General features: G+C 55.7%; 4 protein-coding genes across 19 annotated transcripts; 3 read left to right on the forward strand and 1 right to left on the reverse strand.

The window, feature by feature from the left end:
- Positions 1-8,769: 8,769 nt before the first annotated feature.
- ALDH3B1 (aldehyde dehydrogenase 3 family member B1) lies at positions 8,770-27,519 on the forward strand. Of its 11 annotated transcripts, none has more exons than XM_044762065.2 (10): positions 8,770-8,962; positions 14,323-14,485; positions 17,618-17,728; positions 17,825-17,945; positions 18,230-18,315; positions 18,849-18,930; positions 21,304-21,690; positions 22,395-22,561; positions 25,163-25,262; positions 26,873-27,519. In XM_044762065.2, exons 2-10 carry the CDS (start codon positions 14,324-14,326, stop codon positions 27,061-27,063), a joined length of 1,407 nt encoding a protein of 468 aa, XP_044618000.1. In that variant the 5' UTR covers positions 8,770-8,962; position 14,323; the 3' UTR covers positions 27,064-27,519. The 11 variants fall into 11 exon arrangements, 10 of the variants coding, with proteins under 10 accessions (XP_044618000.1, XP_070344382.1, XP_070344381.1 ...); XR_011495192.1 differs by lacking the exon at positions 8,770-8,962 and adding an exon at positions 9,929-10,056 and having other exon boundaries at positions 22,421-22,561; XM_044762064.2 differs by lacking the exon at positions 8,770-8,962 and adding an exon at positions 9,929-10,056.
- A 1,267-nt stretch (positions 27,520-28,786) lies between these two features.
- Positions 28,787-32,984, forward strand: NDUFS8 (NADH:ubiquinone oxidoreductase core subunit S8). Of its 2 annotated transcripts, none has more exons than XM_044762067.2 (7): positions 28,787-28,919; positions 29,984-30,041; positions 30,131-30,181; positions 30,710-30,799; positions 30,898-31,070; positions 32,575-32,703; positions 32,794-32,984. In XM_044762067.2, exons 2-7 carry the CDS (start codon positions 29,984-29,986, stop codon positions 32,923-32,925), a joined length of 633 nt encoding a protein of 210 aa, XP_044618002.2. In that variant the 5' UTR covers positions 28,787-28,919; the 3' UTR covers positions 32,926-32,984. The 2 variants fall into 2 exon arrangements, with proteins under 2 accessions (XP_044618002.2, XP_044618003.2); XM_044762068.2 differs by lacking the exon at positions 28,787-28,919 and adding an exon at positions 29,129-29,331.
- A 2,405-nt stretch (positions 32,985-35,389) lies between these two features.
- Positions 35,390-48,290, forward strand: TCIRG1 (T cell immune regulator 1, ATPase H+ transporting V0 subunit a3). 3 transcript variants are annotated; one of them, XM_044762463.2, is made up of 20 exons: positions 35,390-35,538; positions 37,967-38,087; positions 38,481-38,559; positions 39,459-39,679; positions 39,764-39,849; positions 40,142-40,268; positions 40,346-40,428; positions 40,692-40,785; positions 40,991-41,203; positions 41,794-41,938; positions 45,232-45,371; positions 45,443-45,600; positions 45,673-45,763; positions 46,317-46,435; positions 46,521-46,734; positions 47,038-47,178; positions 47,340-47,444; positions 47,518-47,635; positions 47,864-48,041; positions 48,138-48,290. In XM_044762463.2, the coding sequence occupies exons 2-20, from the start codon at positions 37,971-37,973 to the stop codon at positions 48,211-48,213; spliced, it is 2,505 nt and encodes an 834-aa protein (XP_044618398.2). In that variant the 5' UTR covers positions 35,390-35,538; positions 37,967-37,970; the 3' UTR covers positions 48,214-48,290. The 3 variants fall into 3 exon arrangements, with proteins under 3 accessions (XP_044618398.2, XP_044618399.2, XP_070344387.1); XM_044762464.2 differs by having other exon boundaries at positions 47,038-47,166; XM_070488286.1 differs by having other exon boundaries at positions 35,481-35,636; positions 47,038-47,166.
- Positions 48,291-50,326: 2,036 nt separating this feature from the next.
- Positions 50,327-102,932, reverse strand: CHKA (choline kinase alpha). 3 transcript variants are annotated; one of them, XM_070488288.1, is made up of 13 exons: positions 102,303-102,932; positions 85,936-86,047; positions 76,125-76,154; positions 75,020-75,073; positions 66,745-66,858; positions 63,722-63,855; positions 63,251-63,355; positions 62,190-62,248; positions 60,580-60,667; positions 59,973-60,081; positions 58,365-58,471; positions 56,876-56,957; positions 50,327-51,538 (listed from the first exon to the last, which is right to left on the reverse strand). In XM_070488288.1, the coding sequence occupies exons 1-13, from the start codon at positions 102,662-102,664 to the stop codon at positions 51,479-51,481; spliced, it is 1,416 nt and encodes a 471-aa protein (XP_070344389.1). In that variant the 5' UTR covers positions 102,665-102,932; the 3' UTR covers positions 50,327-51,478. The 3 variants fall into 3 exon arrangements, with proteins under 3 accessions (XP_070344389.1, XP_044618401.2, XP_070344388.1); XM_044762466.2 differs by lacking the exon at positions 76,125-76,154 and having other exon boundaries at positions 102,303-102,929; XM_070488287.1 differs by lacking the exons at positions 75,020-75,073; positions 76,125-76,154 and having other exon boundaries at positions 102,303-102,929.
- Between the last annotated feature and the right edge of the window lie 19,113 nt (positions 102,933-122,045).

Here is a 122,045-nt window from a genome sequence, read left to right on the forward strand (position 1 = left end):
GGCTTTGTGACTTTGGGGATGAACTCCACTTCTCTGTGCCTCAGTTTCCTCCCCTGTAAACCCGGATACTCAGCACTGCTTCCTAGGGCTGTTGCAACGTTACTGGGTTAATGCGAAGTCTTAGGCAAGTGCCAGGCCCGTCACCAGCTCCCCTCAGTGTTACCGCTGCTGTCATCCCGAGCCCCACCTCCGGGCCCCACTTGGTGTGTCTGCGGGGCCAGCAAAGAGCCCCGACGGCAGCGCCACCGAGGCTCCCCCCGCAGGACGCGGCTGCCCGCGCCTGCCTCCCGTGCGCCCTCCAGCTTCCGTTTTGGCATCTGCACGTGGCAGCTCCAGCAGCGCCCGCGGGAGGCCGAGATTTTGGGGGCCTCTGGACGACAGGGGGGCGACCCCACCACCACCCCCCAGCAGGGTCAGAGCCTCCTGCACCTGCCCGCCTGGGCACTGGGTCCACGGCTGCGGCTGGAGCCTGCTACCGACCCCGAACGTAAGTTCATTGACCCGCCGCGTAGTAGGGCCAATAAAGAAAAAGCTGAAGCGCCAGGCTTGTGGCGAGGAAAGAGGTTTACCGTCATTATCAAACTTAACCGCTACCCACTGGGCTGACCCCTTGTCTAGGGAAGATTTCTTAACCTCTTCGCGCTCGGTTTCGAGCCCTCCAAGTTTCTGCCTTGCCCGAGCCCGCGCCCGGTGGCACTGGCTGTCGTCCTGGTTAGAAACGCCTGGGAAGCTTTTAAAAATAGCCAGTTCCCAGGGTAGTCTCTTCAACAAATGGTGTTGGGGAAACAGGCTAACCACAGGCCGAAAATGAAAGTGGACCTCTGGTCTTACTCCGCTCACAAAAACTAACTGGAAATGGATCAAAGACTTAAACCTGAGACCTGATACCATAAAACTCCCAGAAGAGAAAGGAGGAAGCTCCTCACCGTGGGTCTTGGCCATGATTTTTTGGATATGACACCAAAAGCACAAACAACAAAAGAAAAAAATCAACAAAGGGGGCCTACATCAAAGCTGAAACCTTCTGTACTGCGAAAGAGACAAAAAGACAACCCAGAGGAGAGAATGGGAGAGAGAGTTTGCAAACCATGTATCGGATAAGGAGTCAATATCCAAAATTTATTAAAAAATCATACAACTGAATAACAAAAACACAGACAATCCAAATGAAAAATGGGCAGAGGGACTACATACGGTGGTCCCTCCTTACCTGCAGGGGATACGTGCCAAGACGCCCAGTGGATGCCTGAAACCACGGATAGCACCAAACCCTGCATATACTGTGTTTTTTCCTATACGTACACACCCATGACAAGGTTTAGTTTATAGATTAGGCACAGTGAGAGATGAACAACATGACTCATAATGAAATAGAACAATCGTAACAATATACTGTAATAAAAGTTACTGTAGGTCTTAGCAACCTCAGCATAAGATTTTCTTTCTTTCCTTTTTAAGTCGAGAACTTTCACTTTTTCTCTTAAAGGAAGTACTTCATGGCTTCTCTTTGGCGTATCTGGATTGCCAGCATCACTGCTCTTGCGCTTTGGGGCCGTCATTAAGTGAAATAAGAGTGACTTGAACATAAGCACTGCAATACACTGACAGTCAGCTGATAATGGCTACTGAGCGACAAACAGGCAGTTAGTGGATGCAGCGTGGCCATGCTGAACAGAAGATGAATCACCTTCCAGGCAGGACGGAGCGGACACCGCAAGATTCCATCCCTGCTCCTCAGCATGACCCATAACTTAAAACTTGTGAATGGTCTACTTCTGGAATTTTCCATTAAATATTTTCTGACTGCAATTGACCTCAGGTAACTGAAACTACAAAAAGCAAAGCCACAGATAAGGAGGGCCTACTGTAGACATTTTTTCCCAGAGAAGACATCCCAATGGCCAACAGGTACATGAAAAGGCGCTCAACATCACTCATCATCAGGGCAATGCAGGTCAAAACCACAAGGAGATATCACCTCATGCCTGTTAGGATGGCCATCATCAAGAAGACAAGAGCTAAGTGTTGACAAGGACGTAGAGAAGAGGGAGCCCTCATGCTCTATTGGTGGGATTGTAAACAGGTCCAGCCACTAAGGAGAACAGGATGGAGGTTCCTCAAAAAATTAAAAATAGAACTACCATATGATCCAGCAACTCCACTTCTGGGTATACACTCAAAGGAAATGAAAACAGGATATCAAAAAGAGGTGTGCACTCCCACGTCTATCACAGCATTATTGACAATAGCCAAGATATGGAAACAACCTTAGTGTCTGTTAATGGATGAGTGTGTAAAGAAGTTGGGGGACATATATACAACGGAACACCACTGAGCTATGGGGTAAAAAGAAATCTTGCCGTTTGTGACAACGCCGATGGACCCTGAGGACGTTATGCTGAGTGAGATAAGTCAGACAGAGAAAGACAAATACTGTAGGATATCCCTTATATGTGGAATCTAAAAAAAAAAAACAACCCAAACTTGAAAAAGCAGAATGGCGTGGTGGTTACCAGGGGCTGGGGGTAGGGAGGGGAAACGTCGTTTAGGGGTACATGCCTGTAACTAGAAGATAAAGAAGTCCTGGGGTCTAATACACAGTACAGGGAGTATAGACCACGAAACTGTACTATAAACGTGAAACTTGCTAAGAGACCAGATCTCAATCGTTCCCACCACTAGAAGAAGTGATAACGATGTGACAATTTAGAAGTATCAGCTAATGCCACGATAGCAATCATATTGCAATAGAAATGTACCCAGTCAATGGGTTGTACACCTTAAATGTACGCAATGTTGTAGGTCAATTATATCTCTAGCCGGGCCCCCTCGCCCCCCAACTTTGCCCATTCTGTTCCTTCTGGTTGACATGTCCTTCCTCCTGCTCGCCCCAGGAGGTGTCCTTCCTGCCCTCTGCTCTCAGATAAGAAGCCATCCTTCAACTACTTCCCTTCTGGTTTTCTGTAGTTTAATTGTCTGTCCCCTCTGGTGATGGCTCACTGTGTACCCCTCATGCAGGGGATTGTGTCGGGCACTTAGTTGGTGCCCAATAAATGTGAGTGGATGGATGGACGAGTGAACGGATGACAGATATCCACCCCAGAAGCATTGCCAGGAAAGTGGAGAGCTGGGGGCATGGAGGGCATCAATTTGTAGAGCTTCAGCCTGTGAGGCAGTGGAACTTTCTCCAGACCACAGCCAGGTGCAGACATGGCTAAAGCAGACTGGTGGAGTCGTGCTGGCAATACCTAGAAGTGGGAGCTATGGAAGGAGTAAGAGAGAGGACAGGGCCCGAGGTCCAGGGGCAAGGTGGAGGCGGGAGAGCAGGGAAGCAGTGGGAGCTGGGAGGCCAGGAGGCCATGAAGCAGTGGGCAGAAAGTGGATGCCAGGGTCCTTTACCTTGGGTGATGACAAAGTCTGGGGTGTGGCCGCAGGGAATGGGAGGCAGGGGGACCAGAGGCTCTGCAGAGAGTGACGAGGACAACAAGAATGAGCCCCTGCCCCTCCCAGCAGTGCTCCCCCTAAAACCGATTGGAAAGGGGGCCCTTGGGCCTGGCGGCGGCGGCTAACATCTATGGTCTGTAAAGCACCCCATCTGCCCTCGTCTCCGCCTGAGGCCATTGAGGAAAGAAAGAACTCGGCCAAGTGCTCCTCCCACCAGAACTCAGGAAAAGGTCAGGGAGGAAAAGGTCAGGTCAGGGAAGGGCTCTCTCGCCACGGAGCGCGGTCCCCAGGGCGCTCTCCCGGCCAGGTGCCCGGGCTTCTCAGGGCATTCGTGTGGGAAGCCCCTCACCTCACCTTGCACACATCCCACCATCTCCTCAGAGAGAGAGAGAGAGAGAGAGAGAGAGAGGAGGTGCCCTAGGCTCTCATGGAGACACAGGACAGGGGAGACCTTGTTGTCACTGCATCGGAAAGAGGGCGGCCCTACAAAAGTCTTCAAAAGGGAGAGAGGGGAGATGGAAGATGGGGTGACCTCCGAAGGGCCGGGAAGCTCTGAGATGCAGTGTCTTGAAGCTGCAGCCGGGAGAGCCCACAACCCAGCTGGGTAGGGGTGGGGGGTGGAGGTGGGACGGTGGGGAGGGGACACCGGCCACACACCACTGGGCAAGGCAGGGAGAGAAACTCGCAGACTCAGTGGGTGCGTTTCAAGGTGCCCAGGTGTTTCCCCACCCTGAGGGGTGTTCATTGTCCAAGGATGGGTAAAGCCCTCCAGGGTGGGCCTGTCCGCTCGGGGGAGAAGGGACAAGGCTTGCGGAACAGCGGATGTCTTGGGCGGACCCAGAACTCATTGGTTTTATATCTCCCACCAGAAGGGACCCCCAAGACGAAATCAAGCGGGAGTGTGTTTTAAGAAACAGAAAGCGAAGAGAAGGTGGGAGAAGAGCAGGAACATTGTTCCAGTTTGCTACCAAAACCGAAGTGGGTTCCCTCCTGGCAACTTAACTCAGACTTTCCGGCAGAAGTAGGCATCTCACAAAGGAAAGTATACTTGTGGCAAATAGGAGACCACGAGAAATCATTTCCAGAGTCACGGTGTCCTCGAGCAAAGGGAAGCAGGGACATTCATTTGGGATGGGGAATAAGGCAGAGGTCGCAGGCGTAGCTCTCGTGGTGAGGCTTGGTCTGGTTTAGCGAGGTTGGTGATGGCATCTCCTTAACGTAACAAAAGGAAAGAACAATTTGGAAAAAGTTAAAATATCCGAACCCACCCTTGAGTTCCTTGGGGTAACTAATCCGTGACATTTACTCTACCGTTTAGGATCAGAATTCTTTAATTTCGAGTCCTTGTTACACGTGGACGCCTCCTGTGGTCTGTTGGTTACTTTTAATTGTAAATTGCTTTATTAAAATCGATTCATTTCAGAACATTTTGGGGGGAGGGGGTGGTCCTGGCAGCTTGTTTCAAAACCTGACCTGTGGCACCCAGTGGTTCACGATGCTGTTGTAACCTTATTCAAAGCAGAAGAGAAACATGTTTACATCTAAATGACAAAAAAAAAAAATGGATTTATTTTCTTAAAACGCCCACTCGAAAAATACAAATACGACTGTCCCCGGATGAGTCAGGAGTAATTTCCGTCTCATTAGTGTTCCCACACAGTGACAGCTGACGAATTTGGGAAGTGGTGCTTTCAGCCCCGGGGCTCCTGAAATCTGCTGGTGCTCAGTGACTCTGTCAATTAGCAAGAAGAAACATTCCCGGCTCAGTCCAGATGAGGGGTTTGAATGTGGCTGGCAAACTGCTCAAATTCTTGAGTGACAGGCTCCCTGATTAGATTTGGCCAATGGAAGGTGCTGAGGGGAAGGCTGGGGCGGGAGAAGGACAGAAGCCAGGGTCTTGCTCCCCAGGGAGGCCTGTGGCGGTGGCTTGGCTCCTCCATTGTCCCAGCACCCACAGAGTGGCCCACGGTGGTCTAGCTTTCCCTGGGTAACCCTTGTCCTCTGGGGTTGATGACATCACTTCCTCCCTTGGACTCTCCAGCCCCGGGACTGCCTGTGAGGTCGGCATGGGGGACCCAGACAAACACAGCCAGTGTGCCCTGCAGGGCAGAGAACAGAGCAAGGCCAGCCCGTCCCTCCCACCGCATCCGGGCTCCAAGCCCACCCCGTCACCGGAATGAGCGACCGAATCCCCCCTCACTGTTTTCATATGATGTTCTCTATGATTGGTTTTATTTTTTGTTCTCATTATGAAAATAATATATGTTCCCTGCAGAAAGCAAACAGGAAGGATAAAAATTGTTCCCAACTCCAACACCTTGAAATGGCACCTGGGGTCTTGTGAAGCACATTACCCTGCAGAACAGGAGAGACAGGCCCCCTGCTCCTTCACCCAGCACCACTTCCCTGGCCTTGAGGCGAATCTTCACCACTTTTTTTTAACTAAAAACCATGGGGAGGATGATCCTCACAGGCTGTTGCGAGGTCTCCGCGCTGAGATGTGCCAAGGAGACTGCCCGGTGGCTGGCACAGCAAACGTCCGGGAAACAGTGGCTGCTGCTTTTGATACTGGCTCAACACAAGGTTGACATAAGGGAAGCCATAGCGTAGCAAAGAAACCATACTGGAACTTTGAATGATTAACTAACCCAGACACGCTCTGTGGATTTTATGGCCCCTCCCAGCTGCTATAAGTTGATAACTTTGTTCTTCTGAGTTCCTTAGGAATGTGATGGCCCCCAGGCAGAGAGTCTGTGCTGATGGCCATCATCATGGTAACTGAAAGATCAGGGTACCTGCCATTGCGCCGGTCTCTGATGCGTATCCAGTAAAACAAAAGCCTGTCAGGAACTGAGACCAGATGTCTGCCCCCACCTGGAGCTCAGATGGAGGTCCCAGTGGGATTAGGTCTGTTTTTCAGGGACTGTGAAAATTTGGTTGTCCATACTTCTTATCCTTCTGGTTGGACACTTGTTTATCAAATGTGCTTTTTAGATGTTTTAGATGTGGAGCAAGATACAAAATTCTAAATGTCAGCATGAAGCTGGGAGCAAGAGAATATTTCCAAATGAGCGCTAAACAGTTTCATTCCTCAAACCCAGATCTAGGCCCCAATTCAGCAGGATGTAGCTAGATTGGTCGTCACCTTGAATCCCTCAAGAATGAGGAATGACCAAAGAAAACGAGGGATTGAAATTGGCAGAGAGTTAGCCATTGATGATTAAGGAGCTAGGAACTGAAGATTTTTCCCTTTTTTGAAATTACTGATTGTAGCTTTTAGCTGTTTAACCTGCCCATTGTTAACTGTGCTGTCAGGCAATATGCTGTCTGATTCCACTAGGCTCCTATAGAGACCAGCTCCCTGGAGCCTGGGTCACCATGGTAATGAGTGTGTGAGCTGTTCTTCACGAATTAGATCCCCTTTATCCACTCCGGCTGAGACCACCAACCCATCAACTGGGCTGCACAAATGTCCCATAGGCGACCTTTTGACATCAAGAGGCTAAAAACTCCACCGTCGGATCACGCTAGCGCCACCATTTTGTGAACGTGGGTCCTGTGAAGAGGCATGAAGTCTGATTATGCTTGTGCAGATCATCAATGACCTCACCTCTCCTCACCTCCAATCACCTCTCTTCACATTCCAGACCACCTTGCCCCCATCCCATAAATATCCTGAGTCCCTGTTTTCAGGGAAGCGAATTTGAGGCTCATGCTCTTGCTTCCTCTCATGGCTGCCTTGTGAGTAAATACCTTCTCTCCTGCAATGTTGTCATCTCGGGGTTTGCCTTTCTGGGCAGCGGGCAAAAATGAGCCTGGCACAGTAACACTTTCAGCCGAGACACAAGGCTCCCGGGAGTGGGGCCAACCCCTGCCCGGCTCCTAAGCAAGGGCTCAGTGTGCCCTGGAAGTGCTGTGGGCTGGGGAGTCAGGCCTGGCTGGCCGAGAATCCCTATCCTGTCCCTCTCCTGTGTGATCCTGGTCCAGTCACTGCACCTCTCTGAGCCCATTGTCTCATCTGTAAAGCTCAGACCATCAAGTCCAGGAATTGTATGAGAATTTAATCAACAGCCCTTAGCACACAACAGATGCTCAGTAAAGGCGTGCTGAGTGAGCCAATGAATGAGTGCTGACTGGATCCTCACCCCGGGGGCCTCTAACTTTGCGCTTGGGATGGGTCACACTGCTCTCTGAGGGGATGCTGCTGGTGGAGCCAGGATGGCCCCATCTTCAAGGCAGGGAGGCGGAGGGAAGGCCTTCACACCTACTGAGCATCTGCTGTCTACCAGTCGCTTTCCACGTGGGCTGGTCTGTCCCCCTCACAGCATCCCTCTGAGGCAGGTGGAATCAAGCCCATCTTACGGAGGGGGAAACCAAGGCCCAGAGAGGGGCAGGGACCTTCTCCAGGTCATTTAGCAGGGGGGCTGAGGAGCCTGGTTGGAATCTGTGTCAGCAGGCAAGGCGGTGAGTTGCTCTCGGGCAGGTCTGAGGCCGTGTGAGCCAGGCTCACCAGGAGTCTGAGTGAGGGAATGAATGAATGAATGGATGAGTGAGTGAGTCCACCTGATGCCATAGCTCATGACCAGCCCACCCTCCCCCACCTCTCTGCCCTGGAGAGGGAGGCCAGGGATGAAAATGCTGAGGACCTTTTCCTCCAATCCTCCAAACTAGAACCCAGAAGAGCTGCCGCAGGGCAGGGCCTGGCCCAAGGCAAGTGCCGGGGGGCGGGGGGCAGGAGGGGGAGGGTCTCTGCGCCCCTGCTCTAACCCCTGTGCTCCCCCCCACCTGGCTGACCCGGGTCCTCGGCAGCGCTTGCCGCCCACCAGAGCTGGCCCTAAGGGTGCCTCCTGGTGGTTTCCCACACAGACATCTTCCCATTGATCCTGAGTTTTCCAGGACAAGGATGTAACCCCCAGGCCCCACTGAGACCTTGGAAGTTTGAGGATCAACGGAGGCATCCAACCCAGAGAGGGCAGAGGGCAGGCCCCTGTTCCTCCCCAAAGGGCAGTGAGCCCTCAGACTGAGGGCACTTCACTGCCAGGCCGGGTTAGGACCCATGTGCCAGGCAGTCAGGCCTCTTTGGGGACCTCCCAGGTCATTCCTGAATTCAAGACAAGTTCAGGGATCGACCCTGCAGGGGGGTCCCTGGCCAGAGAGGAGCTGCTCAGGATCCTGCAACACCCTTTCCACCTACCAGTACCTCCCCAGGTGGGCCCCTGATTTGCTGTGTGGCCTTAGACCAGTGGCTGCCCCTCTCTGGGCTCGGTTCCTGGCTGAGGGCTTACCAGGCTCAGCCCTAGCCCAGCCCCTCCTGGCGCCGTCTCTGCCTCTGCCTGGCTCAGCTCCAGACAGCAGGGCAGGGCTGTCACATGCCGAGCCACGTGACAGGCAGCGGCTGGGGGCTCCATCCCACGCAGAGGACAGGCCCTCTGTAGTCCCTTACCCCTTCCCAACTGGCTGAAGCCTCCAGGGGCTACCAGAGCAGGTGGGGGCCAGGGGACCACGCCTGCCCTCCCAGGTAGGCAAGGGGAGCGAGGCGGGCGGGGGCGATGAGGAGCATCTCCCGGGTGCCAGGTCGGCCCAGAGGCCTCAGGCCAGGATCCCAGGCAGACCCGGGGCACCGAGGCGGAGCGGCCGTGGCGGGCCCAGGGCGGCAGACAAGGGGGGGATGACACACAGGATGCTCCTGCCCCCACACCTGTAACCTAATCACCTGCCTGTCTGACAGCAGCTGCTGCTCCGGAATCATCCCCCTTTGTGCGGTTCCAACAGGTGTGCCGGGTGGGGACCAGGGTCAGGCGGAGGACAGGGCCCCTGGCACAGCTCAGTCACCTGAGGAGTGGGACCACAGGAGCCACCATGGTGACGCTTACCATCACGATGGCTGTCCTAGAAGGCGGAGGGTGGCACTCTTCCCCAGGAGGTGGGAGGGGACATCTGGGGATGGACACAGACCCCACTCCAAGTGACAAGCCTTGTGTGGTCAAGCCCTGTCCTCTCTCTGGGTCTTTATTGTGAAATGTCAGGCTGCAGGGGGACAGGCTCTGTGAGTGGGGTGCCAGATGTGGTGGGGTTGATGGACACACTCACGCGGAGGGCAAGGAAACTCAGGGGGCACGGAGTCAGCCTCAAGGATGTGTTTCCAGACTCCAGCCATCTTTGGATCTGACCTTGTCATTTTGAAGCTGGGAAACAGGCTCAGAGGGGCTGGGGGATGGAGTGGGGAGCAGGGCTTTCCTTGCTATTCCAGGCCACTGGGCCCCACCCCACACCGTAATTCCCAGGGCCACTGCCCTGGCCTCCCGTCCTCCTCCAGCTGGGCCTGGGTCCCCTCCAGGCCTCGGGCCGGAGACCTGCTGTGTGGCCCTGGCCTGTTGCTGGCCCTCTCTGGCCCCAGCTCCTGGTCTGTAGTCCAGGAGAGGACCTGGAGGCCCCTGAGGGAGGTGATGGTGAAATCTCGGCCTGCAGCCTCCAGCCGTCCCAGAGCTGTGGTCAGGCACGAGGCCAGAGCAGCCCCGCCCCGGGGCAGGCCCAGCCCTGGATGTTTCATAAGGCAGAACAGCGGGCAGACTGGGAACCGCCAGGAGGAAGGGCAGCTTGGCAGGACATCAGGTACAGTGTCCCAGGGAGGCTGGGCACGGAGCTGTGAGCGCTCAGGGCCCCGGGCCCTTGCTAGCAGGCTGGCTCAGGGACTCTGGGTTGCTGGCCGCTCACAGCCACATGCATAGACTGGCTTTCTCTTCCGCCTGCCTAGGGAGAAAGGGGAAGGAAGGAGGGACTTCCCTTTGCCCCGACCTACAAGAGCAGGAGAAGGAGGGGCTGAGGAGAGGCCTGGGGGTCCCTGAGGCCAGCAGGGACACTCGTTTGTCCCTGGGTTACTGCTCATCTTTAAGGGGGCCAAGGGCCCCAGCCCTGGACCCGGCTGCCCGAGGAGAGAATGTACCTCCATCCCTGGGGGCAGGCGGGTGTCAAGCATCCGTTTGGTAACACATAGCTCCTGGGCCCCACCATGCTTGGTGCCCACGCCGGGTGCTCAGGAACCGGTGCTAGGGAGGCACACGCAGCGAGCGTTCTGGGGAACGGACCCTGCTGGGGTCCAGGAAGGAGGAACCAGCCAGACCTGCTCTGCCCCTTGGAAGGACTGATCAGAGGGGCTTTGCTGGCCTCAGGGAGCTGGCAGCACAGCCTCTCAGTGGGCTGGGGCTGGGGTGGGCTCATCTCACAGGCAGGAGTTGGTTCTCAGCTCCTCATGGCCCCCGTGGGAGGGAGCCCCATTCCCGGGGCTTCAGGAGACCTGGTGCAAATCCAAGTTATGGCTACCCAAGGGGGATCAGATTGGAGACCCTGGGGGTGGGGACCTGTAGGGCCTTCGAGGAGGGTCCCATGCCCACCGCCCTCTGGCAGCCTGATGGGAGGCCCCAAGGCCTCAGACCACCGTATTTACCTCTCACCTTCGCCGGCTCTGCGTCCCTGCCCCAACCTGGGTCTCAGGTTAGCGTCCTTGGCTCCCTGGTATCCATGTGGGCCAAGGGCTCTCCCTCCTGGAGTAGCTATCCTTCTATCCATCTGAATGAGGAGCATTTAGAGCCACGGTCACTGGGCACTCACGGGGCTCAGCCCTGCACCGAGCACTTTCCGCTTGAATTCTCCTGACAGCACCGTGGGGAGCTACAAGTACCGTCCCATTTCGCAGGTGGCACAGTGAGCCATGGAGAGGCCCAGGAGCCTGCCCGAGCACTCCCAGCTAATAAAGGGCATTGCCGGGATTCGAACGCAGGTCATTGGGCCCCTGACACGTCAGACTGGGAGGGTGCTGTTGGAAGGCCTGTGGTATAGGTGGGGAAACTGAGGCAGAAAGAACGAGTGACTCGGCAGAGGTTGGGGGTGGGAGAGAGCAGGGGCCTGCGCCACTGGATAGCTCATTGGCAGGACCGGCCGGGGGCGCAGACTGGCGGTCAGCCGCCGTGGATTCTTGATGATGCTTTCCAGCCAGCAGACCTGAGTGCCCACCCCGTCTGTCCCCCTCCTCGACTCCACGCGGCCCCTCCCTGGGCCTCAGCTGCCTTCGGGGGCACCGTGCTGAAACCCACGCTGGCACAGCGCCTGGCACAGTCCGCGCCTGGTTACTACTATTATTAGAGAAATCCCTTCAGGGGACGTGGCTGGTCCTCCCCGGCCCCCAGGACAGGGGAAACAGGCCCATTGCTTGTCACCATTAAGTGATTTAGAACTCCTGCCCTGCTGTCACTCTGAACAGACACAGCTGAGCAGGTGGTTGAAGCTGGGGCTGCCTCAGCCCGCTGTGAAGATCCGTGTCCCCTGAGCCCCTGTGCCCACCAGCCCCTGGGACCACAGGGCCCACCCCGAGGAGGCAAGAAGGGGAGGTGGGTGGGAATTGTCAGGAATAGCGCAAACAGCACCACTCTCACCCTGGCTGGGCGACCGCTGACCTCAGCCACACGCTCTGCCTGCCTGGGTCTGCAGTCCAGGCTGGCCCAGAGGGGTCCCTTCTCCCGAGGACTCGGCCGCCCCTCTCCCCAGGGTCAGGCTGCCCTGCTCACAGGCCCAGGGTCCCCCCAGCTTCGCTCCTCTGCATGCCTGGATTGTGCCGAGCTCCCTGTCCCCCAACGAGCACCCCTCAAGGCCTCGGTCCAGAGTGACCAAACTGCAGGGGGCAATATTGGGTGAGTTGGCCTCTGTTGCCAGGAGATGGTGCTGGAATGTTCCATCTAGACCTCCACCCGCCCCCACAGAGCTGCCCCCTCAACCCTGCCCAGAGTTGCACCATTCCCCTTCCATGCCATGCATTTTTGTGGGTTCTGCAGAGGCTGTTATGAAAGGGCAAAGAAGCCTGGGTGGGGAGGTGGGAGGTGCGAGCACGGGTCACCATGGCATCCACGGGCAGAAGCCTGCAGGTAAGCACAGGGCAGAGAAAGGACTGGGAGAGGGAGGCGGGAAGGAAACATCAGTTGAGGACTTAGTACAAGTCACCCTAGCTGACCCTTGTCGAGTGCTTACTGTGTACACAACAGCCAATGCTCTCTGCGGCATGATGTGGCTTAATCCTCAGAACCACGCAGGTGCTTTTACCGTCCCCACTTCACAGACAAGGAATCAGGCAGAGAGAAGATGAGTGACTTGCCGAAGGTCACATGGCCATGAGAGGCAGAGCCGGAGGACGAACCCAGATGGTGGCTCTAGAGGCAGGCAGGACTCTGGGCTCCTGGGCCTTGGCACCGGCCAGCGCGCCCTCCTCCAAGAAGGAGGGTGTGGGGGGATCGTGGGGCTGAGAGGCACTCTGACAATGTCCCCCTTCTGCTACACTGCCACCCTCTCTGAGAGGCCCGGTGCCTAGCCTGTGCCTGACCGGAGCAGGATGTCTGTGGGGTCAGCTTGGCCCCCAGCCACGCCTAGGGGGACGGTGTGGGGCTCCAGCCAGGTTCTCGGCCCACCGTGCCCGTCGGGCCAGGCCTTCCTGTTGGCTGGAGCAGGCTCGGCCCTCAGGGCCATGGAGCCCCCTGGAAAACTGAGGGCCAGAGTGACAGGGGCCACCTAACAACAACAGCTGGCAGCCTTGGGGCACAATGCCCTGCCCTGGGCTCAGGACCGGATGGCGAGGTCTCTTCCTCGGTAAACAGCGTGTCAGCTGGTGGCAGCTATCACCATCCCCAAACAGACCAGGAGACTGGGGCACGAAGGCCCAAATGATGAGTTCAATAGGCAAAGAGGAGCCTGCATTCCGGTCCAGTGGGAGGGCGGAGTGGGGGATAAAGATGGCCAGGGAGGTGGACAGGATGATGCCGGGTATTTATCACGCCGCGGTATGACCCAGTGTGGTGAGGAGCAGAGCCGAGGGGCCACCGTGAGAGTGTGTGAGGGAGTAATCAGAGCGAACTGCCTGGAGGAGGTGTCGGCCAAGCTGAGACCTGAAGGGAAGGGAGTCATAGAGGATGGGAGGAAAGGGTCCCCACGGGTCCTTGGCACCAGGCCGAGGAGCAAGTACGATGGAGACCTCCTCTGATGAACTTCAAGTAAACAGAGGAGGGCCCGGAGGAATGTGAGCCCCACCCTGCCTGATGACAGCATAAAGCATGACTGCCCCTCACCCCTCGCCCCTCCTCCAATGCTGTGGCCAGGGCTGGGGTGGGCAGCAGGGCCCCTGGGAGGTCCGGGTCTTCTTTCCCCATCTTGCTGGGAGCTGGGGCACAAGGAGAAGAGTCCACTGCCTGTGGTCCCCCAGCCCCCCGAGCCACCGCCAGCCAGCCTGGCCTCCCTGAGCAGCGCCGCCAGGCTGGGGGTGGGGGGACAGACCACCCTGTGTCCGGAATGTCCCAAAGTGGTGACTGCAGTGGCAGTTGGTGGACTGGCCTTCTACTTATCAAATTCTTCCTGGTTACGCCACTCCGGCCTGGCGGGGTGGGGGGGGGGGTGCTCCCTCTCCTGGAGGGGCACCAGAGTGGGGTGGGGGTCGTGGCTGCGGGCTGATTTCTGGGTGGCGGAAAGAAGTGTGGTCCCTGGCTGCCTGCCCACCCTGAGGGGCTGTGGAGTAGCTGTCCCTGAGCCCACGCCCAGGCCTGCATCCGCCTCGAGGTCCAGGACCCTCCCGTCCGCTGGACCCTCCCGTCCGCTGGTCAAGGGGAGTGGTCTGCGGGCCTGCCGGCGCGTGTCCGAGTGTGTGTGGGTGTGTGCTCGCGCGCATGTGCAGTGCATGTTTATGGCGTGTGTCTGAGCGTGCCCCGTGTGTGTGTTGGGGGGGCCGCCCCAGCACTCTGGGGTTACCACGTGAGTCCCTGTGAGCCCACATGGGTGCAGGCAGGGCCTGGGGAGGGTGCCCACAAAGACGGGGGAGCCCCGGCCCACACTGCCGCCTCCCGGCAGGATGGACTCCGTCGGGGACACACTGCAGAGGCTGCGGGAGACCTTCAGCGCGGGGCGCACGCGGCCGGCTGAGTTCCGGGCCACCCAGCTCGAGGGCCTGGGCCGCTTCCTGCGGGACAACAAGCAGCTTCTGCAGGAGGCTCTGGCGCGGGACCTACGCAAGGTGAGCGAGTGGGGCAGGCGGGCAGGGGTGTGGGGTCCGGGACAAGGGGACGGGCATGGCAGCCTCCTCCCCAAAGGGAACTAAAAGCCTCACGCCCTTCCCTGGGCCATCCCCGGCTCTTCTCTCTTCGTCCCGTCACTCATTTCTTCATTCACTCAACAGCTCTTTATTGAGCACCGACTGTGTGCCAGGTTCTGTTCTAGGCTCTGAGGATCGACCAGAGAATAAAACAAAGTCCCATGCCCAGGGAGCTGGCTTCTGGGGGGAGAGTACAACACAACAGTAAATGAATAATTACACAGCATGTCGGATGGTGATGAGCACCATGGAGAGACACTCCCAGTAGGAAGGGGGCCAGAGAGGGCCAGGATCGGGGTGCTGTTTTATATGTGGGGGTCAAGGGAAGTTTCTCTGAGAAGGTGGCATTTGAGCAGAGACGTGAAGGAGGTGGGGGAAGGAGCCACACGGACATCATGGGAAATGGCAGGGGGCACAGCATGTGCAAAGGCCCTGAGGCAGGAGGTGATTGGTGTGTTTGTGCTTGAGGAGCAGCAAGGAGGCCAGCGTGGCTGGAGTGGAGCCAGGGAGGCAGAGACATACAACAGATAAGGTCCAGGGAGGTGGACTTCACACCATGTAGGGCCTCACAGGCCAGGAGGACTTCCACTTCCCTTGGTAGGGTGCGCGTCAAGGCCTCTGTCCAAACCCTGGAGGCCTGGGGGCTCAGCCCATGCCAGTTCCAGCAGCAGTCACAGCAGGATCCCAAGAAATGCACTTCCTCGTAGGCAGCCTCCCACCCCCTCAGTCAACAGGGCCCACCGGCGTGGTTGCTTCTGCCCTAGGACAGCTGTCTGGAGGGTCTTCTCTGGGCAAAATGTCCCCCGTGTTTGTACTGAACTCATCTTCGCCCCAACCCTGGGGTACATCCCAGGAGGGGCCTGGGGCCTCCTGAGCCCACGGATGGGACCCCACATTGACCCCTGGGGTGGTCCCTTGCTGCCCTCCTCCCTCCCTCCCTCCCTCGCCTTTCTGGTGGGCCTGCTGGCTCCACCCGGGTCCTGAGAGATGCCGGAACGGGTGGCGGGGGGTGTGGCCTTCAGCAGCCTCCTCAGGACCCGCCTGATTTTCAGGCACCTGACTGAGTGTCCGCCCGGTTTCCGGAGCAGTTGTGGACCTTGACACTAGTGTCTCGTGGCATCTGGGGTCGTGGGTCAGGGACACCCCCTTTCCACGGGGGCAGCAGAGGCTGGTGACAAGGGCTTGTCCTGAGGACTTGGCCTCCTGGTACCACCTGCTCCCTTTCTCAGTGTCCCCAACCTTCTGTTTACCATGATGCTCAAGACTGGAGCCAGGTGAGAGCCAGGCTCCCTCATCGGCTGTTTCTGGAATCATCTGTTTTCCTATTTATGAAACCAGGCTGCCGACCACACTCTCCTTGACTTCCCAGCCCCAGAGGGGCCAGCAGTGCCTCCCTGTGGACATCATCCCACTTACCGAGCCTGGTCCAGGACAGAGGCAGCTCCGTGGGGACTGGCACCCCCCTGAGCCTCTGCCACTGCTCACCCGCTGGCCCGGCCTGTCCGGCCCGGGGGGGGGGGGGACCTGACCCGACTGGCTGTCTGGTCTCTTTTCTCCGTTGGGCTCAGATTTCACCTCCTGCCTCTCATCCTGACTCCTCCAGGCTCCGGGAGCCCAAGCTGCACAAAGGGAGCAGCAGCCCAGAAAATTCCATCCAGTGCCTCCCTCGGGCCTTGCCAGCCCAGCCCCCCACCCTCCCCGCACACGCACGCAGCATGTGCCCTGCCCACTCCGCGTGAATCCCTCCAGGTGGGGGCGGTTACCCCCAGTCACTCTCAGAGGAGGCTCAGAGAAGGCACGCTCTTGCCTAAGGGCGCACAGCCCAGGCTCTTCCAAAGTCACCGCCTCCAGCCAGGTTCAGTCGGTCCCATAAATCAGCCCAAACCTCACTCAGGTCACAGGCGACATCCAGATGCAGTGGTCAGGCCACGTCACTCACTGGGCAGGGGCGCGGGTGGCGGACACAGGCATGGGAAGGCAGAGAAGGACTGGCGCGGGTGGCTTCTTCGCCCAAGGTCCCAGCGGCCTCTTCCTCAGGGCTTGGGCCTGGCCCTGGCCTTGCCACTGGCCTGCTGAGTGGCCCTGGGCAGGGTGTGCCCTTCTTTGGGCTTCAGTTCGTCCTCGCCGACCCAGCACCTTCCTCTAGCAGGGCTGGGTCTCAGGCATCGGGACAGCCCAGCTCTGGTGTCCCCGGCTGTGGGCCTCCCGCTGCCCGCAGCCCACAGGCTGGTCTCTCCTCCCTGGGGAGGCGGCACAGGCATCCGGGCCTGCAGAGATGGGGACAATGTCCCTCTTGATGACTGCCTCCTTCTCCCTCCTGCCCTGGAAATCTGACAGTGACCCCTGGCCCCTGGGCTGTGGGAAGGGATAGCGTTTACCCAGGGGCGCCTGTCCCTTGTGTCTCCTGCAGACTGATATCCACACAGTGGGCCACAGTGGGCCAAACAGACAGTCCTATTAAAACCAGTTGGATCCTGTCCTGCTCTGCTTGACATTCCTTCCCCTGCTGCCTGGCCCCAGAGCCTCGCCCACTCTGCTCCTTGCTAGTTAGGAATACAGCAATCCTGCGCCCACCTTAGCGCCTTTGCACATGCCATCCCCTCTGCCTCCAGGTATCTACAGGCTCCCTCCCTCCCTTTCTTCACTGCTCAAATGTCAGCTCATCCCAGAGGCCAGCACAGACAATCTTGTATAAAATAGAGCACACCCAGACACATGCACACACACTCCTGCCGTCTCTATTCCCCTCATCCTCTTCCATCTCTTCATTGCCCCCGTCACGTCCTAACACAGCAGTCAGTGCTCTCGTTATCACGTTCACGGTCCCCCTACAACGTCAGCGCCATGGGACAGGTTTCCTTCTGTTCCAGTCACCGCGGCATTCCACCGGTGTACTGTACATGCTCACTGGACATGGAGAGAATGAATGAATGAATGAGTGAACGAGTACACAGGAGCAGGCCGTGGCTGGAGGAGGCAGTGCCCTCCCAGGGCTCCGGCCGCCTGCTGACCTTGGTCCCCGGTCCGAGGCCTGCCCCTGCCCCTCCCCTGCAGCCGGACTTTGAGGCGGAGGTGTCCGAGTTCAGCATGGCCCAGCACGAGATTCACCTGGCCCTCAGGAACCTGCGGGCCTGGATGAAGGATGAGAAGGTGCCCAGGAGCCTGGTGAGGCGGCCTGGGGTCAGGGCGGAGCCGGAGGGTGGTGCTGCTGGGCTGGGGGGGCTGGGCGCCTCGCCGCTCACCACCACGCTGGCCCCCCAGGGCACACAGCTGGACAGGGCCTTCATCCGGAAGGAGCCCTTCGGCCTAGTGCTCATCATCGTCCCCTGGAACTACCCCCTGAACCTGACCCTGGTGCCCCTGGTGGGCGCCCTCGCGGCAGGTGAGAGCCAAGCTCCCCACTCTCATCTCCTCCCTCTGGACGGGGGCCACAGAGCCAGGGAGGAGCGGGGAGCTGGCACCAGCTGGCTAAGAAAGCCTAGTTCCCATGCGGTCCACCATCCCCGGGCTGTGTGACCTTGGGCCCCTCATGGTACCTCTCTGAGCCAGATTCTTCACCTGAAGGTGGAGTGAGGCAGGCGCTGCCCTGCAGGTGTGAGGACTGAATGGAGCCGGGGAGTGGCTACACCTCTCCCAGCTCTCGCCCTGCCTTGTCCTGCCCTGCAGGGAACTGTGTGGTGCTGAAGCCGTCGGAGATCAGCAAGAACATGGAGCAGGTCCTGGCTGAGGTGCTGCCCCGATACCTGGACCAGGTGAGCAGGGCCCAGGGCAGACAGACCAGACGCACTCGGGCTGATGAGGGTCAGGCAGGTTCCCAGGGGCTGGACAGGCTGTGGCATGGCCCCTCGGGCAAGACCTGAGTTCCAACCTCAATCCTGCCTCCTCTGGGTTATGTGGCCGTGGCCAGGCCACCACCCTCTCGGCCTCAGTTTCCCTCTGAGTAAAACAGAGGGGTGGCAATCACAGCTGTGCTCTGAGGAGCCCGTTTCCTGGGGGTCCCTGTCTGTCTTCTGGTCGCCCTGCTCCCCTGGCTCTGGCCTCAGCCCTCCCCCAACCCCACCAGGCCCCAACCTCACCCCTGTTGGGCTGGAACCGCTCACATCCGGCCCCCCCCGCCCGGGACCTCTCTGCTCCCTGCCTCACCTCCGCCAGCCCCAGCGGGAGCCCTGGTGAAGCTGGGAAGCTGGGTCAGGCCGGGCGGGGTGGGCGGTCCCAGGCCGGCAGGCCGCCCCCTGGGCTCTCAGGCCGGGGTCCCAGAGGGAGCCCTCGCCCGTCCGCCTTGCAGAGCTGCTTTGCGATGGTGCTGGGCGGGCCCGAGGAGACGGGGCAGCTGCTGGAGCACAGGTTCGACTATATCTTCTTCACAGGTGAGGAGCCTGCTGCAGGGGGCCAGGGGGACGAGGTGGAGGCCTGAGCCCAGCCCCACCCTCAGGGGTCCTGTCCCCAACTCTGAGAGAGGCCACAAGGGCCCAAGGCAGACGGACAGCTGGGGAGGATGGAGACTGAGGCGAGCACTGAGTGGTGCTCCCGGCTCCAGGACGGGCTTGCTCCTCTCTCCTAAAGCAAGCTTGGGGAGCAGGCTGGGACCCCTCGGGACCCATGACAGGGCTGGGCTAGGTCCCATCTCCCCGGCACGGGCCCCTCTGCCAATCACAATCTCATGAATCACAGCATCTACCCTTTCTGAGTGCCCTCTGCGTCGGGCGCTTATCATGACTCCACTGCCCCTCATCCACCGCCCCACCGCCCCACGGCCTTATCCACGACCCCACTGCCCCACGGCCTTATCCACGACAACCTGACCACTCCACGGCCTTATCCACGGCCCCAGCGCCCCACGGCCTTATCCACGACCACCCCACCACCCCACGGCCTTATCCATGACCCCACTGCCCTCCTTCTGGTGGGCTGGACAGATGAGGGGCCAGAGGCTAGGATGACAGAGCTGCAGTGCTCAGCCCAGGTCACCCTGCTGGCAGGCCTGATTTTGCTCCCAGGCCCTTGGGCAGAATGGATCTCAGAGGTCACCTGCCATCACCCTGGCATGTGCCTGAGTGACCCAGATACCCCCTAGCTTCCAGTGAGCAGCACGGAGTTTCTAGAGGAGACGAAAGGCCAAGGATGCATGTGGCCACGTTCCGGTGCCAGGGCCTGGAGAGGGGAGAAGGCGGGGACCCCCCAGCAGTATCTGAACCTCCTCGCTGACCTGCTCCTGCCTCGCATGCCTTGTCCTCGTCAGAGCAGGGGACATGCTGCCCCTCCCTCTCCTCCCCAGACTCTGCCGGACAGGATGGCGACTGCGGGAGCAGAAGACCGGGTCCTCAGCTGTTCCTGCAGATTCCTAGGGGGTGGGAGGAGCAGCAGAAGGATGTCAGCCCACCTTTCACCATCAGGCCCCACAGCTTGGTGGGCTCTGGCCTTGGCTCCCCAGGCTGGAGGTGCAGAAGCCAGGCAGACCCCAGGAGGCTGGCTTCCGGGCCAGGTGCCCAGGGTAGCCTGTGCAGAGGCCGGCAGACCAGCCTGGAACCTACTCTGCCAAGACCTCTTGACTTCTCCAGGCCTCACTTTCCTCATCTGTAGGACAGGGGCAATCCCTAAGTCCAGGCCTGTCTCGAGGACAAATGGACACAAGGAGAGCTTTAGTTAGAGCGCATGGCCTGGGGAGTATCCATTCATTGACTCACTCGCTGAATGGTTCCTGGGGGCCGTGCTGTGCCCAGCACCAGCCAGGCCCTGGGATAAGCAAGGACTATGGGGACAAAGGCTCCCGCCCTCACGGAGCTCGCATTATAACGGGCCAGTCGAGGGTGCATGGCCGTGGTAGGGAGGCGACAAGTGGTGGAATTCAACAAGGGGTGAGGGTCGGGAAGGCCTCAGACAAGGAGATGTTGGAGCAGAGACTAAAGGACCTGAGGGAGGACTCTCAGGTGCAGGGGACACACGCGGGGCCTGGAGGGGAGGGGGCGAGGCCGGGAAGCAGGAGGAGCCAAGAGCAGAGGGGGGACGGCACTTTCGGCTCTCGCGGGCGGTGGTAGCCAGGAAGAAAGGCCAGGGTCATCACAACAGACACGGCCACATGGGACACTGGGCTGGGGGGGGGGCAGGAGTATCTTGAGGTCCGGTGGACTTTAGGTCAGCGGGGGCTGAGTGGCGGAGGGGATGGTGAGCCCTGGGAGATGAACCCAAAGGAGAGGTGGGGACAGGCTGGGCCCTCCGCTTAGAGGTGAGGGAGGGAAGCAACAGAGGGTGGCAGGGCTGCCAGGTTAGGTCAGAGAAAGGGGAGAACCAGCTGGAGCGGGACTCCGGCCTCGGGCGATAGGAGTCACTGAAGGTTCTAGAGGAGAGCGGAGAGGTGGGAGGGGTGCAGGGCGGCATGTTAGAGAGTCACCTGCAGAGGTGAGGCGGGGATCAGAAGCAGGGAGACCAGACAGGAGGCAGGGGGCTCCCGGACTTCCAACAAGGCAGGCCAGGAGAACGAGCAGGTGGCCTGGCTCACAGCCGGGCAGAACTCTGCAGAGACCCTGCACTGTGGGCCTGGGCCTGGGGGGAGACAGGACAAGGTCCTGGGGCAGCGACTGGCAAGGGGAGGCCAGGTGAGGGCTGCACCCATCTGACTCAATGGTCTATCCAGAGAGGCACAGGGCCAGGAGTGATCCCCCCTCGAGGGGTCCCAGCCCCCGGGCTGAGGCCAGCTGCTGGGTCCAAGCGACTGAGGGCCACTTGGGTGTGTCTATGCCCAGGGAGCCCTCGAGTGGGCAGGATAGTCATGACCGCGGCCGCCAAGCACCTGACACCGGTCACACTGGAGCTGGGGGGCAAGAACCCCTGCTACGTGGATGACAACTGCGACCCCGAGACGGTGGCCAACCGCGTGGCCTTTTTCCGCTACTTCAACACGGGCCAGACCTGTGTGGCCCCCGACTACGTGCTGTGCAGCCCCGAGATGCAGGAGCGGCTGCTGCCCGCCCTGCAGAGCACCATAGCCCGCTTCTTCGGCGAAGACCCCCGGAGCTCCCCGAACCTGGGCCGCATCATCAACGACAAGCATTTCCAGAGGCTCCAGGGCCTGCTGGGCTGCGGCCGCGTGGCTATTGGGGGCCAGAGTGACCAGAGTGATCGCTACATTGGTGAGTCGCGCTCTCCCCGCCCCCCAGGCTAAGGCCCTCCTGCGTTGGAGGCACAGCTGGGCCCCGAGTCTGGGCCCGGCCCAAGCCCTTGGCCCTCGGGCTCCCATGGCCCCACTGCCAGAGCCCCGCCTGATCGACGGCTCCGGTGCCGCGATCCCATGACGCTAGCGGTCCCCATGCCACGGTCTGCGCCCGTGACCCCATGATGCCACACTCTGGCCCCAGCTCTGATTCTCTAAGCTGGGACCCCAGTGTTCCAGGGCCCCGAGTGCTCTGATTCCAAACTTCCGTCCCATGATCCGGGGCTCCCTGGGGCCATGACCCCAGGTCCCATGAGCCCGCAACTCCTGGGTGCTGAACTCCTGTGCCCGTCCTGAGTGTCTGCTGTGCTGTGATTACAAAGTGGCCCTGTCTCCCAGGCCACATGGCACAGCTGGCGATGCTGCTGCTCTAACGGGCTGGGACCTCGGACTCCAGGGGTCTAAGATCCCGTCACCCCCCGACTGTAAGACCGAGGCTGAGGGGTTCTCTGGGCCCCGTAGGCCCTGGTCCCCTGGTCAGGCTGGGGAACCCCTCACGGTCACTTCTCAGGGGCTCTGGGGAGACTCCCCTCCCTAGAACCTCCCTGAGCCTGGAGCCCTGGGTCCCTGGGCGCTGCCCAAGGCCCCCACCACGGGGCTGAGCCGTCCCCTGTGCCTGGACAGCACCCACGGTGCTGGTTGACGTGCAGGAGACGGAGCCAGTGATGCAGGAGGAGATCTTCGGGCCCATCCTGCCCATCGTGAACGTGAGGAGCCTGGACGAGGCCATCGACTTCATCAACCGTCGGGAGAAGCCCCTGGCGTTGTACGCCTTCTCCAAGAGCAGTGAGGTGGGGGCTCAGGCAGGGCTGGGGCAACAGAGGGGCTGGACAGAGGTGAGGGCAGGTGCCAGCAGTGGACGGTGGAGTGGTGGCAGCCGAGGGGGAGGTGGCTCCAGCACCAGAGTGGACCAGGAGGCCTAGCGGGGGGGTTGGAATCCTGGCCCCTCTGGGATAGTCACAGGAGTTCTGGGATGGTGGCAGCCTTGCTCTGTCCCTGTCCTTTCTCTCTGGGAGCAGCCGGGCCCTCCAATCTAGGCCACACTCTCCTGGGCCTTCAGTGGGCAGCTCCCCAGGTCTTCTCCAGGGTCCAGTGTCCTCTCTCGGTCAGCCCCCGCCTCTCTGCTCATCCTTGTCATCTCGGCCTGGTGCCTGGGTCATGAAAGGCACACACAACGACCGGGGAAGGCTGCATGACCAGAACAAGCAGGCTGAGAATGAGCCCTGGGCCCCCACCCTACTCAAGCCCCGGGGCAGCCCGGGAGCCTCAGGACACGACTCCCCTCTCACCCAGCTCTCATGAGATCTTTCCTGGACTGGACAGGTTTTTTAAAATCAACTTTTTATTCTGGAGTAATTTCAGATTTACAGAAAAGTTGCAGACAGTCAGGGAGTTCCCATGTCCCCGGTGCCATTTCCCCATTTAAGGCCCCTCACGTTGGACACTGACATTAGTACATTACTGTCGACCACACTGCAGACTTGATTTGGATTCGTCAGTGGCATCCAAGCCAGGGTCTCACGTTACATTTAGTTGTCAAGGCTCCTCTGGCCGGTGACTGCCTCTCAGCTTGAGAGGTACTGGCCAAGTGTCCTGCAGAATGTCCCCCATCTCACTGGTCCATTGTTTTCCTGTGAAAGAATAACAGAAGCCAGGGCCGGTCTCTGCCCATCACATCAGGGGCACATGAGAGCCACACGTTACAGAGACGGCCAAGGTTGTGTCTGCAGGGGTCTCCACTGAGGAGTGACTATTTCTCCCTTTCCTTACTCTGTTCTTTGGGAGCAAGTCACTAAGTCTAGCCCACTTTCAACACGAGGGGAGTGACAAATCTCTGCCAGCTGCAGGGGGAGTATGCACATTTTTTTTTTTTTTAAGATTTTATTTTTTCCTTTTTCTCCCCAAAGCCCCCCGGTACATAGTTGTGTATTCTTCGTTGTGGGTTCTTCTAGTTGTGGCATGTGGGACGCTGCCTCAGCGTGGTCTGATGAGCAGTGCCATGTCCGCGCCCAGGATTCGAACCAACGAAACACTGGGCCGCCTGCAGCGGAGCGCGCGAACTTAACCACTCGGCCACGGGGCCAGCCCTGGGAGTATGCACATTTACTCTCTGGCTTCTGTAAGAAAGATGTGTCTCTTGAATCATTTCTCTCCATGCGCATGGACTCGTGAGCATCTGCTCTATTCTCCGGGTGACAATCCAATTCCACTGTTTCTTTCCTCAAATTGTCCTTGCTCTGGGCACTGGCAGCGGCTGTGTCCCTGAGGCCCGCTGTCCTTTCTTTTCCAACCACGTCCTTCCGTTGGGTCTTTCCTTCCTTCCTTCCGGGTCTACAAGATGCTTTGGGTTCATCTTGTATTTTCCCGGCCAGCCCTAGCATCAGCCGTTCCTCTAAGGAGCCCTGGTTTATCCAGATAACGTGAACTTTAGGAACGCTACACAAGTGTTTTGGAAGTGGGGTCATCTGGCATAGCGGCTTTTAAGCTTTTCTGACCACCCAGCACTGGCCCCAGGACACAGAATGACACCTAAGACACACATCCACCCCATATGACTGGCTCTCACTCCTCGCAAAGCACTGATGCTTTCTACTTCATCTTCTGGCATTGTCTTAAGGTCCTGGTCTCAAGGTGACTTCTGAGCCACGGGTGGGGGTCCACTCCACCCGCCATCAGCTAAGCCCTGACCCAGCCATTGTCTGAGGGCCACACGTTGTAACTAAATATAGTGAAGTTTTCGTCCAATGATTCTCTAGTCTCTACTTGCCTTTTTTCCCCTCTCATTCTTCAAATAGACCTGTAGGCTGGAGAGGAGGGGCCTGCATTGAGCCAAGCAAGGGCCAAGTTCGTGTTTCTAAAATACAACTCTGACCGCATCACCACATCTAAATGTCCCCTGTGCTACACACCACGCAGGCCCCTCTACCGCTTCCCTGCCCCTCGGCCGCGCCCCCTGCCTTTCACCTGCCTGGGGACCCTCTTTCTTGTCTCTGCCAGAACCACTCCTGACCCCGCTTCAGACTCGGCAGGCACATCCCATCCCTCCCGTGACGCCTCTCTGAGTCGCCAGAACCTCACCCTGCACTCTCCCTGTCCCCGGGCGACCGCTGGGTTTCCCGCCTCACCTCGGGCCAGAGTCTGTGTCCCCAGCACCCTGCAAGGGCCACATGCAAGTGGATGCTCAGGAAACATGTCTCTGGTTGGGGGCTCGGTGGCAAGTTGCTACACAACCACGCCTGTCCCCCCACCCGCTTCAGCTCACGCAGTGGCCTCAGACCCTGGAAGGGGTTCCAGGGCCCTGAGCGGGCCAGGCGGGGCCCCTGGGGCCCGGGGGTAGGCTGGCTGGCCTCCCGCTGCCCGGCCTCGAGGCCTCATGGCTGTTTCTCTCCCAGGTGGTGAAGCAGGTGCTGGCCCGGACCAGCAGTGGGGGCTTCTGCGGGAACGACGGCTTCATGCACGTGTCCCTCGCCAGCCTGCCCTTCGGAGGAGTGGGTAGGTGCCAGCACAGCCCAGCGCCACCATCCTGCTCCCCTCTGCAGTCTGGAGCGGAACCTTCCAGACCTGTCTGCATTTCCATATGTAGGAGGACCCACAGATACGCAGCTCAGGTTGTTTTCAAACACCACTGTGACCGCTGGCCACTGCCTGCCACGGCTCTTCTCCCGAGAGCACGGCTTCCAGGCTGCCCGTCGGCACGCACAGGGCGGCCTCGCGTGTCCTCTTGATCCCGTGGTGAAGCTGCATGCTGTTCCTTTAACCCCGCCCATGGACTGAGGAGGCCAACCCTCGGCATGTCACCCCCCCCAGGAGACAGGGGCTCTTGCCAGCTCCGCCTGCCCCTGGTGAGGGAGGACGCCCTCAAGCCCCAGCAGGCCCCATGACAGCTGCAAAGTCCTCACCTCCAGAGCAGGAAACTGTGGGGCTGGTCCTAGCAAGCCCAACGGCTGTGTGATCTGGGGTAGCCACTTCCCCTCTCTGAGCCCACCTCCTCCTCAGTGGAACGGGAGGGCCAGAGACTTGAGGTCCCTCCACCTGTCCAGACTTGGCACCAGAGTAAATGACCAGCAGGGCCTGCACCCTCCCTGGAGAGCGGCCGGTGCCCCAGGAGCACACGGCGGGCTGAGAGCTGCCACTGTGGCAGTGCAGGCCCCCAGGGCTGGGCACCGCTGCTGTCCCTGGCTCTGGAGCCCCCTGCCCCCAGCCCGCCTGGTTGCCCCTTCTCCAGTCCTAGCACTGCCTCCTCAGGGAAGCGTGGGGTCAGTCTGGGAGCCCATCTGACCCTGCTTCGACCCTGCTGGAAACTTCCACCGCTCCCAGGCCCCTTGGGATCAAGCCAGGCCCCCATGACTCCCAGCTTCCTGAGGCTGGTTCTTCCTGGTCTGGCCTCTCTCTTCACTTCCCTGCCTGCTGCCCTAGCCACGCAGAGCTCTGCACAGGTCCTAACATACCACAGGTCACCCACCTCCAAGGCTCTCTGAGTTGCCCCAAGCCTGGGTCCCTCTTGCCCCAACCCACCCTCTTCATTTGGTCAACTCCACATTCCTCAGGCCTCGCTCACTCCAGGAAGCCCTCCCTGATTACCCCCAACTCCACCAGGCTGGGTCCCCTGAACTTCCCAGTGCAGAAGCTGCCTGGTCCCTGACTCCCTCCCTATGTAGACCTCATAACAACACAGCACTTACTGGGTCCACAGGTCTGAACACTCACCCAATCCTCACGACTCTAGGAGGTGGGTGCCATTGTCACCCCATGTCACAGAGGAGAGGAAGGCGAAGTCACTTGCCCAAGGTGACACAGCTAGTTCAGAGCTAGGACCAACCCCAGGCAACCACTCTGGCGTCCACACTCTTGAGTGCTGTCTACCTCCCTTGCCCTAACACCTGGCACGGAACCTGGTGTCCCCAACGTTTACTGAGCTGGTGCGAGGCTCAGGGTGAAGGCTTCACCCACAGTCTCTCATAACTAGCCCACTTTACAGATGGGGAAACTGAGGCTCGGAGGGGTGAAGTAGCGCACCCAGACCCGGCAGAGCCCAGGTCTGTCTGACGTCACTTCGGCTGGCCACTGAGGGCCTGACTGCCATGTCCCATGCCACCATACAGGTGCCAGCGGGATGGGAAGATACCACGGCAAGTTCTCCTTCGACACCTTCTCCCACCACCGCGCCTGCCTCCTGCGCAGCCAGGGGATGGAGAAGGTTTACTCCATCCGCTACCCGCCCTACACGCCGCGCAACCTGAGGATGCTGCTGGTGGCCATGGAGACCCGCAGCTGCAGCTGCACCCTGCTGTGAGCCCACCTGGGGCGCCAGGGCACCAAGCATCGCTCCCGGCTCACATCTGAGTCCTCTGCTGCTGCGGCCACCTGTGGCTGGTGGAGATGTGGCCTGGGGTCCAGGGCACAAGGAGGAAGGCCCAGCCAAGGCCACAGCCCAGATCTGTGCTTGCCCTCCTCCCTCCTGGGGCTTTCCCCTTCCGCCTCTGGCCCTCAGCCTCCTCCCTCAGCCGCCCCTCTGGGGTGGGGGAGCTGGGAGACAGCGCAGTAAGCTGCCCTCCCACCCCCACGCTGGCCACCAGTGTCCTGGGAGAGGAGGGGAGACGTGGGCACCTCTGAGTCACCCCCTTCCTGTGGAGGCTGCAGCAGAAGGGGCCCTGGCATCTGGTCCAGGCCACACGGTGGACCCCCTGGGACCTGGGCCTTTGTGTGAGTAAACTTGGGAGCTAAATAAATACAAGCTGCTGACCCTGAGCTCCAGGAGTCCCGTCCTCATTTGGCGGGGCAAGGCGACCTCTCTCTTCTCTCCCCACCCCCAGGCCAGGCTGACAGACACCTGCAGTGGGGTGTCCCAGCCTTCTGCGTGCGCCTTTCAGGAGCTCTGAACCCACTCTTGTCCCCCAAGTGGCCGGCCCCGGGTGCCTTCCCCTCACCACATCCCCTTGGATTTATCCTCTTCCCCGTCCTGCTCATACCCCTGGGCCCCGACGCCACAGGATGGCCCCCTATCCACTCAGCCACTGAGGCCAAACCCCCCGGGCCTCCTGCTCGACACCCCTTCTCATCTGCCCTGTCCCACCTTTGGGAAGTCCTGACGACACTCCAACGCCGCAGAACTCGCGGGATCCACACAGTGATGGCCAGCCAGGGGTCATCCATCACCCACCCTCTCCCCCCAGGCCTGGCCCTGCTCAGCACATCCCCGGGTCTTCCCAAAGCTCTCTGGACCAGGGCAGCCCTCAGCCGGAACCCCGTCAGTGGCTCCCTATAGCCCACAAGTCTGGACCCGGAACCGTCCTTCGGAGGCCCCTCAGCCTGTCCTTGTCCTCTTCCAAAACATGTGACATGTCCCCGTGGGAGGACCTCTGCACACACGCTGGCATGCTCTCTCTGCCCTTCCTGGCCTGCCGAGCTCCTACTCGGCCTCAGCTTGGACATCACCTCCTCCAGAAAGTCTTCCCTGACCACCTCCCACTTCCCTAGATGCAGAGGTGGCCTCCGAGTTCCCTTTGGGAGGAAACACGGGTTTGGGGGCTGTTGAGGGACGGGCTCCCGAGTCATATAGATGCCGGCACGCGGCCGCACTTCGAAGCTCTCCGGCTAGGGCAAAGGGACTAAACAAGCCCGTGCCTCAGTTTCCCCATCTGTAAAGCGAGAATAATCGTTCCTCCACACGCGCCTGCTTTGAGGACTAAATGAAGCAGCCTGAGGGAAGGTTTAGCAAGGAGCAGGCACGGCTGCGCGCAGAAACACTGCCGGCCGCCAGTCTCATCACCGTCATCACGCCCTCCGCGCCGAGGCCGAGCGGGTTTCCTCCGTCCGACCCAGGGCGCCCGGTCAGACCCGGAGCCGCTTCCTAAACCACGCCCCGGATGCCCCGCCCCCAGTGGAGCGGGCGTCCTCGCTTATTGGTCTCTCCAATCCAACATGGCGGCGCTCTACATAACTTCAAGCCTCGCTCTTCCCCAGCCAATCAGAGAAAAGATATTTCTAGATCCCGCCTCTTTCAGTGCGCACTACCCAATCAGACTACACCATGAAGGATCAACGCGGCAGAGGCGAAGCCGGCCAGCGCAATGGCAGCGTCCCAGAATGTAGGCTCCGCCTCTCGGCGGACAGGCCGCTAGGCACGGGAAGGAGCGGCAGGGCTTCGAGGTGGGTGTTTGGGGCTCGGCTGTTAAGGCCGAGCCTGGGCGGCGCGGCGTCGGGGGCGAATGTAGTATCTCCGTTGGCCCCGCCAGCTCTGCGCCCGCCCTTCATCTCGGCCGCTCAGAACGCGCTGCCTCTGTGTCCTTGAGCGTGCAGCTGGCGCCCTGGCCAGCCGGCGCCCTCGGGGCGCATGCGCCGCCTGCTTCCGTGGGGTCAGAGGTCATGGGGAAGGTTGGGGACGGTGCCGGGCTGGGCGCCTTGCGTTGGAGTCAGTGGTCAAAAGAAGTGGGCCCGCTAGAGTCACAGGGCAAGGAAGGGGCACTTTGGAGCTCCGGGCTAAGCGCCGGGCTCCAGGCTAAACCCTTGGCGCTACGAAGTCCATTCTCATGACCCCCGTTTCATGGATGAGCAAGGCTAGGTGACCTCCCCTGCCCAAGGTCACTGGGCAGCCAGGGAGACGGTTCCAGAAGAGCCGTGATGCAGGGGAAAGAGTGTTATCTTAAGAGTTATGGAAACCCTTAAAGAGTTTCCAGCGGGGGAGGGTTTGGGGTGTGAAGGGAGGGGCCTGGCCCCGGTCCCTGTCCTGTTGCCACCCCCTAGTGTGTGGCTTTGGGCAAGTCACTTAACGTGACCCAGCTGTGTCTCTGCTTGCCTGCCTCATGGGGGCCTCGTAAGGACACGGTGACAGTGCGTGCGACCCCCAGCACAGTGGTGGGCACAGGGAGCGCTCATAAATGCGGGTGGCTCCTGGTGGTGGTATTTGAGTCAAGTTTGGGCAGGATGTACAGGGGAGGGGAGCTCTGATGGGGAAGGGAGGGGGTTGGGAAGTCTACAGATTTCTTAGAAGGCGAGATAGATAGGACATTGGGTCTCAGGTAGTCCCTAAATCTGAACCCAGCTGAGCTGGGTCAGGTTGGAGGGCTGGGCAGTGCTGTGCCCCCGACGGGAATGGGGATGAGGAGGGCACAAGATGACACAGTGGCACCTGCAGTGCCGGAGTTCCTGGCGGGGGGGGTGGGGGGGGCGGGTCTGGGCCCCACCCATGCCATCCTCCCTCTCCGTGCCTGCAGATGCGCTGCCTGACTACACCCACGCTGCTCCGGGCCCTGGCCCAGGCCGCACATGCAGGTAGGACCTGGGGAGCCTTTCCTGGCTGTGGGGGAGCCCGGGTTCCCGGCAGAGGTCGCAGCTGCACAGCGTAACCCCTCTCCTTGCAGGGCATCCTGGTGGCCGGAGCCTCCACAGCAGCTCGGTGGCAGCCACCTACAGTGAGTCCTGGGCGCCTGGAACCTCAGCCTCTCTGATCAGGGTCCCGCCAGAGACAGGGGAGGAGCCTGGATTCTAGTGTCGGCTTTGCTGGGGGCACCCGCGCTCTGAGCCTCAGCTTCCCCTCTAAAATGAGGATGGTGATCCAGACTGAATATGATTCGTGGGGGCAGAGTCCATCATTGCAGGGGGCTGGGGCTTTCCCCATGGCCACACAGTGGGATCTCAGAGCTCAGGGACCGGGAGGCAGCTGCCATCCCTCGCCGCCTGGACTCCGGCTCCCAAGCCCCTTCCCATCCACCTCGGCTCCTGGGCTCGGACAGCCGCACAGGCCCAGGGAGAAGCGAGGACTGCCCAGGGCCAGAGGCCGGCCTTGCCGGGTGCCTGCTGAGGCGGGGAGGGTTCAGTGAATGAGCGTGCCCCTGTTGTACCTGCAAGGGGGGCCTGGCCTCACCTCCCTGCGCTGGGGTCCTTGGGGAGGGCCTGTTGGCAGCCCCCTGCCACAGCCCCTCTGCCCACCTCCCCTGCAGAGTACGTGAACCTGCGGGAACCCTCAATGGACATGAAGTCCGTGACTGACCGGGCGGCTCAGACCCTGCTGTGGACCGAGCTCATCCGAGGTGGGCCCTGGGGGAGGGGGAGGGGAAGGTGGGCTGGGGGTGGGTACCCTGTGTCCGGGAGAAGGGGCCCTCACCCACCACGCCCGTGCCGCCCACAGGCCTGGGCATGACTCTGAGCTACCTGTTCCGGGAGCCGGCCACCATCAACTACCCATTTGAGAAGGGCCCGCTGAGCCCCCGCTTCCGAGGGGAGCATGCACTGCGCCGCTACCCATCTGGGGAGGAGCGTTGCATTGCCTGCAAGCTTTGTGAGGCTGTCTGCCCCGCCCAGGTGAGCCCCTAACCCCAGCTGACCACCCCCCCGCCCCCTGCCACTGTGCCTAGAGCCTGGCTCCCCTGCTGGCTGTGTGTCCCCAGGAAAGTCCCTTTCCCTCTCGGAGCCACTTCCCTCTTCTGAACGGGAACCATGAGACCATGTTGCCGGGGCCGTCCCAGAGTCAGTGAGTCAGCAGGATAAAGCGTCCAGTCCTGAGCTGGCCTCGTGACACGTGTGGGTCCTGCCTTGGGGGTTCTGGTCAGGGACATGAAACCTGAGGATCTCCACTTTTTCCTGGACGCAGCAGCAGGTTCAGGAGCCCTGCCTGTGTGCCCATCACAGGGCCAGACGCGGAGACACACGCCACCGCGAGGCTCTTGTCACCTCTGGTTGCAGTGCCTTTGAGCCCCCCACGTTTGGTTCTGTTGGAGGGTCCCAGGCGGGCTGCCTGGAGTGGGGGGCTGTTGGTATAGAGACGGGAGGACACGATCACAGCTCCCGTGCAGGTGTGTGGGCGTGCCAGCGGGCACAGCGGTTACTCACTGTCCTCTGCTCTGTGAGTCAGGACAGCTTCTGTCTGAGTCCTGGCTCATCCAGACTGCTCCCAGGTCCTCCAGGCCGCAGGCTGTGGCCTTGCAATCACCAGCGCAGCCACCGACCTGGAGAAGGCCGGAGAGCCCGAAACAGCAGCACAGATAACAGTCACGGCTTCCAGGTGTGAGGGTGGCCCACGGACCAGGCACTGGGCCGAGCTCACGACTTACACGATCTCACTTAATCTTTACAGCTGCTCTGGGAGCTACATTCTCGTTCCCATTGGTATAGGTAGGGGAAACTGAGGCACCAAGAAATGAGGCTATGAGCCAGAGGCCCCACTGTGAGCAGTGGGCATTACATTCCTAGGGACGTGTGAAGGCTTTTGCCATGCCCCTTAGAAGTCCTCCCGGCTGTGGGAGGCCCCGGCCACCCCTTCCCCCCACCCCAGCAGAAGGCTGTGCCCCAGCACGTAGAGTGAAGGACCGGCCTTCGAGGCTGGGCTCTGCCCCTCACTCGCTGTGTGGCTTGGGGAAGCCCCTCAACCTCTCTGAGCCTCAGTTTGCGCGTCCATTAAATGAGGAGACCCAAACGTAACTGGGAGGATGTTTCCTCCCACAAGCAACGGTTAGTGAGCCTTTTTTATAGGGTGAGACCCTTGGGGCTCCAGGTGCTGCAGTGAACAAAGCAGGCAGCTGCCCTCCCCTCGTGGGACTTATGTTCTCAGCCAGGAGGATCCTGGCAGTTAACAAACGAATAATCCAGAAAAACGCCAGCTAGGGCAAGTGCTAGGTAGAGGCTAACTTGAGAGGAGTCAGGAAAGGCGCGTCTGGGCCGTGAGTGGATGATGGAGGGGCCACTCTGTAGGCCCCAGGGGGTGAGCCCCCCAACGGGGGCAGGCGTGGGGATGAGCGGTGAGGGGTGGCCCCTGTTCCCCGGGGCCGGGCATGGCTGGCAGGTGGCAGCACCCTGAGCCGCCCCCCAGGCCATCACCATCGAGGCCGAGCCGAGGGCGGACGGCAGCCGCCGGACCACGCGCTATGACATCGATATGACCAAGTGCATCTACTGCGGCTTCTGCCAGGAGGCCTGCCCCGTGGACGCCATCGTGGAGGTGAGCGGGCCCAGGGTGGGGGGCCAGGGCAGAGGCTCCTTGGAGGGGCCTGACCTGGCCGTGTCTACGCCCCCCCCCACCCCCTCGCAGGGCCCCAATTTCGAGTTCTCCACGGAGACGCACGAGGAGCTTCTGTACAACAAGGAGAAGCTGCTGAACAACGGGGACAAGTGGGAGGCCGAGATCGCCGCCAACATCCAGGCCGACTACCTCTACCGGTGATGTCCCCGGCCGGCCGGCCGCCTGCAGCCCTGCTGCGCAATAAAAAGCTCTGACCCCTGCCGCTGCCTCTGTCGTGCGTCCCCTGTCTGGGCCGGGACCGCCACAGCCTCACCCAGGCTCCTCGGTGGGACCCGCAGAGCTGGCCGGCCTTGGTGGGGGGGCTCTGGGACCCGTCAGGGGCTCCCTATGCTGGGCCCCAGCCCACCACAGCCCCATTGCCCACCCGTCTTCCTGGGATGCTCCCCGAGACTCAGAAGGCCGAGGGCAGCTCAGGTCTGCTATTCCCATAATCCTCAGTGTCAGGGGCGGGTATCCTGCGTGCCTTCTCCTGAGGGCCCCCCACCACGCACACCCTGAAGACGTAGGTAGAGCCTCCCAAGGCCTTGGGTAGAAGTACATCAAGTGGCAGCAACTCAGAAAGGCCGGGGTAGCCTTGATGGGGGTGGGGAACCTGCCCTGAGGTGACAGTCATGAGGGGTGACACACACCCTGCTGCTCCTGAGCTGGCCTTGCCTCATCTCCAGCCACATCCCCTTTCCTCCCCAAGTTCCCCAGGCCAGGCTGCTGGCTCGGCTTCTGCTGCTCAGGACTTCCTGCCATGCAACCTCAGAGAAGTAGTGTGGTTCCGCGTGGGGCCCACATAGCCCAGTGCCGGTGGGAGTGGCCCAGGACAGCCCCCTGGCACTTGGTGCTTGGCACCATGAGAGGATTTCAGTACATTCTCAGCAGTGAGGAAACTGGCTCAGGGAGGTGAAGTGACTTGCTCAGGATCACACAGCGTTTATCCAATGGAAAAACTAACTCAGATCTGAGAGCTCTCAGTCCTTCTCCATCATTTCCAAAAGTACTTTTTACAAAACTCTAATTTCCCAAGATCCTTCTTGGAAAGAAGGGGTGGGGGTGCCCGCCCCATGGCCGAGTGGTTAAGTTCGCGCGCTCCGCTTCGGCGGCCCAGGGTTTCACCGGTTCGAGTCCTGGGCACGGACATGGCCACACTGAGGCGGCATCCCCCATGCCACAACTAGAAGGACCCACAACTGGAGTGTGCAACTATGTACTGGGGGGGCTTTGGGGAGGGGAAAGAGAAGTTTTTTTAAAAAAAGAGGGGAAGGGTGTTCTGTGGACCAGTATGGGTGAGAAATGCCCCAAGTGGCCTCTCCCCTCTGGGGCAGGCCCTGCATGTGAGCACATTCAAGGCTCTGAGAAGGCCTGCAACCAAGAAACCCAGCCGTTGCCCAGGTCATTCCCAGGGAGCCTTTTTCCTCAGATACTGCTGACACCAGGCCGGGCTGGGCAGTCAGATGCAGAAGTGTCCGTGTGTTCAGCCCACTGCTAGTCCCGGTGGCTGTGGGATGCAGGAGCTCTGTAGGCCCAAGGCAGGCCTGAAAATCCTAACTCACTTCTGACTCGCTTTTCCCAGACATAAGCAGCCCAGATAACAGGCGTGGGGCCTGTATCCGTATGCGGGTGAATAGAATACTTTTATGAAAATGGGTCAGACCTACCCGGCGCCTGCCTGGGATCTCCCTCACCGACACGGAGGCCACCTTCCTTGTCAGGACTGCAGTCTATCGGCATTTCGTAACACGACAGTTCCATCTTCCCTTACACCCCGAAGTATGGACCTGAGGCCCTGCAGGTGCGCACTTTGCTGTGTTGAGGGTCCCCCTTAGAAACAGCCCTACAATGCCCAGGACGTGTCCCCTACTTTTCTGAGGACGCTGACCTTGGCCATGACTCAGTTTCTAGCCCCAGCTTTAAGACTGCACTTGCCCACCCCTCCCCCACCCTTCAAAGGCCCTTGCAGTGTGGGGTTCAAGAGTCACGGGAGCTGAGGGCCCCGTCGCCCCTCTGGTCCCCAGGAGGAACGGGCCCGGCCTGCCCGAAGTGCAGGTAGCTGGACTGTCAGGAGCCCCATTTCACTGGTGCCGGGGCGGGGTGACCTGCGTGGAACTAAGTAGGAGCAGAGCCACCGGACACCCTCGTCCGCAGATGGAGCCGCAGCACCTGCTGGGTGTGGGGCCCTCAGTGGAGGCAACACGACCATGGCCCGGCCTTTAATGTCCTGCTGCCATTGAGGAAAGAGGCCCAGAGAGGGGCAGCCACCCACCCAACGGCACAGAGCACTGGGCCTGAAGCCCGGGGCCCTACGCTGGGTGGTCGGAGGCAGGAAGGTGTGAGGACCCGGGGTAACCCGCGGCCTCACGCAAGGGGGCGGGGGCCCAGAGTGGGCGGAGCGTGCTGGGGACCCAAGTGGTTTGGGCCCCGGCCTGAGTGTGCTGGGGTCCCATCAGCCGTGGGCCCAGCGAGCCCTGTAGGTGCCGGGGGGGGGGGGGGGGGGGGGGGGGCCTGGGATTGGCGCCTCCCCCCATTGCGGCTGCTCCGCGCCCAGAACGGGCTCGGCCTCGGGCCGGGAGCCCAGGCTGGCGAGTCCCCGCCCGGCTCGGCGGCTCCCGGGACCCCGCGGCGGGGGCGGGGGAATCCGGAGGGGGCGGAGCTTCCCTGGCCCCGCCCCGGCCCCGCCCTCCGGGGAGAGGGAGCGGCGTGGGCGCCGCGGCCCGGAGCTCAGAGCCGGGATCGCCGAGCGGAGCGCGCCGCGGGCGGCCGACGCGGGTGAGTGCCCCGCCCGGGGCTGCAGAGCCCCCAGCTGTGCGCGCCACCCGCGCCTCCTCCTGCCCCGGGAAGGGGGTCCTGGACTCCCCTCCAGCTGGGTCAGTGGATGCCGCGCGGTCCACCGGCCCGCCGGGCGTCACCTTTACCGGGGGCCACAGAGGCGATGGGGCGGGAGGAGGAGGAGGAGGAAGAGGAAGAGGAGGAGGCGGCGGCGGCGGCGGCTGGGTGTTAGCAGCGGCTAACAACGCTCGAGCCTGCCTCCGTGGGTCCTGGTGGCGCTCTGAGCTTTCTTTGCTGCATCTTCTTCGGAGGGAGGACCCATTCTACAGATGAGGAAACTGAGGCCCACCCAACTAGGAAGAGCTAGAGGCCAGCGGGGTCCTTCCGGTTCCAGAGCCCAAAAGTCTGGAATGAGGGAGGCCACAGGCCCTCTCCTCCAGTCCAGCTCATCGTCGTGGGCCACAGGCTAAGGGGGACATCTGATGGGTTTCTGGAGGAATCCGCATTAGCCTCCAGCCTCCTGAGGGACCAGGAGGAGAGGGGCACAGAGTGAGGAGTGGGCTGGAGTCTGGACCCTGAAGGCCGCGGACCCGGGCCCCTTCGTTTGCTCGGTGAACGGGACTGAGGTAGCCCCTGGCTCCGGCAGAGGCCAGAGAGGAAGAGGGGTAGGGGCTGAGCTGGTGGAGGCCTCACATGCCAGGAGAGGGGTCTGACCAGGTCCCTACACACCGGCGCCCACCACAGCTCATCCCACCCAAGGGAAGTGCCCAGGCTCGAGGGCCCTGTGAGTCGGGGGACCATGCTGGCTTTGCCACAGATGCTGTCCAGGACTGCTGCACCCTCTGGACCCTCAGACCTGGCTCCCTACCCCACCCCCTCATTTGGCCAGCCCAGCCTTTCGGGGGGCTCAGGGCAGAGAGCAGCCCTCCCCTGAGCACATAGTGTGCTGCAGCCCCAGGGTCTGGCTCCGCCTGGCTTGGCCGCCATCTGGTCTTGGACCATGTCTCTCCAGCTCTCAGTTGACCCGTCTATAAGACAGGGTCACAATGCCCTCACCCCAAGCAGTGCCGTTAGGTTTAAGTGAGGTAGTTTGGGTGAAGGGGTTATGTGGAGGCTCTGGGTGTTTTTGTCATCTCTCCACCCACGGCTTGTCTCTGCTGGGGGTGGCCAAGTCCCATTCACCTGAAGAAATGAAGGCTCAGAGAGGGCCACAGACTCCCTCAAGGGCACACAGCCAATCACAGCTTGGGCGGGGCTCCAAGCCCTGGTCCCTGGCCCTTCAGGAAGAAAACCCAGCCCCTCCTGCCCACCCCTCGCTGTCCTGTCTGGGTCCCAGCAGTTCAGCAACCTCCGACATTCTCTCCCCTCCCAGGCTGGGGACAGGGCATGTTCCCTGTTAAGGCTTAAGTAAACCAGGCCCAGGGGAGGAAGTGACCAGCTGGGAGGCCCCATCTTGCCCGGACAGCAAGCAGGGCACTCTGGCACCAAACATTCACCCTCTTGGCGGGGCCCTCACCCGTGCCTGACCCCCGCCCTTGCCCCCAATTTGAGAGCTAGGAAACTGAGTCTCACAGAGGGGAAGTGGCTGGCTGTGGGTCCCCGGAGCAGCAGCCGGGAGCCGCAGCTTGTGGGCCGGGGCATCTGCAGAGCCCGTTGGAGGCCACCCAGCCCTCCCCAGGCGGGCGCTTGAGCAAGGCCGGCCCGGCCCTTCCTGCCCGTTTGTTTCCACAGTTTCACTTTCGTCGGTTTCAACACCTGGAAGGCCCCTCCCGCTTCTCCCCACAACCGCTGGGCAGCCGGGGCCTCAGAGGACGGTCCCCCCTCTGTCCTCTCTGCCCCTGGGGACCCAGTGGAGACCCCCACGCCCTCAGCACACACAGCCACCGCAGGGAGCGGGGAGGGGGGCTCCCACTGCCTGTGGGGACAGGCCTGACCTCAGCCCTGGGTGCTGGTTGTCGCAGATGCTCCCTGGGGTGGAAAGACAAGGGCTCGGGGCCTGCGAGGCTGCAGCCGTCAGGAGGCCGGCTGCTGGGGCCCCGAGGATGAGTAGGATCCAGGGCGGGGGCAGGTCGCAGAGGAGGGACAGCCGTAGCAGAGGCCAGGTGTGAGGAGAGCTGGTGTCTCCAGGAGCCCCCAGGGGTCGGGGACGGGGGCCTCAGAGAGGGCCAAGCTGGCTGGGAAAGAGCTCAAAGTTGGGCTGTGGGGTCAGCCAGGCTGGGCTCTGCTCCCAGCTGCTCGGCTTACTTCCTGTGTGACCTCAGCATCCCCTGGAGCCTTCGTGGGTCTCAGTTTCCCCATCTGTCAGCTGGGGGTGGGAGCAGTTCCTTTCAGGATTACATACATGGGGGTGTATGGGATTCCTACCCGGTAGGGAACTGTCTGTGGCCTGCCCCCGACTGAACCCACCCACCCCCCACCCACCCCCCAGGACCATGGGCTCCATGTTCCGGAGCGAGGAGGTGGCGCTGGTCCAGCTCTTCCTGCCCACAGCTGCTGCCTACACCTGTGTGAGCCAGCTCGGCGAGCTGGGCCTCGTGGAGTTCAGAGACGTGAGTGGCCCGGGACGGGCTTTGGGGGGTGCCTCGTACATAGGCATCCTACGTGGTGGGCCGGCTCCCCCGATAACGGCCCCCAGCCCTGCTTGCATCCCGCAGCCTCTGCCGTGGATGCTGTGCTCTGCACTTAGGAACGTCAGCTTTATTCATGGCAGAGGCCACCCTGCCCTGGCCTGGGGTCAGCCAGGCCTCCTTGGCCCTGCCGCGCCCTCCCTGGAACATGTGGGGTCTGGTCTGTCTCCAGCTGGGCACCTGGAGGTTCACGGTGTGCTCAGTGCCTTTTGGGCGAGGCAGCGACGGCCTGAGGAGAGCCAGCCCTGGGCCCCAGGGTAGGGGGACCTCCCCGGCCCTCCCCAGAAGACTGACCCCTCTGTGCGGCCACCACAGCTCAACGCGTCAGTGAGCGCCTTCCAAAGACGCTTCGTAATGGATGTTCGGCGCTGCGAGGAGCTGGAGAAAACCTTCAGTGAGTTGGCCCCAGGCCTGCAGCCCAGGCAGGCTTCCTGGTGGAGGTGCCCATCAAGCTTGCTCTGAAAGAAAGAGGGTCGCCCAGGTAGAGGGCAGAGAAGGGAGGTCCAGTCCAGGCCCTGCAGAGCCAGGACAGGGCAGCTGGGATCTGTGGGGTCTTCTTGAGAACGGGGCAGCCTGGGAGGAGCTGAGCAGAGGGCCCGAGCCAGGGCTGGCTTGGAAGGGCCTCGAATACCACATGCGGGCCTGGGAATTTGTTCTCTGGGTGGGTGCAGGGAGCCTCCAATCGCGGTTTCTAAGCAGGGGAGAGGTACAGACAGCTTTCTCTGCTGTAGATGGACTGGGGCGGGGGGCGGGCGGGAGGCCGAGGCCAGGATCTAGGGTCAGGTGCCCCCAAGGAGCAACTCCTTCTTAGACCCCGGCCAAAGGGCCCCCTGCCTTGGGTCCCATCAGCAGCCCCTCTCAGGAGGAGGAACCAAGGGACCGAGCCCCCTACTTTCTCCAAGGTGGGAGGATGGAGCACATTTGTGTGATGGGTTATTAGCTTGATTGACAGCTTTTAGGGAATTGGGCAGGTACCTTGTGGGCCTCCATGCAAGTCCTCATCTCAGAGCCCAGGAGGCTGCGTGTGGGACCCAGGCCCCGGGCTGGGCGGTGGCCAAGGTACTGGGGACAGAGAGCAGCCTAGATGAGCTCAGAGATAGGGGAGTGGACCTGTGGGGATGGAGGTTTGGCTTGGGGTTTCCCTGGGGTTCTCGGACTCAGTGAGTCAGTTTGCTGGTCGCCAGTGGCGTTTGGGGCAGCGTTTGGGATCCCCTAGATGTGAGCCTTTGGCTAACAGTGGCCATTAGCTGGCCCCGGAGTGGCCTCCCCTGACACCTGTCCCTCTGCACCCAGCCTTCCTGCAGGAGGAGGTGTGGCGGGCTGGGCTGGCGCTGTCCCCGCCTGAGGGCGCGCTGCCCGCGCCGCCGCCCCGCGACCTGCTGCGCATCCAGGAGGAGACGGATCGCCTGGCGCAGGAGCTCCGGGATGTGCGGGGCAACCAGCAGACCCTGCGGGCCCAGCTGCACCAGCTGCAGCTCCACGAGGCCGTGCTGGGCCAGGGCCACTGCCCTCCGGTCAGTCCAGCCCGGGCGGGGCTTGAGGGGGCCGGGGTCCAGGCCCCATCCGGGCCGGGGCTCACGGTGCTTCTCGCTTCCTAGTTGGTGGCCACTGACACAGATGGGTCTTCAGAAAGGACCCCCCTGCTCCAGGACCCCAGGGGGCCGCACCAGGACCTGAGGGTCAAGTAAGTGAGGGGCGGGTTCATGCTCTTTCCTGTCACCACAGAGGCCCTGTCTGCCCGCCCCAGCTCAGACTCCTTGTCCAGTGCTCTCCCTCAGCCGCCCTCAGATGGCCATTGCCTCCTCCCTCAGGCCTGGAAGTTTCTTCGCCCATGGGGGTTTCTCCTCTTCTGGTCCTGCCTGGGGGGTCGTGCCTGCTCCCTGGGGCAGGGCCAGTGTGCCCGGTTGACCATCCCGGGCAGGGCCGGGGCAAGGCGGGAGGGGGTTGGAGGCCCCCGCTCAACCTGCCGGCCGCAGCTTCGTGGCAGGTGCCGTGGAGCCGCACAAGGCCGCCGCCCTGGAGCGCCTGCTCTGGAGGGCCTGCCGCGGCTTCCTCATTGCCAGCTTCCGGGAGACAGAGCAGCCGCTGCAGGACCCGGTGACGGTGAGCGGGCTGGGTACCAGGTGGGACGCCTCTGGGGCCCAGCTGGGACCGTGGGGTAAACTGAGCCTGCTTGGCAGGGCGAGCCTGCGACCTGGATGACCTTCCTCATCTCCTACTGGGGCGAGCAGATCGGCCAGAAGATTCTCAAGATCACTAACTGGTGAGCCCCAGGGGCTGGCCACCCACCGCCCTTGTGCCCAGGCCCCAGGGTATTACCTCCACCGAGCCCGCCCTGTCCCCTGCATGTCACCTCCACTGTTCCAGCCCTGTTCCCACCCTGCCCCTGCATATCACCTCCACCAGGCTCACCCTGTTGCCAGCACTGCCCTGTGAGCTCCTTTTAGACTGAGCCTCCGCACAGCCCAGAACCTCTGGGCCCCCACTCATGTCGCCCTCCCCCCCCCCCCCCCCCCCCCCCCGCAGCTTTCACTGCCATGTCTTCCCGTTCGAGGAGCAGGAGGAGGCCCGGCACGCAGCCCTGCAGCAGCTGCAGCAGCAGAGCCACGAGCTGCTGGAGGTGGGCGCCTGCCCAGGGGACACTGGCCTGCCCCTGCCCACCCCTCCTGCCTCCCACCTGCCCCATCCTGCCCCCTCCTGCCCCCCCTTCGCTCCCCCTGACCCCCCACCTGCCCTGGCTTGCTCCCCACCTCCACCCCCAACCTGCCCCTCCCCCAACCCCCCCCCACCCCCGCTGGCTCCCCTGACCACCCGCTCTGGCCTAGGTCCTGGGGGAGACGGAGCGCTTCCTGAGCCAGGTGCTGGGCCGCGTGCAGCGGCTGCTGCCGCCCTGGCAGGTGCAGATCCACAAGATGAAGGCCGTGTACCTGGCGCTGAACCAGTGCAGCGTGAGCGCCACGCACAAATGCCTCATCGCCGAGGCCTGGTGCGCGGCCCGCGACCTGCCCGCGCTGCAGCAGGCGCTGCAGGACAGCTCGGTGAGCGCAGGCGCCTCTTCCACCTCAGGCACACCTCCCATTCCCGGAGCCCCGCTATGCAGGGCCCCCACCTCCCCCAGGAGCCCTCCCTCGTTGCCCGGGCAAGCTCTCCGCTGACTCCCAGGGCCCCGGGGATGGGCCGTCACAGCCCATGAAGTCAGAAACCAGGTCCCAGTCTAGCTGCCCTGGGCAGTGGCCGTGACCTCGGGCAACTGGAGGAGCTTCAGGCTCATCTGTGAAAGGGGTGCTGTGATCCTGCCCGAGGGGGCGCTGTAGTGTGAACAGACCACAGGCTGCTGGTGCACAGTACGTGCTCCACTGTGACCACGGGGCTCCCCGTCCTGGGCCACCTGGAAAGGCAGTAGCATACTTCTGGGCCCCAAGCTGGTCTCTGGCTCTCCCTGGATCCCTCTGAATTGGGGCTGGTCCTTCTATTCCACAGGGAGGGGCGGGCTGCCCCCACGATGCTGCCCTCTCCAGCTGGGCCTGGCTGGGGGCCGAGGGTCCCTGGAGGCCCCTCCCTCAGGCTCACCTTTCTGTCTGTCTGTCTGTCTGTCTTTTTGCCTGCCTGCCTGCCTGCTGGGCCGCAGAGCGAGGCAGGTGTGAGCGCTGTGGTGCACCGCATCCCCTGCCGGGACATGCCCCCCACGCTCGTCCGCACCAACCGCTTCACGGCCAGCTTCCAGGGCATCGTGGACGCCTATGGTGTGGGCCGCTACCAGGAGGTCAACCCAGGTGAGCGCCTGGCCAGGGGGTGGTGCAGGGAGGGGAGGGCAGCCTCTCCACATGGGGCCTGTCCCGCCCGCCTGAGCTGAGGGGCTCCCTCCCCGTCACGTTCTAGGGGGGCCCAGTTAGGGGGCTTTATTTATCCCCAGCGAACCCCCTCTCATTAGGCTTATGAGGGAGCCGGCGCGGGGTTGTGCAGAGAACGGCAGCTTTGCCATTGGACTGGCCCAGGGCTGAGGTCCAACTCACTCACTTTGATAAGCGTCTGCTTCTCTGAGCCTCAGTTTCTTCATCTGCACAGTGGGGACAATGACAGCACAGACCTCAGAGCAGGGCTGGGAGATGGGACAATGGGCAGGGGTTGCAGACCAGCAGTCCGCGAGGCCACAGTCAGCCTGCCGAGGCGTCATGTTTGGCCCCACGTGTTTGGCCTCATGTCTTTTTTAAGGAGTTTGAATTGGGTGCCGTCTTAGGTGGGGTTCTCCCAGAAGCAGACCCTGACTTGGGGACTCTGGTGTGAGTGGTCTGTTAAAAGAGGTGTTCCCGGGAGAAGCCAGGAAGGGACCACAGGGCATGGGGGGGCAGGTGGGGAGGGGAAAAGCTGAGGGGTGGGGATGGGGGAGCAGGTGGGGAGGGGAGAGCTGAGGGGTGGGGCTGGGGGAGCAGGCGAGGAGGGAAGAAGCTGAGGGGTGGGGCTGGGGGAGCAGGCGGGGAGGGGAGAAGCTGAGGGGTGGGGATGGGGGGGCAGGCGGGGAGGGGAGAGCTGAGGGGTGGGGAGTGGGAGCAGGTGGGGAGGGGAGAGCTGAGGGGTGGGGCTGAGGGAGCAGGTGGGGAGGGGAGAGCTGAGGGGTGGGGCTGAGGGCGCAGGTGGGGAGGGGAGAGCTGAGGGGTGGGGCTGAGGGAGCAGGCGGGGAGGGGAGAGCTGAGGGGTGGGGCTGGGGGAGCAGGCAGGGAGGGGAGAAGCTGAGGGGTGGGGATGGGGGGGCAGGCGGGGAGGGGAGAGCTGAGGGGTGGGGAGGGGGAGCAGGTGGGGAGGGGAGAGCTGAGGGGTGGGGCTGAGGGAGCAGGTGGGGAGGGGAGAGCTGAGGGGTGGGGCTGAGGGCGCAGGTGGGGAGGGGAGAGCTGAGGGGTGGGGCTGAGGGAGCAGGTGGGGAGGGGAGAGCTGAGGGGTGGGGCTGGGGGAGCAGGCAGGGAGGGGAGAAGCTGAGGGGTGGGGATGGGGGAGCAGGTGGGGAGGGGAGAACTGAGGGGTGGGGAGGGGGGCAGGTGGGGAGGGGAGAAGCTGAAGGGTGGGGCTGGGGGAGCAGGCGGGGAGGGGAGAAGCTGAGGGGTGGGGATGGGGGGGCAGGTGGGGAGGGGAGAAGCTGAGGGGTGGGGCTGGGGGAGCAGGTGGGGAGGGGAGAGCTGAGGGGTGGGGAGGGGGGCAGGCGGGGAGGGGAGAGCTGAGCAGAGCTGATCTCAGGTGAAGTCCCGCCTCAGCCTGACCCTGCAGGGGCTCTGGAGCATAAGTGACATCTTGGTGTGTCCTCTTCGAAGCCAAGGCAGGGCTGACACCCACACCTGCGGTCCTTGGCCAGCCCCCGTCACGGGTGGCAGAGGTCGTCAGGTCCAGGCCCTTCTGCCTGGGTGCTCCCCTGGCTGCTCCTCTGCAGGGGACCCATTGGGCTGTCTCAGGAGAGCTGCTGAGCTGGAGGGATGCACGGAGCTGGCAAGGACACTGTGGGTGCCTGGGCAGAGCATCAGGGTGTCTGCAGCGGGTGCCAATGTTTGAAATGGGAGTTTTTACAAAAGTTTGCATTTTCCTAAGATTTCCACAAAAAGTAAGAGAATTGGCAACATGGTACCCACCCCTATCAGGCTGGAGCTAGTTGGTGGCAGCCCTGTCCCACTTGCCAGCACCCGTCCATGGGTCCAGCGTAGCTCCTGCTTGGCTCTCCTTCCTCCCTGGCCCCCTCTGCACACCTGAGATCTGTGGTCCCTGGTGTGTCCTCCGCCTGGCTCCTCTCCCTCCAGACACCGCCCTCCCTGTGGCAGGCTGGCTTCCATGTGGCCACCAGCCCAGCATCCCCCATGTCCCGGGTAGGGGCCACAGTGGGTGTCTACATAAGCCCAAAGAATGGGTGTCGGGGTGAGCCGTGGTGGGGCCCCTTTTGGGAGGGGCCTTAGTCATAGGCCAGGGAGGGGTCCTGCCTCAGCCAGTAGGTACAGGCAGGACATGAGGATGGACTCTGAGGCCGTGGGGACAGTGACCAGGGTCACACGTTGTCCCCTGGGACCTGTCGACCCGCAGGCCTAGCATCCCGGAGCTTGATCTGGGCCCCTACCCCGTTTCGCCTGTGCTTGGTGCCTCTACGTGAGCAGATGCCGCTCCAGTTCGAGCAGGCGCCATCACCAGTATCCCCGGGTGACAATGTGCCCGCAGCTCTCAGAGCAAGAGCTTGGGGAGGCCAGAGTTTGCTGGGCTGGTTGTCTCCGGTCTTGGAGGCTGGCCTGCTGGCCGAAGTCAAGGTGGGGGCAGGGCTGCCTCCCCCTGAGGCCTGTGGGGGGAGTCTGCTCCAGGCCTGTCTCCTTGGTGTGTAGCTGCCGTCCTCGTGTTCGTACGGGGTTCCCCAGTGTGTGTGTCTGTGTCCAAATTTCCCCTTTTTATAAGGACACCAGTCACATGGCAGGTGAGCCCCGCCCGTCGACCTCAGATTTACTTGCCACTTTCTGAGGGGCTGGCGGTGAGGACGCCAACGTATCTGCTTGAGGGGCACACAGTTCAGCCCGTAACAGGCTGCGCTTTGGAACCCTAACACCCATGAGGAATTTCTTCCATTTTATTGAAGGGAAACTGAGACCTCAGAGGTTAAGTGACCCACTCAGCCTTCTAGAACTTGCCATGTGCCAGCCAGGACTGCCACTGGGCTCTCTGTTCTTTATGTGTTCTGCTTAAGGCTCTTCTTGTAAATGGTAAGAGCTCAAACTACTAGCTTTGCACCGAGTGCTTCCAGGGGCCAGGTATTGCCCACAGATAAACTCATTGATGAGAGCCCTCTCGGATGTGGTCGTATTGTTATCTCCATTTTACAGATGGGGAAATGGAGGTTCAGAGAGGTTAAGTCACTGGTCTAAGGTCACACAGCTAGTAAGTGGCAGGCTCTTGAACGCAGGCAAGCCGTCTGGCCTCCCTGCCTCGCACACACCACCATCGCGTTTCCTGGGGGCCCAGAGCCTGGGTTCAGGCCTCTGTGGCGTCTTGGACAGAGACGTGTGGCTTCTCTGCGGGCATCCTGGCTGACACCCGGCCCCTCTGCCCGCAGCGCCCTACACCGTCGTCACCTTCCCGTTCCTGTTCGCCGTGATGTTTGGCGACGTGGGCCACGGCCTGCTCATGTTCCTCTTCGCCCTGGCCATGGTGCTGGCTGAGAACCGGCCGGCCGTGAAGGCGGCGCAGAACGAGGTGAGGGGCGGCGTGGGGTCCTGGCGGGGCCCGGGGGGGGCGCGCAGTCCCTCATGGTCCCCCCACCCCAGATCTGGCGCACCTTCTTCGGCGGCCGCTACCTGCTCCTGCTAATGGGCCTGTTCTCCGTCTACACCGGCTTCATCTACAACGAGTGCTTCAGCCGCGCCACCGTCATCTTCCGCTCGGGCTGGAACGTGTCGGCCATGGTCGACCAGTCTGGCTGGAGGTGAGGCCCGGCCGCGCCCACCCTGCCCCCCCCATGCCCCGCTGCCCCTCACCCCTGCTACTGTCACCGCAGCGATGAGTTCCTGGCGCAGCATCCGCTGCTCACCCTGGACCCCAACGTCTCCGGCGTCTTCCGGGGACCCTACCCCTTCGGCATCGACCCCGTGAGTCCTGGCTGCTGGCACGGGTGGGGCGGGCAGGCGGGTGTGGGGTCTGGGGCTCCCTCACTCCTCCAGCCACGGCTGGCTGAGCCCCTCCTGGGTGCCAGGCGCAGTTCTGGGTGCTGGAGGCACAGGGACTCGGACAGAGGAGAGCTGGCCCTGCTGGGCCCACTGCAGCCCGGCCACTTCCCAAAGCAGAGAAGCGCGTGTAACGGGGGTGGCATTGGGGTCCCACTGCAGCCCCCTCCATGCGGGCGCGTGCTGAGCCCGTTATGGGAAATGACTTTATATTCAGTCTCGTGACTCCTGACAGCTCCCTGAGGTGCACGTTAGCATGTCCCCATTTTACAGACCGGGAAACTGAGGCACAGGAGATGGTGTGCCCAAGGTCACCCCGCTAGGGAGAGCTGGGGTTTGGGTCCCTGTTGTCTGGTCCAATCTGTGCTCTCAACCATTCCCCTCTGCTGCCCCTTGGCTGGTGAGTGACAGATTGTACCGAGGCCCCCAGGGGGCAAACAGGCCGAGGAGAGTGACACCCGCCCTTCCCGCCTCCCAGGTCTGGAGCCTGGCCGTCAACCACCTGAGCTTCCTCAACTCTTTCAAGATGAAGATGTCCGTCATCCTGGGGGTCACCCACATGGCCTTCGGGGTGGTCCTGGGAGTCTTCAACCACTTGTGAGGGCCCTGGCTCCGGGGGGCACGGGGCCGGCCAGGGCCAGGGCCAGGGCGGCTGGGTGACCCGGCCCTCCTCCTGCCCCAGGCACTTCCGCCAGCCGTACCGGCTGCTGCTGGAGACGCTGCCCGAGCTGGTCTTCCTGCTGGGACTGTTCGGCTACCTCGTTTTCCTGGTCTTCTACAAGTGGCTGTGCTACACGCCCGCCAGCGCCGCCTCAGCCCCCAGCATCCTCATCCACTTCATCAACATGTTCCTCTTCTCCCAGAGCCCCACCAACCGGCCACTCTTCACCGGGCAGGTGGGCTGCGGCGGGGGAGCGGGCTCACACCCCCTCCTGGGGTCCCCTGGTCACTGGGCCACTCAGAGCCTCAGGATCCTCCTCTGAGAAAAGGGGTACAGGCCTGAGGCCGTGAAACAGGGAGGTTGGTCTGGAGATGGTGTGAAGCTCCCAGTGGGGGTGGCACACAGTAGGTGCTGGAAGCCTGGGGCCCCTTCTCCCCCAGAAAGATTTTGGACGGGGTGATGTCCCTGCTTAGTGAGGGTCCTGGGGACGAGGGCCCCACGCGCTCCCAGGCCCCCTGACTCTCGTCCCTGCCTGCAGGAGCTGGTGCAGTCCGCTCTGGTGGTCCTGGCCCTGGCCATGGTGCCTGTCCTGCTGCTTGGCACGCCCTTGTTCCTGTTCAGGCAGCACCGCCGCCGATCACGGAAGAGGCCCACTGGCCGACAGCTGGTAGAGCCCGGGGCACGTGGCAGGAGGGCTGTTCGGGAGGTGGGGCCGCTGCCAGGCTGTGACCCAACCCTCAACCCCTCAAGGGTTCCCAGGGTGGCTGTGAGCCAGCAGGAACGGGTGGGCTGGGCCCCATCTGGGGCTGGGGCCTGCTGACACTCCTGCTTCTACCTCAGGATGAGGACCAGACTGGGCTTCTGGACTCCTCCAACGCGTCCGAGGCTGCCTGGGGCTCTGATGAGGAGAAGGTGGGCTGCCCGGGGCCCGAAGAAGAGGCTGAGGTAGGTGGGGGCCATCCTGAGTAGGGGGTGGCTGCTGGCCCGGCTTGCCCCTCACGGCCGCCCGCCCCCCCAGTTTGTCCCCTCCGAGGTGTTCATGCATCAGGCCATCCACACCATCGAGTTCTGCCTGGGCTGCATCTCCAACACGGCCTCGTACCTGCGCCTCTGGGCCCTGAGCCTGGCCCACGCCCGTGAGTGACCTGGCTGCTGTGGGTGGCTGTCACCTGGCTATGTCTCACACATGCACAGCTGCTGCCCGGGGGCCTGGGCGGGTCACTTCTCTGAGCCTCAGTATCCCCTTCTGTAAAGTGGGGGTGGGGTCCCCCACTGGCCCCACAGGAAGGGGGGGCTTCAGGCTGTCCAGGGGGCTGGGTGGGCACCCCATCGCCCTGGTCCTCACTGCCCCCATCCACCCACAGAGCTGTCGGAGGTGCTGTGGGCCATGGTGATGCGCACGGGCCTGCGCATGGGCAACAAGATAGGCGTGATGGCCGTGGTGCTGGTCCCCATCTTTGCCGCCTTCGCTGTGCTGACGGTGGCCATCCTGCTGGTGATGGAGGGGCTCTCGGCCTTCCTGCACGCACTGCGGCTGCACTGGTGAGCAGCCTGCCCGCTGGCCTGGGCGGCGCGGGGCGGGGCGGGGCGGGGCAGGGGGGGGCTGCCCTCACCAGCTCTCCGCTCTCACCCCCACAGGGTGGAGTTCCAGAACAAGTTCTACTCAGGCACTGGCTACAAGCTGAGCCCGTTCTCCTTCGCCGTGGAGGAGTAGCGCCCACCTGTGGCCATGCCCACGACCCCTGCTCTCCCCTCGCTGAGGCAGGAAAGGAATAAAGAACAGCAAGCTCAGGAGCCGTGTCTTGGTCCAGCCTGGAACGTCAGGGGCTGGGGAGGCTGGGTGTGGCAGAGCCTGAGCGGGCACCAGAAGCAGCAGGGCCCCGGGCTCTGGGCGTGGGCTGCTCCTGTCCCTGTGACCCTCTTTCGGTTCCATGGATCCCACGCCAGCCTGTGTCTGTCTCCCTTCCACCTTCCTTTGCAGCTGAGGTTGGTGTGGGGTGCGGGAGGGTGGGGGGGTCCCGTCTAGGATCTGGGGCCTCGCGAGGTTGGGGAGAGGACCATGAGTACATGTGCAATAATCCCGGCCTCTTGGGGAGAAGGGGGCGGAACTAGGACCAAGGAGGCATGTTTCCAGCACATCCTAGCTCACAATGAGTGTCTTCCCAGGCTGGGCGAAGGGAGTGAGTTCCCCATCCCACACACTCCTAGGCGTGGAGGATGGTGCTGGCACGAGCAGGCCGATATTCCCATGCCCCCGAGCCTGACCAGGCACTCCACACAGGGCAGTGGTGTCACACACAGCCGAGGTCACCGTCTTGCAAAGAAGGGCAGAGGTTGTCCAGGGCAGCCCAGGAGTTGCCTGGGGCCCCGAGGGTCAGGCAGAGAGCTGAGCCGGCCTGCAGGCCCTGCCTTTCCGTCCCTCCTGGGTGGGCGGTCCCACTCCCCGGAGGCTGACCTTTATCCTGCAAGTCTCTCTGGTCTGGGTCCCAGCACCGGGGCCGGGAGGCAGAGCCAGAGCTGCTCAGAGGCTCGCTTTCTCCGGCCAAGGAAGTGCAAAGCGGTTATTCCGGCGGGAGGCCCCTGAAACAAAGGCCGCTTTGAGGCCGGAGACGCCCTGGGCACAGTGAGCGGGTGGCTCGGCCCCATCCCTGTGGCTCTCATCTGGCCAGCGGCTGGGAGGAGCCTGTCCCTCGGGTCTGGGACTGCCCTGCTCAGGGCCCCCAGATGCCGGGCTGGGGTCCAAAGGGCTTCGTGTCAATCCCACACGCATGGTAGACACTTGGGTCCTAGAAACACTAACGCAGTGTCCGGTTAGGAAGAGGCAGCTGTGCGTGGGACTCAGGAGGGCTGCAGACGCATCTGGACTGAGCCCAGGGCAGCCAGCCTCACACCCTCCCAGGGAGCAGAGCTGGGCAGAGACCTGCAGGGTGGCGGTCGTGGCAGAGAGACCCTGAGCAGATGTCAGAGCTGAGTGTGGCGTGTTTTGTGGGGAGGCAGTGTGATCCCAGGGAGATGCTGGCTGGCCCTGCCCTGGCGTGCAGATGGCAAGCAGCCTGTCTGGAGAAGTCTCGCTGCTGTAGCACCAGCATGTGCAGAGGCACTGGGGTGGGCACTCTTGGAGCACAGAGGCCATCATCAGGAGGCAGAGGGACAGGGGGTCACCGGTACTGTGAACAGGCCTGATCCCCACTCACGCAGGCTTAGGGTCTAATGCAGGAGACAACGAGTGAGCCAATCAGAACTCTAGGAAAAGCCCCATCTAGAGAATAAAGTGACGGGCAGAGAGGAGGTGGGGGGGTCAGGGTGGACTAAGGACGGCACCACTTGAGATGGAGGGATGGAGAAGGGCCCGAGCGATGACTTTCTGAGCTGACTGGAAGCATGTGAAGCAGCCCGTCATTGGAAGACCCGGCTCCAAAGCATCTCTGCGAGGAAGCCTCAAGAGAGCCTGGGGTCTTATGGCGGAGCGAGGCTGGAGCAGTGACTGAGGCGCGGGGGGAGGGCGGACACGGCCGGTCGGGCAACGACCGCACAGGCCTCGCAGGCACGGCAAGGAGTCGGAGCTGGGTCCTAAGTGAGAGTCACGCAGGGGGGCAGGGTCATTCATTGCTTAGCTGTCAAAACACATGAACACATTCACCCGGGGAAGGTTTCAAGTGTCCACAAGGGTGAGCAGTGCGAAGTCTCCCTCTTGCCCCGGCCCGGCCATCCCTTTCCTCCCAGACACACCTGCTCCCAGCTGCTTCTGCGGCCTTCCAGAGGCCTTCACGTCTGGGAGCAGCGGGGAAGGACGCACTGGGAGCCCCCAAGACAGGACACACTCAGGGTGACAGCTGAGGGTGTGTTTTTATTTCTTTAATTCTGTATGGTACAATCTCTGTGGTAGCAGAAACATATGCACAAAAACAATTCAAATAAGAGTTCAGAGGTAAAAAAAGAATTTCTCCCAAAGGACATTTAACATATCTGGATTTCACAGCTCGGCTCAAGCCACACCCCCATTCCACATGCGGTCTGCTGCCTCCCACGGTGCCCGCGTCCAGGACGGCAGGGAGCAGTGAGGGCAGGCAGGGCTGGCCCCGAGAGCCCGGGCCAGGGTCCCCCTGTGCCCCCAGGCACCCCAAGGCCGCAGTGCCAGGGGCAGCAGCAGGCCGGTCACATTCCCCAGCTCCAGGCTGAGCAGAGGTGGAGGAGAAAAGGCTGCAGAGAGCAGGACAGAGGGAGGGCGACGGGAGGCGTGTCCGCGTGGCCCCTTGTCCAGCTGCTGGACCCCGGTGGCCGAGGCTCCCTGCCTGCGGGTCGGTAGGAGGGCCCAGGCGAGGTGGTGTCCAGTCAGGGTGAGGTTCGCCTGTGTTACAAAATATGCACAACAGGTCGGAGCAGCTACATCCACCTGTGCCTGGACGAGAGCTCGCGCCCGTCACGTGCAGTCGGCTGTCTCGAGCCAGCCATTTGGACCAAAAGGGCGAAGGAGCAGCTTCTGGAGACCCACGGTCAGGCCACGGAGCGACATCACAGTCTGTCTGCTCTCTCGCCGCCCCGGGGAGCGAGCAGTGTCTACCTGCTTACACAGAGAGCCTGGTCACAGCGTTCACCAGGCTCTGAAAATCCTTTCAAAGTCAACATTAACCAAAGAAAGTACCCGCAGGAACCCCGTCTGGGCTGTTGGCCACATCGGACGGAGGGCGCCGGGCCCCACACGTGGAACGCCGTGTCTCGATTAAGAGGATTCTGAGATATAGCTCTAGTGCACTACTGTACTATAGTTCTGCGTCCCGATCGCATTTCAGAGGCCTAGCGGAATCGTAAACAAGATATGAAAGAAATGTTACTCCATTTAATACAGTCTTTCGTATCATACACATCTGCGTGCGGCAGGAGGCGCCTTCTCGCCGCGGGTGCAGTCGTCGGAGCACAGGGGCCGCTGGCTCGGCCGCCCCGCGCCGTCCAGGGATGCAGCGCACGACGTCCTCCCGCAGTCACACCCCCAGCTTCCTCTTCTGGTCGAAATAGGCATCAAACCGCGCCTGGGCGTAGTCCTGGGAGACACAGGAAGAGCCGCCTCACCCAGGGCTCCCGCCTGCCCCGCGCTGCCCGCGTCCCGCCCGGGCCACCGACAGCACAGCACAGAGCAGGCCTGCCCGCTGCGGGCTGTGCATGAGCCGGGCCCGCTCTCAGACAGGCCTCTGGGCTGCCAGCGCTGCTCACGGCCACCCCTCTATCTCAGGCAAACTCGGGGGGTCCCTGCACCCAGACGGGACTGTCTGCGTGTCTGCCGCTGCCTAGTTCGCGTCTCATGTGCCTTTTCTGCAGACACTGGCTGACGGACATATACAACACAGGGTCTTCTTTTAAAGCCAAAGCTCCCTGGGGCATTAGCATGTACAAAAGAAGGTGAAAGAAAGAAAGGAGGTGCCACCTAGTTTCTGGGGTCACCTGCAGCGTGATCACTAAGTGAGAAAACCTGGTTTTGGGTTCTGATTATTCCGGAGCTGTCTGGCTACCGTATTTCTCTGGCCCTCTTCCCCCACCATCTATGAGTGTGGACAAGACCCTCTCTTAAGGACCCACTCCAAATGGAAAAGTCCGCAGTGCTAACTGCCCAGGTTACAAAACCACTTTTTAAAAACTTAGCGTTGAAGTATAATCTATATACTACAACAATTAACTCATTTTAAACGTCCTGTTCAATAGTTCTCGCAAACGCACACATGCGGTTCACCACCATCACGATGAAGAGCGTCTCCAGCGCCCCCAAAGTTCCCTCGGCCTCTGCAGTCACCCCGCCCCTACTCCTGGCCACAGGCAGCCTCCGACCTGATTCAGTCCCTACAGATTGGACAGACAGACGCGGAATCACCCAAGAAGCACCCTCTGGGTCTGGCTTCTTTCACGGAGCAGAACGTTCCTGGGATTTGCCCCTGCTTTGTGTCATCAGTGATTCACTCCTGTTTATTGCTGAGTAGTTTTCCACTATGTGGCCCTGACACAGTGATTTATCCATTCATCTGCTGATTACCATGTGGGTTGTTTCCAGTTTGGAATAATCCAATTCCAGGGTTATTACAAACAAAGCTGCTATGAGCGTGTGAACACAAGTCTTGGTGTGGAAATACGCTTCGTCTCTCCTGGATCCACACCAGAGAGGGATTGCTGGGCTGCATGGGAAGCACACGTCTAACTTTATGAGACCGTCAAACTGTTCCAGACTGGCTATGCCCTCTGACCTTCCCACCGGCGGTATATGCGAGTGAGTTCCACTTGCTCCAAATTCTTGCCGACACTTGGCACTGTCAGTTTTTTGGTTTTAGCCATCATCATGGCTGTGCAGGGTATCTCACTGGGGTTTGCATTTGCATTTCTTTTGACCAATTATCTTAAGCAGACAAAAAGATGCCTCCTGGCCATTTATCTTCCACGAGGTGTCCAAATCTTCTGTCCGTTTATAAAGTGGGTGTTTGGTTTCTTGCTGTGTTATTGGTTCTTTATACATTCTAGATACGAGTCCTTTGTCAGATATAAATTTGCAAGATTTTCTCCCAGTCTGTGGCTTGCCTCTTCATTTTCTTAATGGTGTCTTTCAAAGAGCAAAGGTTTTTAATTGTGATTGGGTCCAATGTACTGTATTTTTTCTTTTATGGTTAGTGCTTTATGTAACCTGAGCAACCTCTGCCAGAATCGCGAGGCTTTCCTCCTGTGCTTTCCTAGGAGCTTGGTAGTTTTAGCTCTACATTTAGGTCTAATATCCATTTCCAGCTAATTTCTGTGTATGCCATGAGATCAAGGTTCACTATTTTTCTTCCATAGGGCTACTCAGTTCTTCCCGCACCATTTTTTTAAAATATAATCCCTTCCCCATAGAAGTGTGAGTCTATTTCTGGGCCCTCTTCTCTGTTCCACTTGATCCATGTCTGTCTGTCTGTACTCCCACACCCAGCGTCTTGATTACTGTGCTCGGTGAACTCCAGCCGCTGATCTCCAACTTTGTTCTCACTACAGTTTGAGTTTTTCCCGGGCCTTTGCACAGACATGGCACTGCTCGTCAGGCCACGATGGGGCGGTGTCCCACAGGCCAGAACTAGAAGGACCCACAACTAAAATATACAACTATCGGGGCCGGCCCTGTGGCCGAGTGGTTAAGTTCACACGCTCTGCTTCTGCAGCCCAGGGTTTCGCCAGCTCGAATCCTGGGCACGGACATGCCACCGCTCATCAAGCCATGCTGAGGCGGCGTCCCACATGACACAACTGGAAGGACCCACAACTAAAAATACACAACTGTGTACCAGGGGGTTTGGAGAGAAAAAGGAAAAAATAAAATCTTTAAAATATATATATATATATATATATATATATATATATATATACACAACTATGTACTGGGGGGATTTGGGGAGAAAAAGAAGAAAAAAAAATTTATCCCTGAGTATTTCATGTTTTTTATGCCATTGTAAACACAACTTAGTTTTTTCATTTATAATCGTTTCTAGCATGTAGAAACGCAGTTGGTTTCTGTACACTGACCTTGTATCCTATGTCCTTGGAAAACTCACTCAGTAGTTTAAAAAGCTTTTCTGTTGACTCTTTTCTATTTTTTCATGTACAGGATCCTGTCACCCATGAAATAAAGGCAGTTTTTCTTCTTCCTTTCCAGTATTTTTGGGTTTTTCCCTTGCCTCACGACACCGGCCAGGCGCTCCCGCACCCCGTGACGCGCAGCCGTGAGCAAACCTCCCGCCGGGCTCTGCATCTGGGCAGAGGTGGGGGCACAGCCAGTCTCTGACCGAGAATTATCACGTCAGGCATAGCTTTCCATGCACGCGCCCCCCACGCTCTGGCTGAGGAAGTTCCCTCTGTTATGGATTGCTGAGATTTTTCATTTTGAATGGGTGGTGGATTCTGTCAAATGCTTTTCCGGCATCCACCGAGATGACTGTATGGGACTTTCTCCTTTGTTCTGTTAATACGGTGAATTACACTAATTGGTTTTTCAAACGTTAAATTAACCTTGCATTCCAGAGATACTTGCCACTTGGTCATAAAACAGTCTCCTTTTATATGTGGAGGGTTTGCTTTTTGCCTATATTTTGATCACGACTTTTGTGTAATGTTCCTGATGGACACAGATGTGCAGTTCTTTTCGAATGTCTCTGTCTAGTTTTGGTATCGGGATAATGAGGGCCTTGCCTCATCAAATAAATGAGTGGGGAAATGTTCCCTCCTCCTTCATTTCCCAAAAGTTTGTGTAGGACTGGTATTATTTCTTCCTTAAATGTTTGATTATATTCACCAGGATGTACAGTTTACTCTATAAGGTTTTTGGTTTTTTTTTTTTTTTTTTTTTTGGTGAAGAAGATTGTTGCTAACATCTGTGCCAATCTTCCTCTACTTTGTATGTGGGGCGCCACCACAGCGTGGCTTGATGAGCCGTGTGCAGGTCCACGCCTGGGATCCAAACCGGTGAACCCCAGGCCACCGAAGCAAAGCATGTGAACTTAACCACTATGCCACCGGGCCAGCCCTTAGGAAGGTTTTTGATTATGAATTCAAATTATTTTATAAATATATGGGCATTTCGTACATCCGTTTTGGGAATTTGTATCTTCCAAGAAATTTGCACATTTCATGGAAGCTGTCAAATCTGTTGGCATAAAATTGTTCATAATAGTCTCTTACCTTTTAACATCTATTAGATCTGTAGTGATGTCCTATCTTTGTACCCAATATTGTTCATGTTTGTCTGCTTTTTTTTCTTGCTCAGTATACAGAAGTTTATACATTTTATTGATCTTTTCAAAGAACCAACTTTTTTGGTTTCACTGATTTTCTCTATTTTTTGTCCACTTTCTATTTCAATGATTTCTGCTCTTTTAACTGGTTTTTCTCTTTCCAGCTTCTTAAGGTAGAAGCTTGGGTCATCGGTTTGAGAACTTTCCTCTTATGTAACACAAACATTTAAGCTACAAGGCCGTAAGTTTCTAAGCACTGCTTTTACCTACATCCCACAACTTCTGATAACGTTGTGTTTTCATTATAATTCACTTGAAAATATTTTCTAATTGTCCTTCTAATTTCTTCTTTGATCCAGGGTTTATTTAGAAGTGTGCTATTTAATTTCCAAATAATTGGGAATTTTCTAGATCTCTTTTTTTCATTGTTATTGATTTCCAGTGAAATTCCACTGTGGTCAGAGAACACACACTGTATTATTTCAATCCTTCCAAAGCGGAGACCTGTTGTGTAGCTCAGCACATGGCCTATCTTCACAAAGGTCCCCTACTCCCTGGAAAAGGACGTGCATTCTGCAGTCGCTGGGTGTTCGCTCACAGTCCGCCAGGTCAGCTCGGCCGAGGGCGTTGTTCAGGTCTTCACCCTTCCGGCTGTGGTACTCACTTGTCCTGTCCGGGACGGGGTGTGTGCGTGTCTGGGAAATCTACTTGGTGAATCTGCCTGTCTCTTCTTTCAGTTTTGTTGGTTTTTGCTTTATGTCTTTTGAACAACAGGCACAAGCACATTTAGGAAATCACTTACGTCCTCTGGATGAACTGATCCCTTTATGACGAGGAAATCCACTCTTTATCTTCAGTCACGTTCCTTTTCTGAAGTCTACTTTGTCTTACAGTATCATTTGACCATGACCCCAAATCTGCTTTAAAAATCCAAACCTCCCCTTCTTTTGCCTGGAAGCAGAAATCCTCCTAACACGGGACTGAGGGGGATAAAATGAACCAGTCATTTGCCACCACCCGTCCCAAAGCAAGGCGCTCACTACAGACTTTCGCGGGCCCTGCCTAGGACACCCCACCAACACTCAGTATGAAGCAGCAGAGGGGTTAACTAAAGGTTAAAACAGCGTCCATGTCAAGGACAGCTCTTAAGGTTAGAATAAAATGTCAGCCTGGCTTGGTACACGCTTGCCTGCAACAGGAGGTCGAAGTCAGTCAGCACCAGTGCCTAACTCTAAGCTGGCACTGCAGGCCGGAGAATGGAGCCGTGATGGATGGATAAGACACTTCAAGGCATGGGTAGGCAGCCCCCGCTCTCCTTCACCCCGTGTCCCTTGTGTCAAAAGGGACTGGGGTCAGCGGCTGGACCTCTAGGTCGGCATTTCTACATCCCCCACCAGAGCCACAGGACCCCATGGCACTTCTCTGAAGCAGGGAAGGTGGGGCCTGCTGGCCCTGGGAGAGGGTGACTCCAAAGGCCGACACGGCTCCAGGGAAAGTGCCTGAAATGGCGCGGCCTCCTCCCCCGGCCCACTGTCCTGGGGCCGGTCACCCTGCTCGGGTATGGAACGGTTGTTTCCCACCAAGCATTCACATACATCGTAGCATTTTCTTCCTGGGAGTAGAAGAAAAAGCCACCTCGAAACATACCATGTACCCAAATTCAATGGATGAAATCTTGGCCTGTACGATGGACCACAGTCCCCAGAAGAAATGGGATGCAAGGGCAAACCTGCAATCACAAAAGCAGGAGACACACGTGAGACGGGCACTGGTCAGGGGACCGGCGCGGTCACTTCCAGTTGGATGACATTTCGACCTGTCCGCACGCAGACTCTGTCCGCCTCGGTGAACCAGCAGGGTTATCCCCACAGAGACTGAGGACAGTGGGAGCGCCACAGCCGTCCTCCCCTCACCTCTGGCCGGTGGCAGGTGGGAACACGCCCAACTGCCTGTGCCTGGCACACGTAACCACACTCACAGGACTCATGCTGAGGCCTTGCTGGCGAAGCCCAGGCTGCACAGACACGCTCCGCCACACGTGCGAGCGCAGAGCAAGGGCAGCCCTCAGCACTCGCTGCTCAGCAAGGAGGAAGCCGCAGCCTCTGGAGGCTGGGCCGCCCTTCCCAGGAGGTAGGATGACACCCTCACCCTCACGCAGTGCCCTCCTCTCACACGGAAGTGAAACAGAGAACAGGAGCGTGGGAGCCAGGCCACCATCTCCAGGCTGTACCAGGCCCCTGTGCCACCGTGAATCCACACTCTCCTCAAAATAAGACTGCTGGGCTGAACGCCCTAGAAACCTCCCCACACCCGCCTCTGTGGTTCTGGTGGTCCCTGACCCATGACAGCCCGGTGGCGCTGCCTTCCTGCCTGGGCCTCCACCTCCATTTTTCTACTGCACCTGTTCAAGAACCAAGAGGGAAGATCTGGGCTGCAAGTGGAGCTGAGGGGGCAGCTGGGGGGCCGCACACTCAGCGAGGGGGTGTGGGCACTTTTAAAGACCATGAAGAGGCAATCTGTGGTAAGCGAGGTGGACAGAACCAGGTGGACCAAAGCTACCTAAACAGTCATTTTTACCAAATAATCTTATAGGACACCCCAAAGAATAGGGTAAAGAGATGACCGAGTGGGAATAAATAGTGGTTTCGCATCCAGACTTGTGGAATCTGGACATTTCCCAGCCCTGCTTTGAGAGCTGTTGAGAAAACAGTTAAAAGCAAGACTCAGAACCAATACACATGCCTTTTAATCATTTTCTAGGAGAAACAGAGTATCAGGTGGTGCCCCACCCCCCACCCCCACCCCCAGCATCAGAAACAAGAGCGTGCAGGCCCTGGGGGGCAGCGGCCTGGTGCAGCCGAGTCTTGTGCATGGTGACAGTTCGGAACTCCATCCTGCACTCTGCCCTGCTGGTGCGTGACCCCGTCCTCCTCACCTGCTTTGTGCTGAAACCTGAAAGATCTGGACACACTCGGCCACGTGGAGAAGGACCAAATGGCCTATTTTTGACAAAGTACAAGTCCTAGAGACGGACGGGTCTAAAGAAGCCCCTGGAATATAACTCCAAGTAGGCGCCCCAAATATATTCTGTAAAGAGGGGAGCATTCTTCAGAAATCAACACAGGAAAAAAGTTACCTGTTGACTTCGACCAACATTTCTTCTTCTATAATGGACTTTTCTTCATTACTGAAGTTTTCAAATTCGTTATGGAATGCAGCCAAGTAATTGGAAATAAAATGGAGCTTCAAAAAAAAAAAAAGTAATTATGTTAGGATCAATGATGGTTAAAAACAGACAATGTCATGCTGTCATGAAGCACAAACACCCGGGGTGACTCCTCCAGATGACATCAGAGGAGCCTGGCAGAGCCCAGCCAGCCGCTCTGCCCAGGGGCGGGGATCCTGGAGCGCCCCTTCCCCAGCAGTGACGAGCAGCTCACAGTCAGAGTTCTAAGGGACCCGACGCTGTACTGCTGACAAGAGAGGTGCAGGCAACGACCTGCTGCTTCTGGAATGCAATTTGCGTGCAATCATTTTTTTCTCAGTGAATCCACACCACGTTTTTCACTGTCTGATCATAAAGCAGGGTGAGCCCACAGCAAACCCTCCCCGAGACTGGTCAGCACCCCATACGACGCTGCCACAGCATGCCAGGCACGAGGCTCCGGGCGGCCTGACGCACCCTGGCAGCTGTGGCCTCAGAGCGGGAGCTGGACTAGACAGTGCGAAGGGGCCTTCCACCCCTAAGAAGCCTATGTACACACTTAGGACTATTTACACACTAATGCTCATAAAGTGGCACCTGCCAATTCTGGTCTGGAGAAGAGACGGTTTACCCAAGGTTCCAGCAGGTTTCGCATTTAGGCTACATGTGAATTGGGGTGTACGAGATCCCTTGCTCTTGACTACTTCATACTACATTAAGGGCAGTGGAACACGGCAAACGCCTGCTTTTCTTCTGTAGGTGAGAACAGGCTGTCATTTGGCCCGCCTTTAGGAACCCAGCAGTTGGTTACCTGGTTGGAATGCCAACGCCTCTTCCTCTCCCACCTTTCCCAACATCGCCTCCTCCATCTTTCTTCTCTGACATCAGCTTTCACGCGCTACCTCACCTCCACCAGCAAAAAGCACCTTTTAAGCTGAAGCATTGCCCTCGGCAGGGGCTCCCAGAAAGGGGCCTTATACTCTGAAGTAGACCTGGCACAGAAGGATGCCTGCTGACACCCGTGAAACTCTCTGTAACGGGCACTAGTCTGAGCACCTGTTTCTGGAACAGTAACCCACTCACTCCTCACAGCAACGAAAAATGTGTGCAGATGAGCAAAGTGCAGCACAGAAACATCCAGCCAGTTACAGCCAGCAGCGGAGAGCTGGGCCTCACGGCCAGGCAGCTTAGGGTTTAAAACCCACGCTGGGACCACCCACCGGCGGGTTAATTTCTGGGAGACACTAAACTCTGAAAGTGGCACGTGAAGCCACAAACTTGAATCGATCCACACCCTGACAGGACAGCCCCTCTTCCAAAACAGGCCTCTCTGGCACAGAGATTTTAAAAAGCTGGACTCAAGTGTCAAGTGTGTGTCTACATTGAACAGAAAAAACAACATTTAAAGCAAAAAGGGTTCACCTACCACTATGCAACTTAAAAAGAGCATCTTTAAAGATGAAGATGTGATCAATTCTAACTGCATAAAACTGACACGTGATTCACATAAACACATAAGCACATTAACATGTCTCTTACCTGTTGCTTCCTGTTGGGGTACTTCAGGATGTTTGCTCTGAAAAAAGGGTACTTTTCATAGCTATAATCGTACATCCACTCACAGAAATGGTTCCCAATGTCAAATCCCCTGAAACAGACGACAGAGGCAGAGTGAGGCCCGCTGCCCACCTCAGGCTCCCGCCCACAGACGGAAGGAGGCCGGGTCGTGAGCACCCCTCCAGTAACCAGCTGGACTCCCCGAGGCCCCGAGGGCGTGATGCTTCAGCCGGGGACAGCCAACTGCGCGACCACTGGAACCTCGGCCGACTGAGCCATGAAAGCGACACCTGACCCCCTACTCAGAGCACCTGTCAAGAGGACTCTGGTGAATGGAAGCCAAGAGAAAATACCCAATTCTGGGTCTGACGCCTCGCATCACCACTCCCCTCTAACCCAGCGAGCTGGGGACAGGCGGCGCTGCCTCACATGGCCGTCACGGGCCACGGGACAAGAAGCGTCAGCTTCCAGCTGTAGACACTTCCAACCAGAATGGGATTATTACTTATTTTGTCCTATCGCTATTTCACACACACATTAAAATAATGAAACAAGACTGAAATAAAAACATTTCCCTTTAATGCATTACCTGTAGTTGTAACTGCTGTACTCAAAGTCGATGAGCATCAGCTTCTGCTTCTCAAGATGCTCTCTCCCTTCCAGCAGCAAGATATTACCTGCGGAAAGGTCTGAATGACATGACTTGTCCTCCGGGCGTGTTTTACAGTCAAGGGCACTAGTCCTTGAACAGCACGGCCGAGAGCGGTCTGACCCTTTCAGGGAATCCTAGCCACGCAGCGAGCGACCGCGGGCTGTCAGCCGCAGGACGGAGTGCCAGGAGGAGCACCGCCCAGGTCCACGTCAGCACGAGAGCACCTGTTCACAGCAGCTCAAGAGGGACACAGCCCTGGGCTCCCTGCGGAACAGAGATCTGGCACTCTTGGTTTTCTGGGGCAGTGCTTTCCAAATCTCTGTCCAGGGGCATGAAGGAGCGCCTGCTTGGCACGCTGGAGCTGGCTGCCCCATCCCCAGCAGCCCTGAGGAGGGCCGGCCGTGGCCCACCAGCTGGGCAGCTGAGTCCTAGTGTCCTCTCCAGTGAGGATGCCAGGGCAAGCTCGCTACCGCATTGCTCTGGGGACTGCATCTGGCCCCACTGCTTTGCCCTCACCTGGTTCTCACAAGGAGAGACCGCAGGCAGAGTTCTTACAACCGTGTGTCCTTTAGGGCTCAATTCTGGGCCAGAAGTGGGGTGTCCACACACTGGCTCTTCAGGCATCCATTCTGAGAACCCCCACTCTACACAGTGTTCAGGTCTCAATCATCGTGTGGCTGGCGGGGGGGCACTGGGGAGCCAGCCTCTGCTAGTGACCTGGGCCCCGTCCCTCCCAGGGTTTCTGCGGGAGGCACAGTTGCTAGGCTGGTCAGCACACACCTCCCGTTCCCAGCGGTCACTGAAAAGAGAAGTGGGGGCTGATGCCAAAGCAGCGGAACAGAGGGAACGGACGCCTCCCTATCCTGGCCTGCGGCTGCCCTTACTGCCAGGGGGCCCCCCGACCCATCTGCTGACGTCTGCGCAGCTCCCTGTCGCCTGGGACTGACAGGTCCACACCCTGCCTGACCTGACCTGGCCAGCAATCATCAGCTCATTAGTAAAAGGTATTTTGGCTCACACCAATGTCCTCTTGACGGCCAGTCTTCGACAGGGACCGCATGCGGACCGACACTGAGAGGGCAGGCGGCTTCGACAGGCAGCCCCGTGTGCCCGGTCAGGAGGCGCGGCCGGGCTGGGGGAGGTGGGCCTGCGCATCCGTCTGTCTCACATTCAGTCACACGTGTCCGACCAGCGTTAAACACCGAGCAAACACTGACTCAGGAAGTCTAAGTCCTCCATCCCAGCTCCCAGTTCACTGAACTTTCTCAGAGTTTTTCCTATGAATCTATTTTTTCCAGAGATGGGATGATACCCTACATGTCTTTCTAAAACAGCTTTTTTCGCGTAACACGCCCTGGAGATTTCTCTGTTGGTCCGGATACAACTCGACCTCGCTCTCTCTAACAGTCATACCACACCCCACTGCACGGCTGTGCCCTGAGCTGACGCGCCCCCTCCTCTCACAGACCTGGGGCTCCTCACACACGGGAGGCACGTGTCACGTCCACACGTGAGCCATCTCCAGCATAACAGGCAGCAACTCTTACCTTCCTGACAGTCATTGTGACAAAAGACAACTGGAGACGGAGTGGACTCGAGCAATGACCTGGAAGAGGAAGGTTTCGTTATTACCTGTCACACTTTTAAGCTAGATGCAAACAGCCTGGCTCTCTCAGAACGCCCAGCACCGTCTCAGCGCTCCAAACCAACACTCGGCCTTTGTGTAACGTGTTCACACCAATTCTGAAAACTCCATCACGATGTGGCGACCGTTCTACGGCAGCTCAAACTGGAAGTACACACGGGCCCGAGGACACCCGCTTCTCTGCCGCGGCCGGATCTTTGCACATGCTGTTCCTCTCCTGGAGGTCCCCTCCTCTCGTGCTGCTGGCCTGGGCCTGCAGCCCCTCCTCAGAGAACCCGTCCCTGACCGCTGACCCAGAGCAGACCCGCTACGTCGGTCTATTTTGGCCTCTGGTTTCCTTCACAGCACTTGTCACTCCTCGACATTATTTTACCTGTTGACTCGCTTTCTGTCTCTCCTAATAAAACAGAAGCTCCCTGAAGAAGGTCTCGATCACCGTTGCCTCAGCACCAACCACAACGGCCGGCACAGCAGATGCTCACATATTTGAGTAATAGAAGGTGCAAACACTCACACTCAGGGACGTGTGCTAGAAGCTGCACCCCCACCCCCAGAGAGCCCGGAAGCCTCTACCGAGAGGCCGAGTCGGCTTCCTGCTCCACCCCCGCCTCTTGGGGTCAGCTCTTCCCCTCACGTGCTTACACTCCCAGCAAGCTCCACGGCCTGGTTTTTGCGTTCTGTTTTTGTTTCAGAAAAACCTACTGCCCTAGATGCTCTACGGCCCGAGTCACTGCCCATTCCTCTGGAACGTACTTCCTCCACGACACCTTCATGGGGGACCCGAGGAGGAGAGAGAGGACTCGCCAAACCCATCCATTCACACTGGTCCTGCACAACCAGAGTAAAGGCCGGAGCCACGCAGCGCCTGAGGAATGCTCCTGAGTAACGGTTCCAGTGACCGGGAAGAGCTAAGTTTCCGGACAGATGCGCTGACCAGGTCAGGAGAGCGCGGCACAGACTCACCTCAGCTTTTCCAGCTCCAAAGGCAGATTGAACCTGAGGAATTTGTGCAGCTGCTTAACTCTGGCTTCCCCGGTGAACTTAATTCTCAGCACTTGGTTTAGATATCTTGCAAAAAAGGGGGAACAAAGGATCACTGCTCAGTTCATTGCGGCTTGTTCTTGGGGCCCTAGTTAAACGCAACCATGCGATGCCCGCAGGGACCCCAACCTCCACGACAGAGGGGAGGGCGGGGCCTGGGTTCAGCGCACCCCAGGGAGCAGAGTCTCTGCCCATCTACCTGTTCGGTAGCATTTCTGCAAATAGTCGTCTTCTTGGTTCAGGAATTGATTTCTACATGCAAGAAAGATTTATGCACGAAACCACCACCACCTGCACACCAGCCAACCACGTGGTTAACAACAGCTCCCTTCGGGCACCCCTGGGAGCCACCAGTGTCACACTAAGTGGGAGCCAGGCCATCTGATCACTTACTTTTCCATTGTTCCAAAAAGCCATTTTGGTTCCTTATTGAATGGCATTTTCATACCATGAAACGTGGCCATTTTCTCAGCGATTTCTGCAGAAATATCTGGCAAACTTAATTCTTCAGTGTCTAATCGCCGGCTCTGGAATAAAAAAGAGAGTGAGAAAACGGCATGTATCCGGTGACCCCCCAGTGTGAGATCCCACCATCGGGGGAGCAGAAGCCAGCTCTTGAGGGGCATCTGAGTCTCAGCCAGTGTACAGAACGCCCTCAGAAGGGGCACTGTGCCTGCAGACGGTGACCTGGCAGGGGGCTGTGGCGCTTCTCAGTGAGGGCAGGCCACCTCCACAGGCCGAGCTCATTCTGAACCCTTCCAGTGTGACAAAGTCCATATCCAGATGATCACATACTCCACAGGTCTGCCCTCTGTCGACTTGAGCACCCCCCCCGAGGCTGGAGCCCAGGCCTCAGCAGCGCGCTCTGTGGCCAAGTGGCCAGCTCCTGTGCCAGCTCAGACCTCCGCCAGACACCTTGCAGGCGAGAGGCAGCGCTCAGAGCAGCTGCACTCAGAAGCAGCGCCGTGAGCTCAGGGTGAGCCAGCTCGCACTCATCCTGGAGGTGTCCCCACCTCGCCTGGCACAGAGCAGGCTCTCAGAGGGCAAAGCTAACAAAGGAGCAGAGGCGCCTAGTGGGGCTGACCCTCAGCTGCCGCTACCACAGGCTGCTCACGGGAGCTCAGTCACCTAAGGCCTGGACCCCTTTTCCACGTGAACTGCTCCCCTACAGAAACCCCCAGAGCTATTCCTCTGAAAACCCAAAGCGGTACAGCACAGGGGGTAGGAGTGGGTTTCCCCAACTCAGAGAAACCCCAGCTCAAATCAATCAAATTAGTTAACACTCTTTACTAAGTTACATGGCCAAGGGCAGATTACTTATGCCTCTGTGCCTCGCTTTCCGGTTTCTGCATAATGGGAGCCACGACATTAAGTCCCTGTCGGGGCTGCTCTGAGCTACAGCCAACAGTGCAGGCAAGGACTTGGGGCCAGCGCCCGAGCAGGCGGTCTGCACAAATGGCAGGGGTCTGACGACTGGCGCTGAGAGTTCGCTGGAGGCATCAGCTCAGCCTTCTCAGCTCTGGAATCCTCCAAGGCGCCAGGTGAGCATGCCACCAAGGGACAGGGAGCTAGGCCTCTAGGGGCAGGACACAGGGCTTCTCAAGGCAGCTCATCGGCTTTCATAGGGCTCTGCTAAAAAAACGCCAGCAATTTGTTTGGCAACGTGGAAAATGTAAAGCTACAGCGCTCCAAGATGAGCAGGTCTCAGGATTCCATGTCCTCTCGCAGCAGAGAAACAGAGAAGGAGAAATATGAGACTGTCCACCATCGCTAGAGGTCACCACCCTCAGTGCCCTCTGAACGACAGCTATGGGATCCAGGCAAGACAGGAAAACTTTCACTATGCAGTGATCAATATATACAACAGAGTCCAGAACCTCGGAACGAGCACAGCATCAGTCCCACGGACCCACAGCTCTCTGCCCTGACCCCAGCTCCCTTTCTCTGTGAGACAGTCCCATTACTCGGAGCTGTGTTCATTGGTCCCTTATCTTTCCTAAAAACAGAAGTTTCACCACATGTGTATTCATTTATTAAAGACTTTTAATGTGCATTTTATTAGGCTTATAAAAATGGTATGATACCATTTGTAGTTTCCTGCAACCAGGTTTTATCACAGCATGTTTTTAAGATGCATCCATCCTGCCACATGTAACCTACAAAGTGTTTTTATATTTGCAAAATTCTTTCAAAGTCTTTACTCTCTCATTTGAGTCTCATGCCAGAGAGCTCTTACTGTCTTTACTGGGAAAATTACGACTGAAAACACAGCCACGTGCCAAGACAAGCGCCAGGGAAGAGACTAAAGGCAACAGGCATGGGGAGGGCAGCATGCACTCATTTAACACCCCCGGGATGGCGGCTGGCATATATGGCGCCACCGTGTACACCAGAAGATGGTGCCCTTCCTGGAGAGCGAGAGACAAGAAGGCTCCTGGCCCTGGGCTGTGGGGTCAGACAAAGGAAGCCCAGCCCCCTGCCCCTGGCTGGACACAGTTTAAATCCTGGTGAGCAGAGCATCCTGTCAGCCAGATGTCCTTGTGCTTTGCGCCACCTGCACAACTGTACAGGCCGGGCCTGCACACACGGGGGGCCAAGACACCACGTGAGGCAGGGCATGAAACGGCAGCCATTCCTGACCCTAGTCCCCAAGGAGCTTACACTTGTTAAGAGGGGAAAACCTTCACGACATCTGCAAGCAGGGACACAGGCCAGCCGTGCTCAGCATCTCCACCCAAAGGAGCTGGTCACAAGGCCCCGAGTCACCCCACACTCGCCTCACGGGAGCTCCTGAGGCTCGAAGGCCTCTGTGGGGCCGGGTGGGTGGGGGCGGGGCCAGCACCCATAATCTAAACTACGCCCGGTGGCAGATGTCACAGCAGCATTACAAATGCCTCAGAACAGCGAGAAAGGGAACACAGGCCTGACTCTCAGCAACAGAGGATGTGAGCAGGGCCTCGAAACGTCAGAGGAAGCTGACGGGCCTGTGGGCAGGTGGACTCAAGTGAGGCGCTCAAAGGGAGACAAGGCAAAGGGCAGCGGCGGCCCCCGCGGGCGGGTACCAGAGACAGCACGGCGTGGCCGGGCCAAGCGTCCTGCAGCGAGCTCTACAGAGAGGGCCCAGAAGTCGGGAGAAGCAAGGGGAGAGGGGAAAGCTTCGGAGCGAGCAGCTTTAGGGGACCATGGATGTTAAGTTGCATATGCATTTTTGATTTGGATATTACCTTTGCAGGAAAGACAGAGCTTCTGAAGCAAACCCAATGAAAACGTGGTTTTCTCCATTTCTGATACAGTTTAACGATACAGGTCACATTGACTACTTCAGGCCACAGCATCTCAGGCTCTCGAAGCCTGAGACGAAGAACTCACCTCCCGGCTGTGGCACACGGCAACCACGGGTCGCAAACACATCTTACCGGGATGAACTGCTCCAGGCGGCCCTGGGGGAAGATGCCGTACAGCTTCGGCCCGAGGGACCTCTCGGCGAGAATGGCGAACATGACGCTCTCCAGCACCATGGCCTCGGCCCCCTGCAACAGACGCGGCACACGGGGTCACTGACGCGGCCCCACGGGGCTCTGGCGCGCTTGCGCACGAGCAGCTCCACACCTGGACATCTGATCGTTATTACCGTCCCCATTTTAAATACAGGGCAACAGAGGTCAACAGATTTTAGAATCTGCAGGGTCCACGCTTATAAGCAGCACACTATATCGACGAGATTTAAAATTCAAATTTAATTTAGGTCACTGGCTCCAAAAACATAAGAACATCAATATTTTATTGCTTGTATTTACTTCAAAACTCACACGAGACTCACCCTTGGCCTCCTATCCAAGGCCACACAACCACCACTCTGGGAGGGCGAGAGAGCCCAGGGCCTCTGCTGCTAACCTGGCCTGCCGGTCTGGTGGTGAGAGAATCACTGACTGAGATCGGGGTCTCCGTGTTTTGGTCCAAAGAGCCCCCAGCATGGAGCACCCGAGGCTTCTCTTTGCTTTCTTATTCCCAATGTTCTCTGCCATCTAATGTTGGTCTTCTTGCCAAAATCTGTATGACGTTCCTATGTTCTGTCACGAGTCCCATAATCATTTTGCCTTCAAAATCCATCTTTTGATCTCAGCTCAAATTCATTCTTTAGTCCTTTTCCCTTAAACAGCAAATTATAGCTTAACAGTTTCCTTCTGTTGGGGGGAGGGGCAGGAAAGGGTGCCCCCGGACCTCCTAAAGAGTTTCTGGACCGGAGCAGCTGAGGAGGGGCCGCAGGTGCGGTCTGAAGACACTTTGGGGTGATTCTGATTCACCCCTTGTTCAGAAACGTGCGTGGAGGACAGTGGCCCAGTGAGACAGCGTTCAAAGAGAACAGCTCTTTAAAACACACTCACGTGACAAGATGCGAACTGACAGACTTAGCGGGACGAACTTGCCAGGCAATGACATAACACCAAAGGGAGTGAGAAGAAAACCAAAAGGAAAAAGCCGCCTCCAGAGGCTACGGGACCACATTAGAGCAGAGAGTAATTCAGTCTCTTTTACACTTTGTGGGGGACTGGATTTGGGGATAATCCCCCACAATTACACAGTCTAGCTGCCTTCTTGTGCAATCCCCACCATTACGCTCTAACTGTCACCTTCTGAGGCCCAGTCCTCGCTTACTAATCCGTAGCTCTGTCCACACGCCCGCTGGGAACCAGTGCGTCCCCCCAGAAGCCCTGCGCCGAAGCCCCAAGCCCCAGAGCGACGGCACGTGAGGTGGGCCTTGGGGTGGCTGGGTTCAAATGGGGCCATGAGGGTGGGGCCCTAGGGGATGAGCGTCCTCAGAGGGGACACACCAGAGCTTGCATGCTCTCTCCGCCCCGTGAGGACGCAAGGGGAGGACGGCGCCACGAGCCAGGGGACGGCTCTCACCAGAACCCGCCGTGCTGGCCCCCTGCTCCCCGGGCCTCCAGCCTGCGGAGCTGTGAGGAATCCGTGTGGTTTATGCCCCGCCCCGGGTTGTCCATGACGCGGCCTGAGCAGACTAACACAACGACAACACAGACCCAGCACTGATCTGCCACGTTCACGGGTTTTGGAGCAGGATTTGAGATCACATAGGTTTCACTCCTGGAACCTTTAGAGAACGGCTAATTCCTAACAGCTATTTAGCTGGCAAATGTTTCCACTCGCTCATCTGACCTCACAGCAAACCTGTGAGGGCGGCACGGTCACCACTGCCCCCGTTTACCTCAAGTCCAGCATCAGAGATGCCCTACGGGACACTGTCCCCAAGGTCTGCAACGCCTCTCCCAACCTCTCCACTCGGATACGCCTGGGTGCCCAAGGGGCTGTGGGGCCGCCCACACTGAGGGAAGCGCAGAAGCGGAGGCCAGGCATCTCAGGGGACGAGGGGGCTGAATCTGGCACCCAGAGCGAGGAGGCTGCCGTAGCGGCTCTTCGCAGCTCTCAGCCACCTGTAATCTCCCACCTCAAAATTCTAGCCTGCTCCCCACTCGTTTCCAAAGCGTAGGATCAGGATGCTCTGCCCGGCCGTCCAGAACTCTGTCGGAATGAAAGCCTGTTTTTCAGCTCTCCTCTGTGGACTGACTAAGCTGAAGGGCCTTAGGATGGCACTGTACAAAACACACACGTGTGTCCAGTCCTACACAGCCCTTGAAGTTTGCAATGCAAGTTGTCTACACAGACGGAAACCTCGCTCGATGATTTTGACAAACTTGGCATTTGCACCTCGTGTGCACAGAGGACAAAGGCTCCTGGGAGCTGACTTCACAGGAAGCACTGTCACTGGCACTTGGGCTAAACCCACACTGTCCAGAACCCCCGGGCCACCACGTCAACCCATCAGGAGGATGGTGGAGAGGAGATGGAAAGAGACTTAAGAACTTTCCGGTTCTCTTTCGCATTGCTCTGAGCACTGTACACAGGAACCTCTCTGTTCGCATGGAATATTGCAGTTTCCTCTTTGTTCAGGGGGGAGAAGGGGGATGGTGTGCGGAGGGGAGAACTTAGAGGGGAAGAAAATGAAAGAAAACACTAAGTCACAAGCCAGAAAAATGGGTAGTTAAGAAGGAGAGCAGGCAGCTTAGAACGACGGCATCAACTACGGGTGGTCTTTCCGCCACCACTAGGTCTCCAAACACCGTCCGGCTTGTTCCCTGAGGAGAGTGAGCACAATAAAGGACAGAATGGACACAACCCAGCCTACGGCCCCACCCAGCCGCCTCAGCCAGGGGCCGTCCAACCACAGCTGGTCCTACTCTCTCGGGAGAGACGATCAGTGCCTCAACTTGAAAGGACTTACTCTGGCTTCAGAAATATTCATTCATAAATTCACCCAAAAATATTGATTGAAGCCTCCTATGTGCCTGGCACTGCGTAAGCCCTGGGAAACACAAACAAGATACCACGGCCCCCACCCGCATGGAGCCTGCATTCTAGGGGGAGAAACAGATGGCAGTGAGCAGGTCCAAGGGCTGAGTGGGACAAGTGCAGCGAAGGACCAGAGGGTGACAGGACAGCGTGATGGGGCAGCTACTCCAAGGAGACACCCTGACAGCTGAGCGGGGAGAGGAGGCACACAGAGGCCAGCAGGGAAGCCCGGGGCTGAGGTAGGAATGAGGTGGCGGGGCCGGGGGGGGGGCACGTGCAGCAGGGCAGGGCAATCAAGGAAGAGACAATCCAGCCCGGAGAGGCTGGCAGGCCCGCCGAGTGGGCTGGCTGTCTGCAAGGCCTGGCCAGAGAGACAGTCCTCAGCACACTGACGGTCATCAAAGCTAATGAACCAGCTGAAGAGGATGAACCAGCACGGAGCCTGGGAACTCCCGACGTCTGTTAGCAGTGGCTTCCACGTGGCTGGAATGCATTTTACATGGCAGCTCATCACATACACCCGCCTACGACGAACCTTATATGCTCGCAACCTGCAATGCTTTCTGCTATTTTCTACTCTATTTCATTAAAAAAAAACAACAAAAAACGCTGACATTTCCTGCCCCATTCGAGGTGTGTGACCCACCACCTGAACAGCTGATTTAGCTGGGGGCAGCAGGAGGGACCAGGAAAGGATGCGGGGGAAGAGAAGCTGTCTGATGTCACGACGGAGAGGGACATTCTGTGTCAGATGCTGCCGAGGGGACAAGTAGGGGCAAGAGGAAAGTGGCCACTGGATTTGGCAACGTGGAAGTCAGTGACAAACACCAGAGAGGTTCCAGGAGCCGCGGGGGCAGGTGTCAGACTGGGGCCGGTGAAGAGCAAATAGAGGGGGAAGAGACCAGAGGGGCGGAGGGGAGGTGTTTAGACTGACTTTTCACTTTATCTGTACAGATTTACTTCTCTAAAAAAACTAAAATCCAGTCCTAAGAATATCGAGATTATGAACCCCTTGGGAAGACACAACAGCGTTTCTGTGTTATTCTTGCCCAAAATGCATAACCTCATTCCAATCATGAGAAAAGATGAGACAAAACTGAGAGGGTATTCTACAAAATAACTGGTCTTCATAAGTATCAATACGGCGAATAAGAAAAAAGCAGAGCTGTACAGATTGCCAAAGACTAAGGAAAAACAACCACCCATGCAAGGTTGGGATGCTGCTAAATCCCAGGACAGAACACAAGAAGACATCAGTGGAAAAGCCTGAGATACCCAAAGACGGCCTGTCGTTTAGTTAGTATCGCTGGCGTCCTGGTTTCGATCACTGCCCTGTGGCTGCGTAAAGATGTAACAGCGGGGAAGCTGGGGAAGGGGCAGGTGGGACCTCTGTACTATTTCTGCAACTTTTAAGTTCACAATGAATTTGAAATAAAAGGTTAAAAATAAATAAATGCATATAAAAAAAGACTGCCATCAAGGAACATGAAAAAACAAGTTACTGATTCTGTATGGTGGGAATAAAGGTATTTATTATGGTATTCTTGTACTGTCCCATACTATCAAAACTTTTTCCAAAAAAAGGGATTGGAAAGTGAGAAGGCAGAGAGCACGTGTTAATACTCTCTCAAGAAATCCTGGGGCCGGCCCTGTGGCCGAGTGGTTAAGTTCGCGAGCTCCGCTTCGGCGGCCCAGGGTTTCACTGGTTCAGATCCTGGGCGCGGACATGGCACCGCTCATCAGGCCACGCTGAGGTGGCGTCCCACATGCCACAACTAGAAGGACTTGCAACTAAAATATACAACTATGTACTGGGGGATTTGGGGAGAAAAAGCAAAAAAAAAAAAAAAAAGAGAGACTGGCAACAGTTGCTAGCTCAGGTGCCAATCTTTAAAAAAAAAAAGAAATCTTGGGGGGGCTCCCCAGTGGCATAGTTGCTGGGTTCACGTGCTCCACTTCGGCAGCCCGGGGTTCGCAGGTTTGGATCCCGGGTGTGGACATACACACTGCTCATCAAGCCACACTGTGGCAGGCGTCCCACAAATAGAGTAGAGGAAGATGGGCACGGATGTTAGCTCAGGGCCAGTCTTCCCCAGCAAAAACAGAAGGACTGGCAGCAGATGTTAGCTCAGGGCTAATCTTCCTCAAAAAAAAAAAAAAAAAACAAAACTTAAAAAAGAAATCTTGCTACCAGAGGGAGCTACATGGGGTGAGGCCAAGGAGAGCATGAGTCCAGCAAGCCGTGTCACCGTGCAGAGGGCCATAGCAGTAGGTGGAAGGGCAGCAGCCAGTGGGCAGGGAGAGAGAAGAGCTGGAGCTGGAGCACGAGGAAGGACAAGTCTGTGGACAGGACGGGGGCGAACGCAGAGGGCTCCCGTATTTGGTAGTGGGAAGATGAGGACACAGCAGCCATCCAAGGCTGAGGTCCCAGTGCCTGCTCAGGGTAGGGAGGGGAGGTCTGAAGCACAGACTCAGGTCAGGAAGGCAGCCTCCGAGACTCGGCAGGCTCCCGCTGGAGGCTCTGCACCGTGAACTGAGGCAGAGCCAGTCCTCCCAGTGCTGTCATTGTCGTCTAACAATCCTCAGTTGCTTGGGTGCAGCACAGAGAAGGCAAATAGGTGGCTGGGTCTGAAGAGCAAGCCAGACACAGAAATCATCACCGAAGCAGGGTAGCTATCAGGACGGGTGTGGGTGGCAGGGCCTCGAGGCTCGAGCCTCAAAGGAACTAGGGTTTTCAGCAGAGGAGAAATGGAAACAGAAACGAGGAAGGAGCAAGAAGAACCATCCCCACCAGTGGCCCCGACGTCCATGGGAAGTGATAGAAAAAACATCCTCCTGGAGCGGGCTGCAGGGGAGGGGTCCCTAGGGAAGGCGAGGGCCCGGAGAGGACCTGTCAGTAGAGGAAATGTCCCGAAGAGAGGGAACAAAGACTGCTGACAAAGACCAGCCATTCAAAGGGGCTCAACAAAGACAAACTTCCTTCTCCATTCTGACAGCCAACTGCCCACTTTTGACCCAAAAGGACCATACACAAGATCAGATCACCTGTTTTCTGCTGAGCAGAAACCCAGCAGGAGGAAGAAGCAATGTGGCAGTGACGGATGGGTCACCTGAAGCGAGGGCAACTCAGACTGATGAGAAGAAGGGACAAGAAGTGTGTGCGCACTGGCAGGCAAGGGGCAGAACCTTCCAGAGCCGTCCACTGGCACCCGCTGCAGCCAGCGTTCAACAATCTTCTATCACCCCCTGCTATACACCAGGCAGGGGAGCGGCAGCGACATCCTGCCCTGAGTTTAGACTGTCACGAGAACAGGCAGCCATCACTTAACACTGAAAATGTACAGCCATGGAAGGTACAGGGGAGAGGCAGAGGGTGCCGGGGGAGCAAGGACGGAGGAAACCCAGTCTAGGGAGCAGGAGGGGACTCCCTGTGGAAGGGACCTGAGCTGAGATCCTGATTGTAAGCGAAGTGGAGGCTGGGAAATGGGCAAAGAATGGAGCATTCCAGGCAGAAGGAGCAGCGTCTGCAAAGGCCCTGTGACAGGAAGGAAACCCCATAGTTTAGGGCAACACGCTGGAGAGCAGGGAATGGGGGGCGGTGGTAAGATGAGACTGGAGCGCTCAGCAGCATCAGGCCTCAGGGTTCTGTTGGACAAAGCCCACCCAACTCAGCCCCGAACAGAGACTGAGCGCGGGAGGGATTCAAGCAAGAGGATAACGTGATGAGATGAGGAATTCAAAAGATGACTCCAGTGACGAAGAAGGGCATGGTTTGTGGGAGCCCAGGGAGGAGAGGGTGGCCGCCTGGACCAGGGAGGTGGGAGGCACAGAGGGAGAAGCGGGCAGAGCCCAGGTCTAGCTCAAAGGACAGTCTGGATGTGGGGGGAGGGAGAGAAGAGCAGCAGAGGTGACCCCCGGCTTTCCAGCCTGCACAGACAGGGCGGGTTCAGGCTTTGCTGCGGGGAGGGGAGGCGATCACGGCTTCACTGTGGACCTGGCGAGACACCCAGAGAGACTGTAGCGGACGGCATCAGCTCCACACAGAGGTGTGGGCCTCAGCCGCGAACCCCCGGCCTACGGGAGAAATGCAAGCACAGGGTTTGGATCTGCGGGCCTGGGGAGAGAGCGCAGGATGGGAGGGGGGCCTCGGGCCGACTCACAGGGAATTCCAGCACTGAAGACGACAGGAGGACGAGCCTAGGAAGGAGACTCAGGAGAAAGGAGAGATCTTTACTTTGTGTCTCTGTCTCCGGCTGCCGCTGCCGTAGGGAAGGAAATATTTCAAAAAGGGCAGGGGTCATGTCAAATGCTGCTGAGAAGTCAAGATAAAATGAGAACTGAAAATCTTCTCTGGATTTAGCATCCTGGAGGTCCTAGGGATCCAAGATTTTCAACTGCCGGGACATACAAAGGGCTATGCAGGAAGGGCTCAGAACGGCTGAAAACAGGATGGCAATCACTTCCCAGTCGATGACCTAGTGTCACCCCAGCGAGCACAAGTTCAAGATGCTCTAGCCCAGGGCCTCCAGAGCAGGGCGCGTGCAGACCAAGCCCGGAGCGAGAGGGGAACACAGCAGCACTGCCGCTCCTGGATAGTCTCACCTCTTCAGTCTCTATCTCTTGATTATTTTAATAGTTAGTAGACAGTTAGTAAAATCCGTGTGTAGACACGTTTTCTATGTTGTGTGTGTGTACATACATACACACACACACACACACACCCCTTATACACAAACCTGCATACACTGGGCGAGTATGCTCCAAAGTGGTTCACTCCCCAGAGAGAGGAGACCACTGCTCCGGACCCCCCACTTCTGAGCCTCAAGACGGGACATCAGTGCTCTCAACCTCAAGATCTTCTGAATGTACATTTCAGAAAGTGGGCCCTTTGAACTCCAATCTCGTTGTTATTAAAAAGCCTTTCCAATCTGGGCACCGTGCAGAGGAAAAGCTCTCCGACTTGTCCCAGGGAACAGCGGCCACTGAAACAACCGGGCAGGGACAGCCACGAGGCAGCAGCGAAAGCCACATCGCCTCCACATCAGAATATCATGCACAAGCGTGACGCCACCTGCCATCACCTAGCACCCAAATGCTGTTTAGATGGCCCTGAAGACACCGCTGTCAGCTCCCTACGCTCTCAGTAGGAACTGGGACACCCACTGTTCACCGGGTCTGACTCCCGATCTACCAAGAGCCCATGCTCTGCGACAGACAGACCGGACTCTCCGGGGGCAAGGAAGGGGCCTGCCACACCAGAGCCCCAAGGTCGCTAATGCCAGTTGACACTTGTACAGATGCGGAATGGACTCAATTACTTACTTGAAATTCATTTTCTTTCTGAGCTTGTTCGGATCCCTCTTTATTACAGGACCTCTACGAATGAGAAAAAGCAAACACTTCCGGTGAGATGGGGAACACCAAGCAGACACTAACTTTGCAACCACCAAAACAGTCAGGGTTTACAAAACATCACCGATCTTTAAGAAGTGGTTCTCAGCCCACTGATGGCAGCGGTAGCAGTGTGAAGGGCACCCCCAGTGTCCAGCACTAGCACTGACACTTGAGGAGCTACTTCATGTCTGTACGAGAAAAGGGGCGTGCTGCCGAGACCAGAGAGCGGTGCCTCTCACAACCATCCCCGTATACCTTGTCACAATTTCATTGTGCGAGGAAAGCCAATAGAAGTGCTTTTCCTATCAGCCAAATGGTCAGGTTGAGTCTCTCCAATTTAGCTAGATGGTTCTGTCAAGTCAACACTATCCTAAGGACGGCTTTCTTCCTGCCGGAACATGGAGCGCACCCATGCCCGTGCCAGCCATGGGCAACACGAAGCCCCGACAGGGAAGAAAGCCTCTCGCAGGTGGGACTGGGGCAGAGCCTGCAGGCACCAGCTGGCCCCCTTCACAGACTGGCCCTGCGCCTTCCGCCCATCGTGAGCTCAATCGGAATTCCTCCTCCACCAAAGAGAGGACGGTGCGAACTTAATGAGGTCCCTAAACTTATTTCATATAAGCATGTATTAAGGGATACTTTTACAGCACTTTCCTCAACGAAATTGCAAATCACTGGCAACCAGGATTCTAGCATTAACGACTAGATCATTAACTACCAAATCATTAACTACCAAAAGCAACTCTTGGGCTCTGTTCTCTCTTCATGGCACAGACCTTATCTTTTAAAAGCAACCCCCACCCCGAATGCTTTAAAAACCCTCCTACTATCTTTAACCCGGGGGCGGGGAAAAGCAAGGCAGAAACTTAAGTGTCATGTCACAATTTTATACCCAAATACTGCCCCTGGAAATATGTTATTTGTTACAATTAAACTAAGTCTGCTTAAGCCAGACACAGAAGGAAGGCCCATAAAGGAAGCTCTTTAAAAAATTTAAGGTAAAAGATGCTTGAACACCCCAAGAAAAACATACCTTTCCATTCCACAGCTTTATCAAAAATACCTGTACCAAGGGTGGAAAGTGTGGACAGGAAAAAAAATGCCACGTTAAGCAACACCAGCTATGCTAGCACCGTTCAACAAACCCAGTGATTTAAAGCGGCCACTCTCATCCATCACACACACGGAAATGACATTCCACAGACGTTTTAATGCGTGTTTTGTATAAACAGCATATGTTCTAGCTTACTCAATACAAAGATAAACAAAATAAACATCCACGTTCATAAACTATCTGCAAAAGGCTTGCACTTAGACATATTCAGTAATATCTTTAACATACAGTTAAGTACATTTTGTACAAAGTACAGAAAGTATAAATGGGGGGTATATCATATTTTCGTTGGTGTCATCTGCATTTCTCTGATGAAAAGATGCTACAGGTTAAATCCCGTTACAATGAAAGCTACAAAAATCAAAATACTACAAAAACCCTTTCAGACCCTTGCTGATGGTTTGACATATATGATATGACAAACCCCATTATCATAAAGAGGGAGCTTCACTCCATCTTTTTTTTTCCCCCTGAGGAAGATTAGCCCTGCGCTAAGATCTGTTGCCAATCTTCCTCTTTTTTTGCTGAGGACGATTAGCCCTGAGCTAACATCTGTGCCAATCTTCCTCCACTTTATATGTGGGTCGCCACCACAGCATGGCTGACAAGTGGTGTAGGTCCACACCCAGGATCCGAACCTGCGAACCTGGGCTGCCGAAGCAGGGCATGCCATACTTAACCACTACACCACGGGGCCAGTCCCTAAACTCACACTTTAGTTGTCTCCTCTCCCCAGTGGCCCACAAGTTCCTAATGAATAGGATCCATCTTTTATTTATTGTTAGTATCCGTCCAAAGTACCAAGCAGATGCTGGTGCTCACCATACTTTCTGGACGGCACGAAAAATGAACACCGTCGCTGTGAAGTCAAGGCAGGCCAGCTCAGGGAGCAAGTGAGGGGGCCAGAGCCGAGTGGCCATGGCAAACTCACATCCTCGACCCTGGCAGTGGGAAGACCGGCTACGGTGTTCATTAGAATGCTGAGTGGGGCTGAAACATCCCCCAAACATCAAAGCTTTCTTGTGTTTTTTTCTCCCTGAGGAAAGTTAAGAACAAAAAAAGTTCTATAATCTGATATATTGCATACTGATACTTTGTAGGAAAAGCTTTAAGACAAATAAGGAATTTGGATATCCTACTGAAATCTGTTGTAACGGGATTTGACCTGTACAAGATTCTAAATGACTATGGTTATTCCTATGCTGTTATTACTCCCACTGTATCTTCTTAGGGAGATACAGTTAATGGGTTATTTAGCCAACAGAAGTCCCTTTCCCTCATCCAATGGTGTTCTCAAAAGCAAGTCAATTCGTCCAAAGTTAGAGATTGGCTTAGTTCCCAAGGCCATTCCTTTTGAACATATTAGCACCATTAAGTGGGAATGGATTCCATTAGTAATTTGCCCACCCCTGCCCACTCCGTTCCACCCCCAAATAAATGCATTACTGATCCCATGAGAGCACCACCATGAAGGCAAGATGGACTTCTGCCACAGTCAGCCCTCTGTTCTGTTTCCTCAGTACAGAATGTTCAGGTGCCCTCAATCCTGTCAACAAGAAGAGGAACTCCAGGAAATCTCGAAGCAAGAAGACGTCAAGAAAAGGCGAGAGAAGAGGCCTCCCTGTGGTGAGCCAAGAGGACAGGGACTCGTACTGCCAAGAAAGAGGCTAGAGAACGTTCTAGTCCAGGAAGACAGGAAATAAAATATATCTTGGAATCTGTGGGATCTTACTTCAGAGGCACATATTTATTCAAAGCAGACATTAAACTATATCGTGCAAATACTTAACATGACTCCAAATTTTTCGTCAACTAACTTGCATATTAATGAAAATTAACTTTCTTAAGTTATAAAACAAAACTTTTTACATTTATTTGAAATTTGAACACTTGTTATTTAGTATTAAATAATTATTAGAAATTTTTGATGTAAACGTTATCGTGGCTGTGTTTTTTTAAAATCACCTTCTGCAGACACAGATTGAAACATTCATGGAACAAATACCATGAAGTCTGGAATTTACTTTGGAACAACCCTGGCGAATGAGGAGAGTGAAGGGGAAAGAAGACTGGTCAGAGGAGAGGCGGGTTCTGGGCCCTGGGCTCATTACACCCTTCTCCTCCACCTCTGTAACAGCTCAAACTCTCCATCAGACAACAGGTTCTAAAATAAACTGAAATCTCAACACCCAAGAAGAATGCATCAAACATGCTTAAGGAGACACCCAACTCTATGAATATGTTAGTTTTCAAAATGTTCTATTTCACGCTTTGAAAAGAAAATAAAAATCAAAAGGCAGTAAGACAACTTTAGGGGCTAAGATGAGCAAAATGCACTTGAGTGAACGGGGTCCTATACAAGATCCGCTAAGGCAGAGCCACCCGCGAGACGGGCCGGGAAAAGCCAGGAGTCAGCTACAAAGAATGACGTCATCAAGAGCCTAATTGATTGGAAAGGCTAATTAAGAAATCAAACCGCCATCAATTACAGAAAATGTTATAATAAAGAAGTAACCACTACGTTAAATATAATGGCGGCTACAGAAATAAAAAGATACAAATAAGAGGGTTTTACAGAAACATGGAGGACATTGTCTTTCCACCAGCCCTTCCCCACCAAAAAAGAACTCACTGGATCATTCAGCTGTTGTCTCTTTTAAAGGCTCTATGAAGAGTAAGTTGATTGTGGCCTTTTAAAAGCACTTTGGGATCCATAGTGAGTGATTAAGAAAGAACAACCCAAATGCTGCCTAGACAACTCACAGGGCATGTAAGCTTTGGTCCAGGAAGGCCTCCAACTCTCCACTAACCTGGAACTGTCCTCATGAGCCGAGTCCCGAGCAAGTCCCAGACCACCCGCACTCGCCCAAGAATAACGCTGTGCCGCCCTACTCGAATGCTCAGTCCCCGGGAGACTCACAGGCCCAGGGGTGACACAGGCTTCCTTGCCGGGTAGTCTGTGACTCTGAAGACTTCTAAGATCCACCCTGGTCATCTGACCACTCTCGACTCTCCAGGAGACAGACGATGCTCAACACAGGGTGGCACCTGTCACCATCCCTTGTCATCACGAGACCCTGTTCCATCGCTCAGGTAAGCTGGCCCGGGAAAGTGCGAGAATCACGACTCCACAGAGCGTACAGTAGTCATGCAGCTCTTTCCACTAACATCCGGAAGTTCATTCTCTTTTCAACGTCATCACAGACCCTAACTCTCCTTCTCCCTGATTTCTGTGAAACCATTCTGTATTTATTGCTTGTATGGTATCTTGTAGTATTTTCTGAAAATATTCTGCAGAGACCACAAGGCAATGATTTAAAGCACAGCTTATGTGATTATCTAATGAGCACGTACGAATTACAAGAATTTAAACAAATGATTTCTAACACTTTATGGTAGTGTCCAGAGTATCTTCAACTATCCCAAGGAACATTCTAGAACAATTTGATCTTTTTGAACTTTGCCAAGATCAAATGGCTTGATGAACATGAACAAGAGACTTGAACTTCTAAAAGGCTCTAGGTAGACAAATCGGCAGAAAGACAGGCGAGTGGAAGGCCAGGTAAAGGCTGCTCCTGTCAGGACCTTCTCAAACTCCATGTTGGCGCCAGGGGCACCTGCTTCCGCGAGACTCTCAGGGCGAAGCAAGGACAGCACAAGCACCCAGGGGCTGACTCGCAAGCAACGTGTCTCCAGGAAGCGAGCCCTGGCTCGTCCCGCCTGTGTAGGCTGACACACGGAATCAGGACTACCGAAGTTCACAGAGGTCTCAGGGACGGCCAGGACACGAAAAAGGATGCCACTCGATAAGGACGAAGAAGAAAGTGTTTCTAACTCTGACCACAATGCCAATATAGCACGGTGTTTTCCTAACGCTGAAAGCAGAATGAAGGAAGGAAAAGCGAAATAGTTCAATTAGATTTTCAGGTTGAGGCCCATAAATTTTTTAAATTACTAAATGTTTGTCATTTTCTACTGAGGAAACAGAAGGAAGGGATCTGATTTGTCTTGGACAAAAAAAAAAAAAACAAAACAGCAAAAAAAGCCCCCCAAAACAAAGTGATATATATTCAATATATAACATTGTGAAATCTCATTTACTGTACCTCTGTAAGCGCAGCACAAACCGTAGCTGGTGCTACTTAACAAAAGCATTACAAGTTTCTTTTTAAAAAGCATTTCTTGAAACCAAGAACAAAACGAAGGACATTAAAGCTGTAGAGAATGCTCCAGCTTCAGAGACTCATACTATACCGTGAATCGTGTCTGTCACCTGGAAACCAGGGTGCTCCAGGCACGATCGCATGGACAAGCCTGCAGCAGAGAACACATGCACAGACAGCTAAAGTGGCACATTGCCCCCATCGCCCTTCACGCCTCCCAACGCACAGACATTCCTTCCCAAGAGGGGTGGGCTGTGGCCACACCAGCGTTCAAGGACCAGAAATCTGTACTGGCTTCATGCTGTAAATCCCAAACATTTAAGACCAGCAAGACAAAGACACTTTGCATATGTCAAAATTAGACACAGTAGTCTGTGGTTTACTTAGTTACCAAAAGAAGGCACCAAAGCAGGTATGGAAGGACTATAGAGAGTAATTTGGCCACTATCACTGGAGAGTATTAACTGAAGAAATACTAGCTTAGAGCAAAGGGGAACACGCAATACTGGGAAAATGTTTTACTTCTGAGAAGGAAGTTTTGACTACCTTAGAAAATAGACATGATTATATCATACTCAGCATACCAGGGGATATTTTTTAAAGCAGAGTAGACAAAACAACTTGAACTCAGGAGGACCCTAATACAGTGAGAAAAAACACAGAATTCAGTGCTCAGTTACCAGGGACACGCGCTCACGGTCTCTGGGGACAAAGCAGGGCTCTTCGTGAGCGAGCAGGCCTACTGTCTGCACAGTCAGTGTGACCTTGTTCCAGAAAGAAATGATTGTCAGCAGCCCATAGCTGAATATTAACTATCTATGGGCTGTTCCGTATTTTATATTATAGTGTGGCTTAATTTCTAATTAAACTGGGGTTAAGAGAAAACAAGGAAGAGACGTTTTGTTTTCTCAATTCAAAAAAGACCGTGTCCCCAATTTTCCTCTTTTGAATCACTAACACATATCTGCGTTGTGCCTTGATGCCTTTAATTTTATTACGATTAGTACTCAAACAAGCACTAATATTAGCCTTCTATTACTCGAAAAACAAAACATTTTCCAGGACAACACTCGAGTGATCGTTGATGTGTACGATAAACGTTCATGCCTGTGAGACGGTTCAAAACAGTGAGGCCAGACCTCTCCATTCATGCACAGAAGGGCCCGGCCAACACGGAGCGCCGTTCTGACGGAGGAAGGGACAAAGCGCTCCTCTGACACTCCTGCCAACTGGCACAGGTTACACCGAGTGAACAATACGTACTGACACTGTGTCTTCCTCAATTCATGATAAATAAGCAAACTGGTTATTTGTAATCAGCCAAACTTGCTTCTTTGAAAAGGCTGCTACCGGACGCGGCCGACCTCATGCGCTTCCCAGTATCAGAAAGGAAAAAAATCAGGTTACATTTACAGCTAATTTTATCGTTTCAAGCTTGCTTCCAACAATTACATCTCTTTCCACAATGGCAAAGGCTCAACGAGGACTTCTCAAAACGTCTCTTCAACTCTCCTACTTCAGTTAGGGGCACTTTTAGAGTTGAATTTGGTTTTCCTTGTCTATGCAGCTAAGGAAAATAACCTCCTCGTTAAAACGAAAGCTAGCCTGTGTGAAAGACACTAAATTACACTTTTTTTATGTAATAATTTCCTAGAAATACTGAACAGCTGTTTTTCAATGCTGTGTGTGTGTTATCTTGCTCATGTTCTCAAAAGGACCCATTCTTCCCCAGCACAGGGCTTTTCATAAGCCCTCTAAAGTTAACACGAATCCTAAGTAAACCTCCAGGACACAGTGAGGAGGTGTGCTTATGGCTCATCGTAGAGAAACAGGGGCTGGAAGCGCAGCTGTTCGTGAGAGAGACACTGGGGGCCTCCACCCAGTCAGGAGGTTTTCCCCGGCTTTCTGTACCTCACCCTTAGTGAGCTGCACCAAACGGCAGTCATTTCACTGCCACCAAGGACATAAGGAAGTCAGACGTCTCACAACATCAAGATGGAGAAAGTTGAGACGCTTCTAAGTATTTGAAACCAAGTCACTTGCAAATGCCTGTCAATCAAAGGAATGTTGCTACTTAGTCTTTGAGTCTCACAGAGGTAAAAAATTCAACTAACACTTTTCAAAGAAGGAGAACGATTCTAACCCACCTCGAAGGATGCTACACCTGCCTGTGTTTACACAGCCAACCTAGAGGATACCGGCTACATCTGTATAAAGGCACATACGTGCAGAGGGACGTGTGCGCTTTCCTCCCAAACAGAATAAAAAGAAGGAAAGCATGCCATTTGAATGGCACTATATTTAATTCTGTCTTTAATCCACCCATTTATGAAAGTACTGTGATTTATGATTTGGGCTCCATATTTGTTCAGCCACATCTCTTAATTCATACAAATCCTGACAAGCTACTATCAATTCTGGCAGTTGTTTTTGTTTCGCTGGGAACAAAAGCCTCGTTGTACATCATAAACGTCCCTCTTTTCATTATAGGTCAGATTCAGAGAGCTGATCGTAAACCAGCAATACGATGGCACCTGTGCCCCAGCAAAAAAATAACAGGTATTTCCAAACTGAGTTGAAATTATTTGAAAAGGAACTTAAATTGACAGTAAGATCCTTGGCACAGTGCTGTGACAGCTCAACTTTTTTTTTTTTTTTTTTTGAAGATTTTATTTTTTCCTTTTTCTCCCCAAAGCCTCCCGGTACATAGTTGTGTATTCTTCGTTGTGGGTCCTTCTAGTTGTGGCATGTGGGATGCTGCCTCAGCGTGGTCTGATGAGCAGTGCCATGTCCGCGCCCAGGATTCGAACTAACGAAACACTGTGCCGCCTGCAGCGGAGCGCGCGAACTTAACCGCTCCGCCACGGGGCCAGCCCCGACAGCTCAACTTTTAAAGCACAGAGCAACCACCGCCTGGCTCCCCTCTACAGGCCCCGGCATCTCTGCCCCTACCTCCCTTCTCTCTCACGGCAGCCACCTTTCAGTCCCCGAATCTGGGTCCCCTCCTCATGTTGTCAATGTGTTCACAGTGACCAACAGTCTGCAATGGCCGTCAATGTCTGAAATTGGAACTGGCAACAAGCGCTCCTACTAAACCCTGAAAAACTTGGGAACCAAAAATATTTAAATTTTGGGCCAAAATATTTCAATGTACATATTAGATTTAATACTTAAAGGTATTTAGATTTTAGGTTTTTAGTATTATTGAGTTCAAACGTCAACCAAAAAAGTATACTTGAACTAAAGATTCAACCGAGTAAATATATTGAAAATATAGATTCCCACCTCTGAAACAAAGGAACAGCTTTTTTCCAACAAAAATATGTTTATTGTCTAACAAATCAACTGTGGAATTGTCAGACACTTGCGCATCACCCGTCTAGCCAGCTGCTCATCCCCTTTCTATCCACCACGCTTCCAAACACAGCTTCTACCTTTCATCAGCAGACGTAGTTTCAGGAATGGAAACTAACGTTTGCCTAATAAAAATATGATCAGGAAGCTAAATGTAGTGTGTCCCCCTACAAATTAGAATTGTATGTGAAACATACGCCATTCTATTAGTCTGGTAAGAGTTCATTCCATTTTAAATGGCTTCAGGTATTCCGCTACTTAATTTTCTGAGTTACCCAACAGTCTTTTTTATTCTTTCTTAAAAATAAATAGGGACACAGAATTCTGTTAAAACAAATTCTATACCCAGACATTTCTATTACACTTAAGTACTGTCAGGTAATAATTCTGGACTGCTAAAATTGAAAAAAGGACAAAATATTAACTACGTATAGTGGGTCTTTCTTCGGGGAGAAGATAACGACTAAGTCACAGGCTGTCTTGTAGCTGGCTTTTACTAATTTACCTGCCCAGGAACACTGCACACTCTAGAGCTGTGCTGTCCAATGTGGGAACCACCACTACATGGGACTGTTTCAATTAAAATTAAATAAAATTTAAAATTCCGTGCCTCGTTGCCCTTGCCGCATTTCAAGCATTCGACAGTCCCGTGTGGCTGGCGACCAGCATCCTGGAGAGCGCAGATCCGGAGCACCGCCCTCGCCTCGCTCATCGCACTGCGGCTCTAGAGGGAGCACAGGGCCTGACAGCCAGCTTACTCCAGTGCCTGGAGGAGCACACAGGGCACGTTTAAAACGCTCCTATTTAAGTTAGAAATAGAAACGAAAGCCTCATAAATCAGATTCAAACAAGAGTCTGATATCACATGAAATTCCAGCAGCTGGTTATTAAAGTATTTAAAAAGTACCGCTTAAATGAAAGCACACAAAATAAATGAACAGAAGTGGGATTTGATTGTTAAAGAATGTCAAAGGCCTCAAAAAAAAAAAACAAATGCTAAAGTCTGAATTCATCAAAAGTGCCGAAAAGACACTAATTGGGTATTTCAAAAACGGTGCTTTGAAACTGCAACTTGGTTTTTAAATAGAGAAACCAAACTGCATGGTGAACACAAGAACTTTTGCCCCTTGAGTATTACCAGGAAGGGCTCAGGGTCGGGTGGAAGGCAGCTATGTGTACCTAACGACAAAGGGGCCTCAGGTTCCCTCAGTAAAGTGCACACGACCTCGAACACGCTAACTTGTTGCCGACACTTTCAGATCCTGACCACTTTCACAACTCGACAGGCCAAGGGAAAACTACTCAGTCAAAGGTTCCGTCACATTAGGACAACCTTCTAATGAATTAACATATAGGGTGCCAATTTTAACTTTGATATTTCTAAACACAGAATTGAACTCTCCTAGCTATGGACATGACCTGCCTCTTAGATCAAGCTGAAACAGACTAGCCTTTAAAAAACTGAAGTCAGAAAACTATCCTTTATTTCGTGAAGATAAAAAGGGGCCCTTCCATAGAAGATTTAAACGGTATCAACATTCTACCACAGAAATATATTGACCAAACATTTCTATGTGTGGGCAGTAAAACATGGTATAAATAGTAAAAAAAAATAAAAATAAAAAAATCTAGACATTTAGGATATTCTATAAGTGGTTAAGACAATTCAACAAGACACTTTAATTGAAAATTAGATTCAATTATTTAAGTAATATAAAAATTTAGAAAGATTATAAATCTAACAAATTCAGTTTTAAAGAAATCTTACCAGGAGGGAATTAATAAATTCAGTTTCACTGAAATTGCACTTTGTCCACTGAGACTAGCCTGCAACTTTTTGTTGATCATGCTATAAAAATAATACCTTCTCCGCGTTAGAATTTTACAACCTAAGTCTGAGCTGAAAATTTCAATGTGTGGATAATCTGAGCATCATCAAGTACTATCAAAGATTTAACCAACATTATACTTTCTCTGGATATAAAGCTAAGAATATTTGTACTAGTTTACTGAGAAATAATAAGTAAAAACAGGAATTCACTTAGAACATAAACAAAAAACCAAGTTGTGCAGCCCAATTAAAACAAAAGCAATAGATTAAATAGCTTTAATAACACCGCTAAAGTATTTAAAATCTCTTCCCAGGTAATTCAGGAAAGAGGATTAAAAGTGCCAACAGGTCCCTCCCATCCCCAAGCAGCCTACGAACTCACCATCTTTAGGATCGCGCCGTACAGCCGCAGGAGCACTTTCCGAGGCTCGTCACCAATGGTGGCCAGAGTGTCGGGTAGGGAGCACTGGAAAAGCATGTTACTGAGGCCACCTCTGTCGGAAATAAGAGGACAGTGAGCACCTGTTTTGCAAGTAAGTGAATCACTCTTTCCGGATAACTGTGGATGAGAAGTCAGGACGCCACAAGACCTGTTGGAGTCTGTGTCTTCATCTATTCTCGTAGGAGACTACTTGCAACAGAAATGATTAACTCCACAGCTTTCAGATCAATGCCAGGAGTCACATTAAAAACAGGCAAGTTACCAATCTGTCCTAGATTGGTGTTGGGGGAGAGGTCTTTAAATTGCATGTGTGCATCTGCGCGTGGCGTCTGCCCCAGAGAATGACAGGGACCCAGGAGAGCTCTGTGCAGCACAGTGAATGGGGGAAAATCCCTTTAAACCCAGTTCTTCTATGATCCAAAATTTCCACTATTTTCCCATAATTACCAGGTTAAAATCCTGGAGCGATACCTAAACCCCCTCCTCCAGGACTTTCCACTTGAAATACAGTTCCAAAATCCACCCCTTCCACGCCAACGTAGTAAACATTTCTCAACCGATTTTGACAAGCAGCCTTTTCAAAAACCTTGCAACATTAACCAGTTCTTGGAGCTTTCGGAGGAAATGACAGACCTTCCACTCTGACTACCAAAGACGAGCCAGAAGTTACAGAGGTCACTTAAACAGGAAAGAAATAGCCTTGGGGCCAAGTCGCCTGCCTGGGTTGGAAATGATCAGGTACAGAGGAAGGTGAGTTCATGCAGGGACTGGAGTTCAGTGAAGGAGCACGCTATCCTACACAAGGAGGAACGACGGACAAGAGGCTCATCTGTAGCAGACTTCAGAGTCCCTAAATCCTGTCCTCATCTAGTCAATAAATCTTAAGGAACTATTACATAAGCAAAGCACGACGCCGGAAGCTACGGTAACCCAAAACTGAAGTATGCTCTGGCCCCAGCCTTCGAGAAACTTCCGCTGTAATGAAGACAGCAGACATCAGCTTTCTAGCATGAAGTTCCCCAGTCACAGGAGCCAGCTGCCTCTTTCATGGTCCCATCCACAAACAGTCGGTCCAGGCAAGCTACGCTCCCAAAGAGAGGCTCAAATAGAGAGCTAATTCACATCCCCAGGTGCCCAATGGGACACGGATCGTGAGCACACGCTGGCAAGCCCTGCCAAGAAACACAGACCAAGAGAAACGGGCTAATTCTCGTGGAGAGGAGAGAGAACGGGGGAAGTTTTGACCTGGAGGTTGGTTAATGTTGCTATATTAAGGTCAGCGGAACCATTTGAAAGTCCTGCTCCTGACAGACATTCTCCTCCCTGCCCTGGAAAGAGAACCTGGGCTGTCTTCAGTCAGCAGTGTGCCCAGCAGCAAGATTCCACTTACCAGCTGCCTTCACAGCTAGGGGTGCCCGTGCGACCAAGTGCTGGCAAAGAAATGCAAAAGCAAGTGTTTGTGAGACTTTGGGGAAATCAATGTAAGACACGCTGTGCTCCCCCTTCCTTCCCAGTCCTCCTCAGGAGAAGGTGCGTCAACTGCTAACCTCCTGTCCCCGAGCTCTAGACCCACCCTTCGGTTTTCTGTTGTGATGCTGGGCTGGCACTCGCCTCTTACCGCCCTCCTTTATCAATTACTGCCAGCAAGGTCCTGCCAGCGGGGCACCGGAGGGAGGCTGCAAGGAGGAGGAGGAGGGGGACAGTGGGTTTGCCGGCTGTTCCTGTCCGCGTCCTACAGCAGCAACGCGGCAGCCCAGCGACGGCAGCTGTTCCAGTCCCCACTTCTTTGGGGAACCCCAGAACCAGCCTTATGGAGCCCAGCTCCACAGGGGCACTTCTCAAGTTCGAGATGCCAGGACTGCCAACCAGTGCCCTCTCCCCAGAGGTCAGGGTCCCAGCTCCGGGGGCCCCTCCCTGAGCTTCCAGGTTCCCATAACCCCAATCTTCCCTCGCCTTCCCCAGCCACAGCGCTGGGGCTGCTTCTGCAGTTCTTACTTTAACCGTTCTTGCGCTCCCTTTCGCTCTCCCACTTCTCCGGCACCTGCTCACCCAGTTCCTTCCACTAAATTCTCTATGTTGAAATACCTAGTGTGGTTTCCATTTTCTTGCCAGGGATTTTACTGGCACACACGGCCAGAGCATAAGCAGCTTCTCAGACTGTGAGAATAAGGGCCACATCCTAGGAACGGCAAAGCGCTGAGCTGACGGAGCCCGCATCCCCATTAGCCCGTGGAGTGCCACACCTGCCTGGCACGGCTACTTCTGGACCTCTTTAACACCAGAGGGAAATAAATGTCTGGGCCGTTTAAGTCACTGTTACTCTGGGCTTTTCTGTTATAAGCGGCCAAACCTGTACTAAGTGATACAGCTTATCACTGCATCCACCTACTCATGTCCTTCCAATCTGGAAACTCCTCCCCACCCTTCTCTGCCATCTAAAAACTGCCCACTGTTTAAGACCAAGTTCAAAGTCCAACTTGAAGGAAGTTCTGCTGCCTTCTGCACTAGCTCGGTGAAGGCAGGGGCAATGCCTACTTCCACCCGCAAGGCCCGTGGCCCCTGATGGTGGATGCTCAACAGACTTTCTGAAAATGACAATATCCAGCAGCACTTCTGTCCCCGTCCCCCTTCTCCAAAGTCCTCCCGGTTATGTTTGATGAGTGCCTGTCTGACATTGTTCTCTAACAGCTTTGGTGGCTTAGTCTTGGCTCCCTAATCAGACTGGCAGCTCCTAAGGGACAGTCTCACCTCCTGGGGGAAGGCGACAGCAAAGAGAAAGACCACTGGCTTCAGAGCCCGGGAGCCAGGGATTCAGACCCCGATTCGGCCACTTAGTAGCTGTGTAATCCTGAGCACCTCGTTGAACCTCTCTGACCCTCAAGTTCCCTCCTCTGTTCAAGACTAGTACTAATTCAGGCATTGTAACAGCCGGGTCACAGAGCCCTGGTGCTGCGGCATTCTGAGTACGCGGCAAGGATGAGCTCATTTCACCCTCCCAATAATCCACAGGGTGGAGGCTGGTATTGCCTCCATTTCACAGATGGGGAAATCGCGGCACACGGCGAGGAAGTAGCTGAGCCAGGATCCAAATGCAGGTGTCTGGCTCCAGAGTCCTTGCTTTTAACTCCGATGCCGTGAGAGACGAGACAAAGCACGAGAGCACCACGTGCCATGCGGAGTAGGTGCTGTGATCACCCCAAAGTCAACCACGAGAGCCCTCGATCAGGACTAGTCTGGGGGCCGGCCCCGCGGCCTAGTGGTTAAGTTCGCGCGCTCTGCTTCGGCGGCCCAGGGTTTTGCCGGTTCGGATCCTGGGCGCGGACATGGCACCGCTCATCAGGCCATGTTGAGGTGGCATCCCACATGCCACAACTAGAAGGACCTACAACTAAAAATACACAACTATGTACTGGGGTGGGGGGGCATCTGGGGCGATAAAGCAGGAAAAAAAAAAGAAGATCGGCAACAGTTGTTAGCTCAGGTGCCAATCTTTAAGGAAAAAAAAAAAAGGACTAGTCTGTACAAAGTTGCACAAAACCAACGTCTCTGCTTGCTACGGCTGCTGGAACAGATGGCCACAAACTTAGTGGGTTAAAATAAGACAGATTCCCTTACAGTTCTGGAGTTCAGATGCCAGAAAATAGGTCTCATGGGGTAAAATCAAGGTGTCACCAGGGCTGTACATCGAGAGGATACACCACATTCCAGGAGACACACACAGAATAACTAGAAACAGGGCCCACGGAGCTAAAGGGCTTCGAAGAACAGAGGTTACCAGGGAGGAAGGAGGAGTGAGCACGGAACGGGCACAGAGGGTCAGTCTGGAAGATGAAAACATTCAACGTGAGCATATCTGAGGCCACTAAGCTGGACGCTTAGAAGTGGTTAAAATGGTAAATTTTACGCTGTATATATTTTCCCACAATTTTTTAAAAAAAGAATGAAGTACTGATCCATGCTACAACATGGATGAACCTTAAAAACATTACACTAAGTGAAAGAAGTCAGCCACAAAAGACCACAAATGATATGATTCCATTCACACGAAATGTCCACAACAAGGAAATCTACAGAGACAGAAACTAGACGAGTGGGTGCCTAGGGCAGCAGAGGGGTCCTGGGGGTCCTGGGCGGGAGGGGGCTAAAGGGACAGGGTTTAAGCCACAGAGACCTAATGCACAGGATAATGAATATAGACAACTACTATAGTTGTACTGTAATTATGTAATATAAATACAGCAACATCGGCAACCATATTACAATCTATAAACGAACCAGAGTAACACGCCGTACACCTTAAACTTAATGTTACACGTCAAGTTTATTCAATAAAAAATAAATCAAAGGGACACGGTTTCCTTCTGTGATGATGAAAATGTTCTAAATTGATAGTGGTGACGGTTGTACCCACCTGTGGACCCACTAAAAAGCACTGACTCGCACACTTCAAATGGGTGAACTGTAGGGTGTGTTAACTACAGCTCAACAAAGCTGTTTCCAAAAGAAGAAAAATCACTTTTTTCCTATGTAAAGATTTTTTCTTAACCAATTCAAAAACTGGAACGTGCTTCTACAGAAACAAAGTCTCCCGGATGTAAATAAAGTCCTATTGAAGAATATTTTTAATAGCTGATTTAAAAGATAAGCAATCACGAGTATCTGGCAACCGCTGCGAGAGTAGGGACTTATTTCCCCAGAGGCAAATGAGCTGTCCAGCCCAGGGAGGAGGAACAGAAAGGCAGGGAGCCCAAGGCCCGGCTCTGCCCAAAGGGAGCGCGAAGCAGATGGAAGGTGTGGAGATGGAAGGAGCCGCGTACCCTGCACCCTTCTTCTCGACTTCTGGGAATCGCCCGGTCGCATCCAGTCACAGCCAGCACAGGCTTCCAGCTACCCAGCAACAGGACAGGCACGACACCAGTGAAAAGCCTCATTTTCCTTCCCGTCACATACTCTTGAAAGCTCGGCCCAGAGCAAGAGCAAACAGACGGAGCACTGTTCCACGTTGCGTAACCCCCTGCTAAGTTCAGCCCTAGCCTCCTACAGAAGGCAGGCAGGCCGGCTCCGCCAGACGCGAGGCGCGACCTGGACGTCCTTCACTTCTTCCATTGGGCCTCTGTTGCGCAATCAGCTCTAGTGGATGGAAGTGGACCATCGATTATTTTTTAGTGACAGTCAAAATAAATGAAAGAAGGTCACTGTCACAGATGACCCAGACTGGGAGAAACCACCTAGAAAAAAGCCAGTTACCAACAAACCAAACAATAGGACTAGGAACAGGAAGATACGTTGGGAAGATATGCCACAGAAACGGCAGCAAAAACACGACAGCGCAACGTACCGCATCACGTGTCAAGAACAGCCTCGAAGCAAAACCCCAGGAACTCTCAAGGATTTCAAAGGAGTTTGAAACGACGAACTTTTTACCATCTGGTAGAAGAGCTTTATAATAAACATACACGTCATAATTAAATTTAGGAGGCACGAGACACTCGTGTAAGCAGAATATCAAATAAAATGAAAATAACATTTATTTCACGTTCAACACATGTCAGCAACGCTTGGCAGGCAGGAGGCTGAAAAAGGTAGAAGTCGCTGCTGGCGGGCATTCCAACCAGAACCTTCCTGGTCTGGCGGAGTGGGCATCAGTAGTCTCCACCACACGGGCTCGAAAACAAGACAAAGGGACACCGTGCGGAATAAAGAGCCTCCTGCATAGAGACTGTTAATCGGATATGAAAATAATCGTTCCGATTTCTCTTGATACACAGCTAGTCAAGAAATTAACTTACAATTAAGAAGAACTTGACTCATCAAACGACAGCGCACACAGAACATCAAGGATATCTGAAAAAACACGCAAAAAACAAAACAAAGAGCAAACCCCACAGTGAAGAACCCAACAGCTAACCGGTTTACATGCTAAAGAAAATGAGCAGTGAGAAAGGAGCCAGCAACAGCTCAGCCACCTTCGAGCTCTGCCTCTGCACAAGGGACCGGGAACTGAGGGGACCCACGCATGTTTTCAGAATTTCAACTCAGTTTTACCAGTTTCGCCGAAGCAACTAAAGCAGGCTGCTTGGAACGTGTGTTAAATTGTTTGACTTTCGGATTTTAGAATCCATGTTCCAAAAAATCACGTTCGTATGAATCTCAAAGACCCAAAAAATAAAAAAAAAATAACCAGTTACCCAAATTCTGTCTTTCGAACATAACCACTTTGAACATTTTGGTATATTTTTTTTTTGTCATTTTCCTAAGCTCCTTCTTCCTACTTCCTTCTTTTTAGTAAAATTGGGATTATATGGAATATATGGTGCGATAATGTTCCTTTACCACTTATGAGCATTTTCCATCAATTCAGCATTAAAAACATGATTTCTAATCAGGCATAGAATTTCATCTTAGGGGCCGGCTCCGTGGCCGAGTGGTTGAGTTCACGCACTCCGCTGCAGCGGGCCATGGTTCAGATCCTGAGGGCGCACATGGCACCGCTCGTCAGGCCACGTTGAGGCGGCGTCCCACATCCCACAACTAGAAGGACCTGCAACTAAGATATACAACTGTGTACAGGGGGGGTTTGGGGAGATAAAGCAGGAAAAAAAAAAAAAAAAAGATTGGCAACAGTTGTGAGCCCAGGTGCCAATCTTTAAAAAAAAGAATTTCATCTTAAAGATGCAGAATGGTATACCAACCGCCTACTGCTAGATCCTGTGTTTTCCCTTACTTTTTACTTCTATACGTAACTCTGTATCACACATACCTGTATGTCAATCTGTATGCACAATCTGATGAGATCCTTTAGTTAAAGCCGGGTTTTCTGGGTCAAAGGGCATTAACATCGTAAAATTTCTTGATGCCAAAATGTCCTAAAAAAGAGCTGTAGGGGTTCACCCTTCGCCCATCGGTGTCCAAACTCCCATCTCATATCTCCATTGACTTGTGTTTTTTAATCAATGAAAACTTGATGTATCAAAAATAATTTTTAAAAACATTAAATTGCTAGTGAAGATCATTTTTTTAATGCTTCGAGGTAACCAGTTTAACTCTACAATATACATAAAATTAACAAATGGCATGAAATACTTTAAAGTTAAAACATTGTTGCAAAGGAAATCACTCTAAGTACATCAACATGGAAAAAATGTCCAAATAAACAACAAAACACGCTGGAGTCAGCCGCCTTATCTCAGCGCATTTCTTGAGGACATGCCTTAGCGATTCCATGCTAAGTCGCTTCTCCCCAAAGTGGTAATTGCACTGCATACAATTCATCACTGAGAGGAGAAAAGAAAATTGGAAAATGTAAACTAGCAGATAATCTAAAAGTTTAGTTGACCCAGAAATAGATCAATGGCACTGTGTCACTGCAGGCAACTTATCGATTAAGAACTCATTTTAAAAGAACCTTGGCAAACTCCACAAAGTCATTTCAAAGCAAAAACCACGCCACAAAACTAAGATCAGGCGTCTGATGCTACTTCCTCTCAGAGCTCCGAACAGCAAGAAATATCATCGCGCCTTCTGAATGTGGAAGGTCTTGGAAGAGAAGCCTAGACAATACAGGTTCCGCTCAGTCAGATACGAACCAAAATGTTCCAAACATGCAGGATTACGAATCCTCTTATACGTGAAGTATTCTGTTACAAGTACACCTTATCACAAAAATGTTCTGATGCTTCTGCACTTAACACGAAATACACAGCTTCTAAAAGAATTCAAAATTCTGATCTAAAGAGCTTATTTCAGAATAAAACAGATTTTTTTTTTAAGGAAGATTAGCCCTGAGCTAACATCTGCTGCCAATCCTCCTTTGTTTGCTGAGGAAGACTGGCCCTGAGCTAACATCTGTACCCATCTTCCTCTACTTTTTTTTTTTAAATATGTGGGATGCCTGCCACAGCATGGAGTGCCAAGTGGTGCCATGTCCGCACCCAGGATCCAAACTGGCGAACCCTGGGCAGCCGAAGCAGAACGTGCGCACTTCACCGCTGCCCTAAAATAGAATTGTAACACCCATTCAGAATGAGCATTTTTAAGTGTATACTTTGGCGGCATTAAGTGTATTCACACTGTTGTGCTACTAAGACCACCCTCCATCTCCATAGCTCTTTTTACTTGTAAAACTGAAACTCTGGCCCCATTAAACACTCCACCCCCCTCCCTCGGGCCCTGGAACCACCAGTCTACTGTGTCTCTGAATCTGACTACTCCAGGGACCCCACAGGAGTCAACTCACACAAGATTTGTCCTTTTGTGACCGGCTTATTTCACTCAGTATAATGTCCTCAAGGTTCACCCATCTTGTAGCATGCATGTGTCAGAAACTCTTTCTTGGTGAGGAAGATTAGCCCTGAGCTCAACTTGCAACAATCATGGCTCAGGTGGAAAATAAAACAACACTTGAGTGAAATGAGAGCATCCATCGGCAGTAATCAGGAACAGGGCCTCACCGCCCAGCCTGGAGACAGAGCTGGGAGAAGCGCCTTCCATCCCCAGAACGCTGGCTCCACACCAGCAGCTGTGCGACCTTGAGCAAGGTACCCAAGGCCTCTAAGCCTGCCTCCACACCAGACGATAATGCAGCGGCATCTGAGAGGGGTTTCTCTGGGTTCCATGAGATGTCAGCTGCTCAGCAGCAGCACCAATTGCAAAGCAAAGGTTAATTTTTAAGAGCTTGCCGGGCGGATGAAGAAAGCTGGTCTTTAGCCCTCTCCTCCAGGCTTGCTCACCCTCAGCTCTGTAGACATCCGGGGCCCGATAACTCTCTCAGGGCAGGAGGAGGCCGTCGTGGGCACTGGAAGATGTTTACTTCAGTGTCCCTGCCCTCTCCCGACTCGATGCCAGCAGGGCCAGCACCACCACCAACCGTGACAACCAAAAATGTATCCACGAAATACAAGGACGTACACCTGAAATGTACATAATGTCATAATGCAATGTGACCTCAATTTTAAAAAATGTATCCAGACATTACCAAATGTCCCTCAGAAAGTGTTCCTAAAATACCCATTTCAAGCCACTATCCTCGGCATCCTTGGAACACAGACGTCTCCGCCTGCTCTTCCCACCTGGAAGGTCCTTCCACCGGTCAGAGTTCAGGGGGTCGCCGCTTTCTCCACACAGTGCTCCACATCCCCTCCAGCTCCCAGTGACCTCCCAGGCCTGACATCTTCATGTTTCATCTTCAGCCTCCGGGCTACTGTGATACTCAACAAAAGGAGCACAGGGCACGGTGAGATGTGTAAATGGTACGAAAGACGTGAGCATTACAAGCTCACTGTGGATGCGAGGTAGACCCATGGAAAGCTCAAGATGAGGGCTGTCCTAGTGCAGCCCAAGAGCCTGGGCTTGCTGATGGGGACACGAGGAGGGCAGCGAGGCCGGCTGCCAGGCCTCCACCGCACGAGAAAACCAGGAAGGAGAACGAGAGCAGCAGTACCGCAGCCGGACAAGCCAAGAGACAGACTGAAAAAGAAACTCCCGGAACAAATAAGCTATCATAGCAAGGCTGCAGGATACAAAGGCAATATACAAAAGTCCATCGCTTTCCTACATACCAGCAATGAACAAGTTCAAATTAAAAATATATCGCCATTTACACTGGCAACCAAAAACGGAAACACTTAGATATAAATCTAAGAAAATATGTACAGGATCTCTATGAGGAAAACCACACAAGTCTAATAAAAGATATCAAAGAAGAACTAAGTAAATGGAAAGACAGTCCACGTTTATGGAGCGGGAGACTCAAGATTGTCAAGACGTCAGTTCTTCTCTACTTGATCTGTAACCTAAACCCCAGCAAGTTATTTTGTGAACATAAGCAAACGGACTCTAAAGTTCACACGGAGAGGCAAAGTCCCAGAAGAGCCAACACAACAGTGAAGGAAAAGAACAAAGCTGGAGGACTGACGCTCCCTGACTTCAGGACTCACGGTAAGGGCCGGCCCCGGGGCCGAGTGGGTAAGTTCGCGCGCTCGGCTTTGGCGGCCCAGGGTTTCACCGGTTCGGATCCTGGGCGCGGACCTAGCACTGCTCATCAGGCAACGCTGAGGCGGCATCCCACACAGCAGAACTAGAATACACAACTATGTACTGGGGAGCTTTGGGGAGAAAAAGAAAAAAATAAAAGACTTACTATAAAGCCACAGTAAACGAGACAGTGTGGTATTGGCAAAGAACAGACAAATAGATCAATGGAATAGCATGGAGAGCCCAGAAACAGATCCCCATAAATATAGTCCACTAACCTTGACAAAAAGGAATGGCAATTTAGGGCCGGCCCAGTGGTGCAGCGGTTAAGTTCGCATGTTCCGCTTCTCCGCGGCCCGGGGTTCGCCAGTTTGGATTCCAGGTGCAGACATGACACCACCTGGCAAACGCCATGCTGTGGTAGGCGTCCCATGTATAAAGTAGAGGAAGATGGGCACGGATGTTAGCTCAGCGCCAGTCTTCCCCAGCAAAAAGAGGAGGATTGGCAGTAGTTAGCTCAGGGCTAATCTTCCTCAAAACAAACAAAAAAAAGGGCATGGCAATTTAATGGAGACAGGATAGTCTTCAACAAATGGTGCTGAAACAACTGGATATTCACATGCGAAAAAAACGAAATCTAGACACAGATCCTACACCCTTCACAAAAATTAACTCAAAATAGATCATAGACCTGAATGTAAAATGCAAAACTAGAAAACTACAAGGTAACACAGGAGAAAATCTAGACGACCTCGGGCACGGCGATGACATTTTAGATACACCACAAAAGACACAATCCATGAAAGAAATAACTGATAAGCTGGACTCCATTAAAATTTAAAACTTCTGTTCTGCAAAAGACACTATCAAGAGAGCAAGACAAGCCAAAAACTAGAAGAAAATATCTGCAAAAGACACTGATAAAGACTATTATCCAAAATATATAAAGAACTCTTAAAACTCAACAAGAAAACAAAAACCTGATTAAAAAATAGGCAAAAGACCTAAACACACACCTCACCAAAGAAGATAGACAGATGGCAAGTAAGCATATGAAAAGATGCTCCACATCATGTCATTAGAGAATCGCAAATTAAAACAACAGTGAGGGCCAGCCCGGTGGTGCAGCGGTTAAGTGCACACGTTCCACTTCAGCGGCCTGGGGTTCGCTGGGTTGAATCCCGGGTGCAGACATGGCACCGCTTGGCAAGCCATGCTGTGGTAGGCGTCCCACATATAAAGTAGAGGAAGATGGGCACGGATGTTAGCTCAGGGCCAGTCTTCCTCAGCAAAAAGAGGAGGATTGGCGGCAGATGTTAGCTCAGGGCTAATCTTCCTCAAAAAAAATATTTGATTTAATTTAAAAAATAAAACAACAATGAGATAGCACCACACACCTATTAGATGGGCCAAAATCCAGAACACTGTCAACACCAAATGCTGATGAGGATCTGGAACAGCAGGAACTCGCATTCATTGCTGGTGGCAATGCAAAATGGTACAGCCACTTTAGAAGACAGTTTGGCAAATTCTTACAAAACTAAACATGCTCCTACCATACGATCCAGCAGTCACACTCCTTGGTATTTACCCAAAAGACTTGAAAACTTAAGTCCACACAAAAAGCTGCACATGGACGTTTAGAGCGGCTTTCTTCATCATTATCAAAACTTGGAAGCAATCAAGACGTCCTTCAGGGGCTGGCCCCGTGGCGGAGGGGTTAAGTTCGCGCGCTCCGCTGCAGGTGGCCCAGTGTTTCGTTGGTTCGAATCCTGGGCGCGGACATGGCACTGCTCGTCAAACCACACTGAGGCAGCGTCCCACGTGCCACAACTAGAAGGACCCACAACGAAGAATATACAACTATGTACCGGGGGGCTTTGGGGAGAAAAAGGAAAAAAAATAAATTAAAAAACCTTAAAAAAAAAAATGAACCTCTTAAGAAAAAAAGACGTCCTTCAGTAGGTAAACAGATGAACGGTGGTCCATCCAGACAACAGATTCAGTGCGAAAACAAAATATGCCATCAAGCCATCAAAAGACATGGAGGAAAGCTAAAGACATTTAGAAGTGAAAGAAGCCAAATGGAAAAGGCCACATACTGTCTGATTCCAATTATATGACATTCTAGAAAAGGCAAAACCATGGGGACAGCCAAAGCCTCAGGAGTACAGGGGAGCAAGGGGTGAACAGGCAGAGGACAGGGGACTTGTAGGGCAGCGAAACTACAGTCATGCGTCCCTTAACGACGAGGACATGTTCTGAGACTGTGACACGAGGCCACTTCGTTGCTGTGCGAACATCCCAAAATGCACTTACACAATCCTAGATGCAGAGCCTACGACACACCCAGGCTGCACGGCACTAGTCTTACGGGACCAGCTTCGTGTGAGCAGTCTGCTGTATGACGGAAACATTCCGTGCTGCGTGACTTATTCTGGAGGCTACTACAATGGTGGATACCCGTCATACATTTGTCCAAACCTAAAGAATGCACAACACCAAGAGAAAACTCTAATGGAAACTCTGGACTTTGGGTAATAATGATGTCTCACTCTAGGTTCACGGATGGTAATAAACACACCACTGGGGGGCGAGGCGGGGGGGCATTATATGAGAACTCTCTGTACTTTCTGCTCAATGTGGCTGTGAACATAAAACTGCTCTAAAGAAACTAAGCTTCTTAATTTTCTTAAAAAAGAAGGAAGGCTACTTAAGGGGCTAACTTTTCCTAGGAAACAGTAAAAAACAAAGTGTAATCGAAACTTCATCTTGAAAAACGAAACTGAAAATTATTTACAGTCTTAGAGGTAACAATTTAGGTTACAAATACAACTACGCACATAAAAAGGAAATCAAGTAGGGAGTTTTGGCACAACTTTCCCCCAAAATTTTATGATGTCACCGTAAAACGCAATTCACTCCCTACTTGATGTTTACTGCATAATTCTGCAAATATGTCTCAGAACCTTGCCAGTCTTTTCGAGGGCTTCTGTCTTTGGACATTTAAATGATTCTACTCTGAAGGGCTGGGTGCTATCACCCTCCCCACCAATTTTCATCTGTCAGTGGGTCTCCCTGTGGGAGGCAATCCGTCAACCGATGTGTGTGAAACTTGAACAGTTCTCAAACATGTCTTTCATCAAACTTCATGAAATCTTGAATCTTTTGTAAGATTTGCAATTCCATTTCATGAATGATCGTGACTTTTATCAATGAGCAACGAGAGTGGTCATAGCAAACCCTTGACCTGACAGGCATGGACAGAAGCCGGTGTGCGTTAGCTGTGATGGCTGGGCATGGAGAAAATTTTCAAGAGGTCAGTTCATTCATGACAATTTGCATGTTATAATTTTCATCTTTCTTTATATCACTCATAGCTTGAGGGACTCAGGCAAACAAAAGTCTGATTACAAAGACCCCTGTCATCACACTAGGAAGATAGGAAACAGGCCAATTTAAAGTAAAATCCAGCACCTCCCGTGAGTCAGGCCCTATTCTATTGCTGGAGATACAAAGATGAACATGACATGCCTTCTAGGAATTCAATCTAACAAGAGAGTCAAATGAATAAACACACACACAGTGAGTGTTGCGGTATGAAGATGTGTATGTATGAAGGGCTATGGAAGAAACAGAAATGAGGACGAAATTAATGCTGTCTGGTTCCCTCTGTGTTAGGCCTTGAAGGAGGAATTTTAAAAGCAGACACCAGACTGCCAAGCAGAGTGTGGGAGCAAAGAAAGGCCTGGAGGCTGAAAACACAAAGCTCATTCAGGAAACGCAGGGTCCAGCGTGACTAGCTCACTGTTAGTGGCTGCTGGTTAGGGGGGAGGAGTGATTTTAAAACAGTAACAAGAAAAGAACCACTCTAAAAAGGGAGGCTGGGCCCAAGTTTCAAGCATGCAAACAAGTTTGGAGTTTATTCTCTAGCTCCGGGAAGCCACAGTAAACTTTGAAACAAAGGACTAACGATATTTGAGAACTACCTGGCAACTGCATATAAAATGGATTAGAGTGAGGATCACGAAGCTGGGGGATACCCAAAGCTCCTGTTACAGGGTCTAAGCAAGGACAGCGGACCTGGACTCCTGGCCTCGGGAGCAACAAAGGGAGCAGACAGTAGGTGTGGACGCAAAAGAAGCTCCGCAGGTCCTAGCTGCCACTGCGTGCAGAGGAGGGCATTCTGGGTAATGCAAAGAGTTAGAGACGATCCTGGGGCTCCCGCCAGCTGCTGCTAAGAACTCAAAGACGGAAAGCAGGAGCAGCATATTCCAGGATTCTGAGGGGCAAAGGGTTAAATAAATGTGGGATGCACTGGGATCTGATAAACCGCTGCAGGTGGACCCACACTCAGCAAAAAGCTGGGGCTGGAGAATCGGGTCGGGAAGGACCAGTAACGTGACAGCTGGAGCCGCAGGAAACGCAGTGCCTACGGGGGGCCACGGAATTTCAACCAAAGGGAGGCTCTTACACTACTTTGAATTGCCTCTTTTTGCCCTTTTTTTTACGCTAGGCATCACCCACTTCCCCATGTCCTAAATCACCTCTTTTCTCCTGATTAAATTCATTCCATAACCACATTCTATTCCAGAAAATAGGACTGAGATGCAATGTATACCATACAACGTTATTTTAAAAGGTCCTCCAAACCAAAAGGAAAGCTGTCTTCCAAGACAACTAACTCCCGGAGAAAAGGGACAAAACATCCTCAATGCTTTTAGAAGGACGAGTTTGAGCAAAACATAAAGGTTTAACTGATGAGTGACATTTCCTGGAAAAGGGCCACAAAAACGTCTTAAGGCTGCATCCAGGGTGTCCGGACGTTTTCCGAGACAACAGGGGAGAGCCCTGGAGCAGGAGGGGGCTGCCAGACACCTGGGAAGTCAGGCTCCGACGTCAGCACAGAGCCACTGACCTGGAGCAAGTCACTCCCCCTCCAGGTTCTCCATTTTATGGCCCGGTGATTAGCCAGTCTAGATCATTCTCTATCACTATTCTCACTGAGAATCTTCACGCCTGACTAGATGTGATAATTTTGAACAGAGTTTCATTTTTAAAAAAAGTTTCGTTAGGCAATTCAGGCATTAAACACCTTTGGTTTTCTTTTCTCTGCTTCCTGGCTTTTGCCCCTCCCTGCTCACAAGGATTTCTGTAGGACAGCGCAGAGGCACAAAAAGGCAGAGAAGTTGAGTTAACGGTGTTGTATTTGCAGCTCTGGTGAAAGACGGGGCACGGAAAAGGAAATCAAGTGACTAAAATTGGATTTGGGGATTATCGGTGGCAGCGAGCCAACCAGTTTCTAGAAACAGTCATGGCTCGACTAACAAACGAGAGGGATACCTTCTGAGAAATGCCTCATCAGGTGATGTCGTTGTGCGAACATCCTAGTGTGCGCTTACACACCTAGAGGGTAGAGCCTACGACACACCTGGGCCGTATGGTGCTACTCTTACAGGACCACCTTCATATATGTGGTCTGTCATTGACCGGAATGTCGTCCCTGGGCACATCACTGTACTGCACGCAGCCTGGTCAGCCAGTTACAAGAAAACTAGCAGAAAAAGACACATTTTAAAGGTCTAAATAGAAAGATGCAGGCTAAATGGTAAATGGTTATCTCATGGGAACAGGGTGGCAACAAAAATCAAGGGAGTCTTTGTTTTCCTGTTAAGTCTGAATGCACAGACATACACGTTTTGTAATTTACATTTACGGTTAAAAATTTTTAAGCTTAAAAAAAATCTTCCCACCTTACTCTTGGTTATTCCTGGAGCCACACCTCCTAACTTTGGCTACTAATACACCTACATGTCTACATGTCTGGACAGCGTTGGTGGGGAACGAGCAAAGGTCGTCCCTGTACCACTGACAAATGACTCCTGCAGAGGGAAAAAATAATCAAATCGTGGACTCATGGAACTCCACGCAAAAGTTATAAGCGATTTTCTTTTAAAGCCACAGCACCCCGCCTTCATTCAAGGCCTTAAAGCGCAAAGGGACTCTCTAGATAGATTTTAAGCTTCTGGACGCAACTTATTTTGGGACTGATCGGTACTGTTCTCCTTGGAAGAGACCCGTTTTCCCATGACACCGATACTGTCTCAACAGCCCGCCTGCTGGAAGGTCTTGGGCGGTCGCGGGGCCCGTTTCGCGGGATCTGGCTTGGATTTCACAAGGGTTCGGGAGAGGTGGCTTTTCCCCCGGCCCGGTTCCCCGCCCCGGCCCGCAGGCCCCGCCCCCGGCCCGGGCCCGCAGCCCCCGCCAGCGTCACCTGACCCGCCAGCGGCTGGCGGCGCCCGCCCGCCCGCCCGCCCCGGAGCGCCGCCACCGACCTGATGACACTGATGTGAAACTGGTCCTCGCGAAGGCCCCGCCAGGCGCCGGGCAGGAACTCCTTGCACCACAGATAGGCCCTGCGCCGCGTGCGGGGCTCGGGCTGCTCGTCGGCCGGGGGCGGCGGGGGCGGCGGCGGCGGCGGCGGGGGCAGCGGCAGCGGCGGCTGCGGCGGGGGCAGCGCGAGCGGGGGCTGCCGGCCGCCCCGCTGCTTGGGCTCGGGGTCACTGGCGGCGTCGCGCGGCTGCCCCACGCCGGGCGCCGGGGCCGCGTTGCCCCCGCCGCCGCCGCCGCCGCAGCTCAGCAGCAGCCCGAGCGGCGCGGGCTCGGCCTCGCCCCCGTTGCAGAACTTGGTCTTCATGCCGGGCAGGCGGCCGAGCAGGCGCGGGGGGCCGCAGCGCGAGAGGGCGAGGCTCAGGGTCCGGCCGGGCGCCCCCCTCCCGGAGGCCGGGCGCGCAGGCCGCTCGTTGGCTCGCGGACGGGCCGGCCGGGGGCGGCGGCGGCGGGCGGGCGCGGGGCGGCGGCGGCGGCGGCTGCACGGAGCCGAGGGCGGCGGGTGTGTGGCGGCCGCGGTGGCGGCGGCGCTCGGCTGGTTCTGCTGGCCGCGGCGCTCGCTCCTATACCGCCGCCGCACGCGGAGCGCCGCCCGCGTCTCAGCCCGCCCTCGCGCCCGCCGCTGATTGGCTGCCGCCCGCCGGCCCGACGCATCACAACCGCCGCCGCCCTCGCCACGCCGCCTCCCCATTGGCTGCGGCACGCCCCCGCCCCGGGCGCCGCGGCCGCGGGGGGCGGGGCGTCAAGCGGGTGCCCGGGGCCGCGGGGGTGGAGAGGAGCACGCGAGGCGCGGGGGCGTCCGGAGAGCGGGCGGGGGCAGGTCCCAGCGTCTCGGGGGGCCCGGGACTGGGCTCTGGGGGCCCAAGCTTTCCTGGACGCCCCAGGCCATCAGCGGCGGGGGCGTGGCGGGGGACAGGCAGGAAGCCGGGCCTGGAGGCTGGCTTCTTTGCCGCGTGACCTTGGGGAGAGGCGCCTCCGGCCGCAGCTCCGCGGGTGTGTTTTTATAACGTTTCCCAGCGTCGGCTCAGCTCCCTGCGAGCCGCGCCACGCCCCGTCCAGCCGGAGCCGAAGGAATGACTGCCCCCGGGTCAGACACCGGGGCCCGCAAGGAGGAAGAGGCGGTTGGTTTCAATACCGCGCAGCCGGCCCAGCCCATGAGGCCTCGAGCAGCCTCAGTTTCCCTGTCCGTGGTGCTGAGGACGCCGGGGCCTGGATGCGCGGGGCGGGCGGGGCGGCATCCCGGTCGCTGCCCGGGACACTGGCCAAAGGTGAGTGCCACGGGGCTGCCCGCTTTGCAGACGCCGCCCCGCCCGTCCACGCTGGAGGCCGCCGCGTGACTGTGACCAACGCACCTTTGCCCGCAGAGGGGGCCGGGGCCCCTGCTCCCGTTGGCCACACAGCCCCGAGTCCCTCACTCCTCTTTGACCCCACTCCCCGATCTTTCCTGGAAGTAAATGGGGCACAATAAATAGAAAAATTCCGGATTCTGTTTTCCCGGACAGGAGTCGGGACAGGAGGTTTCCCTGGTAGGTTAGGAAATTCAGCGAGCGCCTGGCGCACAGGAAATGGCTTCTGTGCGGGGATTTCACAGTCTGCCAGAAGCAAAAAATCTCTTTTTAAAGAGTGTGTACTTGGCTGAACTTGCTCCGAGAAAAATGGTCTTACTGAACAAAAGGATTGTAATGAAAGGGGGCTTTCGACGAGACAGCCGTGGAGGTGGGCCTGCATGTTGAACTGGAGGGGGCTGGCAGCAGCCCCGGTGTTTAAGAGGGAGGCCAGGCGAGAGTCCCATTGGATGTTTGAAAAGCTGAGAAATCAAGGTCTCCAGTCAGACCACATAGATAAAATAGCCAAGGGCTTCGTCTAAAAATACCAGCCCGCAGGGAGAGGGGTGCCCCCCTTGGCCTGCCCAGGTGACAGGCTCTTTCTCCCACTGTCTCCTGGCACCAGCCTGATAATCTCAGAGGAATGACAGGAACCTGGCCAGGAGGAAGGGACACTAGAGGGGGTGAGCCTGTATCATTCAAAATATCTTTTTGTGGCATCTGTTGGTTTGGGCTCTGAGAACCCACAGGCGCCTGCCTGGGATTGCCGTTCCCTGTGGGACTAAGAAGTTGCCTCATTAAAGTTGTTGGAGAAGTTGTATCTTTTATTGCTTCCATTTAATAGATGTGGAGACTGAGTCCTCCAGAGGCTGAGTGCCTCGGCCGAGCTCCGTTGGCTAAGTGAGGGGCAAGGCAGGTGTCTTGGCTCCTTGTGTAAAGAGCGCCACATCCACAAGATACAAACTTCTCTCCCCTGCAGTCAAAGGAAAGTCCCGGATGTGGCTCTCTTTGGCCCATCCTTGGCTTGGCCAATCAGGGCCCACCCTTGGCGCTGGGGCAAAACCACCAGGGCCGAGGCTGAGGAAGCGTGGCATATAGTAATGCTAAAATAATAGGTTTTACATGAAAAAAGACTAATCCTGCCCATAGAAGTGGGGGAGCCTCCCCAGGGCTGTTTGAGCTGGGCTTTGAGAGGTTGAGAAGGAGTCAAGTGCCTCGGCTAAGCCTCTCTGCATTGGCATAATCGAACCAACTTTCCAGAGTCATCTGTGAGGACGTATAATGAAGGCAAGGCTGGCACGCAGTCGGTGCTCAGAGAAAGCGCCAGACGTCACTATCCAAAGGGAGAGACCCAGAGCGATCCATGTGCTCATAACTCTTGAGCTAGCAGCTCCATTCCCAAGACCCTCCCAAGAAAAGAAGTCCCATCCGAACCCAAAAGCCCCATGCTTAAAACTGTCCGCTGCCACATGATCTCGATTTGGAGGAAGCTGGAAATAACCTAAATGTCCGGCGCCCTGCACTGGGGCTTTCAGGGCTGTTGGGCCCACATGCTGGTGTATGAGACAGGAGTTAAATGTGACCAGGATGAGGCTCGTAGGGAGAGTTCACTTTTCACAAGTTTCATGTGCTAGCCCGAGGGCTTGGCTCCCCTGGAGAGTGAGGAACACAGCTGCGCCTGGCTCCTGCTCCACCCCACTACCACCCTCTCCCCTCACCCTTGTCTGTTTTATTGCGTATTGTCGGTCTGCCCACCAGACTGGACCCTCTGGGAGAGTGGGGACCTTGAATATCTTGTTCTCTCCGCCGGTGCCTTGATGTTTGTAAACACTCAGAAATATTTGCTGAATGGATGAGGTCCTGGCTCAGCACTTACTAACTGAATGACTTTGAGCCGAGCCTCAGTTTCCTCAACTGTAAAATGGGAATTATAATCTCAGGGCATAGGGTTGTTGGGAATGAGAGGATGCATGCAAAGTGTGCAGCAAGCAGGAGGCACCCTGTGTCGTTAGATGCAGCGCACGGCATGGCATACCTTCTCTGGCTGCGGCTTGGCATTTGGTAATGAATAATGCACACACTCAGAGCGACTCAGCCTAGGAAGACAATGTCATATAAGAAAAGAATTCAAATGGGAATATACATTCTGGTCACCAAAATGTGGACATTTGTGCACAAATGGACAAGGCTTGGAGAGAAATTTGCTACAGACAGGTACTGATGCTGGGAAGAGGGTGTTCCAATTACAGAATCTTCTCTTTTGAGACAAAAACATTGGCCAAAGCTCATTGATTGATGGGGAATTCTGAGAGCAGACCCAGAGGGTGGGGGTGATGGGCCTCAGGAGAGACGGGAGGGGGAGATTGGCAGGTCCCTCCACACTCTGGCATTCCCACAAACTGGTCTGGCCTGAGGGGCTGCACCAGGAAGTCCCCAGGGCCGCTCACTGGGCAGACCAGGGGCTTCCCCGGGGCATAGAGGGGTCCACTCATGGGCCCCAGCCCTGCCGCTAACTCCAGCTGCAAGGCCTGTTCCAAGGAAGGGGTTTGTAAGTCTGCCTCCCCCAATGAAGGGACCACTTGTCAAGCACTTGGTCGGAGCAGGTCCTGTGCCCAGCCCGGCACCTGTCCCCAGCATCCTTGAACTTGCACAACCAGCAGTGAGGTGAGTGTGTTAGCGTTTAATTTCCCAGGTGAGAAGGCTGAACTTCACCAGGAGGTGAAACATTTGTCCAAAGCAAGCAGCTAGGAAGGGCAGAACCCCAGGAACTCAGCCAGCACTCCTCCCTGAATGCAAGGACGCCTCATCCTTCTGCGCCAAAAGTGCATCCTTTGGCCCAGGAAGCACAGGAAGCTTGGCGCAGTGGGGGTTCCCCAGAGGGCTGGAGATGGAAAGCCATGGCTGGGCTGTGCTCACCTCCTTCCAGGCTACACCTGGGACCAGGCGCCCCATCTTCAGTACTGAGCCTTAAAATATTGATGTGAACACAGAGAGGCCAACAGGCTGAAATCCTACATGCTCAAGATTGGGTTACAGCTGCCACCAGCAGACTGGCATGGAGCTGGGCTCCTTCACAGAGGGCTGGGGTTTGGCCCCAGCCCGGGATGCTCTGTCAGCCAGCTAGAGACTGTAGCTTCCTGGAGGTCTCTGAGCCCACGTGTGGTCTTATTTGGTGGCCTCCTTCTGCCTTACACCCAGCCTTAGCGACTTGGGGCCACAGGCGGGGCCTAGGGCCCTGATGGTTTAGTGAAAGCAGGTGACTTGAACACCTGCATGTCCAGTGGATGGGACAGACCTTACCCCCAACCCCCCATTTGCAGGGATCCTGAGTATTAAGTGTGAAAAGAGTAAAACCTGTCTTTGACGCTAGTGCTTCCACCCAGCATGTCAGCTTGGACAATTCACCTACCTCTCTAAGCCAGATGGAGATCATTGTTCCTAACCTACAGGGTTGTTGGTGGAAGTCACTGAAACCAGCGGGGAGAGGGCTGGGCACAGAGTCAGGGCCCCACAAAGGGTAGCTGGGCCCTTCTACTGATTCTTAGCTGGATTCCCAGAAGCTGGCAGAGAGCAGCCATTGCGTGTTGTCAGTAAGGGTGGCCTTGCAGCAACTCATCCCAAGTGCCATTGGGAGAGCAAAGCCTGTGGGAGCTCTGGCAGTGAGGGCTGTGCGGGCCTCCCAGAGGTCTGACGGGGCCTGGGGCCTTTTCCATTCTTTGAGGCTCCTGGACTCTCAAAAATGAAGAAATATCTTAACAGGAGTGTCAAAACTGAGGCATATTTGAAAGACTTGTGTTGAAAAAATTGATGCTTTTAACATACATGCAAAAGGTCTCATAAAAGACAGTTTTACTGTTCACCAGATAATAGTGGGGAGGGGTATGGTGTAAAGAACATTTTTCAAGCCTGACCACATATCTCTGTGACAATCGGATTATCCTTATTTAGAGATGACACCAAAATCTAAATCGGAGGCCCTCCTGGGGCCCCTGAGGTAGACCCTGGCCCATGGCCAAGGGCCACCACCTGCTGGAAGTGACCCCTAGAATTCCCGGAATGAATTCCCCGTGTTCCCATAGCCTGTGTTTTAAAGCAGACCTTCCAAACTCACTTTCCAAAGTTGGTGAAAACCTGTCCTGTGGTTTTGTGCCCTGTATGTATTACTTTTGTAACACAATAAATGCATTTTCACAAGGTCCCAATTATGATGGAAGTCACACCATGAGGATGAGACTCCTGGACTAGAAGTCAGGAACCTTGGTTCAGGCACTGCACCCTCACTGGGCTCCTCTCCCCTCCGTCCGCCCTGGGTCCTGCAGGCTACACTTGTGCCAGGTGGCCTTGGGATGGTTCTTTCCGTGGAGAAGGACCAGCATGACCCAAGGACCCCTTGTGCAGATGAGCAAGCTGAGGCCACTGGCACAGGCAGGAGTCACTGGCTCTGCTTACCCAGGATGCCATGCTGCCGCTGGGCCATCCACAGTCCCCATTCTCCCAACCCAGGGTCTGGCTCCTACCTCCTGGAAGGGTCTCTCTTCCTAGGGGCACTTGCCATCCCTAGCGGTGTCTCCAACCCCTCCTTGTGACTGACAGGGAAGCAAGGCAGCTGGCAGCTGCCAACCCCACCCTGACCTGAAGAAGCCACTCAGAGGTCGGTGGGGCCCCAGTGACGACCCTCTATGTGACCTTGGCCTGTCCCACAGGGCACAGGGGGTGGAGCGGCGACAGGCAGGAGGGATGAAGGAGAAGGAGGAAGCCGCCCTTGGAAGATCCGCTGGGTCCTGGGAGGCTGTGGCCCGACTCTCCTCCCCCAGCCCCGCTGCCTGGGCCAAGGTGCTGTCCTCGGGTAAGGAATCCGGCCCGACGGGATTCCTGCGCCCCCTCGCTCGCGGTGGGAGAAGGCGCTGGGCGGAGCGGCAGGTGCGGGGAAAACCTGGGGGACAGCCGCGCACTGGACGTGGGCGGGAGGACGTGGGCGGGGCCTGCGCGGAGGTGGGGTCCCCAGGCCCCAGACCGACCTCAGCCGCCCCGCCTCTGCGGAGCGTCCCAGCTTGACCGCTGTCAACTGCGGGGCCTCCCTGCTTTACAAGTCCCCCCGCCCCTCTCGGGACCTGGTGGGAATCACCCCCTAAAACTCAGTTGGCAGCAGCTAAGGCATTCACCGTTTTCCTTCGCCAGGCTTGATGAAGCTGCCTTTGCAATTAGTGTTTATTTTTACAACGACAGCAACAAGGAACAGCCCGAGGCTGCGACGCCGGCTGGGCCGGGGGAGGGGAGGGAGGAGGGCCCTAGGCAGAGAGCCCCTAGTAACCGGGCAAAGGTTCCCCATCCCCGGAGGCAGGACTAATCCTGGCTGCAGCCGAGGATCAGCCGATCCTCCGGAGAAGCCTCCAGACGGAGGCCGAGGATCCGCGCAGCCCTCCGGCAAAGCCCGGCGCCCCTGGGGCTCACGCCCGGAGACCCCCACCCTCTCCTGTCCTGGCCGCCCGCGTCTACTGACCCCTCAGTCCCTCTTTCTCCTTCAGTGCCTGCACGTTGTAGGTGCGTCCATGAGTGGATGGACGGATTGAAGATTCCCGAGGTGGTGGCGCCATACGACCCGAGTTCTAATCCCAGTCCCACCCCTTATTTGCTACTTGACGCCGGACAGGCGATTCTTCTCTCTGTGCCTCGGTTCCTTGCCTGTAAAACGGGGACAATGTGAGTCCCCACCTCGGATGGTTGTTAGAGGGATTAAATGAGTGAATAGTTACGACAAGCTTAGAACGGAGCCTGGCCCCCAGCCAGAGCGTTAAAGGAAAAAACACTGTGCTCCAGGCTTCTGTCATCCCATCTACCTGCACCTCTACCCTCTTTCTTCCACAGATGCCAGCTGCCAAGTTCTGCACCTTATTAGAAATAGCTCTGCCCCCAAATTTGTTTTGGAGCTTCCCACTTTGGGTCCAGCAGCTCCCGTCCTCTGAGCTTAGGGCTCTCCACTGGGACCCTCCCTGGCTACAATTTCCGACTCCCTTCCACCCTCTGTTTACCGATTTAGCAGGTCCTCCCTCCAGCTTTCATCTCCCCCCATCCCCAGTGTAGATCCCAGCCCCTCATAACCTCGCTTGCCCCTCCTGGTAGAGACCATGAGTCCTTTCACTCTGGGGGCACGCTTCTCCTTCTCGGACGCACAGGAAGACCACATTCCCCAGGCCCCCACCCCCTTGCAATGGGCTAGGACCACGTGGCTCCTTACATAGGTCACTTCTCCTGGGAGAGCCCCTCTGCCCTCCCGCTTCCCCTGTCTTTCACTAGCAGCGAAGGATCCAAGAGAAGAAGCCAGGACAGTGGCAGTAGCCCCAAGGTGCCTGGGTCCCTGGATCACCACATGGAAGGCTACCTGCCCACCACGTGAATGGACTAACGTGTCCCATCAGGGCCAAGGACCTTAAATATGTGGTATGCCTTCCCCACACTCTTATTCTTTTGGGGTGACCTAGGGAGATGCAAGGTGAAGACAACAGCATCACGAGAAGGAGAGAGCCTGCATCCCAGAATTACCCAGTGGAGGAGAGATGCCTGACCAGGAATGTCTACAAGGATTTTGTGTGAGCCAGAAGCAAAGCTTTAAGTGTTCAGCTGCTGAGACTGGGGGCTATTTGTTATAGCAGCTGGCCTAGCCTAACACATCACTCCCTTCCTCTGTTGTAGTCACCCCGCAAACCCCCACAGGGGCGGGGGGAAACCAACTGGCTCCTTTTTACCTGCCCTTCTCAACTGCCCCTGAAAGTCTGGAGGATAAGTGGTTCAACTGGTTTTCCCTTAAATTCATGACCATGAGCCAAGTGGGTCCTCACACGGTCCTACTGCCTGTCCCAGTAGGTTGCTCTTTCTTGTCTGAGCTGACCAACTTTACCATCTTAAACGTTTTTAAGTGTACTGTTCAGGAATGTTAAGTACTTCTCATTGTTGTGCAACCAACCTCCAGCGCTCTTCTCCCCTTGCAGAACTGAAAGTCTGTGCCCTTTAAAAGCTCCCATCCCCATCCCCCAGCCCCTGGCACCCACCATCCTACTTTCTGTCTCTGTGAATTTCTCTAGTCTAGGGACCTCGTGTAAGTGGAACCATACAATATGTGTCTTTTTTTTTATCTGGTGTATTTCACTTAGTGAAATGTCCTTGAGGTTCATCCATGTTATAGCATGTATCAGAATTTTATTCTTTTGTGTGTGTGAGGAAGATTTGCCCTGAGCTAACATCTGTTCCACTCTTCTCTATTTTATATGTGGGTCGCCACCACAGCATTCCTTGATGAGTGGTGTGTAGGTCCATGCCTGGGATCCGAACCTGTGAACCCTGGGCCACCAAAGTGGAATGCACAAACTTAACCACTATGCCACCAGGTTGGCTCCCCTACTTTCGATTCTTTGGAGTATAGACCCCAGAGTGGAAGTGTGGATGAAATGGTAATTCTATGCTTAATTTTTTGAGAAACCACATACTGTTTTGCACAGCAGTGGCACCGTTTTACATTCCCGCAATTTCTCCACAGCCTCACCAACACTCATTGTTTTCTGCATTTTCTTTTTATAGTGGGCATCCTAATGGGTGTGAAGTGTATCTCTTTGTAGTTTTGATTTGCATTTCCCTAATGAGGAGTGAGGTTGAGCATCTTTTCATGCGCTGGTTGGTCATTTGCATATCTCTGAAAGCTTTTCATAGAAAGAAACACCAAAGCATAGCACAGTACCCCTGTCCCTTCGTTCGTTACCTTCTCCCAAGTTTCCTCTTAGGTGCTGCCCGTGACTCTCCCCCCTTTTATGGATCATCTTTTTCCAGCTCACACCTCTTAGGGGCAGGAGGCTTGGGGGCAATTGGCCATGTTCTACTTTCTTCACACCTATCTTTTCTTCTCCCGGGGAGCTCGAGCCCTGTTTCCAGGACTGAGCAAGCCCCTGCTGGACTCAGAAACTGCCAACTGACCAGAGCCCGCAGGGGCTGCTGGACCAGCTGGGGCACCATTCTTTCTGCCCCGGTAAGTGCTTGGTAACCACAGTGCTGTCTTCTGGAGAGGCAAGCAGGACTTTGCCCAGAGAGTATGGCCTTCCCCCAACGTATTCCTCCTCTCCTTTCTCCACCTGGTACCTGCTTCTTCCCTGAGCTCCTTCTCCTCCCACCTCACCCTGATCATCTCTCCACTGCCTCCCTTCCCCAAAGAAAGAAATTCCAGTCCTATAAAAGACAAACCTCCTATTTTATTGAAAACGGATATTTTTCTTCCTTTTTTTTTTTTTTTGAGGAAGATCAGCCTTGAACTAACATCCTCCTCTTTTTGCTGAGGAAGACTAGCCCTGAGCTAACATCCGTGCCCATCTTCCTCTACTTTGTACGTGGGATGCCTACCACAGCATGGCTTGCCAAGCGGTGCCATGTCCGCACCCAGGATCCGAACCAGCGAACCCCAGGCCGCTGACGCAGAACGTGTGAACTTAATCGCTGCGCCACCGGGCCAGCCCCATGGATTTTTTTCTTGATCAAAAAAATTACTAGAAATTCGCTGCAGAAAATTTGGGAAACACTGAAAAGAAAAATAAAAGCTTCTACCAGGCAGAGATCACTGTGGCCACTGGGGGCTTGCTGCATTTCCACCCGGTTTCTCTGAGTCTGGGCTTTTAGATAATTTTATATCCTGCTTTTTTTTCCCCTTAAAATTATGTTGTTGCATCAACAAAAGTAGATAGAGTAATGGATGGCTGGAGCGATGGGCACATGGGCGGAGATACGATAAGGCAGCTGGAGTAGAATGTTAATTGCAGCATCCAAGGTGAGCATTTATAGGATTCATTGAACAATTCTTTCAAATTCTCTGTAGATTTGAAATTTTTCCTAACAAACTGTGGAGAAAGAGTTGGATTGTGGGCATCCACACGTCACTCCTGGATATATACCGGGTACAAACAAGTGCTTACGTCCACCAACAGGCATGCGTGAATGGTGCCCAGCAGCACCCTTCATTGTAGCCCCAAATAAGAAACAACCCAGAGCCAGCCCTGATGGCCTAGTGGTTAAAGTTCGCTGTGCTCTGCTTCAGCGGCCCGGGTTCGGTTCCTGGGTGGGGAACCACACCACCTGTCTGTCAGTAGCCATGCTGTGGGAGCAGCTCGCATAGAAGAACTTACAACTATACACAACTATGTACTGGGGCTTTGAGGGGGAAAAAAAAGAAGAAAAAGGGAGGAAGATTGGCAGCAGATGTTAGCTTAGGGCAAATCTTCCTCTGCAGGAAAAAAAGAAAAGAAACAAACAACCCAAGTGCCCAATGCGAGTAGAGTGTGTAAACCAATAGTGGTGTATTCACACAACTGAATACTGCACAGCAATGAAGAGTGTACACAACACGCTGAAGGAATCTCATGGCCCTAACGTGGGGTTTGAGAAGGCAGACAGAAGAATGCACACTGTCTGATCCCGTTTCTATGAGGTTCTAGAACAACAGAGCTACTTGACGGGATTGGAAGTCAGGATCTTGGTCTCCGCTGGGGAGGTATCGTTTGGGAGGGGCCACTTGGCAGCCTTCTGGGGACTGGAAATGTCCTATGTCTTGAGCTGGGTGGTAGTTACACAGGTGTAACTTGTCCAAAATAATCTTGGACCAAATAATCTTATCCAAAATAATTAAGTTGTGTGTTAAAACTTGTGGACTTTGTGTAAATTATACTTCAACTGACATATACCATGAGCATTTTCCCAAGCCACTTGAAATGTTCTTTGAAGATACCACCTTCAGTGGCTCCATTTTCCCATCTCTGGACGCATCCCCGTTCACTCTTACTGGCCCACACGTCTTCCCCCAGAATTGATGTGACAGCCACAGCCCCACGGCCACTGGCCACGGACTGTTCAGGGTGGATCAGTTGGTTGCAGACAGGTGTCCATGCAAAATGACCAATAACCAGTCTATAGATAAGAGAGATAAGGTTTTACTTGAGCCAGGGTGAGGATTATAACCTGGGAAGGCCTTTTTCAGGAAGGAGGAAAGCGTTCTGGAGAAGTGTGGTTTTCAGTACATGTCTTATATCTTTTTAGAACAAAGAATAGGGGCCGGCCTCGTGGCACAGTGGTTAAGTTCATACATTCTACTTTGGCGGCGTGGGGTTCACTGGTTCGGATCCTGGGTACAGACCTATGCACCGCTTGGCAAGCCACGCTGTGGCAGGTGCCCACATAAAGTAGAGGAAGATGGAAAGATGGGCACGGATGTTAGCTCAGGGCCAGTCTTCCTCAAAAAAAAACCAAAAAAGAACATACATTAAACATACCCAGGGAGGGCCAGCCCGGTGGCGTAGTTGTTAAATTCCCACTCTCTGCTTCAGTGGCCCAGGGTTCACAAGTTTGGATCCCGGGTGCAGAGCTGTACACTGCTCATGGAGCCATGCTGTGGCAGCATCCCACATACAAAAAAATAGAGGAAGATTGGCACAGATGTTAGCTCAGTGACAATCTTCCTTAAGCAGAAAGAGGAAGATTGGCAACAGATATTATTAGCTCAGGGCCCGTCTTCCTCACCACCACCAACAACAACAACAACAACACACCCAACATACATTTTCAAAGTTTCAAAGAGGAATTTAGTTGCAAATTGCAGGTCAACATGACCCTGATGTCAGGAAAGGGACTAACACGGGTGTTACCAATCGGGCGTCACCAATCGGGCGTAGGAGGGGAAGTACACATTCTTATCTCAAAGGAGTGCATACTTTAACGGTTAAAGCAGAGTACAGGGTACTTTGGATAGTCCTTAAGTCAGCCTTCTCAGTTCAAGCTGAATCAGTTTGAACCCGAATAGTTACCCCATATACTCAATATGTGAAAATCTCTTGACGCAGCAGACACCGATTCAGGTTACCTTAGGAAGAAAAGGATTTATTGGAAGGCTCTCGGGGAGAGCTCTTCCCAGCCCCTGGGGAGGGCGGGAAACCTGTTTTGGAAAGAAGGAGCTCGAAGAGGCAGGAGGCTGCCCAAAGCCTGGGTTTCTAGGAACAGGCTGCTCTGTGGGCCAGTGTGGCCACCACTGACATCACCAGGGACAGTGTCACCGTGGGACGCTGCAGTCACAGCCACAGGAAAGAGCTCCTGTGGTCCCTGACTCTTGGTGGAGGAATGCACAGCCTGAGCCTATAGGCTAGAGAGTGGGGGACAGGACTGTGGTCCCCACCCCAACCAAGCCCTCCACCGCGGGGAACTCCACATTGCAGAAGGCACATCAGATAGCGGACAGCTCAACAAAGTGGCCGGGGCTCCTCCCCAAAGAAGCGTCCTATGCTGCCGACCACAGCCAGTGTTGGTCGAGGCTTCCTGGGCACCAAGGCCCCCTGTGCTAAGCTTTCTACAAGGATTATCACACAAAATCCTCTCGTTAGCCCGGAGGGGTGGGTGGCCAGGAGACAGGCATGGGGGAGGTTGGCGATTGGCCCAGGATTTTGTGGTTGGGAGGCAACATACCATGCCTCAGGGTGGGGGGCACCACTGTGCTGGGGCTGTGCAGACCTCATCAGGCCAGGGGGCCTGTTTCCAGCCTCATTTCCCTCCTCTACAGCTGCCATATATTGCAGGGGCCAGAAGCCTGAGAACTACATTTCCCAGAGTCCCCTGCGGCAGGGTTCCAGGTTAGAGTCTCTCAATCACAGGTATTTGCTTGAGCTCTGGAAGGCTGGAGGGAGGCAGTGATGGCCGTGTGGGCTTTGCCAGATGTGACACTTGGCCAGTGACTTCTAGGGGTCTTCCAGTGGCTTACCCCGTTGTGGTGCAGGGGCACCTGCAATTCCGGCACTTCCTGATTTCCAAACACCAAGGTCGGGGCGGGGGGTGCTGCCTGCTCTTCACTCTTCCAGCTCTTTCAGGGGTTCTAGAAGCGCCTAAAAGCCTGGATTCAATCCTTCTCTGCTTGAAATCCTGTTTTCCTGGCTGCACCGTGCCTGAGACAGGACCTGGTAAGGAAGGCACTGGAAGAAGTTGGGGATGCTGGCAAGCGCCTCATGGTGGCAAGAAGGTGAGCAGCGGCTCCAGGCTCATGTCCCACCCGTGGAGCAACCCTGGGGGAGAGAGCTCCCCCCTCCTCCCCTCGGGCCCCAGCTAAATCCCAAAGGTGCCCTGTGTTGGCCCAGCTTGGTCATATGTCCATCCCTAGACTGTCACAGTGTCCAGGGGACACGCCCTCTGGATTGGCCAGCCCTGCACTCAGGCTGGAGGGCTTGGGAGGCTGGTCCACCCTGAGCCACGTGGACTGAGAACAGGGAAGTGACCTTTTCCAAAGAAGGGGGCTGACCTCGAGCAGGTGGACGTAGCGAATGACCATGACAAGGGAACCCAGGGCCCAAGCCTGTCCCTGGTCCCTTCCTCTTTGCCTCCTTGGCAGCAGGGGTCGGGCGGACTTTGGAGGAGGTAGCAGGGACGTGCTGAAGCAGCTGACACTCAGCTCAGGTCCAGGAAGCCGCGGAGGAAGGCATGTTCTCCGGGAGGTCTCCGGGTCCTCCGTCCACACCAATGCTGAGTGCCAGCCTCGGTGTTCTCGGGGGGCCTCCTACACAGCCGAGATCTGGGGCTTACGGAGAGCTGATCCAATGCCAGGCACATTAAACCGGTCATCTCGTCTAATCCTCACCAAAGCTCCACGGGCACCCATTTCACAGATGAGGAAACCAAGGCTCAGAAAGACGAAGGCTGCAGCCAGCAAGTGGCTGAGCCCAGGCTCAACCCCGGGTCTGTCTGCTCCCAGAGCCCGCGTTTCATGACCCCACCACGCACCTCTCCATTTCCTTCTTGAAATATCTCGGCGTGTTGTGAAGGGGATGCTGATTTGGTTGTAGAAGGAGATCATGTCAGTCCAGGGCCGCGTCTGAGGCCTCAGCTCTCGGCCCAGGGAAGAGGCCGTTGCGGGTAAATGAGTGGGGGGCATGCAGTAAAAGGCTGGCTGGGGCTTTGCTCCTGGGGTAGGCCAGGCCCCTCCCTGCTTCCAGGACCCAACTCCACATCCCCTAAAACCAAGCTCAATGGACACTTCCTCTGAGAAGCCTTCCCTGCTGTGCCTGCCACCCTCCCCAGGATGCCTCCTGTGTCCCTTGTCCCCTGGGCTGCCCTCATCAGAGCCCCAGCTACAGTGTGTGTGGTGTTTGTCTCTCTGTTGGACTGTGGACAACCCGAGGGCAGGGACAGGGGATTCCCTGGTACCCAGTGTAGATCATGGTGCAGAGTGGACGCTCAGCAAACGCCCCATGAATGAATGAATGAGGGAGTGAATGAAGGCATCGCATCCCGGAGTGAGTGGCCCTGCTGACAGCCGGTCTGTGGGTGGCCAAAGCTGGGGGAGGGAGAATCCGGTCCTCCGCAGCCCAATGGCCAGAGTCCAAGGTCTGCTCATCTTCACGGGCCCCTCTCAAGCCAACTGACACAGAGGCCTTTGGAAGCCACGTGGCAGTAACATGCTGCCACCCCGGCTGCAGTCTGTCTACCTGACTGGGCGGATGGCTGCCTGGTATAGGGTGTGGCCTACACCCCAGCTTGCCCCACGCTGCCCGGGTCTGCCTCTTCTCTGACCGAGGCCCGGCTGCGAGCCCGGCTGCCCCTCTGCATCCTCACTGTGCCCACTGACTGTCCCCGGGGCCCTGGGTGGAACTTCAGAAGTAGGTGGCGCTGGGCTTGGGCACTGCCCCAGGGCCCCTCGCCTCCCACTGGGCAGCCCTCCACCTCACGCCTCTTCCTCCTTCTCTCGGTGGCAGCGAGGGTGCCGGTGCTCTCTTGCCTCCTGCTCGGCCCCGGCCTATCACGCTTTCTCTTCCTGCCCACAGCGGAAGCGGTCAGCCTGGAGGAAAGATGTTGTCTTTGATCCTTGAGCCAGCTCTGCCCCTGTCCGGTGCACACCCTGACCGTCGCTGGGCCTCAGTTTCCCCCTCTGTATTTCCGGGCTGTCCAGAGGTAGACCGGGAAGGTTCCTTGAGGCCCACTGAGGCTGGGTTTTTGAGCTCAGTGCTGGAGCGGCCCAGCCCTTGGGGCTGCGTGGGAGCCCCCAATAGCAGCAGTTTCTGTGCCCGGAGGTGGGCCAGAGGGCTGGCCAGAGGACAGTGTGTTCCCTGCCGGTCCACCGCGCCCTCCCGGCCTGAAGGCCGTGGCAGCAGCAGGTGGAAGCGAGAGAGACTGCTGCCCGCATCGATGTCCCTGTCGGTCATCCCCCCTCCCCATCCCAGACTTCAGGCCACGTCCCTGGCCCAACACAGAGCCAGCAGCCCTGCTCCCAGCTTCCAGCCCCCTCCGCAGGAGTCACGGGTGGGGTGAAGCGGTCCTGGGGCTCACATCTGGGCATAGCCCCTTTGCCCAGCATGGCCCCCTGGGCTCCCCGCTGCACCGGGAGGTAGGAGGAGAGGCTGGCCCAGGGCACCCATGGCTGATGGCAGCCTGCAGCCTTGAACCCTGCCCGGCCAAGCCTGAGGACAGGGGCTGGAGTGCCTGAAAGTTTCCCTTCCCCACCGGCTGGCGGCTTGGCCAGGTCTCCCTGGGTCTGACCCCTGGGGCTGGAGGGATCAGGGCTGAGCAGAGAGAAGATGGGGTGGGAATGGGGGGGGAGGGGGCTGTGTCAGGAGACGTGAGGGGGGAGAAGGAGCTGCTCGGGTTAGGGGTAGGCAGAGGGAGGGCCAGGCAGAGGGACAAGGGGACAAAGACCTCCGAACCCCATGAGCCCCACAGCCGCGGCTCAGCAGCCTCCCACATACTTCCAGCCACTACCCACCAGGGGCTCCCAGGGCTCCCCAGGCCCCCAGCCCTGCCCCATGTGGTGGAGTCCTGTGGGCTGTGTGACACTGGCGGTGCGACCCACTCCGAGCCTCGGGCTCCTTCTCCTAGGACAGCAATGAGGAGCCCAGCCTGCCAGCCTTCAGCGTTCCCCAAGACCCAAGAGGGACTCCCGGAGACTTCCCCCGTCTCCAAGGCACGGGCTGACTCACATCGCTGTCTGGGGAGGAAGCACAGCCCGGCTGGCGAGGGTCTCGCCACCCAGCAACCTGCCACGGCTCCGGGGGACGGGGGAGTTGAACATTAACCCCTTGGGTGAGTGGCTCCAGCTAAACAAACACGTGTTATCACGTGTCAACAGCAGTTAGGGCTGGGCTGCCCGGCTGAGTCAGAGCTCGGAGCAGCGCTGCCTGCCACCGCCGCCTGGGGGACCACCTTGGGTCAAGGCCCACCCACGTCTGCTGGCCGCCCGTCACTGTGGGATCCCAGGCGAGGCACTGTCCCTCCCTGGGTTCATTTGCCATTCTGCACAGGGAGAGACCCGGCCCTCTCTTGTCTGGCCTCCCGGGAAGGCTGCGCCGTAGTTGGGACCGGGGGCCAGGAAGAGGGTTGGGGGCCCAGGCTGGGGCTGTGTTTCAGCGAGCGCAGCAGAGAAAACGCCTCTGGAATTAGACTCTAGGAAATAAAAGCACCTAATAATCCCTGAATGCTCACTGTGGATGAGATGGTGCCCACTCATCGTTTTGCTGTTTTATTTAATCCTCAATGGGGTGGAAACGACTATTGTGTCCCTTTTACAGCGCAGGAGACCGAGGCTGCTGCATCAGGAAGGGGTGGAGACAGAATCTGCTCCCGAGGTGCCTGACCAGAGGCCTCGCCATAATCCCAATGATTCCCCGTCTCCCTCCCATCCCTACCCAGTCTCCTCAGCGCCGCAGGCTGGCCCCACCTATCCCCTTTTAAACCTTCTGGATTGACCTCAAGAACTTATCATCATCCTTCCCAGAGGACACTCTGTCTTTCCCCATCTCCAGGCCTTTGCATGTGTCAGTTTGCCTCTCCGCCCTTTGGGTTTATGAACTCCTATTCATCCCTCAAGACCCTTCTTAATCTCATCTCCTCCCTGAAGCCTGCCTTGATTCCTCAGCAGAAATGGGGTCACCCTCCTCTTTACTCCCTCAGTGCTTCTCACAGACATCTATTCAAGCATCTATCACGCTTTCTCGCTGCTTGTGTACCTGCTATTTGTGAGGGAGAGGGCTGAGTTGCCATCATCTGTGCCCTTTGGGTGTCTAGCACCTATTTGGCGCTCAAGTAGGGAAGATTGTCAAGGGAGCAGTGAGTCCGGAGAGACCCCCGTGGAAGCAGGAGAGGCACAGGGATGGAGCAGGGTCCCGTGGGCAGAGGAGGCGCGGTTTGTCTGACACAGAGGCATTGACCAGAGGAGGAAAGACCTGGAAAGGCTGCGTCCACGTTGACAGTGGAGACCCGCTCCAGCGGCCGGGTTAGGACGTCGGGGTGGAGAAGGATGTGAGCAAGGCCAGTTGAGCCTGCGTCAGCCGGTGAGGGAGGGGGCAGAGGCAGGGAGAAGGGCCGTGAGGGCCAGGTGTCATGCAGACTCGGGGTGGCACAGGCCACGCCAGCCAACGCGAACTGCTGACTTGGGCACCCGGCCCACTGGCGGGCTCCTACTGTAGCCTCACCATCCCAAAGTGCAGCCTTCTGCGCCCCTGGGGGACAACTGAGGCAGCTGCAACTCCGAGAGGGGCAGCGGGGTGTCCCTGCTCACACAGCCAGCCCGGCAGGACCCCAGGCGGGGCCTTTCCTGGGTCAGCTCTGGTCACCTGGAGGCCCCAGGGAGCACAACGCAGCTCGGCAGGAGGAGGAGGTAGGGTCTCTGAGTTTGTGCGAGAGGGACCCCGGAGGGGCCTCCCTCACGCCGCAGGGGCCGGGAAGAAGCCACCACCGTCTGCTCCTTCCCCATCAGCTGCCGGCTCGGCTCGTGTCCCCACGAGGCTGGTCACACACACACCTGAACGGTGGGAAGCCTGTCGCCTCGCAGGGGGCTTCTGGAACGGGAGTCCGCTTTCTGCAAACAGAACCCTGCTTCCCGCTCGCGTGATGGCAGCCTCCCAAGTCCGCCCACGAAGGACGACTGTCCCGGGGACCACGCTGCATTTCAGGGGAAAACACCAGAAACCCCTGGTCAGAGTCGGGCCCCCTCGGTGCCTGGTTACACTTGTGTCGCCTCCCGGTCTGCACAGCAGAGGCGCGCCCCAGGCTGCAGGGACCCTGGCTGTCGTGTGACTCACACTCCAGATCTGGCCGGGCCTGCACCAGCCGGCGATCAGCGGCCCCGAGCCCCGCTGCAGGCTCCCGAGAGGTGACCTCAGTTCTGTCCAGCATCCTGGTCTCTCAGAACCAGGACTCTCTCCCCGGCCCCTTCTGACCTTGTCATCATTGAAGGTGACCTTCCCAAGTTCCGGGAGCCCGCCCTCTGACCTCAACCTCCTCTCCTCCCTGAGAGCCTGTCCAGCTACTGCTCTGCTGTTCTGAGCATTGGAGCACCCCCAGGTCTTGGGCGCGTCTGCTTTTCCTGGCTAGGGGCCCACTCGGGTCACAGACTCATCCTCTCTTCCCTACCCTGTGCGCACTCCAGGGCTCTTCGATCAAGCCCTCTCCTGCCCACCTGCACCTCTATCCTCCAGCCCTGCCATCTGTGTGGGCCCCACCTGGCTGAGAGGCTCACACCTGTGCAGGGCACGCAGCCACCAGCCTCCCGCAGGAGCCTACACCACCAACTGACGCTAGAAGGTACCGGGTAAAGACTTCTGTACTGCTCCTACTAGGTTTTTAGTCCGCTTGCTTTCCCTGTCTCATTTCAAATCTCCTTCATGCTCCTCGAGCTCTGGGGCTCCTTCTCTCCTCCTGGCTCTCAGATGACCTCGCCTCCTACTTCAGACACAATAGAAGCCCTCATGGTGGAAACTGCTCCCACACACCCACCACCCCTTCTCTTGTTACCAAGGAAGACGGACCCAAGCTCCTAAAGCCACCGTCCTCCCCAGACTCTCTGAACTCCCCCGCCCCCACCCCGAGGAGGCTCCCCATCCCAACAGTTAGACCCGCTTGTTCTTTATTAACAGAAGGAAGCACGTCCTTAACGCCACCTCCCCTCCAGCTGTCCGCCTTCCCTCCATCACAGCAAGCCTTCCTCTCTTCCCACCCTCTCAGCTGGGCGGGCTCCTCCCCAAGTGCCATCCCAGGCCTCACTCTGCCAGCTCAGGACCCTGACGGGGCACCTGTGTACCTGGGCCCAGAGGGCCCTGGGGCTCTGTCCTCTTCCCCTTGGTTATCTCACCTGCTTTAATTACACCCCACACCAAAGACTCCCCAGTCTTGCCTCCCCACCCCCAGCAGCACCTATTATATAACAGGTGTTCATTAAGAAATGCCATTTCACTCCTGCCACCCTGGACGCTGCCTGCTCGGGGCCTCTGCCTGGGTTCCCATCTCCAAACTCCCTGCTAGCCTTTAAGGTCCCTGAGCAGGGCCAGCAACGCTCTGCTTCCCCTTGACAGACGCACCAGGGTGAGTCACCTC

Source organism: Equus asinus, chromosome 17, assembly GCF_041296235.1.
Source record: "Equus asinus isolate D_3611 breed Donkey chromosome 17, EquAss-T2T_v2, whole genome shotgun sequence".
NCBI lineage: Eukaryota > Metazoa > Chordata > Mammalia > Perissodactyla > Equidae > Equus > Equus asinus.

Bases quoted from the DNA above. Each gene is read 5' to 3' on its own strand.
- ALDH3B1 (XM_044762064.2), top strand. From the start codon at position 9,986: ATGTTTCATAAGGCAGAACAGCGGGCAGACTGGGAACCGCCAGGAGGA. The intron at 14,486-17,617 runs GTGAGCGAGTGG...CCTCCCCTGCAG, and splicing joins TGGCGCGGGACCTACGCAAG to CCGGACTTTGAGGCGGAGGT. The intron at 18,316-18,848 runs GTGAGCAGGGCC...TCCGCCTTGCAG, and splicing joins TGCCCCGATACCTGGACCAG to AGCTGCTTTGCGATGGTGCT.
- NDUFS8 (XM_044762067.2), top strand. From the start codon at position 29,984: ATGCGCTGCCTGACTACACCCACGCTGCTCCGGGCCCTGGCCCAGGCC. The intron at 30,182-30,709 runs GTGAGTCCTGGG...CCTCCCCTGCAG, and splicing joins CTCGGTGGCAGCCACCTACA to AGTACGTGAACCTGCGGGAA. The intron at 30,800-30,897 runs GTGGGCCCTGGG...TGCCGCCCACAG, and splicing joins GTGGACCGAGCTCATCCGAG to GCCTGGGCATGACTCTGAGC.
- TCIRG1 (XM_044762463.2), top strand. From the start codon at position 37,971: ATGGGCTCCATGTTCCGGAGCGAGGAGGTGGCGCTGGTCCAGCTCTTC. The intron at 40,786-40,990 runs GTGGGCGCCTGC...GCTCTGGCCTAG, and splicing joins AGAGCCACGAGCTGCTGGAG to GTCCTGGGGGAGACGGAGCG. The intron at 45,372-45,442 runs GTGAGGGGCGGC...CCCCCACCCCAG, and splicing joins TGAAGGCGGCGCAGAACGAG to ATCTGGCGCACCTTCTTCGG.
- CHKA (XM_070488288.1), bottom strand. From the start codon at position 102,664: ATGAAGACCAAGTTCTGCAACGGGGGCGAGGCCGAGCCCGCGCCGCTC. The intron at 66,859-75,019 runs GTAAGTAATTGA...CGTCTGTTGCAG, and splicing joins AGAAAGAAAATGAATTTCAA to GGGGCCGAGGCCATGGTGCT. The intron at 60,082-60,579 runs GTAATGCATTAA...CGTCTGTTTCAG, and splicing joins TACAGCAGTTACAACTACAG to GGGATTTGACATTGGGAACC.